The 144179-nt window shown below is 48.9% G+C and overlaps 2 protein-coding genes across 2 annotated transcripts in view; both read left to right on the forward strand.

Annotated features, from left to right (window-relative positions):
• The first annotated feature begins 775 nt into the window (after positions 1–775).
• Positions 776–60981, forward strand: smim7 (small integral membrane protein 7). The gene is made up of 5 exons (XM_038777224.1): positions 776–903; positions 21810–21851; positions 28275–28327; positions 47073–47163; positions 60456–60981. The coding sequence occupies exons 1-5, from the start codon at positions 878–880 to the stop codon at positions 60469–60471; spliced, it is 228 nt and encodes a 75-aa protein (XP_038633152.1). The 5' UTR covers positions 776–877; the 3' UTR covers positions 60472–60981.
• Positions 60982–143520: 82539 nt separating this feature from the next.
• Positions 143521–144179, forward strand: part of crsp7 (cofactor required for Sp1 transcriptional activation, subunit 7) — a 262873-nt gene continuing 262214 nt past the window's right edge. The window contains exon 1 of the mRNA XM_038776426.1: positions 143521–143931. Within this exon, the coding sequence (XP_038632354.1) occupies positions 143869–143931 (63 nt within the window). The 5' untranslated portion in view covers positions 143521–143868. The remainder of the gene's footprint in view (positions 143932–144179) is intronic.

The following is a 144179-nucleotide window of genomic DNA, read 5'->3' on the forward strand; positions in this document are numbered from 1 at the left end:
GTTATGGAGGTGAGGTGCTGGGGTTTTGGGGATGAGCTTTTGGGTTTAGGGAGGCTGGGGTTTGAGGGGTGAGGTGCTGGGTTTTGGGGGTGAGGTGCTGGGGTTTTTGGAGTGAGGTGCTGGGGTTTTTGGAGTGAGGTGCTGGGGTTATGGAGGTGAGGTGCTGGGGTTTTGGGGGTGAGATGCTGGGGTGTTGGGGGTGAGGTGCTGGAGTTTTTTGGGGGTGGGGTTTTGGGAGGCTGGGGTTCAGGGAGGCTGAGGTTTTGGGGGTGAGGTGCTTGGGGTGACTGGGGTTTTGGGGGTGAGGTGCTGGGGTTTGGGAGTGAGGTGCTGGGGTTTGGGGGTGAGGTGCTGGGGTTTTGGGGGTGAGGTGCTGGGGTTGGGGGGGTGGGGTTTTGGGGGTGAGGTGCTGGAGATTTGGGGGTGAGGTTTTTTGGTTTCGGGAGGCTGGGGTTTTGGGCGTGACGTGCTGGGCTTTTGTAGGTGATGTTTTGGGGTGAGGTGCTGGGGTTTTGGGGGTGAGGTGCTGGGGTTTTGGGAGGCTGGGGGTTTGGGGGGTAAGGTGCTGGGGTTTTGGGGGTGAGGTTTTAGGATTTCGGGAGGCTGGGGTTTTGGGGGTGAGGTGCTGGGGGTTTGGGGTGAGGTGCTGGGGTTTCGGGAGGCTGGGGGTGAGGGGCTGGGGGTTTGGGGTGAGGTTTGCGGTTTTTTTCGGGTTTTTGTTGCGATTTGGAAAACTGTGACGTCATTTAAGCCAGCGAGCATGCTGGGTACTATTGACATCCGGCGCTTCTATTGGAGGACAGGCCCGGACCGTGAACCCTGATTGGCTGTGCGACCCTTCCGGCTGCGGCTGCGCTGGGCAGTGAGCTGCGGGACGATGATCGGCGATTTCCTGCTGTTCGGGTAATGGGCGGGAGATAGGACCCGGGACAGGGGCGCCGGAAAGGGGAGGGGGAGAGGTTGAATAGAGGAGGGGGGGGGGGTTGACAATGGAGGGGGAGGGGGAGGGTTTGAGAATAGAGGGGGAGGGGGGGGGTTTGAGAATAGAGGGGGGGGGGGGGGTTGAGAATAGAGGGGGAGGGGGTGTTTGAGAATAGAGGGGGAGGGGGTGTTTGAGAATAGAGGGGGAGGGGGGGTTTGAGAATAGAGGGGGAGGGGGGGTTTGAGAATAGAGGGGGAGGGGGGGTTTGAGAATAGAGGGGGAGGGGGGGGTTGAGAATAGAGGGGGAGGGGGGGGTTTGAGAATAGAGGGGGAGGGGGGGTTTGAGAATAGAGGGGGAGGGGGGGTTTGAGAATAGAGGGGGAGGGGGGGTTTGAGAATAGAGGGGGAGGGGGGGGTTTGAGAATAGAGGGGGATGGGGGGGTTTGAGAATAGAGGGGGAGGTGGGGTTTGAGAATAGAGGGGGAGGGGGGGTTTGAGAATAGAGGGGGAGGGGGGGGTTTGAGAATAGAGGGGGAGGGGGAGGGGGGGTTTGAGAATAGAGGGGGAGGGGGGGGGGTTTGAGAATAGAGGGGGAGGGGGAGGGGGGGTTTGAGAATAGAGGGGGAGGGGGGGTTTGAGAATAGAGGGGGAGGGGGGGTTTGAGAATAGAGGGGGAGGGGGGGTTTGAGAATAGAGGGGGAGGGGGGGTTTGAGAATAGAGGGGGAGGGGGGGGTTTGAGAATAGAGGGGGAGGGGGGAGGGGGAGGGGGGGTTTGAGAATAGAGGGGGAGGGGGGGTTAGAGAATAGAGGGGGAGGGGGAGGGGGAGGGGGGGTTTGAGAATAGAGGGGGAGGGGGGGTTTGAGAATAGAGGGGGAGGGGGGGGTGAGAATAGAGGGGGAGGGGGGGGGTTTGAGAATAGAGGGGGAGGGGGGGGGTTTTGAGAATAGAGGGGGGGTTTGAGAATAGAGGGGGGGGTTGAGAATAGAGGGAGAGGGGGGGTTTGAGAATGGAGGGGGAGGGGGGTTTGAGAATAGAGGGGGAGGGGGGTTTGAGAATAGAGGGGGAGGGGGGGTTTGAGAATAGAGGGGGAGGGGGGGGTTTGAGAATAGAGGGGGAGGGGGGGTTTGAGAATAGAGGGGGGGGGGTTTGAGAATAGAGGGGGTGGGGGGGTTTGAGAATAGAGGGGGAGGGGGGGTTTGAGAATAGAGGGGGAGGGAGAGGGAGGGGGGTTTGAGAATAGAGGGGGAGGGGGGGTTTGAGAATAGAGGGGGAGGGGGTCGAGAATAGAGGGGGGGAGGGGGTCGAGAATAGAGGGGGGAGGGGGTCGAGAATAGAGGGGGGAGGGGGTCGAGAATAGAGGGGGGGAGGGGGTCGAGAATAGAGGGGGGGAGGGGTCGAGAATAGAGGGGGGAGGGGTCGAGAATAGAGGGGGGAGGGGGTCGAGAATAGAGGGGGGAGGGGGTCGAGAATAGAGGGGGGGAGGGGGTCGAGAATAGAGGGGGGGAGGGGGTCGAGAATAGAGGGGGGGAGGGGGTCGAGAATAGAGGGGGGAGGGGGTCGAGAATAGAGGGGGGGAGGGGGTCGAGAATAGAGGGGGGAGGGGGTCGAGAATAGAGGGGGGAGGGGGTCTAGAATAAAGGGGGGATGGGGTCGAGAATAGAGGGAGGGGTCTAGAATAGAGGGGGAGGGGTCGAGAATAGAGGGGGAGGGGTCGAGAATAGAGGGGGAGGGGGTCGAGAATAGAGGGGGAAGGGGTCGAGAATAGAGGGGTAGGGATCGAGAATAGAGGGGGAGGGGGTCGAGAATAGAGGGGGAGGGGGTCGAGAATAGGGGGGAAGGGGGTCGAGAATAGAGGGGGAGAGGGGTTTGAGAATAGAGGGGAAGGGGGGGTTGAGAATAGGGGGGATTGGGGGCCGAGAATAGAGGGGGAGGGGGGGAGAATATAGGGGGAGGGAGATGGGAATAGAGGGGGAGGGTGGTCGAGAACAGAGAGAGAGGGAGGGAGGGTGGGCGAGAACCGGGGGTGGAGGGGATGGGGGCTCTGTTTATCAATTAATAACCTTACAAGTAAGAGATAACTTTTTGAATTTCAAAATGTTCACTTCTTTAAAACTGCATCTGCAGAAAAGCTTCTCTTCATCAATCACCTTGAACAATACAATGTAACTTCAGTCATAAAAGTTGTTTCATTTTGGCTTAATGGTAGAAGCCAGTGAGTGATGATCAAATGTTGGTTGTGACTGGAAGCCAGTGATTGGTGGTGTTCTGCAGCGATTAATGCTGGATCCCTTGTTGTTTGTAGTGTACTTTAATGATCTGAATGTGAATGTAGGAGGTATCATCAGTAAATTTGCAGATTACACACATTAGTGGTGTAAATAGCGAGGAGGAAAGCCTTAGATTATAGGACAATATAGATGGGCTGGTTAGGTGGGCAGAACAGTGGCAAATGGAATATAACCCTGAAAAGTGGATAGTGAAGAAGGTTATATAAGATTGCAACAGGATTTTGACCAATTGGGCCAGTGGGCCGATGAATGGCAGATGAAGTTTAATTTGGATAAATGTGAAGTGATGCATTTTGGTAGATCAAATCAGGTCAGGTCCTATTCAGTTAATGGTAGGGATTGGGGAGAGTTACAGAACAAAGAGATCGAGGGATAAAGGTTCATAGCTCCTGGTGGAGTCACAAGTGAGCAGTGTGGCGAAGAAGGCATTTAGCATGGTAGGTTTTATTGGTCAGAATATTGAATACAGGAGTTGGGGCGTCTTGTTGAAGTTGTACAAGACATTGGTAAGACCACACATGGAATACTGTGTTCAGTTCTGTCACCATATTATAGGAAGGACGTTGTTAAACTAGAAAGAGTGCAGAGGAAATGTATGAGGATGCTACCAGGATTTGTTGGTCTGATTTATAAGGAGAGGCTGGATAGGTTGGGACTTTTTTCCCATTGAACGTAGGCGGTTCGGGGGGGGGGGGATTTTATAGAGGCCTATAAAATAATGAGGAGCATAGATAAGGTAGATAGTCGGCATCTTTTCCCAAAGGTAGAGGAGACTAGAACTAGAGGGAATAGGTTACAGTGAGAGAAGATACATACAAAAGAGATCAGAGGGGAAACTTCTTCACATACAGGGTGGTGAGCATCTGGAATGAGCTGCCAGAGGCAGTGGTAGAGGCAGGTACAATTTTGTCCTTTAAAAAGCAGTTAGACAGTTACATGGGCAGGGTGGGTATAGAGGGATATGGGCCAAATGCAGGCAAGTGGGACTAGCTTAGTGATAGAAACTGGGCAGCATGGACCAGCTGGGCCGATGGGCATGTTTCCATGCTGTAAACATCTAAGACTCTAAGTAATGCATTTTGTGAGGACTAACAAGGCAAGGGAATATACAGTGGATGGTAGAACCCTAGGAAGTACAGAGGATCAGAGGGACCTTGTGCTGCATGTCCATAGATCATTGAAGACAGTAGGACAGATAGATAAGGTGCTTAAAAGACATATGGAATACTTGCCTTTATTAACCAAGGCATAGAATATAAGAGCAGGGAGGTTATGATGGAGCTGTATAAAACAGTGGTTAGGCCGCAATTGGAGTACTGTGTACAGGTATGGTCATCACACTATAGGAAGGAAGTGATTGCACCAGAGAGGGTACATGCAACAGTAGTAGACTCGCCAAATTTAAGGGCATTTAAGTGGTCACTGGTAGACATGGATGAAAATAGAATAGTGTAGGTCAGATAGGCTTCAGATGGTTTCACGGGTCGGCGCAACATCGAGGGCTGAAGGGCCCGTACTGCGCTGTAATGTTCTATGTTCTAATGGTCTATGTTCTAGAGGAGATTCACCAGGATGTTGTCTGTTCTGGAGTGTTTCAGCTATCAAGATAGACATGATAGACGGGTTGTTTTCCTTGGAGCAGAGAAGGCTGAAGGAGAACCTGATTGAGGTGTATAAAATTATGAGGGGTATAGATAGGGAGGAACATTTCACTTCAGCAATAACCAGGGGGTATAGATTTACAGCAAGGGGCAGGAGGTTTAGAGAGGATGTGAAAACAAAGTAAAGTACAACACAGGAACAGGCCCTTCGGCCGTCCAAGCCTGCGCCGGCCATACTGCCCGTCTAACCTAAAAACATCTGTACTTCCGGGGTCCATACCCCTCTATTTCCATTGTATTTGTCAAGCCACCCCTTAAACGTCACTGCCATAAGGAAAAACCTTTTTCTCCGGAGGGTGGTGGGAATTTGGAATTCACTGCCTGGAAGGGTGGTGGAGAGAGAGAGACCTTCACAACATTCAAGAAGTATTTAGACGAGTACTTGAAATCCCATAGCATATAAGGTTAGGGACCAAGTGCTGGAAAATGGGATTAGAGTAGATAGGTGCTTGATGGCCATTGTTAGCTTGAGAGCCTCTTTACATTCAATTAAACTCTATTTTGCACTGTTTTTTTTTAAAAGTAGGTTCAGTTATGTCACTATTGTCCTCCTAAGTTCACAGGTCAAGGGCAGGAAATGTTCTGATCATTTTTTAATGTACTTCAATACAAAATAAATTGGCCACTTGCAGTGGTCTACCCTTGTGTGGCTGCCTTTTGTTCCCAGATCAGTCAGCCTTGTTTGAACTGTCCAACCTCTCAGCACTTGATATTATGAACACATCTTACCTTAATTACCTTTTCCACCTCCCCCAAAATGCCATCAAATGTGAAGCCCTCCAAGAAAGTATTCTTTTGGCTTTTGATGATATAAAACTCCCCAAAAAAACAATTTTGAAATAAGGCCGAATTAACAAACACACAATTGTTGGACATTTTGACATTGATCAAGTTGTCGGCTGAATGTATCTTTTGTTGTTTGTTCAATACATCATCGGTTTGCACTGAGTGCTGAATTTGGGTGCATTTGAGTGCAACAGTGAGAGTTTGGTGACTGAGGGATTTTAAGGGTTCATTTTTACCTAAAGTCTAGTCTTTCTTTTATTTAGTTAATTAACTTAAAAGTTGCTGTTTGGTTTAGAAGAAGGTGAATTTTCAATCCGCTTTAAACAAAGTATCTACTTGCAGCTGGAGCTTGTTAATTAGTTAATTGGATTAGGCCAGTTTTCAGAGGCTAGAGTCACAGTATAAAGATGAGCTAGTTACAGTGCAGACTTTGTTTGCACTGAGTGCTGAATTTGGGTGCATTTGAGTACAACAGTGAGAGTTTGGTGACTGAGGGGGTGCTGAATTTGGGTGCATTTGAGTGCTATAGTGAGAGTTTGGTGACTGAGGGGGTGCTGAATTTGGGTGCATTTGAGTGCTGTAGTGAGAGTTTGGTGACTGAGGGGGTGCTGAATTTGGGTGCATTTGAGTGCTATAGTGAGAGTTTGGTGACTGAGGGGGTGCTGAATTTGGGTGCATTTGAGTGCTATAGTGAGAGTTTGGTGACTGAGGTAGTGAGGCGAGGAGGGAGTAAGGTGCTCCTTTCATTTCATTTCCTACATTTCATCAAAGAGCGTGAAGGGAGTCAGGGGTTTACAAAGAGTACAGCTGACTGGGAGCAGAGTCGGAGGGCGAAGTTCCAGTTGGTCCACAGTGCAGCTGTATTCTGCAAGGTAAGAGGGGATAGAGTCTGGAGCAGTTGTATGCTCTACCTGTGGGATGTGGGTGGTGAGGGATACCACCAGTGTCCCCGCTGACTATACCTGCGGGAAGTGCACCCAACTCCAGCTCCTCAGACTTTGTTAGGGAACTGGAGCTGGATGAACTTCAGACCATCTGGGAGGCTGAGGGGGTAATAGAGAAGAGTTACAGGGAGGTAGCCACACCCAAGGTACAGGACAAGAATAGCTGGGAAAGAAAACGAACAGGCCGTTCCCTTTCAAAACAAGTATACCGTTTTGGATACTGTTGGTGGTGGTGTTGGTGGTGGGTGGGTGGGGGGTGAATGCTACTGGGGGAAGGCCCAAGCAGCCAGGTCTCTGGTACTGAGTCTGGCTCTGTGGCTCAGAAGGGAAGGGGGGAGAATAGAAAAGCAATAGTGATAGGAGACGTAATAGTTTGGGGAATAGATAGGAGACTCTGTGGTCGTGAGCGAGACTCCCGGAAGGTATGTTGCCTCCCGGATGCCAGGGCCAGGGATGTCTCGGATCGAGTCTACAGGATTCTTAAGGGGGAGGGGGAGCAACCAGAAGTCACGGTGCACATAGGCACCAACGACATAGCTAAGAAAAGGGATGATTTTAGGAAATTAGGTTGGAAGCTAAAGAGCAGGACAAGCAGAGTAGTGATCTCAGGATTGCTACCGGTGCCACGTGCAAGTGAGGCAAGGAACAGAGAGCGAGTGCAGCTGAACAGGCGGCGACAGGGCTGGTGCAGGAGGGAAGGCTTCAGATATGTGGATCATTGGGATACCTACTGGGGAAGGTGGGACCTGTACATGAGGGACGGATTGCACCTAAACTGGAGGGGCACCAATATCCTGGGTGGGAGGTTTGCCAGAGCTCTTCGGGAAGGTTCAAACTAGTTTGGCAGGGGGATGGGAACCAGAACTATGGATCAGAGGATAGGGTAGCTGTTGAACAGGCAGAAATAGTATGCAGCAAATCTGTGAGAAAGGATAGACAGTTGATAGGACAAAGTTGCACTCAGTGGAATGGGTTAAAGTGTGTCTGTTTCAATGCAAGGAATGTCAGGAATAAGGGAGATAAACTTAGAGTGTGGATCAGTACTTGGAACTACAACGTTGTGGCCATTATGGAGATATGGATTTCACAGCGGCAGGAATGGTTGTTAGATGTTCTGGGGCTTGGATGTTTTAAGAAGAATAGGGAGGGAGGTAAAAGAGGAGGGGGAGTGGCACTGTTCATTAGGTAGTGCACCACAGCTGCAGAAAAGGAGGTAGTTGAGGAGGGTTTGTCTACTGAGTCAGTATGGGTGGAAGTCAGAAACAAGAAAGGAGCAGTCACTTTATTGGGAGTTTTCTATAGACCCCCCATTAGCAGCAGAGAGATAGAGGAACAGATTGGGCGGCAGATCTTGGAAAAGTGCAGAAGTAACAGAGTTGTTGTCATGGGTGACTTCAACTTCCCTAATATTGACTGGAACCTCGTTAGTGCAGATGGTTTGGATGGAGCACATTTTGTCAGGTGTGTACAGGAAGGATTCCTGACTCAATATGTAGATAGGCCGACTAGGGGGGAGGCCATATTGGACTTGGTGCTTGGCAACGAACCAGGCCAGCTGTCAGATGTCTCGGTGGGAGAGCCTTTCGGTGACAGTGACCACAACTCTTTAACCTTTACCTTCGTCATGGAGAGGGATAGGGACATACAGTATGGGAAGATATTTAATTGGGGGAGGGGAAATTATACTGCTATTAGACAGGAGCTGAGGAGCATAAAGTGGGAACAATTGTTCTTTGGGAAATGCACAACAGTAATGTGGGGATTGTTTAAGGAGCACTTGCAGCGAGTGCTGAATTGTTTTGTCCCACTGAGACGAGGAAGGAATGGTAAGGTGAAGGAGCCTTGGATGACGAGAAGTGGAGCTTCTAGTCAAGAGGAAGAATGAAGCTTGCATAAGGTTGAGGAAGCAAGGATCTGCCATGGCTCTAATGGGTTACAAGGTAGCCATAAAGGAACTCAAAAATGGACGGAGGAGAGCTAGAAGGGGCATGAATAAGCTCAGCAGGAAGGATTAGGGAAAACCCCAAGGCGTTCTACACTTGCGTGAGAAATAAGAGGATGATCAGAGTGAGAGTAGGGCCGATCAGGGATAGTGGAGGGAACTTTGCCTCGAGTCTGAAGAGATGAGGGAGGCCCTGAATGAATACGTTGCTTCAGTATTCACGAGAAAGAGGGACCTTGTTACCCATGAGAACATTGTGAACCAGGTTAATGGACTCGAGCAGGTTGATATTAAGAAGGAGGATGTGCTGGAAATTTTGAAAAGCATCAGGATAGATAAGTCCCCTGGGCCTGACAGGATATACCCACGGTTACTATGGGAAGCGAGGGAGGATATTGCTGCGCCGTTGCCGATGATCTTTGCGTCCTCACTTTCCATTGGAGTAGTGCCGATGTTTGGAGGGAGGTGAATGTTGTTCCCCTGTTCAAGGAAGGGAATAGGGAAATATCTGGGAATTACAGACCCATCAGTCTTGCGTCTGTGGTGAGCAAAATACTGGAAAGGATTCTGAGAGATAAGATTTACGATTATTTAGAAAAACATAGTTTGATTAAAGATAGCTTTGTGAGGGGTAGGTCATGCCTCACAAGCCATAGAATTCTTTGAGGATGTGACGAGACACGTTGTTGAAGGTTGGGCAGTGGATGTGGTGTATATGGATTTCAGTAAGACATTTGATGAGGTTCCCCATGTTAGGCTCATTCAGAAAGTTAGGGGGCATGGGATACAGGGAAATTGGGCTGTCTGGATACAGAATTGGCTGGCGAAAAGAAGACAGTGAGTGGTAGTGGATGGAAAGTATTCCACCTGGAGGTCGGTGATCAGTGGTGTCCCAGCAAGGATCTGTTCTGGGACCTCTGCTCTTTGGGGGTTTTTATAAATGACTTGGATGAGGAAGTGAAGGGTGGGTTAGTAAGTTTGCCGATGACACGAAGGTTGGTGGAGTTGTAGATAGTGTTGAGGGTTGTTGCAGGTTACAACAGGACATTGACAGGATGCAGAGCTGGGCTGAGAAGTGGCAGGTGGAGTTCAACCTTGATAAATGTGATAAATGTGAAGTGATTCATTTTGGAAGGTCGAATTTGAATGCTGAATACAGGATTAAGGGCAGGATTCTTGGAAGTGTGGCGGAACAGAGGGATCTTGGGGTCCACGTACATAGATCCCTCAAAGTTGCCACCCAGGTTGATAGGGTTGTTAAGAAGGCGTATGGTGTGTTGGCTTTCATTAACAGGGGGATTGAATTTTAAGAATCGTGAGGTTTTGCTGCAGCTTTATAAAACTCTAGTTAGACCACACTTGGAATATTGTGTCCAGTTCTGGTAGCCTCATTATAGGAAGGATGTGGATGCTTTGGAGAGGGTACAGAGGAGATTTACCAGGATGCTGCCTGGACTGGAGGGCATGTCATATGAAGAAAGATTGAGGAAGCTAGGGCTTTTCTCACTGGAGCGAAGAAGGCAGAGAGGTGACTTATGATAGAGGTGTACAAGGTGATGAAAGGCATGGATAGAGTGGATAGCCAGAGACCTTTCCCCAGGGTGGAAATGGCTGTCACAGGGGGACATAATTTTAAGGTGATTGGAGGAAGGTATAGGGGAGATGTCAGAGGTAGGTTCTTTACACAGAGAGTGGTGGGTGTGTGGAATGCACTGCCAGCAGAGGTGGTGGAGTCAGAGTCATTAGGGACACTTAAGCGACTCTTAGACAGGCACATGGACAACAGTAAATTGAAGGGGTGTAAGTTAGGTTGATCTTAGATTAGGATAAATGGTCGGCACAACATTGTGGGCTGAAGGGCCTGTACTGTGCTGCACTGTTCTATGTTTTTTTTTAAATTTACAGTACCCAATTCATTTTTTTCCAATTAAGGGGCAATTTAGCGTGGCCAATCCACCTAGCTTGCACATCTTTGGGTTGTGGGGGTGAAACCCACGCAGCCACGGGGAGAATGTGCAAAGTCCACACGGACAGAGCTGGGATCGAACCTGGGACATCGGCTCCATGAGGCAGCAGTGCTAACGCACTGTGCCACCGTGCTGCCCTTTGTTCTTTGTCCTTACCACAGCCTGCAAAATGCATTGACCCATGTGTTGGTGGGTTTAAGCTCAGCTCCAGAGATTTGAGCATGTAACCTAAGCCCACACGGTAACGTCGCTCTCTCTCTCTCCCCTCCACTGCACACAGTTGGGTGTAAAGGATGTCATGACACAATTTCAAAGAACAGTAGAGAAATACTTTCCAGCTTCCCGACCCATATTTAACTCTCGGCCGTCATTAAAAACACGGATTATCTGGGGATGATACGCTGGGTAATTGGCTGCTGCTTTTCTTACTGATGGAACCATCAATTCACTAGACACGTGCTTTAAGATATGAACAGTGGTTACTTCGTGCCGCTGGGGAGTTGGAAGCTGGGGCCCTTTTTGCGAGGCACACTCTCGCGTAGTGGCCTTTCTGCCCGCAGCTGCTGCAGGTCGCGTTGCGGGCCGGGCAATGCTGCCGCGGGTGCTGATTCTGGCTGCAGAAATGGCAGGCTGGAGCAGCATAGTGGCTGGCTGGAGCAGCATAGTGGCTGGCTGGGGCAGCATGGGGGCCCATGATTGGGTCGCGGGGAACGAGGTGAGGCTGCGGAAGGAGACCTCCATCTTGGTAGCAATTTCCGCAGTTGTTTCTAAGTCTTGGGCCCCCTTTTCCAGCAGTCGTTGGCGCACATAATTAGACCTGAGGCCCGCTACAAAAACATCGCGTACAGCAAGTTCTCTATGTTCAGCCGCGGTAACCGCTTGATAGTTACAGTCATTTGATAGATTATTGAGCTCTCTTAAAAATTCGGCGAGTGATTCTGTAGGCCGCTGACGGCGAGTCGTGAACACATGGCGTGCGGAAACTTCGTTAATGGGCCTCACAAACATCTTATCGAGTATCACTAGCGCTGCAGTATATGAACCGGCCGAGTTTAGTTGCGTAGAGATTCTGTGGCTCACCCTCGCGTGCAGTAGACTTGACTTCTGTTCCTCTGTTGTTTCGGCTGTGCTCGCTTCTGCCAGGTAGGCCTTAAAGCACCGCAGCCAGTGGGAGAAGATTTCTTTTGCCTCTGCATCCTGTGGGTCGAGTTCCAGGCGTCCAGGCTTGAGGGCTGATTCCATGATTGATCGTGACTGTTCTTAAGTAGATTAAATTGATGGAACCATCAATTCACTAGACACGTGCTTTAAGATATGAACAGTGGTTTTAATCTACTTACTGCAGAGCCAGCCTGTTACCCGTTGAACTCTCGATGAACTGCAGGCTGGCTCTGGACAAAGGTATTTATACAGTAGTCCAGGGGGAGGAGTCGTGGACAGAGCCAAGGGTGGAGCCCTGTACAAACTTCTGAGCGTTCCCAGAGCTACTCCCCTAGTGGTCGGATAACGCTACTGCACTTACAATGGTATTGGTAAATACATGTGAATTACTAAGTTACATTCACCACATTCACCCCCTGCAAAAAAATCAACTCCAGCGGTGGTGGTGGTCGAACTGTCCGCTGTGATCTGCGGAGCACCGGGGTTGCAGCCTCTTGCGGTGGCTGGATGGGTGTTGTGTGCTGGGGTACAATGGCGGACTCCGGGAGGGTTGTGTCCGAGCTTCATACTCTTCTGGTTCAACTGGGGGCGCTGGGGGCTGGACGGCGCGGGTGCACGGAACTGGTGGAGCGAGCTCATGGGCTCGGGAGCGCGAGGGGGCGGCAGCATGGGGTGTAGGGTGAGGGGTCCTTCTGTGGGGGTAGAGGGGCCGGTGGATCCGGCAGGTGCCAGATCCCGGAGAGATACTGTGTCCTGACGGCCGTCAGGGAACTCGACGAAGGCGCACTGGGGGTTGGAGTGGCGCACCTTCTCAACAAGGGGGTCGGTTTTGTGAGCCCTGACGTGTTTCCTCAGAAGTACTGGGCCCGGTGTCCTCAGCCATGCCGGAAGTGAGACCCCCGTGGTAGTGCCCCTGGAAAATATGAAGAGCCTCTCGTGAGGGGTCTGACTGGTCGCTGTGCATAAGAGGGACCTAATAGCGTGGAGCGCGTCTGGGAGGACTTCCTGCCACTGGGAGGCTTGGAGCTTTCTAGACCGAAGGGTCAATAGGACCGTCGCGTTCTCCCTCTTCACCTGCCTGTTCCCCCTGGGGTTGTAGCTGGTAGTCCTGCTCGAGGCAATGCCCTTGTCGAGCAGGTACTGACGCAGCTCGTCGCTCATGAAGGACGAACCCCGGTCGCTGTGCACGTAGCTGGGGAAACCAAACAGGGTGAAGATGCTATGCAGGGCCCTAATGACCATGTGGGAGGTCATGTCGGGGCACGGGATAGCAAATGGAAAACGGGAGAACTCATCTACGACGTTTAGAAAGTAAACATTCTTGTTAGTTGAGGGGAGTGGCCCTTTGAAATCAATCGTGAGGCGTTCAAAGGGCCTAGAAGCCTTGACCAGGGGGGCCCTGTCTGGTCTATAGAAGCGCGGTTTGCACTCCGCACAGATCGGGCAGTCCCTGGTGACCGCTTTTACCTCCTCGTTGGAGAAAGGCAGGTTTCGGGCTCTGATGTAGTGGGCAGAGGTCATTGTGGATGACTTTCAGTCGGTCAATCTGCGCGCTGGCGCATGTCCCGCAGGATAGGGCATCCGGAGGCTCGTTGAGCTTCCCGGGTCGATACTTAATATCGTAGCTATAGGTGGAGAGTTCGATCCTCCACCGAAGAATTTTATCATTTTTTATTTTTCCCCTTTATGAGTTATCAAACATAAAGGCATGGTCGGTGATGAGGGTGAACCTCCTACATGTGAGGTAGTGCCTCCAGTAACGAATAGCCTCCACAATGGCTTGTGCTTCTTTCTCGACTGAGGAGTGTCGGAGTTCTGAAGCGGAGAGGGTATGGGAGAAAAATGCGACTGATCTCCTTGCCTGATTTAGTGTGGCTGCTAGAGCTACCTCTGAGGCGTCGCTCTCAACTTGGAATGGAGTGGATTCATCCACCGCCCGCATGGCTGCTTTGGCGATGTCCTCCTTGGTGCAGTTGAAGGCCTGGCGTGCCTCAGCTGAGAGGGGAAATCTTGTGGCCTTAAAGAGTGGGCGGGCTTTGTCCGCATATTGAGGGACCCACTGGGCGTAGTAGGAAAAGAAGCCCAAGTACTGTTTGAGGGCCTTGGGGCAATGGGGGCGGGGGAGTTCTAAGGGGGAGCATACGGTCCGGGTCTGGGCCCAGGACTCCATTTTCCACGACGTAGCTGAGGATGGCCAGTCTGTTTGTGCGGAAAACGTATTTCTCTTTGTTGTAGGTGATGTTTAATTTCTGTGCCATCTGGAGAAAACGGTGGAGGTTGGCGTCGTGGTCCTGCTGGTCGTAGCCGCAGATGGTGACATTGTCCAAGTACGGAAACGTGGCCCGCAGCCTGTACTGGTCCACCATTCGGTCCATTGCTCGTTGGAACACCGAGACCCCATTAGTGACGCCGAAGGGGACCCGGAGGAAATGGAAGAGGCGACCATCGGCCTCGAATGCCGTGTAGTGGCGGTCCTCCGGGCGGATTGGGAGCTGGTGGTATGCAGACTTCAGATCCACCGTGGAAAAGAGCCGATGCTGGGCGATCTGGTTTACCATGTCTGCAATCCTGGGGAGGGGACACGCGTCGAGGAACGTAAATCTATTTATGGTCTGACTATAGTCGACAACCATGCAGAATTTTTCCCCGGTCTTAACGACCACCACCTGAGCTCTCCAGGGGCTATTGCTGGCCTCTATAACCCCCTCACTGAGTAGCCTTCGGACCTCTGATCTGATAAATACCCTATCCTGCAGGCTGTATCGCCTGCTACGAGTGGCTATGGGTTTACAGTCCTTTGTGAGATTGGCGAAGAGAGGAGGGGGGGAGATTCGCAGCGTAGCGAGGCTGCAGATAGTGAGTGGGGACAGGGGCCGGCTGAGGGTGAGGCTCTTAAGGTTACACTGAAAATCTAGGCCTAATAAGAGTGGCGCGCAGAGGTCGGGCAAAACGTAGAGTTGAAATTTTGAGTAGCTAGCGCCTCGGATTGTGAGTGTCGCGGCGGTGCGCCCCTGGATCTGGACAGAATGGGAGCCTGAAGCGAGCGAGATAGTTTGCCGCACGGTGAGCGAAAAGCGTCTTAACAGGTCTGGGTGTATGAAGCTCTCAGTGCTCCCGGAGTCGAAAAGGCATGGCGTGTTGTACCCGTTGATTTGGACCTCTGCCATTGAATTTCGCAGATGCTTCGGGCGTGATTGATCCAGGGTGACTGCGCCGAGCCGCGGGCCGCGTGACGAGCGCACGGGGAGGTCGTACTCTTCCGATGAGTTGTCCGAGCATGGAGATGCAGGTCGGGCCCGTGGATCGCACGTGGCGGGCGGCGAGGAAGGTGGCGTCCAAGATGGCGGCCCCCCATGAGTCGCACGTGGCGGAAGGGGTCGGGGCATAGGCCGCAGCGTTTTGGGGCCTGCGGGTGTGGGGAGCGATTACTTCGTGCCACTGGGGAGTTGGAAGCTGGGGCCCTTTTTGCGAGGCACACTCTCGCGTAGTGGCCTTTCCGCCCGCAGCTGCTGCAGGTCGCGTTGCGGGCCGGGCAGTGCTGCCGCGGGTGCTGATTCTGGCCGCAGATATGGCAGGCTGGAGCAACATAGTGGCTGGCTGGAGCAGCATAGTGGCTGGCTGGAGCAGCATAGTGGCTGGCTGGGGCAGCATGGTGGCTGGCTGGAGCAGCATAGTGGCTGGCTGGGGCAGCATAGTGGCTGGCTGGGGCAGCATAGTGGCTGGCTGGAGCAGCATAGTGGCTGGCTGGGGCAGCATGGTGGCTGGGCGGCCGCGTGGCACAGGCCTGGGGGAGTAGCTGGTTGGGGGCCCATGATTGGGTCGCGGGGTCCGCGGGGAACGAGGTGAGGCTGTGGAAGGAGACCTCCATCGTGCTAACAATTTCCGCAGTTGTTTCTAAGTCTTGGGCCCCCTTTTCTAGCAGTCGTTGGCGCACATAATTAGACCTGAGGCCCGCTACAAAAACATCGCGTACAGCAAGTTCTCTATGTTCAGCCGCGGTAACCGCTTGATAGTTACAGTCATTTGATAGATTATTGAGCTCTCTTAAAAATTCGGCGAGTGATTCTGTAGGCCGCTGACGGCGAGTCGTGAACACATGGCGTGCGGAAACTTCGTTAATGGGCCTTACATATATCTTATCGAGTATCGCTAGCGCTGCAGTATATAAACCGGCCGAGTTTAGTTGCGTAGAGATTCTGTGGCTCACCCTCGCGTGCAGTGGACTTAACTTCTGTTCCTCTGTTGTTTCGGCGATGCTCGCTTCTGCCAGGTAGGCCTTAAAGCACCGCAGCCAGTGGGAGAAGATTTCTTTTGCCTCTGCATCCTGTGGGTCGAGTTCCAGGCTTGAGGGCTGATTCCATGATCGATCGTGACTGTTCTTCAGTAGATTAAATTGATGGAACCATCAATTCACTAGACAAGTGCTTTAAGATATGAACAGTGGTTTTAATCTACTTACTACAGAGCCAGCCTGTTACCCGTTGAACTCTCGATGAACTGCAGGCTGACTCTGGACAAGGGTATTTATACAGCAGTCCAGGGGGAGGAGTCATGGGCGGAGCCACAGTTGGAGCCCTGTACAAACTCCTGAGCATTCCCAGAGCTTCTCCCCCTAGTGGTCAGATAACGCTACTGCGCTTACAATGGTATTGGTAAATACAGTATGAATTACTAAGTTACATTCACCACACTTACATTATTGTAAGAAGTCTTACAACACCAGGTTAAAGTCCAACAGGTTTGTTTCAAACACGAGCTTTCGGAGCACTGCTCCTGAGGAAGGAGCAGTGCTCCGAAAGCTCGTGTTTGAAACAAACCTGTTGGACTATAACCTGGTGTTGTAAGACTGTGCTCGCCCCAGTCCAACGCCAGCATCTCCACATCATTCTTACATTATAACAGAGACTACACTACATCAGGATTTAATTGGATCTAAAACCCTGAACATTTTGGGATCATGAAAGGTGCTTTATCAATATAGTTCTTTTTTAAATTGCATCTGTGGTATTTACATTTTTGTTATATTTTTCACGAAGAATGTTATCCCATTGAAGTTTTGAAATTTTGAGTAATTGTTTTACCCTGAATGAATGCAGTCACTATCAACCCTTCAATTATGTGACTGGAAAAACTTCATCAATTAAAAATATGACACTAGATAGGATACCCTCAGTGCAGAAGGAGGCCCTTTGGACCATCGAGTCTGCACCAACCAGCCGAAAGAACACACTACCTAGGCCCACTTCCCCATCCTATCTCAGTAACCCCACCTCACGTTTTGGGACACTTAAGGGGCTATTTAGCACTGCACATCTTTGGATTGTGGGAGGAAACCGGAGCACCCGGAGAAAACCCATGCAGACACTGGGAGAAAGTGCACACTCCATGCAGGCAGTCACCCAAGGCCGGAGTTGATCCCGGGTCTCTGGCGCTGTGGGGCAACAGTGGTAACCACTGCCATTGTGCCGGCATTGGCAAACATTTAAGAAATTGATTCATCATTTGTGATGATTATACATTCCCTCATTAAATTAACAAAACTCAAGTAAAGTGGTCCACGACTTTACTTGAGTTTGTGGCTAATGAAAAGTACTAGATAGATGGAAGAGGCTTATCATGTTGCTAAAAAGAGTAGTGTGCTTGAGGATTGGGAGGATTTTAAAATTCAGTGAATGATGACCAGGAAATTGATGATGAAAGAGAAGATAGAATATGAGAGTAAACTAGTGAGGGACGTGAGAATAGATTGTAAAAGTGTACGTATTTAAGAAAGGAGATAAACTGGATTAAATGTGGGTCTCTTGGAGGCAGAGACAGGAGACGTTACAATGTGAAATCAGGAATTGGCAGAGACATTAAATGACTACTTTGTAAATGTCTTCACAATAGAAAACACAAAAATTCCAGAATTATTAGGGAATAAGGGTCTAGAGAAAATGAGATTAGGAACATTATTTTTTTTAAAAAATAAATTTAGTGTACCCAATCATTTTTCCAATTAAGGGGCAATTTAGAGCGGCCAATCCACCTAGCTTGCACGTTTTTGGGTTTGTGGGGGGCGAAACCCACGCAGACACGGGGAGAATGTGCAAACTCCACACGGACAGTGACCCAGAGCCGGGATCGAACCTGGGACCTCAGCGCCGTGAGGCGGTTGTGCTAACCACTAGGCCACCGTGCTGCCCCGATTAGGAACATTATTAGCATTAGTGAAGAAATAACATTGGAAGGAATTAATTGGACTAAAATGACATCCCCCGGAGCTGATGGCTGACATGCTAGAGTTTTAAGATCTGTATATGGAGACGATGGAGGCATTAGTGTTGGGACCTTTGTTTTTCCTGATATTTGTTAATGATCTAGAATTTGTGTACAGGGCACAATTTCAAATTTGTGGATGATACGAAACTCGGAGGCCCATTGTCAGCTGTGAGGTGAAGTGGCAGATGAAGTTCAATGTGAAGAGATGTGAAGTAACTAATTTTGGCAGGAAGAACATGGTGACAATATGAAATTAAGGGGGCCATTCCAAAGGGGGTGCTGAAACAGAAGACCCTGGGTTCATTTGGGCATAAGTCATCAAACTTGGCAGGACAGGTGGAGAGAGCAGCTGATAAAGCTCCTCATCCTCGCTCGGTTTTACTCATTGAGACACTAGTTTGGCCTCAACTGGAGTTGTGATCAGTTCCGGACACCGCACTTTAGAAAGCATGTGAAGGCAGTGTAGATAGCGCAGAGAAGATTCACAAGAACGATTCCAGGGATGAGGAGCTTCAGTTATAATAATCTTTTATTGTCACAAGTATGAAGTTACTGTGAAAAGCCTCTAGTCACCACATTCCGGCCCCTGTTTGAGTAAGCTGGTACGGGAATTGAACCCGCGCTGCTGGCCTTGTTCTGCATCACAAACCAGCTATTTAGCCCACTGAGCTAACCAGCCCTTTTGTTATGAAGATAGATTGGAGAAGTTGGGACTTTTTTTGGAGAACATAGGAATGGAGACCTTGAGCTATTGAGGATACATGGTGCTCGTTGTCCTTTGGAGCTGTTATCAGTGGCTGTTAAAATACTCCCTAGAAATACCCACGTCTGGGTCCCATTCAGTGAGGTAGTTTGTACTGTTTGTAACTTAACCCAGCACACTATCTATTCCTACAAATTGCCTCTTATACAGGCATCTAAGCCAATGAGTACAAAAACAAAATATTCCCACAAAATAAATTAGGAGCAGATGTAGGCAATTCAGCACTCTAGTCTGCTCCACCACGCAATCAGATCATGGCTGATCTCTTCCTGGTCTCAAAGCCACCTCCCTACCTGTTCCCCATATCCCTTTAACCTGTTTCTTATCAGAAATATATCTAATCTCTTTCTTGAAACCATTTAATGATTCCGACTCTGCCGCACGATAGGGCAGTGAGTTCCCCAAATTCACCACCCCGGCGAGAAGTAGTTCCTCCTCATCTCCGTTCTAAATCCACCGTCTCTCAACCTATATCTGTGGCATCTTGTTCTAGATTTCCCCACAAGGGGGATCGTTTGTCTACATTTACTTTTTCAATCCCTTTTAGTAATTTATACACCTCGGTCAGATCCTCTCTCAACTCCAATGAGTACAAACTCAAACTGTTTAATCTCTCCTCATGCCTCATCCCCGGAATACCTGAGAGGAGATTTGACTGAGGGATTGAAAATCATGAGGGGTCGAGACAGTATAAGAAAGAAACTGCTTTCACTTGTGAAAGGATTGAGAAGGAAAGTGAACAGATTTAAAGATATTTGCAAAGAAGCAAATGAGAATCTTTTTCACACAGTGAATGGTTTGGATCTGGAATGCGCTGCCTGAGAGTATGGTGGCGGCAGGTTCAATCAAGGCTTTCAAAAGGGAATTAAACTGTTACTTGAACTGGAATAATGTGCAGGGTTATGGGGAGAAGGCAGCAGAATGGCACAAAGTTAATTGCTCATTCGGTGAGCCAGTGCAAACACGATGGCCAAATGCCCTCCTGCACTGTAGAATTCTGTGATTCTATACTAGCACAGATGGGGACAGAAAACTATGAAGCATTTTATTTTCAGTTTGTCAAGCTAGAACTAGTGAAATACAGCAATCTGCAGTACCTGGGCGTCAGCTATTTACAATCTATATTAATGACCTGGATTAGGGGACCGAGTGTAATCTATCTTGGATTTGCTGGCGATACATAGTTAATGGAGAAGTAAACAGATGCATATAGGCTGCAAAAGGATTTAGAGATGTTAAATGAACGGAGAAGAATATGGCAGATGGAAGATAATGTGGAGAAATTTGCAATTAGCCACTTTGGAAAAATAGCAAAACAGAATTTTTTTTTAAATTGAGACTGAAAAATGCTGGTATTTGGAGGGACAATGGAGAAGCAAAACTCGCAGGATGTCAATGTGCAAGTGGTGCAACAATTAGGAAAGCAAATGGCATGTTAGCCTTTATTGCAAAGGGATCAGAGAGCAAGTTGCAACAGATTCTGAAGGTTTTGATGTTCAAATGCAGCAAGATCTGGACAACATTCAGGTTTGAGCTGATAAATGGCAAGAGACATTTGCACTAGACAAGTGCCAGACAATGACCTTCTGCAATGAGAGAATCTAACCAACTCCCCTTGACATTCAATGGCATTACCATTGCTGAATCCCCCACTCTCAACATCCTGGGGATTACAATTGACTAGAAACTGAACTGGACTAGCTCCATAAATACAGGAGCAGATTGGAGGTTGGGAATTCTGTGGAGAGTAACTCATCTGACTCCCCAAAGCCTGTCCACTGTCTACAAGTCAGGAGTCTGATGGAATACTTTCCACATGCTGGATGCGTGCAGCTCCAACAATACTCGGGAAGATTGACACCATCCAGGGCAAAGCAGCCTGCTTGATCGGCACACTATTCACCAACCTCAATATTCACATCCTCTACTACCAACGCCCAGCGGCAGTGTACACCATGTATAAGATGCACTGCAGCAGCTCCTTCGCTCCTTACTCCAAAGTTCCTACAACAGCAACTTCCAAACCCACAACCTCCATTACTAGAAGGGCGATTATATGAACACCACCACCTGCATGTTCCTCTCCCCAAGCCACAAGCCTTCCTCAGTTGGAACTATATCATCATTCCTCCACTGTCGCTGGGCCAAAACCCTGGAACTACCTAACTGCACTATGGATGCACTTACACCAGATGGACTGTCGTGGTTCTAGAAGGTGGCCTACCGCTACCTTCTCCAGGGTAATTAGGGATGGGCAACAAATGTTGGTCTTGCCAGTGATGAAAAAAACAAAATAAAGGGTAAAGTATTACTGCGATTGTATAGGGGGTAGGCACGACCACACCTGGAGTAAGGAAGACTATATTTACCAGGACTCGCTAAGGTTCATTCCCCTGATTTCTGGGATAAGGGTGTTATTACCTTATGAGGCTTACATTCTTCAGAGTTTAGAAGATTGAGAAGTGATCTCATTGCAGCATATTACATTTCTGAGAAGAGACTTCACAGGACATCTGCTGGGAGGATGCTTCCTCAGGTGGGAATCTGGGACTGGTGGGTAACACTCTCGGAATAAAGGGTGTTTTGGACTTTGATGGAAATGTCTTCACTGAGTGAGAGGGTTGTAAACGTTTGGGATTCTCTATCCCAGAGAGCTGAGGATGTTTGGTTGTTGAGTATATTGAAGCCAGAGGGATAATAAAGGAATGAAGGGATGTATGGATAGGGTGCGAAGGCATAGCCAAAGTAAAAGGTAGTGGGAAGGAAGGGGTCAAGCTACGTGCTCTCTTGTCTATTTCTTGCGTCCCCATTGTCATAGCCGGCTGCTCATTGCTGGCAACAGGAAACACCAAACCGAAAAAACCTGTTTCACACGATGGAATGTTTGGGACAAGGGAATTAAAAAAATTTAGCTGCAACATTGGAACTCCCTAAACTAGTCGCTTCCCTCTTCCAGAAATGTTGCTCAGTTTCTGTCAGAAGAAATTAACTAGAGGGATTGGAAGATATGTGTCCCAGCAAATACATGCAATGCAAAAGGCAACCTGCAAGGGTAGGAAATTACAAGATAAAATTATTCCTTCATGTGTTCACTTTGTTTAATCTCTTGCAGCACCTTGCTGATGAATGCAGGAGCAGTGCTGAACTTCAAACTGTGAGTATGCAGGTCTGAGTCAGGCTACAAAATGTGTATTTGTCCTGTTTAAAGGTGACTTTGTTTCTAAATTTGTAAGATTTGACAATTTCTAGAGAATTTCAACATTGCGTTAAAGCAGTGAGTACACTTTAAAAGTACTCCATTGACTGTAAAGCACTTTGAAGTGCATGAAAGGCACCATCTAAACTCAAATATTTCATTTTCATTTTACCACCTAAGTTTTGAGGAGTTGGGAGTGAAAAATGTTTTGGTGGGTGTAATGTAATGGGTGACACGGCGCAGTGGTTAGCACTGCTGCCTCAGCGCCAGGTGCCTGTGTCGATTTCGACTTCCGGTAACTGTGAGAAGTGTACACATTCTCCCTGTGTCTGAATGGGATTCCTCTGGTGTTCCGGTTTCCTCCCACAGTCCAAAGATGTGCCCATCCCAGTCCAACGCCCACACATCTCCACATCAGTCCAAAGATGTGCAGGTTCCTCTCTGTATTGGACATAACTAATGTAAGGGTTTCTCCAGCACCCAAATGTATATTATCCTCCGCAGTCCAGCCCCCCCCCCCCCCACACACACACACACACACCTACTTATGTGTCAAAAATAATATTGGCAACTGTACTGAGTTGCTGTTGTTGAGCCAATGCATAATATCCTACCAGTTTTTTTGTGTTTTCTCTTTTTTTTTATATATATATATATATTATTCTGTGTACGTAACTGTAAATATACTTTGTTCAAAAATCTAATAAAAAACATTTATTTAAAAAAAATGTGCAGGTTAGATGGATTGGACAAGCTAAATTTCTACCTTAGAGTGTGGTTGCAGGAATAGGGCGGGGGATTAGGTCTGGGTAGAGTGGTCTTTCGAAGGGTTGGTGCAGACTTGATGGGCTGAATGGCATCCTGCACTGTAGAGAGTCTATGAATGTCATTCTAATTAAAGGTTAGGTTCTTTTGATAACTATCCAGGTCTGAACTGTCACAGCATGTTATTTGCAGGGATTGGTTTGAGGCATTCATTCTCTTGGTTCCTGTACCTTAGCTTTTTAATGTTTAAAACAGCATGTATGGAGAGAAAGAGTTAATGGGCTGGATTCCTCTTCCCGCCTGCCGCAAGACAATGGGAAAAGTCCATTGACCTTGGGCAGGAAACTCCGGTTGCCGGGCGGGAGCGGCCAGAGAATCCTGCCCAATGTTTCAGGTCGATGACCTTTCATCAGAACTGAAGGTAAATGGAAATGTAATGTAAGAGTTTTTGAGGCAATAGAGAAGGGAGACGACGGAAAGAACAAAAGGGAAGCTCTGTGTTAGGGTGGAGAGCAGACAAAACTAAATAACAAAATATTTCATGATGCAGAAGCCAAAGAAAATGGGAATGGGTATAGTAAAGAAATAAAGGTTGTGTCCAGATGAGGCGTGGATATAGCAACCATCTGCAAAATGAAAGGAAAGAACTCAACAAAACAAACACAACATAATGGTGGCAGAGGTTTGATCTAAAGTGGTTGGACTCAGTATTGAGTCCAGATGTTTGTAGACTTGAGACATTGGGCTTCATTGCAACACACTAGCAGGCCGTTGGCAAGTTAGATTGGGAACAAGACAGAGAATTGAAATGGCAAGCGACAGGAAACTCGGGGTCATGCTCGTGGATTGAACAGAGGTGTTCCACAAAGAGGCCATCCAGCTTGGTGTAGAGGAGAGGGTGAATACAGTATACTAAATTGATAGAAGTGCAAGTAAATGTTTCACGTGAAAGGAATGTTTGGGGTGTTGGCTTGTAAGAAGGGAGGAGGTGTAAGGACAGGCGTTGTGGAGGATTGCTCCCTTGGGAATAATGAAAAGGGAGGGTAGGGGAGGATGGGCTTTGTAGTGGCATCTCACAGGAGCTGGCGAAAATGACAGAGGATGATTTGTTGATTACTGAGGCTATTGGGCTGGAAGGTTCCTATTGTGGCTCTGGGAAAGAAGGGGAGAGGTGAGAGTAGAATTGTAAGAAGTGTTTTTGATCTGGTGGAGAACCCTGTCAACTACAGCGAGAGGAATGAAACCAGAGAGAAAATGATGGAAAATCTCAGCAGGTCTGGTAGCATCTGTAGGGAGAGAAAAGAGCTAATGTTTCAAGTCCAGATGACCCTTTGTCAAAGCAGAAAGATGAAATATAGTGGGAGGATTACTCAGTTGAGGAGAAAGGAAAACATTTTGGAAGTGTTAATGGGGAAGGTCATATATGGAGATGAAGAAACAGAGTTTCCTGGCCCCTAACTGTTTCTTCTTCACTATGGATGACTCCCATCACCAAATTTCACCTTTCTGCTTGTGCCACTGCTGAAACTCATCCATGCTTTTGTTTCCCCTGGACTCAGCTATTCCAGTGCTATTCTAGCTGACCATCTATGTCCAATCTCCTTAAGCTTGACTGTATTTTAGTTCATCCCACTTCCCCTTCACCGATCATACCTGTGCTTGCTGAATGGCTCCCGTTTTGGCAACCTAGCTGTCGCTTTACCTCTCTTCTGCTTTGAGATGCTTCTTAAAGCATATCTTTCCCAAACTTTGAGTGACCTGCTCATTCACGAGGCACGTTGTCACACTTTGTTTAACTTTCCATTTTACTTTATTAAAGACACTACACCAATCCAAGTTGTTTAAATCTCTCCATTGCCTTGCTCCTCCAATCTCTAGTCCTCTGAGATCTGAGTGCTCGTTTAATTCTGCCTTCCTGTGCATCTAATGTCATTGCTCCAGTATTAATGCCGGTGTCTTCAGTTGCCTATTTCCTAAACTCTGGAATTAGCTCCCTGAATGTCATCTCCTCTTTCTTTACCTCATTCCTTCTTTAAGGAGGCGGTGGTAGCCGGGGGAGGGGGGTGTGCAAGCAGGAAAGTGGAGTTACAGTCTCAGATCGTCCTTGATCTTATAGAATGACAGAACAGGCGGAATGGCCTACTCCTCCTGTTATGATTGTAAGATGCTCCTCAAAAAACAACTTTAACCAAGCATTTGGATCATTTTATGTGCTTCAGAGTCACCTTGATTGGTGATGTTCTTTGGATCATATTATAGGTTAAAGATGCTATACAAGCTATTAACAAAAGAGCCAATTTATTTCCTACTGCATACCTGTGAGCTGAAACCTGAGGATTACAAACAGCTGCAAATGTAATCTGAGATTTACAAGCAGTATGTTTGACATGCATTGTCCATTCAGACTACTACCCCAAGGGAGTGTTTGAGCAAAGGTTTCAGGGCAGGTTTAGCTCTGTTCCACCTCAGCAGCTAAACATCAGGTGGACTCAGACCATTAGTGAGCAATGCCGCAGGAGATCCATGAGTATTGCACGTTTACATTAAGTTGTTAAATAAGTGTCTATTTGAGTGCTGTGCTTGGATCGTGGGAGTTATGTGACTGGATCCTGATGAGAACCTGACAAAGGGCGGCATGGTGACAGTGGTTAGCACTGTTGCCTCACAACGGCGGGGACCCAGGTTCAATTCTGGCCGTGGATGACTGTGGAGTTTGAACATTTTCCACGTGTCTGCGTGGGTTTCCTCCAAAAGATGTGCAGGTTAGGTGGATTGGCCATGCTAAAATTGCTCCTTTGTGTCCAAAAACTTACGTCGGTTACAGGAATGGGGCAGGGCAGTGGGCTTAGGGTTAGGGTGCTCTTTTGGAGGGCTGGTGCTGAATGGCCTCTTTCTGTCCTGTTGGTATTCTATGATTCGAAGTTTAAGGTAGAAACTACTGGTGGACTTCTGGTGATGGCGGGTGGGAGGCAGCTGCACATTGGAGGGCTCCCGTTCGGGAACGGCATTGTCGGGGTTTAACGCCTGGTCCTAAGGGCAGTGAAGGCAGTAAACGTCGGACAAAAGCACAGTAAAGGGAAATGTCGAGGATCAGGAACAGCTGAAAGTCCATCGGGGAATGGAAGGGTCACTGCGGGGTCGGCAAGGAAAATGGAGGCTGGAGCACCAGGGGAGGCCACGTTGCTTACGGCTGAAGAAATAACTAAGGTTATGGCCGTGGAATTCGAAAGGCATTTCACAAAACACTTGGGAGTCAATGAGGAAGGAGATGGGGCGATTTTGAAAGTGCTAGTAGAGGAGGCGATTACCCCGGTGAGGACGGCGGTGGCGAGCGCAGTGGTGGAGGTGCAGGAGCAGGGCGAGGCGCTGAAGGAAGTGGAAGAGACATTATTGAAGCACGGTGATCAACTTACCTTGATGGGGAAGGAGATGCGGAAGGTGATAGTGATCAACAAGGATCTGCGAGGCAAAATGGAAGACCTGGAAAACAGATCCAGGTGACAGAATTTGAGGATTGTGGGGCTGCCCGAAGGAGTGGAAGGCCCAAGGCCGACTGAGTATTTTGCCACGATGTTGGCGATATAAACTGGATCGGGCTCATTGGTTGTGGAGGCCTGTACCAAAGGCGAGTGAGCCACCAAGAGTAGTGACTCTGTGCTTCCGTAGGTACAGTGTGAAGGAGAAGGTCCTGTGCTGGGCTAAGCAGAAGCGGGTGGTGCAGTGGGCTGGAGCTGGTATACGTGTATACCAGGACTATACGGTAGAGCTGGCGAGGAGGCGGGCTGCCTTCAACCGGGTGAAGAGGGTACTGTACATTAGCAAGATGCAGTGTGGCATGGTATATCCAGCGAAGCTGAGGATGACTGACAAGTTTAAGGACTTTTATTTTGGGACGGCGGAAGCAGCGGAGGAGTTTGCGAAGGCAGAAGGACTGTGGCAGAATTTAGAAATGGCCATGTACCGATGTGGCCTCATGACTATTTTTTCTATTTTGTTTCACTGCGTGCTGGTGTAAAGGAGCCAATGTTGTATATATTTGGACAAGGGAAGTGATGGGACTTTCACTCTCAATGAGGGTTCTTTGGGGTGTGGGTGTGTATGCGGGGTTGGTGTGCTAAAAGGGATTTCTGGGTTTTCCTGGGGCCGGGCAAGGGGGAAAGAGACCCGAGCGGGGGCCTCCACGCTGGCCGGTTTAAGCTGGCCAGTGAACGGGAGTGAGGTGGGGGGAGGGGCTGCGGCCATCGGAGCCTGGCAGAACAGGGACCGATGGGTCTTGCCGGGGTGGAAAGTTAGGGGAAGGAACCGAGGTTGGGGGGAGGAGTTTTCCAAGAGGAAGTGGAGGGGAGGAGTTGGGGAGGGGGTGTTTACAACTCTTGGGTGTCATTTGCGGTATTCTTTCGGAGGTTGGATGGCATTGAGTGTCAGGGGTCGGGGGGGGGGGGGTGGACTCTGTAGATTAATGGTGACTCGTTTTTCTTTTTCTCCTTTGTTTCTTTTTCCCACCGTGGGAGGGTTTGTCTTATTTAATGCATATATTGACAGGTGGGCCTTTGTTTGGGGTGGTGGGAGGATGGGATCATTGTTGTTGTTAAGGGGATTGACTTTGTATTTGTTATCGTTTACTGTCTGTGGGTGGGGTGTAAAATTTGAAGGAAAATGTGAAAATGGAGAATAAAAACATTCTTTTTAAAAACTACTGGTGACAAATGGCTCATCCAGTCATTGGAAGTGTAGGTTTTCTCCAGGAGAAGTCTTCTATTTGCTGCCATTCCTTTTAGCACAGTTGATTATCTTTATAAGTTGGTCCTGGAGGGTGGAGAAGGGTTTTTCAGTCTAACTGGACAGAGTTTGAGAAGAAGGTACATTGACTAAAAGTAGAGTTAGCTTTTTTTTCTGGAATGATTCTGAAGCACTTCAGGTGTTCTCTACACTATTGCATCTTTATATAGATGGAAGAGAACTGGTGGATGTGAGTGGTTGGAACCGATAGGGAGAAATAGGGAGAGGTGGCGGAACAAAAGGAGTAGAGAGGGATAGAAAGAAGGGGGAGGAGAGAAGATGAGGAAAGGGAGATATGAAAGTTGGGGGGACTGAAGCGAGAGGTTTTCTCACTAACTTGTACATAACCTTTAATATGTTTATATATTTCTATGATTATCAAAAAAAATCTCCCAGTATAATTACAAAATTAATTTTGTTCTTGCCACACTTTCTTAAAAAAATAATGTAGTTGCCTGTCTAATACGCTGCTGCTCCCTGCGTATTGCACAGTTCCAGATAGAAGCCACAAAACTCTCCCACAAGTTACGGCATTAAGTAGATTGGTATTGCTGGAGGCAAATAATGATTCCATTGAGCTATTCTGCATGCATTGGGCTTGTGACCAGCCACCAGCTCCCTCCCTTGTACCACCCTTGAACTAGCTGCTCAATCAAGTTTTCTTTATGATGGCCTGATTTCAATCTGGGGTAATCCAGAACACAGCATCTTGCGTCACATCTCTGGTGCCGCTGCCTATTTCACCCATATACCTTCTTTGATGATACATTCTTTTAGACTTCCTTATTTATACTAATCTCCTTTGTTTGTACTGTGAGTGCTTTGTTTGTATTCCAGAAAGAGAAGAGAACTGCAGGGTTTTGGAGAAGATGGCCATGAACTGACGACAGGTAAAAAATGTTTTCAACCCTGTCAAACCTCTTGGTTTAGAGTTTCTTTATGCAATCTGGTTCTCCCAGTGTGTTTCACGGTTTAATACCTCATTATCGTAACTTTGTCATTCATGGGGGAATGGTTGTCACTCTTTTTTTCCGCAGTGCCCCATTCCATCACCTGTTACATGTTCTCTCCCTGCACTTACTCGTGCTGTTTGTGTTGATGTTGCACAACAGTTAATGCACAGGTTTGCAAAATTATCATCATTCTGGTTTGACTTGTCGTGAAGCAGTTCTGACTCACTGGCATTGTTTAGTTCTGGATGACTGGGTGTTCACTTAGCTTTGAGCAGTATCACAGCTGAATTTTGTACACTTTTGGAGGAAAATTATTTTCAATGGTGAATCACAAATTCACAACACCGGATAATTTATCTGACAGTAAAAAATAAGGCGATCGTTTTTTTAAAAAGAGACATTCCGAGGTTGGAGATTCACAATTATGTATTATGGGAACTATATCAACATGAATAATAAATAGTTTGAGTGCAGAATGATTTGATGAGAATAAAGAGTAAGTAATCAGTAAGGATCAACAACTCCTCCTCCACGATGGGGCCTCACAAAGCTGCTTACTTAGCCCCCTACTATCCCCTAAACACACACAACTCTGTCAAAATTTGGCTCCAACTCCTACTACAAGTTTGCTGATGACACAAATGTAGTTGGTCAAATCTTGAAAGTGATGAATCAGAGCACAGGAGAGAGATAGGGAACCTAGTGGCACGGTGTAACAACAACAATCTCTCCCTCAACACAGCAAAACTAAAGAGCTGGTTATTAACTTCAGGAAGCAAAGTATCGTACACACCCCTGTCCGCGTCAATGGTGCCGAGGTGGAGATGGTTAGCAGTTTCAAATTCCTGGATGTACACATCACCAACAATCTGATCTGGTCTGCCCACTTTGACGCTATGACCAAGACAGCACAATAGCTGCTAAACTTCCTCAGGGAACCAAGGAAATTTGGCATGTCCACATTGACTCTTACTAATTTTTACAGATGCACCATAGAAAGCATCCTATCTAATAAAATTGTTTATTAAAAAAAAAGAAAGCATCCTATCTGGTTGCATCACAGCCTGGTATGGCAACTGTTTGGCCCAAGACCGTAAGAAACTAAAGAGAATCATGAACACAGCCCAGTCAATCACGCAAACCGCCTCCCATGCATTGACTCTCTGTACATCCTGCTGCCTTGGGAAAGTGGGCAGCATAATCAAAGACCCCTCATACCCGGGTTATTCACTCTTCCAATTTTTTCCATCGGGCAGGAGATACATGCACTAGCAAGTTCAAAAAATGCTTCTTCCCCGCTCTTACCAGACTCCTGAATGACTCTCTTATGGACTGATCTGATTTCTTCACACATCTTCTCTACTGAGTAGTACTGCACTCTGTATGCTTCCCTGTTGCCTGTGCCTGTGTATTTACTTTGTGTATTTATGTATGTCCTATATTATTTTTCACGTATGGAATGATCTGTCTGGACTGTACACAGAACAATACCTTTCACTGTACCTCAGTACACGATACAATCCAAATTCGAAGAGAGATGTAAATTGTTTCTGCAACCTTCAATGATGGAAACATGTGAGTGATATGAAGTACAAAATGGTGCACTTTTCTCCACCTAGCCACCAGGTGGCATGCCTGGCCATGTTTCGGAAGCTCTTGCGCCACCATATTTTGTGTTTGGCTTTGCCACAGCCAAGCTTCTCATCAGGTTGGAAAAAGTAAACCTTGGGGTGCACCGGAAAGATTGCATTTTCTGATTAAAGACCGGATAACAGGAGAAAGGATAAATTGAAGGGGTGAGGGGGTCTAGGCGAGTACGTTTCTTTCCGTGCACTCTTTTTGAATGTGTTTTTTTTTTCAAGAACATCCACTTGTTCCCAATGTGAAGATCCCTCCAGGAGGTCCCAGTTTGCAGGATTCCTAGTTTGATTGGTATGGGTTTAGTTTTTGTGAAGCGTAATGAGGCAGATTTAAAGTCACATTTCTGAATTTTGCAGTGACTCCATGGTAGATTGTACATAGTAGATGACAGGGTAGGTGGAGGCTAGTGTGGAGCGTAAACATTGGCATGGACCGGTTGGACTGAATGACGTGTTTCCATCCCGTAAACACTATGAAATGTTGTGGTACCCACATGGACAGAGTATGGCATACACCCAACTGTCGTCTTAGTTTGTAACTATTAACAGGCATGTTGTGTTCTGGCTGCCTCCATAACGACATTAATCTGCCTTTGACTCCAACTCTCGCTTCCTGCTTCACACGTCCAAGATTTAATGGCTATGGCAATGGTTAGGAACTGCACTTTACTCAGTGCAGTTTGTCTATTTTGGAGTTTATAGTTTTGTCTTGTGCTCCATAGAGTGTTTCTGTCCTCCATGAGCGCTCTCATTTTTGATTTGACCGCCGAAAGGGCATCCCTGTGGAATCCAGGGGAAAGTAGGAATTGCTCAGTGAAGAACGTGCTCCCATCTGGTTCGTCTTGTGCCATTCTGGTAGTGGTAGAATACAGTAACAATGGAGTTGTTAACTAATCATAACAATTAATCTTTATATTAATTAGTCTGCACCAAAGGTAGACATGAGTTGAGAGAAACCCCCAGTGGTAGAGAACCTTGGGACTGACGGGGGCCAAAGTCACTTGTTCCTCACAAACATGCTACCCTTACCACACGTCATCTCTCAAATTGTTCACTTGAGAGCAAATGTGCTGCCTAGCCCAAGATGGAGCAGGGGCCCAGGGGATCAGATTTGTCATGGCTGGTGTGCTTCATTGAAGTAAATGTTCCAATCTCACTTTTTGAGTTGCATTTTAAAATCTGGCACCTTTATTGCACCTTTCTGAATCTGTGTATTTATCTGAATGTTATATTCCAGTTTCGTTTCCCCCCCCCCCCCCCCCCCCACTTTTTTCATTGTGTATAAAACTTACTCTCAAGTAGCCATCCTCATTTCCTTCTTCCCAATTTTGTTTCTGTAAATCTCTATGACTTGTTCTTTCTCTCGGCTTCTTTCCTTCTCCCGCCCCTCCTGAGACTTGCCGGAGAGTCTGTACTCCAGCTGCTGCTATATTGGCTGCTCATTGAACAGTATGGGAATAGGGAGGGAGGTGAATAATTTACCTGACAACTGTTGGTTCCCTGGTGGCCTCTGATAAAAAGAGGAGCATTCGCAGACTGTTTAATGTCTTCACTTTGGATTTATTGTTGTGTTTTTAGCTAAGTGATCAATTACTTAAGCTTCCTTAACATGTGTTAGTGGTGTTCAGTACAACCCTTATGTTTCTGTTAATTTATTGAGACAGCACCTTGCAGAGACCATCAACTATCTGTGTTGGGTGCTTCTCGTCTAAATCTATCTTGAATCTGTTCCTCTCAGAAACCCGCCAATCGCCTACCTGTACTTTCATGCCCCGCCCCTGTCCTTTGCTTTGCTCTGTATTAGAAATATTTCATTTTGCATTGTTGGATTCTTCCTCTTCCTAAATGTTTTCTGTTAATACACACATTTCAGTTTAATTTCCCTATATGTTGCCAGAATAGGAAGCTTTACTTCCTTGTTCTAGTCCCAGTTTTCTGTGTGTGCTTCCAACATTTCTCTTTGAATGCTGGATAGGAGGGACAGCGCTGACTTGACGAATGTTGAGTTTTGATGCCGGGTTATCTCCAAATTGGCATCCAGCAAGAGTCCAGGCTCCCATCCCAGCTGCTTGCTGGCAGGCAATCCTCATCACTGAGGAGATATGGGACATCTGAAATGACCTGAAAAATATGTTTCATGCCCCTGACTGACCTGTGATTTTTCAGGCAACCCTGTTCAACATTCTATACATTTCACAAGTAAGAAGAAAGACTTGTGTTATAAAGTGCCTTTCGTGACCTTGGGATATCCTATAGTGCTTTATATCCAATTAAGCAGTTTTTGACATGATTTATTGAGCCGTTGCTGTAATGGGAGCAACAACTGATTTGGATATTCATCGAATCATAGAATTTACCATGCAGGAGGCCATTCGGCCCATTGAGTCTGTACTGGCCCTTACAAAGAGCACCCTACTGAAGCTCACATATCTACCCTAACCCAGTAACCCCCACTTAACATGTTTTGGACCCTCAGGGCAATTTAGCATGGCCAATCCACCTAACTTGTACATCTTTGGACTGTGGGAGGAAACCCACGCAGGCACTAGGAGAACGTGCAGACTCCACGCAGACAGTGACCCAGCCAGGAATCGAGCCTGGGACCCTGGAGCTGTGAAGCAACTGTGCTAACCACTATGCTACCGTACTGAGAGAGCCCACCAAGAAGCAATATTATGATGATATTGGGGGTTGGTTGACTTCCAACTGAGACAACAGATGGGACTTAATTTAATGTCAAATCTGAAGGACGGTACCTCTAATAGTGCAGCACCCCCTAAGTACTGCACTGGAGATTAAATTAGATTATATGCTCAAGTCTTCAGACAGGGACTTCTGACTCCAATGAGGCCACTACAACTGAGCTACAGGCTGCACATTGATTCTTAAAAACAACTTAATTTGGTATCCCCCCCAGGCTCCCAGATCTTCTGACACTCCAAATATTGCCACCTCTGATCTCGGAGTCACCCTCCTTTCCAGGACCTCTGACATGACATCTGAAAATCCCTGCCAGAATCCCCTCAGACTCGGACACGCCCAAAACATACGTACATGGTTCGCAGGACTTCCCCCGCACCGACCACACCTGTCCTCCACCTCCTCAGAAAAACTGCTCATCCGGGCAACAGTCATATGAGCCCTGTGGACCTCTTAAACTAAACCTGGCACGACGAGGATTCATTAACTCTCCTCAGGGCCTTCTCCCTTAACCTGGCTTCAGCTCCCCTCCCAACTCTTCCTCCCACTTCCTTTCACCTCCCCGATTGGGACCCCTTCCCACTCCATCAGTCCTTTGTCTATTTCCGAGACCTTCCCCTTCCCAACCCCTGTTTTAGACGTCACCTTATCTTGTAGTCCCCTTAGAGGGAAATTCCGCTAATGTTTAATGGTACGTCAATCAAATGTAAGCTCGACACAGAAGCAAGGGCCAACGACTAAAAATCAAGCCAAATATGGTTCCAAGTGCAGTGTTCCTAAAGGACTATAACGGTCATCAGATCACGGCCTAAGGAGCATGTGAGCTCGAAGTCACTGTCAAAGACAGGACGTGCAGGATAATATTCTCCGTAGTGGAGCCAGAGCATGAGTCGCCAATTGGAGTGGAGGCTTGTGAAGAGCTTGGGCAGGTGTACACTGCAGAAAGCATGGCACCCGGTCAATATATATTAATTGAATCAATCATGAAGGACTATCCAGAGGTATTTCAAGGATTTGGCACTCTGCCTTTTACATATTGCATCTAATTGAAGGAGAATCCAAAGCCAGTCATGCACGTGCCCATATGTGTGCCTGCTCCACTGAAGGACAAACTGAAAGCTGAATTACACAGAACAACGGCTCTAGGAGCCATCAGGTGCAGAGAGGAACCTATCGACTGGGTTAATTCCGTATTAAAAAGAAGAATGGTGAGCTGAGGATATGTATGGACCCCAAGGATCTCAACTTGAACATCAAAAGGGAACACTACGCTATCCTGAAGAGGAAGGAAAGAAAGCTTGCTCAATGGCTGGAGCAAAGTGTTTCAGCAAGTTGGAAGCATTGCATGGCTTCTGGCAGCTCAAGCTGGAGAAAGCAAGCACAAGGCTTGTATACGTTTAACACACCATTCGGGCGAAACTGCTTCCTGAGAATGCTGTTCAGCATAATTTGGCGTCTGAGATTTTGCATCGTGCCATGGAGCACGTAGTGGAAGACTTGCCAGGCGTCTGCATCTATGTCGATGATATCATAATCTGGCGATCCACGAGTGAAGAGCATGATGAAAGGATTCTTCGAGTTCTACAGCGGGTAAAAGAAAAATGGCCTCAAGCTCAATCAAACAAAATGCCAAATCGGGGTTGATACTTTCACCTTTGTAGGGGACAGGCTCTCAGCCAAAGGTGTGACAAAACGATTAAGGCCATTCTAACGATGCCACAACTCACAGACAAAAAAGGCATCTTACATATACTTAACATAGATCATAGAATTTACAGTGCAGGAGGAGGCCATTTGGCCAATTAAGTTTGCACCCGCCGTTGGAATGAGCACCCCACACCTCCACCAACTGTAACCCAGTAACCCCACCTAACCTTTTTGGACACTTAAGAGACAATTTAGCATGGCAAACCCATCTAACCTACACATCTTTGGAGGAAACCAGAGCACCGGAGGAAACCCACGCAGACATGGGGAGAATGTGCAGACTCCGCGCAGACAGTGACCCAAGCCGGGAATCGAACCTGGGACCCTGGAGCTGTGAAGCAACCATGCTAACCACTGTGCTACCGTGCTGCCCATACTTGGGATGATCAACTTTGTGGTCTAGTTAAGTCCCAATGTAGGCTCCCAAAAGATCCCAGCTCCGAGACTTAATAAGTAAGGACGTAGTGTTTCAATGGTCTCCCAAACACAAGCAGGAGTGGCAAGCATTGTGTGTCTTGCTGATGACTGCGCCCTTACTCTCCTTTGACCCGGCAAAAAAGACACGGATTTTGACTGATACATCCCAGGATGGCCTCAGAGCGGTTTTACTTCAGCAGGGTGCAGACGGCAGCGGGCTGCCGGTGGTATACACGTCTAGAGTGATGACTGAAACAGAACTCAAGTATGTGCAGATAGAAAAGGGATGCCTTGGGTTAGTCACGGGTCTAGAAAAAGTCAATGATTATGTGTACCAGCTGCCAGCGTTTCTGCTGGAGACAGACCCATGGGCCACTTGTTTCCATTGTGTCAAACATCCCCGAGAATACAACGCCTAATGACTTTGACCTCATCTATACGCCAGGCAAGTACCTTGCAGTCGCCGACACGCTTTCTCGAACCACGGGCATCAAAGTGGTACACCTAGTTGAGGAGGATGTCCAACTACATGTTGATCTCGTCGCTGCATCGCTTCCAGTCTCCGATGAGAAGTCACGCCTAATAAAGGCAGAAACAGCCAAGGACATAGCCCTCCAAAAGGTAATCAAATGTCTCCCAGAGGGATGGACTATGGGTTCCTGCTCTGGGTACTACAATGTGCGGTCAGAATTGAGTGAGGCAGATGGCCTTCTCCTACGGCAGCACTGAATTGTGATTCCGCATTCCTTGAGATCGCTCATGTTCAAGAAGCTCCATGAAGGGCACCTGGGCATTGAGAAGTGTAAGCGCAGGGCCAGGGATACAATCTATTGGCCAGGCATCATCCAAGACATTGCAGGCATGGTCGACCACTGTGACACCTGTCAAAAATTTTGCTGCAAGCAAAACAAAGAGCCGGTGTATTTCGGTGGCAGAAAGTGGGTATGGATCTGTTCTACTTCAATGGGAGAGACTACCTTGTAGTTATTGACTACTTCTCGAACTATCCGGGGGTTGCACAGCTGACGAACCCAACTGCTCGGTGTGTCATACAACATGCCAAAGCGATTTGTGCCTGGCAATGTATACCAACCATTGTCATGTCAGACTATGACTTTATTTCATGAGTGGACTGAATTTGCCCACCACTATGTATTTTAGGCACATCGTAAAGCAGCTATGAAAGAAAGCCTTTGATAGCCAGAAAGACATCTATTTGGTGCTTCTAAGCTGTCGTTCAGTGCCCCGTATCAATGGACTGTCGCCAGCACAGCTACTCATGAACAGACCGCTATGGACGACCCTGCCTTACATGACGGCTCCCCCTGTAGATCGACGGATGGAGTTGAAATTGCTTTTTCAAAAGAGGAAGCAGAAAGAGGTCTATGATAGATCCACAAGGAAGCTCCAGCCACTGCATCCAGGGGATACCATCAGACTCGGATGCCAACTGCAGTGGTTGGTTAAAACTGGCAAAGGTCTTGCAACAGGCAGGTCCGCAGACGTATCTGGTGCTTACTTAGGATGGTTCAGTTCTGTGAAGGAACTGAAGAGCCCTCCTGAAAGTGCAACGGCCTTTCGTGCTGAGTCCAGCAGAAGAACTGGCATGCAATCCCAAACTTAAGAACACAGACCACAGACCCAATGGAGCCAGTGATCAAAGACGCATCCGCAACAGTAAATGAGGAAAGAGCAGGAATACCAGCAACCAATGTAGATGGTACACGATCGCCAATTCACTCAGGAGGTCAACCAGATTATGGCGCAAGCCTGACAGACCGAACTTGTAATAAAATGTGTACAGCCTACGTTTAAAGCCTTCATGCATATCAAGTTGTTTAAAGAGCAGTCATGTTGTAAATATGAATGCCTCCAAAGGATGGAGGAATGTGGTGATATGCATACACAAACAAATATATATAGTTGCATATCGGTGCATAGAACTATCGGTATGACCTCCGGCCAGCAGATGGTGTCAGACATCCATCATGTGATTGGAGGGACCCACCAGTTGGTCGTAGGACGTACATTAGGATAGTTGCACTTAGAGTAACTCCTGGAGTATTCAAGTAACTTTGTATAGTAATCTGTTAGTTATCTTTCCACATGTTTGTCAATAAATCATCATTCCAGTTACACAACCAGATGTTCTGTGTATGTCATTACAACGGTGGGATCACACAACACAGAGGACATTGATTTAAAGTAAATGGCAAAAGAACCAATGGCGACGGAAGGAAAATCTTTTTTTATGTAGTGTATGAGTCAGTCCTAATGTGGTACAGGAAGCCATTCAAACGGGCAGTTAATAGGAATGTAGTGGTAAAAGGGGACAGTTTCGTCTGGTGGATAGACCCAGTTCTGTGCAATTGAGACTGATAATAACGAGATCATTATTTTTTCCATTTAAGGGACAATTTAGCATAGCCAATATACCTAGCCTGCACAGCTTTGGGTTGTGGGGGTGAGACTGGATTGTTATCTGTGCTCTCCCCACTGATGTTGAGATTGTCCAGCATTTTCTGTTTTTTTTCAGATTCCAGCATCTGCAGTAATTTGCTTTAATCTTTTAAATAAATATTTATGCTTGATTGGATGCAGAGGGGGTGTATGGCTCTCACAATGTTGTGAGCAATCAGCACACACCTCAGTGCATTTGCCCTTGCTTTACATGAAAATGAAAATCGCTTATTGTCACGAGTAGGCTTCAATGAAGTTACTGTGAAAAGCCCCTAGTCGCCACATTCCGGCGTCTGTTCGGGGAGGCTGTTACGGGAATCGAACCGTGCTGCTGGCCTGCCTTCAAAGCCAGCGATTTAGCCCAGTGTGCTAAATAGCCCCTATGCAAATCACTTCAGTCATACCAGATGAAAAAAAGCTACACAGATGGAAACCAGTGGAATGTGGCAACTCTTGTGTGGGCAGCAGTCAACAAAATGTCTCATGGGCCACATTCAGCATCCTGATGGATCGCATGCGGCCCCGGGCGGCAAGTTGTCCACCACTACTTTAATGGCCAGTAGATAATACATATTAATACATATGTATTTCCATTTGAGCTGACAATTTATCCATTTAGTTACAAGTGCTTGGCACATGCAGATGCAGAGCCTTTAGTTCTGTCTTTTTACTATTTTTGCAAACTCTGGCTGGCACACTTGTTCTCTTTAGCCCTTGCTGTCACACTGATTTTATTCTCCTTATTGCTACCCTGCACTTTTGCCTCTCCATCGCTCTTTAACACCTTTCCTCATTTGGTCCCTCACCCCAACTACTGTTTAGTTTAAAACCCTCTCTGCAGCCCAAGTTATACAGCTCGCATGGCTCAGGTGAAGATTACCCAATGGTACAGTTTCCACCTTCCCAATACTGGTGCCAATGCTTCATAAATAAAAACCTGTCTCTCCTACATCAATCTTTGAGGCATTCATTGAATTCTCCAATCTTGTTTACCCTATATCGATTCAGCATCCAATCAAGCATAAATATTTATTTAAAAGATAAATATTTATAGATAGATAGAACAGTACAGCACAGAACAGGCCCTTCGGCCCTCGATGTTGTGCCGAGCAATGATCACCCTACTTAAACCCACGTAACCCGTATACCCGTAACCCAACAATTTCCCCCCCCCCATTAACCTTACACTACGGGCAATTTTAGCATGGCCAATCCACCTAACCCGCACATCTTTGGACTGTGGGAGGAAACCGGAGCACCCGGAGGAAACCCACGCACACACGGGGAGGACGTGCAGACTCCACACAGACAGTGACCCAGCCGGGAATCGAACCTGGGACCCTGGAGCTGTGAAGCATTGATGCTAACCACCATGCTACCGTGAGGCCCCCATAAGGGCAGCAGGGTAGCATGGTGGTTAGCATAAATGCTTCACAGCTCCAGGGTCCCAGGTTCGATTCCCGGCTGGGTCACTGTCTGTGTGGAGTCTGCACGTCCTCCCCCTGTGTGCGTGGGTTTCCTCCGGGTGCTCCGGTTTCCTCCCACAGTCCAAAGATGTGCGGATTAGGTGGATTGGCCATGCTAAATTGCCCGTAGTGTCCTAATAAAAGTAAGGTTAAGGGGGGGGGGGGTTGTTGGATTACGGGTATAGGGTGGATACGTGTGTTTGAGTAGGGTGATCATGGCTCGGCACAACATTGAGGGCCGAAGGGCCTGTTCTGTGCTGTACTGTTCTATGTTCTAAAAGCAAATTACTGCAGATGCTGGAATCTGAAACAAAACAGAAAATGCTGGACAATTTCAACATCAGTGGGGAGAGCACAGAAAAACGTTTTGAGTCTGGATGACTTTTTTTCAAAGCTAGGAGATCCGGAAATAAAATTAGATTTCTACTGTGTAGGGGGTGGGGTGAGTGGAGCAGTGGGGCTCGATATGGGGCCAGTGATAGATGGAGATTGACAAAGATGTCGTGGACAAAAAAGACAAAGGGAATGTAAATGGTGGTGATCATGGCTAAGAAGGGTGCTGATAGTGGCACATTAAGAGATTAAAATGTGTTAATGCCAGAACAAAGGTAAGAAGTGTGTCAAAGGACTACCTGGATCAGGGAACCCATAGTGAGGTGGGATAGGGGGAGGGGCGACTGGTGACTGTAAACGGATCGATGGAAGAAATTAAAATAAATTGATAGAAATAAAAATGGGGTGAAGGTGGCGGAGACCGTTCACAGTCTGACTCAAGGTTGCATCCAGAGGGCTATAACATGTCTAATATGCTGTTCCTCCAGCTTGCATTGGGCTTCTCTGGAACATTGCAGCAGGCCAAAGACGCATATGAGGGCAGGACTGTGAGCTGAAATGGCAAGCGACAGGAACATCTGGGTCCTGCTTGTGGACAGACCAAAGGTGTTCTGACAAACGGTGACCCAGTCTGTGTTTAGTCTCTCCAATGTAGAATAGACCGAATTGGGAGTAGCGAATGCAATACACCAGATTGAAGGATGTGCATGTGAAGTGCTGCATCACCTGAAGCAAGTGTTTAGTTCCTTCGATGGTGAACAGGAAGGAGCTAAAGGGGAAAGTGTTGCACCTCCTTGGATTTGTTTATTTGTTTTTACCACTAGAAGTTGATAATTCTATTAATATATGAATGGTTAAGTGTTGTCTATAACTTGTTCTGAAATATTTGGCATTTGTTGAATGTATTTAATCTTATTCAAGTGCCATAGTTAATGACCACGCCCGATTTCCATCCTGCAGCCCACTGAGATGAAAAGGGAAGCCACTGGTGCAGCCTACTCACTAGCCTAGGTTGCCCATCACTGCATTACAGAAACATGGCTGAAGGACGCCAAAGGCTGGGACCTGAATATGCAAGGGTGTATGACATCTCAGAAGGACAGGAAGCTCTAAACAGAGAAGGAGTAGCTCTCTTAATTAAGGTTGACAGTACAATCGAGTGAGATGACAGTTCTAAAGATCAAAACGTAGAATGAGTTTGGGTAGAGACAAGGTGTAGCCAATAATAGAAGTTACTATTATTGGTAGAAATAATGGTGGATTAGGAAAAAGGTATGGCGATAATCATGGGTGATCTTAATTTACATTAAGATTGGGCAAATCAGATTGAGAAATGTCGCCTGGACGTTGCGTGTTTTCAGGACAGTTTCTTAGAGCAGCAAGTTCTAGAGCCAATCGGGGAGGAAACTACAACAGATCAGTCATGTTTGATTCATGAAACTATATTAATTAATTAATGACCTCATAGTAAATGGGCTGTTAGGTAGCAGTGATCTAAAATGATTGAATTCTGTTTGAGAGTGACACGAGTGGGTCTGAAACTAGTGTTTTAAACTTAAGGGCAATTATGTGGGTATGAAGATAGAGCTGCCCAAAGTGAAGTAAGAAGTAAGGTTGAAGAATAGGTCTGTAGAGATGCAGAGGCAGACATTTAAGGAGATATTTCATAACACTCAGCAAAGATGCATTCCAGTGAGAATAACTAATTGTGGCTAACTAAGGAAGTTAAAGATAGTATCAAATTGAAAGGAAAAGCATACAATTCCATGAAGATTCGTGGTAGATCAGAAGATTGGACAAAATAAAAAAAAAGGCAAAGAATGACGAAAAGGAAATTAGAGTATGAGAGGAAGCTAACTAGAAATATTAAAACATTGTCTCTCCATGTGTTTATAAAGGAAAAGTGTAACTAAAGTGAGCGCTGGTCCTACAGAAAGTAAATCTGGGGAATTCATAATGGGAAGTAAGGAAATGGTAGATTAATTGAACATACATTTAGTATCTTCACTGTCACAGATGCAAATAACGTGCCAGAAATACTAGTGAATCAGGAGATGAAAGAGAAAGAGGAACTTTAAATAATAATCAGGGAAAGGGTACTGAGAAAATAATTAGAACGAATAGCTGACAGACCCCAGGTCCTGATGGACTTCATCCTCGATTCTTAAAAAGAAAAGTGGCTGCTGAGATAGTAGACACATTGGTTTTAATTTTTCAAAAGTCTTTAGATTCTGAAGGTCCCGTCAGATTGGAAAATGGTGAATCTAAAGTCTTTATTCAAGGAGGGAGGCTAAAAACAGGAAACTATAGGCCAGTTAGTTTAATATCTGACATGGGGAGAATGCTAGAATCTATTCAGGAGGTTATAGCAGGGCAGTCAGAAACTCTTGATGTAATCCAATAGAGTCAACGTGGTTTTGTGCATATTAGTTAGCTAACTTGAAACAGAGTAGGCATAAATGGGTCATTTTTGGATTGGCAAGATACATCAAGTGGAGAGACAAAGGAATCAGTGCTAGGGCCTGAGCTGTATAAAGTCTACATCAGTGTTTTTCGAACCTTTTTGCCTGGGACCCATTCTTACCAACTGGCCATCCTTCCTGACCCACCCTGGCCGGTCTTTCAATGTGACAGGTGAGCCTGCTTGGTCCTCACAATCTCACTTGCTTTGTAGTTCAATGTTACATATCTGCTACAGACTTCACTGATGATTTAAGTTCTCGCTACATCCTTTGAAAAATCATCAAGAGGCTGTCCTCGAACTCGCCCTGCTTTGTCTTCAAATGGTTTTTTAAAAATATTTTTATTCATGACATTTTACATACTTTCTTAAAGACCAAACATCCTGTGGAGCGAAGATCTTCAGATGGGGGGGAGGTTAATTGCAGTCCTGGAGATAATGGCGGCTTGATGTTTGGGGTGGGGAACATCCAGAGGGAGAAGTGTCTGAGAGTTGGCGCTCAAACTCTGCAAGTTAGAGGTCCATACATCAGACAACAACAGCACCACTGTTGTCAGCAAGTTTAATAAAAATGATGGGGTTTGACCTGACAGAAGGGAGTGCAGCAAATTCAGAGGGAGATGGTTAGAGTGAATGCATGAGGGGGAACAGAGAAATTGAGATGGCCGATGCCATGCTGTCAATTTTCAGCGAGAAGATCAAGAGAAGGATAGTGGCCAGAAGCAGAGGTCCAAGTGGAGGGAGAATACTGAAGGCGGGCGAAATGGTCAGGGGGAGGACTCCTGCTCAATGGGGACAAAGGTGATGGAAGACCACAATGTCATTCCCAGCCTGAAATCTATTGAGGTGAGGACGTAAGGCAATAAAACTGAGTCCTATGCTAAGCACAGATCATTCAGCATCAGAGAGTGGAAGGTCAGAAGATATAGTGAATACATGGCAATAGGGAAGGTTAGAAGGGATGGGGACAGAACAAAGGGAGGGGAATGGGAGGAAGGATCTGTAAGGGCACCAGAACACAAGGAATGCAAGCTCCAACAACTTGTTGGAGTGGGTCTGGAATTGTGCTAGAGGCAGTTTAAATCAAGGCATTCAAGAGGGCATTAGATGATTACTTGAATAGAAGCAATATTCAGGGGTATGGGGAAAAGGCAAAGGAGTGGCACTGAGTTATGATGCAAGTTTGGAAAGCCGGTACAGACACGATGGGCCAAAGTGCCGCCTCCTGCGCATAGCAATTGTGATTGAACTTAACATCTGAAAGGAAGAATAAAGGACTGTTGAAGCATTGGATGATATTAAATTAAACTGTGGCAGGACAGCTTTGAGTTATTAGATAGATAGAACAGTACAGCACAGAACAGGCCCTTCGGCCCTCAATGTTGTGCCGAGCCATGATCACCCTACTCAACCCACATATCCACCCTATACCCGTAACCCAACAACCCCCCCCCCTTAACCTTACTTTTTTTATTAGGACACTACGGGCAATTTAGCATGGCCAATCCACCTAACCCGCACATCTTTGGACTGTGGGAGGAAACCGGAGCACCCGGAGAAAACCCACGCACACAGGGGGAGGACGTGCAGACTCCACACAGACAGTGACCCAGCCGGGAATCGAACCTGGGACCCTGGAGCTGTGAAGCATTTATGCTAACCACCATGCTACCCTGCTGCCCCTTGAAGTTGGGGGCTTCTCTGGCTCAATTTCTGGGAAAAGACTGTCTATTAATATTCACTGCCAATTTCCAGATGCCTTGACGACACTTCCTCACACCCTTCCTGCAAAGACTCCACTCCATTCTCCCAGTTGCATCTCTTCTAATGATGCCACCTTCTACAACACTGCTTCTGACTTGTTTTCCTTCTCTCCCCCCCCCCCGGCCGCCCCTCCCCTCCCCTGCAAGTGTGGTTGACAGGGTCGCTCAACCATGTCTGTCCCATTTCTCCCATTTCTGCTCTGGCCTTCGCCTCTCCCTCCAGAACTCCAATAAAGTTCCCCAGCCTCCACATTTAAAGCATCACCCTGTGCCATTTTCACCACCTCCCTTCTCCTCTGTATTCTGTAAGGATATTTATCTCTCTATGCTACCCTGGTCTATTCCTCCATCACCTCCAACAGCACGGCACCTTCCCATGCAATTGCAGGAGCTGTAACACTTGCCCTTTTAGCACCTCTCTCTTCACCACCCAAGACCCGGGCATCCTTTCCGGGTGAACCAGTGATTGACTTGTACTTCCTTCATGTTAGTATACTCTATTCACTGCTCACAATGTGCTCTCCTCTACATTGTGGGGACTGCATGGAGACTGGTTGACATCTCTACGCTGTCTGCAAGCTTGATCCTGACCTTCGGTTGCTTGTTATTTTAATTTGCCACCTTGCTCTCATTTCTGCTGTGATGTTCCATTGAAAGTCTATGCAAGCCAGCACCTCTGCATCTTATTATGGTCTCTGGACTCAACGTTGAGGTCAACAATTTCAGGCCATGAACTCTGTCCCCCATTTTGATTCTTTTGTTTGCGAGGTGTCAGCCGCCTGTCTGTGTCTTGTTCTCATGTTTTTGCTTTCAGTCAGAGATAATCTTTATTCTGCCATTCACACCTATTTTGGGCCAATGCTTTGTTTGTGCTACAACCGTTACCAGTCCCTTTGTCTTTTGTTCTATGACATCTTTGTTATTTAATCTAACCCTAACCCTCTAACCTACCCCAGATAATCTCTAACCTTCCCTTTTGTTCTATTTGCTCTGTATCCTTTTGAAACATCCGAGCGAATACTCTGATATATAACCTCAACTCTCAGGAGTCCAGGTGCAGTGTTCAAGTGGTTTTATTCCGCATGTGGGGACTCGACGCTGAGCAATGCAGGTGCTTCTCACCTCAGTTCAAAATGAGCACAGTTTATATCTGTTTTATTACCAGTTACAATTAACAGCATTAGGTAGACAAAGATCACAGCACAATGGCCTCCGGTGGGCTGATTATTGTGTTACTGTATTGCATTACCGAGACTTGGTATTGTTTTTCCAGAGACAGCAAAGAATGTGTTTATTTTGTGTGAAAGATTTATAGAGGTAAATGGATGTCGTTTGAAAATGAAATGAAATGAAAATGGCTTATTGTCACAAGTAGGCTTCAAATGAAGTTACTGTGAAAAGCCCCTAGTCGCCACATTCCGGCGCCTGTTCGGGGAGGCTGGTACGGGAATTGAACCGTGCTGCTGGCCTGCCTTGGCCTGCTTTAAAAGCCAGTGATTTAGCCCTGTGCTAATCAGGCTGTGTGATGGTGGCCTCCATTTCTTAATGAGGTTATCCAGTGTCATTATTTGTGCTGTTGGAATGCATGAGATTAACCCCCGCCACATCCTCTCTGTCCATTTGTTTTGAATATGGGATATAGTAGGTTACTTTGAACGAGCGTCAATTTGTTATTTGCAGTTTTTTTAGCTGACTTCTTTGCACAATTCGACCTCTCCAGTAAGGTTGTGGTTGTCCACGAATGTTTTGCCACCCTAGCTGCTGGTCCTAACTGGCACTCTAAAGCTAATCTGCACCTTCACTTTCAACAGCATAAAACACATCACATTTCTATTTCCCATCAGTTCTGAAGTAGAGTCAATTAACTTGAAATGTTAACTCTGTTCCTTTCTCCATAGATGGTGGCAGAGTTTTTCCAGAACTTTTTGTTATTATCACACTGATTTTGGTTGTTTGATAGTTTAGAACTAGTTTAGCTGAAAAAAAGATACATTGAATATTTTCACCTTGCATTCATCAGGGCATTCGCAAGAATACCAAATGTAAAGGGAACAACAATTTACACTACATGAGAAGAGTGTGCTGATTGATTGGCTGACAAGTAGACTCTATTAGAGGCATTGCCATAGAGAAACCACCAGAAACTGATGACTGACAGTTAACTGTGAAGCTTTGACCAGTACAGGCTTGAACGGCCGAAGGGTCTGTTCCTCTGCTGTATTCTTTGTTGTTGTTTGTTTAAATTGAAAACCAGGCAGACTAATTCTGATTGGTTAAAGCATTGCCCTGAGGAATGAACCAGAGAATGGCGGTTTCCTATTTTCTTTAGTTGAACTAGGCGTAATAGAACATAGAACAGTACAGCACAGAACAGGCCCTTCGGCCCTCAATGTTGTGCCGAGCCATGATCACCCTATGTGTGTACACATTTTTTCTGTTTGCAAAGAACAGGGCCCTGTGTATTCATATATGTAGCTTCTGGCACATGTAAGTGTGCCACACTATGAACTGGACAGCTTAATTCTGAGCACACCCAGGATTGTTCAATGATTGTTGTCCAGTTGTGGAATCACATCTAATGTTGGACTTTGTGTTTTGAGGTTTACAAGAGTGGGCTACTTCGGTATGGTGGGTGAGTACCTTGCCTGCTGCGAACAGCTGAAGGGACATGATGTGATGTTTGATATGATCTTCCAATCTTTGGGGAAAAGGAGCAGCATGGTAGCACAGTGTTTAGCACTGCTGCCTTACCGTGCCAGGGCCTCGGGTTCAATTCGGCCTTGGGTGACTGTCTGTGTGGAGATTGCGATTTCTCCCTGTGTCTGCATGGGTTTCCTCCGGGTGCTCTGGTTTCCTCCCACAGTCCAAAGATGTACAGGTTAGATGGATTGGCCATGATAAATTGCCCCTTAGTGTCCAAAACGTTAGGTGGGGTTACGGGGATAGGTTTGGGGCGTGGACTTAGGCACTGTATGCTTTCCAAGGGTCGGTGCAAATAGCTTCCTTCTGCACTGTAGAGATTCTATGATTCTATCTGGCCTACATATCGAGCATTACACCAGCACTGAAATTCATATATCCATTACCCATTTGTGTGATAGGCAGAAGGTCGTTTTGGCTTCATGGCAGCATCCAGTTCGTGGTGAACTCCATTTTTGTTGCTGCTGCATAGTCGCAGCGTAAAACGGTTCAATTGATCAATTGGAGTCAACGTACTTGGTTTGAATTTAAACAAAGCTTGGCAGTAGTTGTCGGTCATTAGTCAACTAGTGCATTCTCCAATGCACTGCCTCTACCAATCAGAGTCCACTTTTCAACCAATTAGCACTCTCTTCTCATGCAGTATAAATTGTTCCTTTTACATTTGGCATTCTTGATGAGTACAAAATGAACAGCTTTAACATGTGTCTTTTTCAGTGCTTAATTATTGATTTATTTTAAATTTATCTTTCAGATGAGACGCTGCCTCATCTTTCTACGGTGGATGTAAAAGACATAGCAGTAATTTGAAGATGAGCAGGGTAGTTATCCCCAGTGTACAGGCCAATATTTATCCCTCAAAAACAAAATTTCAAGAAATTTTATTTGGTCATTGTTCGTGGGATCTTGCTGTGCACATTTTCCATATTCCAACAGTTATTATAATTCAGAACTATTTCATTGGATGTGAAGCGCTTTGGGATATTCTGAGGTCATTAAAGGCATTATATAAATGCAAATTTTTTTTCCCCTCAGGTGATAACATCAAAGAGTTTCTACTGAGTCTACGCTACTTCCGGGTCTTCATTGCCCTGTGGAATATCTTCATGATGTTCTGTATGATTGTGTAAGTTGAGAAACTACAATAAACTAATTAATATAGCAACCGATACCATATTATCAGTTGCCCTTGAATATCTTGTTTGGATTTCACATTTCTGGGTTAAAATATGTTCAAATTTTTTTTTGTCTTTTAAAAATATTTTGAATTCAATTCTTACTTTTTTCCAATTAAGGGGCAATTTATCATGGCCAGTCTACTTACCCTGCACATCTTTGGGTTTGTGGGGGTGAGACCCACACAGACATGGGGCGAATGTACAAGCTCCACACGGACAGTGACCTGGGGCTGGGATTGAATCCAGGTCCTCAATGCCGTGATGCAGCAGTGCTAACCACCGTGCCACATGCTGCCCCTTAAAATATGTTCAAATCTAACAGCGCTAGACTGCTAATGAGGTTCTGTTGTGTTGTTATTAATCTTGGTCCTCCTGTATTTCATTAGAGGGAGTATTTAGGAGGATGGCGGTGGAATACTACTTGTGTCACAGAGGCCCAGCCCCCCACCCGGTGAAATTTAAACTCAATTGTACAAAAGCTAGTCTCAGTAATGGTATTTACTCCCTCCGCCACTAGCCCACAATGGCAGCAGTCTGTACCATTTACAAAAGGCCTTGCAGCAACTTAAACTCCTTTGGCAGCACCATCCCAACATATAACCTCGATCCGGGCATCTGCTGCAAGACCAGGAAACACCACGACTGGTTCAACGAGTACTACTACACCATCCAGCACTTCGCTGACCAGCGCCACACCTTCTTCAGTGCCACCAAGGCAATATATGGATCCAGTACCGTAGGCCTCAAGCCAATGCAAAATAAGGATGGAACCCTCTTGAGAAACAGAGAAAACGTCTGGCTTCGATGGAGAGAACACTTCAAAGAACTCCTAAACCAGGTATACAACCATAGATCAGGACGTGTTTGAGAAAATACCCCAACTCCCCATCAAAGATGAACTTGGACTCCCAGCAAGCATGGATGAAGTCGAAGCCACCATTAAACAGTAAAATTGGAAAAGGTGCAGGAGTGGCCGGATGGGAGAAGAGATCACCCGTCATCCCCAGCAGTTGTTGCTGAAAATCTGGGATGAGAAGAAATTCCTGCCAGCCTCGGGGATGCTGCCATCACCACCACCTTCAAGAAAGGAAACAAAGCAGATTGTGGGAACTACAGGGGATCTCCCTACTCTGCATCGTCGGGAAGATCATCACCCAAATCCTCTTTAGCTGCCTTCTCCCAGTCTCTGAAGGAATCCTTCAGCAAAGCCAATGTGGCTTCCGACCAAACCGTGGAACAGTGGAAATAATTTTCACAGCTCAGCAACTTCAAGATAAATGCTAGGAACAAAATCAACCATTCTATATGGCCTTCATCGATTTGACCAAGGCTTTTGACTCAGTTACTTGGGAAGTGCTATGTCAAAGGCCTGCTTTCCAGAGAAATTCATCAACATCCTCCAACTCCTCCACAACAAGATGGCAGCAAAAGTCAACGCCAATGGAAGTAAGACAAATGTATGAAGTGAAGACTGGAGTCAAACAAGGATGTGCCATTGCCCCCGCCCTTTTCTCCATCTTCAATGCCACCAACCTTCACCTTATCAAGAGCAAGATTCCCAGTGGAGCTGACGTCGTCTACAGGATAGGCAGAACTTTTAAACCTCCAGGTTGAAATCCATGAAGAAAACGGCACTGACATCGCTCGTTGAACCAATATGCGAATTACATCACCATCTCCATCATAAGAGAATCTCGAAGCCGTGCTTGACATCTTCGTGGAAGCATACCGAAGAATCAATCTCAGCCTCAAAAAGACTTCAGTCCTTTTCCAAACCGTCCCAGGGCAAGATCCTGGTTTCTTCCACCATCAAGATCAATGGAAAAACCCTATCAAACATGGAACATTTCCCATACCTGGGGAGCCACCTCTCCTCTAAAGCTGACATCGAGGTGGAGACCCAACATGGTATTCAATCCGCAAGTGCCTCCTTCGATGCCTAAGAGTCTTTGACCGCAACATCTGTGCTGATACCAAGATCCTCATGGAAAAGGCTGATCTCTTCCCAATTCTTCTATACGACTCAGAAATTTAGTCTAGTACAGTTGCCACCTCAGGGCCCTGGAGAGGTACCATCAACTCTTGAGATACATTCTCTGCATCAGTTGGGAGGACAGGTGTACAAACATCAGTGGTCCTTGATGGACCAAGGGCACCAGCATCAAGGACATGATCACCCAAAACCAAATCCACTGGACTGGACACATATTTAGGATGTCAGAATCCCAACTGCCAAAACAAATCTCTTTGCCCAGCTGAAGGATGGCTTCAGAACAAGAAGAGGACAAAGGAAATGCTTCAAAGACACCCTGAAGGCTTACCTCAAGAAATGCAACATAGACATCAATGCCTGGGAGACATTTGCTCAGAAGAGACCTACTTGGAGCAACCTTCTGATTGAAGGGACACAATTCTTCGAGGACACCCGACGGCAAGACAAAGTCCCAAGTATCCTGAGAAAGGAATACCAGTGATCTCGCATCCAAGGATCGATCCCATCTCCCGGAAACAACTGCCATATTTGCGGTTGAAGATGCAGCTCTAGGATTGGGCTCATCAGCCTTGCAAGGACTCACAGAACCAATGACCAGTAATACAGAATTACTTAGGTGGACAGTCATACTCATTGGCAGGTGATTGCTGACGAAGAAGAGAAGAATACATGACCTCTAACAGCTAGAAAGATAAAGGCAGCAGATGCATGGGAACACCACCAGCTGCAAGTTCCCGTCCAAACCACTCTCTATTGGCACTACGTCACCGTTCGTTCACATTCATTGGGTCAAAATCCCTTTCCTAACAGCATTGTGGGGGTACCTACACCCATGGCTGCAACAGTTCAAGAAGGCGGCTCACCACCACCTTCACGAGGGCAGTTAGGGATAGACAATAGATGCTGGCCATGTCTGTGATGTGTACATCCCAGGTCACAAATTAATAATTTTTGAAAATTGAAAAGCTGAGATCCACTTTGCTGCAGCTGGCGAGGAGCCTTTAACAGTTTCCTCCTCTGACGGCTGTGACTTCAGCCTTCAAGGCCTCAACTTCTGGAATTCCCTCCTTGAAGCTCCCTATCTCTCACTGCCATTCTCCTCTTATAAGCTCTTCAAAACCTAGTTCTTTGACCAAGCTTTCGGTTACCTGTCCAAATATTCCCTTGTGTGGCCTGGTGTCAACTCTTGTTTGATAAGATACCTGTGAAGTGCTTCAGTTTTATTACCTTGGCCTTCAGTGCTTCCACAAAATGGCCGCCGACACCTCCCATTCTGATTCAACTGCATATACTCCTGAAACTCCGCCCGCATCTTTATCACAAAAACCTCCATCCGCCATCAACCCCGAGCCAAACCTCCACCCCGGCCTCTGCTCTCTTCCGATCTAAACTGAATCTCCAGCCAGTTGGGCGCATGGTCCGTGATGACTATCCTCGCATACTCTACCCCATCCACCCCAACCAAAATCCCCAACTCACTACAAAGTAATCATTCCTCGAATACACCTTATAGACGTGTGAAAAGAAGGAATACTCCCTTCCCCTGGGTTCTGAAAGTGCCGTGGATTCACCATACCCATCCTCTCCATAAACCCCTCCAGCTCCCTTGCCATTCATACCCTACCCATCGACCTGAGGCTCAATCTGTCCACCCTCGGCTCCAGGACACAGTTACAACCTCGCCCCATGATCAACTGGTACGTGGTCAAATCTGGGATCGCTACCAGCAACCCCCTCCTCAAACCCACACCATCCCAATTTGGGGCATACACATTTACCAACACCACCGATGTTCCTCCCAATACCCCCACTCACAATCACATATCTCCCACCCGGATCCCTCACCTCCTTCGCACTCGCAAATCCCATTTTCTTGCTCATCAAAAATGTCATTACCCTCTATTTTGATGTGGAGATGCCGGCGTTGGACTGGGGTGAGCACAGTAAGAAGTCTTACAACACCAGGTTAAAGTCCAACAGGTTTGTTTCAAACACGAGCTTTCGGAGCACGGCTCCTTCTTCAGGTGAATGGAAAGGCTTGTTCCAGAAATGTTTATATAGACACAGTCAGAGATGCCCCGGAATGCGAGCACCTGCAGGCAATCAAATCATCAAAGATGCAGAGAGAGAGGTAACTCCAGGTTAAAGAGGTGTGAATTGTCCCAAGCCAGTTCAGTCGGTAGGCCTCTGCAAGTCCAGGCTTGTTGGTGGGGGCCGAATGTAATGCGACATGAATCCCAGATCCCGGTTGAGTCCGCATTCATGCGTGCGGAACTTAGCTATAAGTTTTTGCTCAGCAACGCAAAATTGCTGAGCAAAAACTTATAGCTAAGTTCCGCACGCATGAATGCGGACTCAACCGGGATCTGGGATTCATGTCGCATTACATTCGGCCCCCACCAACAAGCCTGGACTTGCAGAGGCCTACCGACTGAACTGGCTTGGGACAATTCACACCTCTTTAACCTGGAGTTACCTCTCTCTCTGCATCTTTGATGATTTGATTGCCTGCAGGTGCTCGCATTCCGGGGCATCTCTGACTGTGTCTATATAAACATTTCTGGAACAAGCCTTTCCATTCACCTGAAGAAGGAGCCGTGCTCCGAAAGCTCGTGTTTGAAACAAACCTGTTGGACTTTAACCTGGTGTTGTAAGACTTCTTACTGTCCTCTATTTTGAATCAAACCCTGGGTGAAAAACCTGCCCGACCCACCTCTTCCTTAACGCAACCTGGTCCTTCACACGGAGGTGCATCTCCTGCAGAAAGACCACCCCCACTTTCAAGCTCCTGAGGTGCACCATAGAAAGCATCATATCTGGCTGCATCACAGCCTGGCATGGCAACCGCTTGGCCCAAGACCATAAACTACAGAGAGTTGTGAACACAGTCTAGTCCATCACGCGAACCCGCCTCCCATTCATTGACTCTGTCTAAACCTCCTGCTGCCTTGGCAAAATGGGCAGTATAATAAAAGACCCCTCCCACCCGGGCTCATTCAGTCTCCGGGCGGGTTACACGTTACCAGCCTTACCAATCCCCACCACCTTCCCTGACTGCATCCTCCCAATTGCCTCTTTTACCTCCTGCTCCCCCTCCAGCCCTGCCCTATCTTCTTCCCCAACCTCGATTTTCCTGTGGACAAAGAGTCAAACTTTGCCTGAAGCTCCTTCCTCCTGGGCAAAAGGGCAGACACGGGTCCTATCCACCTCCGGCATTTCCTCTTTATCAATTTTTGCCGTTCCTCCCTCTCTCTCTTCCTTGTCCACTTAGCCTTAAATGAGATCACCTCTCCCCTTACTATTGCCGTCAGAGCCTCCCACACCACCAACTGCAAAACGTCTCCTGTGCAATTAAATCCCACATATTCCTCGATCACCTTCCCAAGCCCAGTCCCCTAACAACCCCACATCCATTCTCCACCCCGGCCTCTGAGCCACCCCCTTCTCTGGAACCACATCTACCCAATGCTGCGCATGGTCCGAAATCAATGTCGCTGAATACTGCGACCCTTTGACCTTGGCCAATAACGCCTTCCCCAAATCTTAAGTACACTTTATGTACCAGGGTGCAAAACAAATACTCCCTATCCCTCGGGTGCAGGAACCTCCACGGGTCCACTCCTCCCATCTCCCTCATGAGCCCAGCGTGTGGCTTCGCCCCACATGACTGGGCCAGGGAGCGTGGCTGAGACCTGTCCACTTTCGGCTCCTGCACCATATTCACGCCCCCCCTCCCCCCATTAACTTGTGGATGCCCAAATCCGGGTTGGCACCCAGCACTCTCTTCACAAACCCTACATCATCTCAGTTGGGGCCATATACAGTCACCAGCTTCCCCTCTTACACCCCTGTCACAATCACATACCTACACCCCCTGGTCTGCCACCACCTTCTCCATCTGAAACTGCAACCTCTTGCCCACCAATACAGATACCCCCCAAGCCCTGCTATCGGATTAGATTGGATTTGTTTATTGTCACTTGTACCGAGGTACAGTGAAAATGATGTTTCTGCGAGCAGCTCAAACAGATTATTAAGTACATGAAAAAAAATTAAATGAAAGAAAATACATAATAGTGCAAGACAAGGTACACAATGTAAATACATAAACACCGGCATCGGGTGAAGCAAACAGGGGTGTAGTATTTTTTTATTTTTTTTTATAAATTTAGATTACCCAATTATTTTTTCCAATTAAGGGGCAATTTAGCGTGGCCAATCCACCTACTCTGCACATTTTTGGGTTGTGGGGGCGAAACTCACGCAGACACGGGGAGAATGTGCAAACTCCACACGGACAGTGACCCAGAGCCGGGATCGAACCTGGGACCTCAGCGCCGTGAGGCGGTTATGCTAACCACTAGGCCACCGTGCTGCCCAGGGGTGTAGTATTAATCAGGTCAGTCCATAAGAGGGTCGTTTACGAGTCTGGTAGCTGCAGGAAAGAAGCTGTTTTTTGAATCTGTTTGTACGTCTTCTCAGACTTTTGTATCTCCTGCCTGATGGAAGAAGTTGGAAGAGTGAGTAATCCGGGTGGGAGGGGTCTTTGATTATGCTGCTCACTTTCCCCAGGCAGCGGGAAGTGTAGATGGAGTCTATGGATGGGAGGCAGGTTTGTGTGATGGACTGAGCTGTGTTCACGACTCTCTGAAGTTTTTTGCGGTTTTGGGCCGAGCAGTTGCCATACCAGGTTGTGATGCATCCAGACAGGATGCTTTCTATGGTGCATCTATAAAAGTTGGTAAGAGTTAATGTGGGCATGTCGAATTTCCTTAGTATGCTGAGGAAGTATAGACGCTGTTGTGCTTTCTTAGTGGTAGCATCGACGTGGGTGGACCAGGACAGGTTGTTGGTGATGTGCACACCTAGGAATTTGAAGCTGTCAACCATCTCCACCTCGGCCCCGTTGATGCTGAAAGGGGTGTGTACAGTACTTTGCTTCCTGAAGTCAGTGAGCAGCTCTTTAGTTTTCCTAGCATTGAGGGATTGCTATCGAACCCTGAATGAAAAGCTGACTAACCCAACCTTTCCTGAGCCTCACCTGATCTTTCACCTGCAGATAGATCTTCCTTCAGCATCACCACATTGGCCTTTAGACTCTTTGTGCAAACATCCTCGACCTCTTCACTGGTCCCCCAACCCCCTCAGGTTCCACCTCACTATTCTGACCAAGGGTCTCTCACCATCCCCTCCCCCCAATCTGCCATCATCATAACCCTGAGTCCTGCCCACCAGGCCTGACCTGCCCCATCCCTTTGTTGCCATCAAATCCCTTCCCCTCCATCCCAGAATCCACCATTCACTTCCTCTTGAAAACACCTCCTCCCAATATTGATCCCATCCCCCCACTTTTCAGACCTCCCAGGCCCATCAAAACCTGTTCAACCAGGTTCCAACGAATGCAGCCCCTCCCTCCACCACACTCCTGTTCACTAGCCCTCCTTTGCTTCCTAGTGTGGAGGCTCCTGCGCAGCCCCTGAAAACGAGGACAATCAAGCAAAATCAGTGCAAAAATCCGAGCCCCAGAAAACTGCCATAACCCCAAAGTTCAATATTCCCATACCCACTGTAACCCATAGCAGAGGGTACACTCCCCTTCCCCATCAACCAACCCAAAACCAAATCCCCAACTGTTCCCCCCACGCATAGAGAACTAGATAAACATCCTGAAACAACAAATAAGGCCGTATACAGCTGTATATTTCACCCCCTTCCCTCAGTCCAGAACCAAACCCCAGTCCCGTCTCTCATTGTAACCCCAGTCTTTATAGCCTTCACAAACACCTCCACTGTCTCAAAGTAGAAGCCCGTCGAATTGTAGATCACCCTCAGCTCTGCCGGGTAGACCATGCCAAATCTCACACCATTACTGTAGAATGTCACCTTCACCCGACCAAAGGCCACCCGCCTTCTCACCAGCTCCACAGTTAAGCCCTGGTATATACCAGCTCTTTCCCACTGCACCTCACGTCTTTGTTTTGCCCAACTCAGAACCTTTTCTTTGACGTGGAATTTGTGTAAACAAATTATGACCATCCTTGGCGACTCGTTTGTCTTCGGCTTGGGCCTGAGCGACCGATGAGCCCTGTCCAGTTCATATCTGGAGGGTCCCCCCCCCCCGATCAACCTTTGCGAGTCCAGGTCCGGAATCTTCCCCAACACCCGCCTCATAAACTCCACGTCATCCCACTAACAACATAACAATCCCAACCCCCCCATAACAAATTGATCACCTGGTAAACTGGTGGGGGTGTCTTCTCCTCTACCTCACCAGTCTCCTATTTTTTTAAAATAAATTTAGATTACCCAATTATTTTTTCCAATTAAGGGGCAATTAAATAAGCGACCACTCACTCCACGCCCTCCACCGGAAGTCCTTGCCATCAAATATTGGCATATTATTTGTGTCTTCCACTGTGAAGACCGACACAAAATACCAGATCAATGTCTCAGCCATTTCTTTTCCCATTATTAAATCCTCCTTCTCATCCTCTAAAGCAGGGGTGGGCAAACTTTTCCGTGCAAGGGCCGCATTCAGAAATTCACAATTCACAAAGGGCCGCATAGTATATTAAGTAAAATAATTACGTCACCCGGTTATGATTCTGGGCGCCTCATATAGAACATAGAACAGTACAGCACAGAACAGGCGCTTCGGCCCTCGACGTTGTGCCAAGCAATGATCACCCTACTCAAGTCAACGTATCCACCCTATACCAGTAAGTAACCCAACAGCCCCCCCACCCATTAACCTTTAAAAAAAAAAAAAAAATTTTTTTTTTTTTTTTTTTTTTTTTTAATGACTTGGTGGGCCGCAGAAATACCTTTGGCGGGCCGCATGCGGCCCGCGGGCCGTAGTTTGCCCACCCCTGCTCTAAAGGATCAATGTTTACCTTAACCACTCCTTTTCGTTTTAGATATTTGTAGAAACTTTTGCTATATAGGGCAGCATGACGGAGCAGTGGTTAGCACTGCTGCCTCACGATGCCAAAGACCCGGGATCCATCCTGGCCCCGGGTCACTGTCTGTGTGGAGTTTGCACATTCTTTCCATCCCTCATCGGTCTCACCCCCACAGCCCAAAAAGATGTGCAGGGTGGGTGAATTGGCCACGCTAAATTGCCCCTTAATTAGCCAGACAGAATTGGGTACTCTAAATTTATATTTAAATAAGAAACATTCCGAGCTAGTTTACTCTCAATCTATCTTTTCTTTATAGCTTTATTCGTGGCCTTCTGTTGACCTTTAAAGATTTCTCAATCCTCTTATTTCTCACTAATCTTTGCCACTTTGAATGCATTCTCTTTCAATTTGATACCCTCCTTTATCTCCTTAGATATTCATAGCTGATTATTCCTTTTCCTACAGTCCTTCCTTTTCACCAGCAGATTCTTTTGCTGAGCACATGAGAAATTGCTTTGAAAGTCCTCCACTGTTCACCATAAAGTCTTTGCTCTCAGTCTAACTTAGCTAATTCCTCCCTCATCCCATTGTAGTCTCTTTTGGTATTGAATTTTACCTTCTCACCCTCCATCTGTATTTTAAATTCAACCATACCGTGATCGCTCCTTCCGAGACGATCCCTAATTTATGAGATCATTAATTATTCCTGTCTCATTACACAGGACCAGATTTAGGATAGCTTACTCCCTTGTAGGTTCCATTATATACTGTTTGAGGAAACTGTCGTGGATACGTTCAATGAACTCCACCTCAAGGCTACCTTGACCGACCTGGTTTGAACAATGGACATGTAGATTAAAATCCCATGACAAATCCCCATGACCATTTTTACATGCATCAGTTATTTCTTTGTTTATTGCCCGCCCCAAGTGATGTTATTATTTGGTGGCTTATAGACTCCGCCTATCAGCGACCTTTTCTCCTTACTGTTTCTAATTTGCACCCAAATGGATTCAACCTTTTTTCCATAGAACCCATATCATCTCTCACTAACCCCAATGTCATCCTTAAATGTCAGATCTACACCACCTCCCTTACCTTCCTGTCTGTCCTCCTGAATAGTCTGATAACCCTGGATATTTAACTCCCAGTCGTGACCACCGTGCAACCATGTCTTTGTAATGATCACTAAATCATACTCATTCGCGATGATTCGTGCTGTCAACTCATTTACCTTGTTTCGAATGCTACGAGCATTCAGGTTCCTCCTCATCTCGGTCTTAAATGACCTGCCTCTTATTCTGGGTTTGTCTCCTGGTTCTGGACTCATCAGTCAGGGAAAACATTCCATCTACATAGAAAATAGAACATAGAAAATACAGTACAGAACAGGCACTTCGGCCCACGATGTTGTGCCGAACTTTTGTCCTAGATTAAGAACAAATTAATCTACACCCCATCATTCTACCGTAATCCATGTACCTACCCAATAGCCACTTGAAGGTCCCTAATGTTTCCGACTCAACTACTTCCATAGGCGCGCATTCCATGCCCCCACTACTCTCTGGGTAAAAAACCTACCTCTGACATCCCCCCTATATCTTCCACCATTCACCTTGAATTTATGTCCTCTTGTAATGGTTTGTTCCACCCGGGGAAAGAGTCTCTGACTGTCTACTCTATCTATTCCCTGATCATCTTATAAACCTCTATCACGTCTCCCCTCATCCTTCTCCGTTCTAATGAGAAAAGGCCTAGCACCCTCAACCTTTCCCCGTAAGACCTACTCTCCATTCCAGGCAACATCCTGGTAAATCTCCTTTGCACCTTTTCCAAAGATTCCACATCCTTCCTAAAATGAGGCGACCAGAACTGCACACAGTACTCCAAATGTGGCCTTACCAAGGTTTTGTACAGCTGCATCATCACCTCATGGCTCTTAAATTCAATCCCTCTGCTAATGAACGCTAGCAGACCATAGACCCTCTTCACAGCTCTGTCCACTTGAGTAGCAACTTTCAAAGATCTATGAACATAGACCCCAAGATCTCTCTGCTCCTCTACATTGCCAAGAACCCTACCGTTAACCCTGTATTCCGCATTCATATTTGTCCTTCCAAAATTGTCAACCTCACACTTTTCAGGGTTAAACTCCATCTGCCACTTCTCAGCCCAGCTCTGCATCCAATCTATGTCTCTTTGTAGCCGACAACAGCCCTCCTCACTATCCACAACTCCACAAATCTTCGTATCGTCTGCAAATTTACTGACCCACCCTTCAACTCCCTCATCCAAGTCATTATGAAAATCACAAACAGCAGAGGACCCAGAACTGATCCCTGCGGTATGCCATTGGTAACTGGGCTCCAGGCTGAATATTTGCCACCCACCACCACTCTCTGACTGCTATTGGTTAGCCAGTTCGTTATCCAACTGGCCAGATTTTCCACTATCCCATGCCTCCTTACTTTCTGCATAAGCCTACCGTGGGGAACCTTATCAAATGCCTTACTAAAATCCATGTACACTACACCCACTGCTTTACCTTCATCCACGTGCTTGGTCACATCCTCAAAGAATTCAGTAAGACTTGTGAGGCAAGACCTACCCCTCACAAATCTGTGCTGACTATCCCTAATCAAGCAGTCTACCCCATCACACCCGTAACAACTTCCAAGTTTCAATGAGATCGCCTCATTCTTTGAAATGGTACATAACTACAAATTGTTGTTGATGGGGTCCAGGTGACCTCACAGTCCAAGTCGATATCCACTATTAAGTTGGCTCCCTAGATCAAGTTGCACTCTGAGGTGCTTCCATACGATTGTGATAGATGTAATATTCACTGTATACATTCAATGTGAGCCATACAGGCTGAGGAGTTCTACACTCTGTTACCAACAATGATGAAGTGTAGAGCAAAGGCCAGCTTCCACATCACAGGAAACAAGAGAGACCCCCAAGTGCCAAAGCTTAGCTAGGGGTCGAGTGCACTGTGCAGAGAGTCAATGGACAATGGTCTCTTTCCCACCACAGGTGGTAGGGAATACCCCAGGTCCAGATCTCCTCCACGACCTGCTAAGCTAAACATCTTGGCTTTGGCTGTTGAGTTTCTTTTTGAAATAATATTTTATTCGTAAAATATCTGAAAGAACATTATAAACATTTCAAAACGGCATCCCACAAAGTGCCATAGTATTCAGCTTTTCTACATGGGTCCTGTTACACTCTGAGATGCTTCAATACAGTCAAAGAATCATAACAGACATTTCAAAATGGTCATTGCAAATGGTGCAATTGTATTTAAGTTGTCTCCCTAGATAAAGTTGCACTCTGAGGTGCTTCCATACAATTGTGATACATGTAATATTCGCTCTATATTTTCAATGTGAGCCATACAGTCCGAGGGGATTCTATACAATTCCCACCCTTCAGTTCACTATGGCTGAAATGTCTTAGACAGCGACCTTTCCCCACTGAACCTCTGAGGCGGTTGCTCCAGCTTTGGTGTGTTCCTCATCATGTAGTCCTGGGCTTTGGAATGTGCCAGTCTGCAACACTTGGTGAGGGACAATTCCTTGTATTGGAAGAGCAATAAGTTTCGGGTGGAACAAAGAGCATCTTTCACAGAGTTCATGATCCTCCAGCAACATCTGATGTTTGTTGCAGTGTGCGTCCTTGGGAACAGCCCATAGAGCACAGAGTCCTGTGTCACAGAGCTGCTCAGGATGACCCTCAACAAAAAACACCTCCTCTCTCTCCAGACCTTCTTTGCACAGACACATCCCACAAGGAGGTGGACAATGGTCTCTTCCCCACCACAGCCTCCTTGAGGGCAATGTGCAGACAGGGTGAGACTCCAGATGTGTAGGAAGGAACTAACGGGGATGATATTCTCGCCACCAGCCAAGCCACATCTTGCTGCTTGATTGAAAGTTCTGGCGATGAGGCATTCAGCGAAATGCCTTTCACTGGATGCACGGTGATCCACCCGACAGGAGCCATCATCTCCTTTTCCCACAGGGCCTCAGGAACTTGTGTGCAGACCACTGCCTGGTGAACTTGTCAAAGGTGTTTCTCTGCATAAACGTCTCCACAAGGGACAGATGGTACGGCATGGTCCAACCACTTGGCCAGCATCTCAGCTGTGAAGCAGTGAGACCGGAGGTCGTGAAATGTCACTGTACAAAACTCAAGTTCATATTTCATTGCATTTGAGAGGAAGGTGCATGGGCTTGTGAGAATGGGGCACCTTGAGTTGTATGAGTTATCAAGCCATAGTGTTTTAAAGCGGTCAATTTTGTGAAAAAATATAGCTGATCTTTTTTTGTTTGTTTATTTCCAGGCTGTTTGGATCTTGAAACCTATCGATGCTGTGAAAATAATGAAATTCCGGACAGCCCACGCGACTGGATTTTTAGCTTTATCCCTTCTCCATTATCATTACTACATTTGTTCATTCTTCAGGGTCAGACATGTGTTTTCTCAACCGACAGCAATTGTACATAGTCTAAAGTCCGGTTCTGCAACAGCAGCTGCAGAGGTGGTAGCAGCTGTAACTATCTCAAAATTTCCCCCTCATTCTCTGGATAAATTGTGCGTATAGAAAGTTTCCCACACGCTTTCACACTGCACAGTTGGAAGAGCTGGTAGTTATTGCGTAGACCTATTTTAGTTTATTCCAGGTAAAAACTGATCCAGATCTAGAAAGTCAGCCTGTGACAAGTTGTAGAATTTTGCCATAAGTAACATACTTAGTGAATATTAAAATTATGTTGAATATTTAAAAGGTTGTAGCTATCTTAGCAAATTTATTCTGCATTTTACAAAAATTAAACAGGACAATTGTGTTGATTTAAAATTTTAAAAAACCTCCTTGTTTTTCATGCCAGTTTGAACTGTCAGTAGCTGTATCTTAAGTCTCCCCTTTGTGACCACACATGAACAATGCAAAATACAATCTGCAAGTTTGGAAAGCACTATGCCCACCATTATCACACTGTTCCTGACTGGCACAGAAATAACAGCTAATTAACCCATGTTTTTTGTAGACTCCAGAGACGGTGGAGGTTCTTTGTACTGAAATCTCTGCTGATCTGTAACTTGCAAGTAATGCACCTTCTTCCAGTGATATTGTGTGCAGTGAGAGAGTGGGAGAGAAGTGAAACTGCATCACAAAAATTGATCCTTTTAAATTCTTGCAGTAGAAATGTATTCAAATTTAACCTAATGGACTGTCTCTAACCATTTATCTGCTGCCACATACACAGGGTAATCACGGTTGACTTCCCTTTGCAGTATTGAGTTATACAGCTGCAGGGGAATAGTAGCCCAAGGAGCAATTCTCATTACAGCCTGAAACTGATGGTCATACTTGTCCCCTTCGCCTGCAGATTTAGAACCAGCAGTTAGCCAGCATGAGTCTGTGAAATAAACACTTCAGTGGGCTATTGTTTCAGTGCCACCAAAAGTGCTCACTCCATACTGTTCCGCTCAATAAGTCAGCAAGGGTATTGAAAAGGTTCATGTCCTGTACCTAAATATTTTAATATACCCACTCCTAACCCACGTGTTCAGCCACCACATTCGGGATCAGTGTTAATGATTGCCTGCCTTGGATTCTCACCTGCGAAGCAAGTTTTCCATTTTAAATACTTCAAAATATAATTATGCCCTTTGGTTGACCAGTGGTTTATGCAGCATTGGTGCCAACAGGTCTTTGCTAGAATTACTGCCCATAACTTGGGCACCTGTAATTCGTAAGGTAATTGTTCACATCCACCGACCATTTGAAGTGTCACAGTTGAAGGACAATGGTTAAACCCAATGCACTGTGATTGTGTCTGAAGGTGTGTTTGATACACCATGCCCTGCTTCGGGGTGTGGCAAAATAAAGTCACAGAAGCAGCCCCTCAACTGTGCGGAGTTTGCACGTTCTCCCCGTGTGTGCGTGGGTTTCCTCCGGGTGCTCCGGTTTCCTCCCACAGTCCAAAGATGTGCAGGTTAGGTGGATTAGTCATGTTAAATTGCCCTTAGTATCCAAAATTGCCCTTAGTGTTGGATGGGGTTACTGGGTTATGGGGATAGGGTGAAGGTGTGTGCTTGGGTAGGTTCTTTCAAAGAGCTGGTGCAGACTCGATGGGCCGAATGGCCTCCTACTGCACTGTAAATTCTATGATCTCACAGGTGCACTGAGGATGGAGTCCATTTCATAGGACAGGAATTGCTGATTTGCTTAATTGCCCTCTTATCTGGGGACATGATGTGATTGTGGGCAGCATGGTGGCACAGTGGTTAGCACTGCTGTCTCACAGCACTAGAGTACCGGGTTCGATTCCGATCTTGTCTGTGTGGAGTTTGTACTTTCTTCCCGTGTCTGCACGGGTTTCCTCCCATAGTCCAAAGATGTGAGGCTAGGTGGATTGGCCACACTAAATTGCCCTTCATGTCCAGGATGTGCAGGTTAGGTACGGGGATAGGGCTGGGAGTAGAGGGTCGGTGCAGACTCAATAGGCTGAATGTCCTCTTTCTGCACTGTTGGGATTCTATGGAAATGTTCCAAATTGGGGTGGGTGTAGTACGCAGCCTGCTTTTAATTATTTTTTTCCCCAATTAAGGGGCAATTTAGCGTGGCCAATCCACCTACCCTGCACGTCTTTGGGTTGTGGGAGTGAGACCCATGCAGACATGGGGAAATATGCAAACTCCACATGCACAGTGGCCCGGGGCTGGGATCGGACAGGGTCCTCAGTGCTGTGATGCAGCAGTGCTAACCACTGTGCCACCTGCTTTTAATTCTGGCCTTTCACAGTGACATTTGCATGAATCTCCATAAATGTGAACCATTTACACCACTGAAATGAAACTCCACTTGAAATTAAATTTCTACAGTGAGCACAAATTTTAAACAAAATCCTGTCAACGATTTAAAATCCCTTTAATTCTCAGAAAGCTATTAAAATGAGTTCTCACTGGGCATATCTCTGCTATCCATTTGTGAGCAGGCTGGTTATTTATTTGTAATTCTGCTAATAATGAGATGGGGAAGTTGGGCATGTAGCTCATGGAGCATGACAGACCTAATACCACTCACACTATTGCAGTGTCCGAAAGTCATTGCATCTGGTACCTGATCACAGACACGAAACATGAAGCAAAAGCAGTTTCTGAGTGAATTTGTTCTTAACCACACTTGTTCTTAACCAATCTCTGATTGGGTGCAGTGAAATTATTTAAAGTACTTGTGATCTATCCCCAATTTTGAGTTCTTGTCCAAGCTCAATTGTTCTATTTCCCATTTCACTTTTAGAAATAGCAGTTTCGTGAAATTGGAAGAGGAGTAAAATGGGATAATTGAAATACATTTGTTTGTTCATTGAACCTAGCTTAAATATGCAGACCACATTTAGTTCTAAAAGCTACTGGCCAACACTCTTGGCCAACCACAGTTATGGAAACTTTCCAAAAATTTGGCTGGCAGGATGCTTACATTTGTTAGTTTGACTAATTCCCTGGATAACTGGGATGCAATTCAATTCGATGTGGGAAATGGCAGTTACAATTTCTTTTGAAGTAGACATACTCACACACCACAATACTTCCAATATGTTGCAAGTGGAATATGTCAAGTTCAAATGTTAGAATTTGAAGAGTATCACATAAGAATATGGAGGAGCAACTGACTGTACAAACATGTTGTTTAGGGAAAATTTCACAGTGCGTGCTATCTGCGTAGGCCCAGCAGGATTTGTTAAAAGTAAATTTTGGGAGATAGTCCATAGCTAGACTACCGGGTATATGCTATTTCTACAGCTGCAAGGATCCAACGTCTTGGCTGTTTCCAAACCCACAATATACGAGACCTTGGCGTACTTAATGCTAACACTGTGTCCAAGGCAGAAATATATTTCATTCATTCATGAAACACATGATTTTAATATGGCAATTAATAGTGAGAATCCTTTTGGAATTTAAATTCAGTGCTGATTAATGTCTGTCTAGTACTCCGTTTACGATTACTCAGTGTAAACACCAAAGATTAAACTGTGTTTCACTTACCTGTTTCTGAGCGTCTAATGGATAATACTGAGTTCCATCTTCATAAATCATTCACAAGTATCCAATTTCTAACAAACTTCACACAACATATTCACGTTTTAAGGTTTTTATTCAGCATTGTCTGTCGTTAGTTGACAGTTTTGCTGTGCTACCTCTAGTCTACACTATTGAACTATTGCTTGCATGACTGCACCATGCCTCCCCCACCCCTCATGATAAGTATAGTGTGCTGAGGCTGGCCAGAGCAGGTGGCCTGTTTTTAAGCATGCTGCCTGGTAAATGTGGCCCTCATTTGCCTATGTAAATGGTAAATCTCTGGAAATTAATATGGGTTACCATAGGCAAAGTTCTGCCTAAAACAGCTGCTGCATAAATTATGTCCTCTTTGAAAATCTACATTGCCAAATTTAATACAGTGACATTTTAAGATTATTTAAGATTCTAAAAGTCAGCTACCCAAACTCGGGACATGCTGTTCTTGAGTAATTGTGCAACCAGATCATTCATTCGAAATTACCTTTTTTGTGAGGCTGGTGCATAAAGCAAAATTAAGAACTGAAATTTTTGCGTGAGAAAAGACCTGAGGGACCAGACATCATAAGATTAAACTAGCTGCGCCTCTTGGTTACGGGTTTATGCTCTAAAATGTAATGTGCTGTAATTTATCTGTACTTTTCACAATTGCATTGTTAATTTGACTCCAACAGATGTGATGTCTGGAACAGCCAACAGTAAAACTGGAAGTATTCAATTTTAAAATTAAATCACTGTGCATTGGAAAATTAACATGGTCTTTTCTGGGGTGTTAAGAATGTAGGTTTATGTCTGTGATTTGGTTCAGTGGATTTCTGATCATTGCCATGCAACGCTTGTGGAGTGAAAAACAAGCATTGTACAGGAACCTCTGTGGATTCCTCCTGGCTTATGCTGCTTTTAACTGGGCTTAAGAAAATAGGTGTAGTAAGCCACTATTTATGCACAGAGGTTTGATTTTGTAAATGGTTCTTTTTCCTCTTCTTTGCATTTTTATTGCTTGATCCAAGTTAATCATTCCTCAGCCAAGAGGCCAGGTTAGCTTCTTTGAAGACTTTGCTGACACTATCCTCAAATGAACTGCTAGAAGGCATGCAAGTTGTTGGGAAACTATCGAGCTGAAGATGCACTTGGCTTCTCAATACCTCCTTCCCTGGACCAGCGTTTAGGAAATCATGATGTCACATTTGGAAAATCAAACTTGATAGTAATTTTATTGATTATAGATTATCATTCCACTGGGTATGTATATGAAACAGTTCAATTAGTCTACCTGAGGAACAGGAGTGGAATTCTTCAAATGGTGAGGTTACTATGCTAACTAATAAAAATGCTCTTTTATCCTGTTTCTTTTGTTGTATTGCCAGACTATGTTGACCAATTGAAAATATTGTTACATCAGTATTTTTCAGTTGCGCTCTGAATAATGATGTAATATGTTCCTTTAATCTCTTGAGATTGCATGCTAATAGCACTATCAGTGTTTAAATTTAAATACGGAATGATTTGGTCCTGCCACGCAATGTTTATATCTTGTGACCATCACTAACTTTTCAATTTGTGACCTGATAATTTCACAAATTGTTCAAAATGTACAAGGAAATATGCATTTTTTTAAAAACTAGCAATCCAAGGGCAGCACGGTGGCACAGTGGTTAGCATTGCTGCCTACGGTGCTGAGGACCTGGGTTCGAATCCCGGCCCTGGGTCACTGTCCGTGTGGCGTTTGCACATTCTCCCTGTGCCTGCGTGGGTTTCACCCCCACAACCCAAAGATGTGCAGGGTAGGCGGATTGGCCACGCTAAATTGCCCCTTAATTGGAAAAAATAATTGGGTACTCTAAATTTAAAAGAAAAAAAAAACTAGCAATCCAGGGGGGTCATTCTATCAACAAATTACCTTGATATGCCATGTTGGTATATCAATTAATTGTGTCATAGAATGGTAGATCTGAGTTTTTTTTTCATGCTGTTCCATCTCAGCAAGGTAATTGAGTCAATTGATCAATCCAAGGGGGAAGACAGTCATTGAGTGAGTTAATTCAGCTTGCTTTCAAATTCCCAATGGATAATTATCACAGAGGTAAGGGAATAAACCATTGCTCATTATTAAGTAACAGAAAAATATGAACACTTGGTTCTTGTAAGCCAAACTTAAGAGTTTGACTTATTTTGTAAGTTCAGTCACTGTTAAGAAAGTCATAAAAGAAAGTCAATCTGCATGGAAGTTTGAGAGATATGATAAGATGCTAGGTTTTGTTTTAAGCCCCTCAAATAAATGGGGATGGAAGTAATTTACAACAGTAAAGATGGAATCAGTGATTATTTAAACACTTTTAGGGATCAATTTAGCATGGCTAATCCACCTAACCTGCTCATCTATGCGTTGTGGGGGTGAAGCCCACGCAGATAGGGGGAGAATGTGCAAACTCCACACGGACAGTGAGCTGGGGCCGGCATTGTTTTGTAAGCAATGCAAAACAGGTACAGAACCGAATAAGAATTATTGCAAATACAGAGAAAAGCAAATATACTCTATACTCAGAATCCTTTGCAGATGATGGTGTTGAGATCTTTGAAAAAGGAGAGAAACGGTTGCCATCTCAGGTAGAATCTTGACAGAACTCCTGTTGGTAAATTTAATTTTCTCAAAATGCAATAAGGACATTAAGTTCTCTAACCAGCCAGAAGCACAAGGCAGAGCGCGAGACCTCCAACAGAGCAGTATCCACCCAGGGCTATCAATGAAGCAAAGCCAGGGACAGCATGGTGGCGCAGTGGGTAGCACTGCAGCTTCACTGCACCGAGGTCCCAGGTTTGATCCCGGCTCTGGGTCACTGTGTGGAGTTTGCACATTCTCCCTGTGTTTGCGTGGGTTTCGCCCCCACACCCAAAGATGTGCAGGGTAGGTAGGTTGGCCACACTAAATTGCCCCTTAATTGGAAAATGAATTGGGTGCTCTAATTTTTTTTTAATGAAGCAAAGGCCTCCGCCTCTACTCCAGAGTGAACTGATGGAGAGTCTGAAACCCAAACATGGCCATCAGCGGGCATGGCTGTAATTCTGTTCTGAAAATATTAGACAGACAGCCCAGAAGTTGGTGAGTCTGGGACAAGACCAAAACATATGCGTGTGATCTGTGGGGCAAGTGAACAGTGGTCACATTTGTTCTCAACATTTGAGAGAAAACCTGCTCATCCTTACCTTGGATGAGTGTGCCCTTTGCTGCACTTGGAACTGAATTAGGCTCAAGCGGGCCCATGAGGATGTGGAAATAACGCTGTGTAGGGCCTCTCTCCAAAACCTGTTTGAGAGTGTTGGGCCTAGTTCATTCTCCCATTTAGCCCTCACCTCATTCAGTCGGGAGGGATTGGATAAGAGAATGTGGTTATTCATATAGGACTGAGGTGGTCCCCTGCCCTGCTGAGTCAGGGATAGAATCCTCTCCTGGAAGGTGGAACCAGAGGAATGGAAGGGAAATATGGGTGAAATCGTGAACTTGAAAGTAATGAAAGAGATTTGGGTTGGGTAGCTGAAATTTATCCACCACTTTTCTAAAGCTAGCGAATCTCCCCACCAAGAACAGGTTACTAAAGTGCTCAAGTTTAGCTCACTGAGCTAAATCGCTGGCTTTTAAAGCAGGCCAGCAGCACGGTTTGATTCCCGTACCAGCCTCCCCGGACAGGTGCCGGAATGTGGCGACTAGGGGCTTTTCACAGTAACTTCATTGAAGCCTACTCGTGACAATAAGCGATTTTCATTTTCAATTTCCACAAGTTAAAGGTTGAGTCCAGCCCTGAAGGTAAGAAAAGATGGTTGTTACAGATAGGGGCCAATGAAGACAAGGACAGGAGTTTAAAATGTTGTTGAAACTGCTTCCAAATTCTAAGAGAAGAGATCACCACCAAGTTTGAGGAAAATCTACTGGGAGAAAAGGGCAATGGTGCAGCAACAATGGCTAAGAGAATGGATGAGTCGATGTAGTGCAAGAGCAAGACTCCATTTGGACCCATTTTAAATTGAGATCGCTGATCCACAGTAAGATTTTTGGATGTTGGCAGCTCAGCATTAATACCTTTCCCTCTGGAATAGAACACTGTGAATTCTGGGAATCTTGCCCACCCCGATAAAAGTGGATATCAATTTATTAACCTTGATGAAAAGGAGTTGGGCAGGAAAATGGGGAGGCATTGAAATTAAAATCTAGGGAGTAGGTTAATTTTTATTGTTTGAATCCTGCCAGCCAAAGATAGCAGAAGGTTGTTCCATATCTGTAGGACGTTCTAACATTGTTGATCAGGCTGGAATAATTCAATTTATGAAGTTCAATTGTGGGCTACACTGACCCTCAAGTCACAGAAACCTGTACTAGAGCGGTAAAAGGGTAACATGCCTAAATGGGCCTGTCTCTCAGGGGGGTTGACTAGAAAACATTTGTTCTCACCTCGATGTAATTTATAGCCAGAGAAGGAGACATTGGTGGTGGGAATTGGGCCTGTAATGTATAAAAGTAGGTCATCTGCATAAAGAGATACCCAATATTCCACCCCATCCCAATTAATACCCCTTCATTGATTGGAAGCTCTCAAGGCTATAGAGAGAGGCTCTATTGCCCAGGGAGAGTGGCGGCCATGCCTAGTGCCCCTATTCAAGGGGAAGTAGTCTGATTAAAATATTTGCGTGAACGGTCGCAGTTGCCACATTGTATAGCACACCGATCCATGAGATAAATTTTTATCCAAATTCAAATCATCCCAAGAATCTCAAACAAATAGTCCTCATTCTACTGTCAATGCTTTCTGTGTGTCTAGCAATACTATCACTTCTGGCTCGGATACAGGAGAGGGAGCAAGTATCATACTCAAATGGTGACATATATTAGCTGATAACTGACAACTTAAAGCCTGCTTGGTTATTTGAAATTATGCTTTGTTCCAAAGGGAGCACAGACCTTAGTGAGCAGCTTAACATCTGCATGGGTTGAGTAGGGGAACTCCTAGGAGGCTGATTGATGTTGATGTTGGTGTGCTAAAATGTACGCACAGACAGTGACCCAAGCCTGGAGTCGAACCAGGCGCTGTGAAGAGACGACTGGTCTCCCCATATTTGTAGAATGTACCCCTGGAGCGCTGTAATAGACATACGGCTTTATTTGTGATCAGCAACATTTGCCTGCTTGCATATAGAGGAGTGGTACGGTAGCACAGTGGTTAGCACTGGTGCTTCACAGCACCAGGGTCCCAGGTTCAATTCCCGCTTGGGTCACTGTCTGTGCAGAGTCTGCACATTCTCCCCATGTCTGCATAGGTTTCCTCCAGGTGCTCCGGTTTCCTCTCACAAGTCCTGAAAAACATGCTTGTTAGCTGATTTGGACATTCTGAATTATCACTCTGTGTACCCGAACAGGCGGCAGAATGTGGCAACTAGGGGATTTTCACAGTAACTTCATTGCAGTGTGAGTGTAAGCCTACTTGTGACACTAGTAAAAATTAGATTAGATTATAATCTCAGAGTATCGGTGATCTACTTCTAGAATGGAGTCCATCAGCTTTTGCTTCTAATGTCTTCATCTTTAGGCCGTGTGCTGTAAGAAATAATTTCCCTGAGGACGGCCTTCAGAACCTCCCACAGTGTGGAAGGGGAGATGGAGATGAAGTCGGACCTATTTAATTGAATGTAGTCGTCAAAGAGGTGGACAGGCGCTCTGAAAAAAAATTTTTGGCCAACGAAATAGTCCCAACCTCCAGGGTGGACGTTGGGTGAAGCCCGATTTCAGCAACAGATCAACGAAGTGTGGAGTGTGGTTGGAGATTACAATTACTGAGTACTCAGCCGCCACTGCCGATGGGAGGAGAGCCCTATACCCAGAATGAAAAAAATCAATGTGAGAGTTTCCATGGTGAACATGAGAGAAAAAGGAGAAATCCCTGTCATTCGGATGTACAAAATGCCAAAAATAAATATCAGAATTTAGGCTTTTAAGATGAGCAAATGTTCCCAATCATTTTTTACAGGGCCATTCCAACCCCTAATGTTCAAGGTAATCAATTGGATTGGAGATCTCCCACCACCCCAGAAATTGGAGTCAGCCATTGCCAAGGAGGGATGTTAAAGGGCACTTAGGAGACAAAGCAAGAACACCAACCCAAGATGGCCACCGAGTCAAGTCAGGTGACATGACAAAGTAAGACCAGCAGACGCTATCAGCAAACAAAAACTAACCCACCCCACCTTACCCAACCCTGTGTAGGCAGCACAGTGGTTAGCACCTTTGCTTCACAGTTCCAGGGTCCCAGGTTCGATTCCTGGCTTGGATCACTGTCTGTGTGGAGTCTGCACATTCAGTGTCTGCGTGGGTTTCCTCCGGGTGCTCCGGTTTCCTCCCACACGTCCCGAAAGACATGCTGTTAGGTTCTGAATTCTCCCTCTGTGTACCCGAACAGGCGCCAGAGTGTGGCGACTGGGGCTTTTCACAGTAACTTCATTGCAGTGTTAATGATGCCTATTTGTGACACTAATAAAGATTATTTTTAACAAAAAATACCACCATCGCAGTCAAGCATAATCACACCCAAAAGCAAATGGAACGGTGGCAAACAATAACTTAACCTAAAACCTGCAACTAACAGAACACAACTCGACACTAATTCTGGGCTCATTTAAAAAAGTATTACGAGCTGTAGAAGACTCTTTAATATCTCTCCCGTTAACTAACACACCTTGTTAGCACGTAAACTCCCAACTGGGGAGTAAAATCTTATTAACTTACACAAGGGCAACTGAAAGTCGTGCCAAATGGTAAAAACCTAGGCTATGGTAACGAGAGAACAGTAGAAATCCCTTCTGTATAGCTACGGTCATCAAGAATACACCCAACAGACATGAAAAGTGTCCACAAAATGAACCACAGATCAAATTAAACCGAGCCCAAATTGTGGTTCTGAACTCGCACAAAGACATTGGTCTGGCCAAGCATTGGGCAAAATTCAATAGTACCAAATCTGCCCTGTACAAAAGTGGGGTGCGATTTAGCATACTCTACTCTGCCAAGCTATGGGTTACATACCAGCTGATGTCCTGGTGGAAGCCAACAAGTTTGTTCAGAAGAAAGGACTGAGCAAACAGGGATACAGCGCAATGGCCAGAATGCGGCGGGCTGCAAAAAGACAAGGGGAGCAGAGACGAACACAGGCAAAGCGCAAAGAAAGTGGGAGTGAGGGGGGAATCAGCAGATGGTGGGGGGGGGGGGGGGGGTTAAATAGGGGAACCCAGCTAGTAAGAGAGATACTACAATAGCGAGCAGACTTTGTATGGGAGTGCAGTGAAGGAGGAGGCCGTGTGCACCTCCAAGTAGGGAGATGGAAGGAAAAGACAGGAATTCAGGGGAAACAAAGGGCAAAAATAATTAACACTACAATGAAGTTACTGTGAAAATCCCCAAGTTGCCACACTCCTGCACCTGTTCGGGTACAGAGGGAGAATTTAGAATGTCCAATTCACCTAACAAGCACGGGACCTCCTCTTGTGCAAGGATGAGCCTGATACAGTTTAAGGTGGTGCACAGGGTGCATATTACACAGGCGAGAATGAGTGGGTTCTTTCAGGGGGTAGCAGATGAGTGTGAGAGATGTGGGCAGGGTCTCAGGTTCAATTCCGGCTTGGGTCACTATCTGTGTGGAGTCTGCACGCTCTCCCCGTGTCTGTGTGGGTTTCTTCCGGGTGCTCTGGTTTCCTCCCACAAGTCCCGAAATACATGCTTGTTGGGTGAATCGGACATTCTGAATTCTCCCTCAGTATACCTGAACAGGCACCGGAGTGTGGCGACTAGGGGATTTTCACAGTAACTTCATTGTCCCCACCCACCACCGGTATATACTGTCTGTTGAGGGACTGTTCCATCCCAGAGCCTGATCCAGGGGCTCGGAGGTGTACAGCTCTTAGTAAATGTCCATAAAGGCCTCAGTAACAAGTAAGCCTACTTGTGACAATAATAAATATTATTATTGTGTAATAATGACCCCATCAGGGGAGAGGACACCAGAGGTGATCGTCTCCCTAGATGCTGAGAATACCTTTGATCAAGTAGAATGGAGGTACCTCATGGAGGTCCTTGAACGGTTTGAGTTCGGAGCAGTGTTCACCATGTGGGTGAAGTTCCTGTACAGAGCTCCTAAGGTGAGCATACGGATGAATTTCACCAGCTTTGAATACTTCAAAATGGACAGGGGAACAAGGCCGGAGTGCCCGTTATCCCCACTCCTGTTTGCACTGCCAATCAAACCACTCGCTATCGTCCTTAGATCAGCGGATGGGTGGACGGGCATTCAGAGAGGGGCAGAGAGGATAGAATCTTGCTCTATGTGGATCGACATGTCAAACCCCTTAGCCAGCATGGGAAAGATAACTGGACTCCTTTGTGGGTTTGGCGCCAACTCAGGTTATAAACTCAACCTGAACAGCGCTGAGTACCCAGATTCGATTCCGGCCCCAGATCACTGTCCGTGTGGAGTTTGCACATTCTCCCCATGTCTGCATGAGCCTCGCCCCCACAATCCAAAAACATGAGCAGAGTAGACAAATTTGGCACACTAAATTGTCCCTTAATTGGAAAAAAAAAGAATTGGGTACTCTAAATATTTTTAAAAACAAACTCAACCTGCGAAAGAGTGAAAGGAACTGCTGTTTAAAGTGACCCAAACCAAGTTCAGGTACTTGGAGATCCAGGTGGCCTACACCTGGAAGAGGCTCTACAAATGCAGGTTCCTTCCAAGTCACTCACCACCCTGACTTGGAAATATATCGCCGCCGTTCCTTCACTGTCACCGGGGCAACATCGTGGAACTCCCTCCCTAACAGCACAGTGGGTATACCCACACCTTAAGGACTGCAGTGGTTCAAGAAGGCAACTCACCACCACCTTCTGAAGGGCAACTAGGGATGGGGAATAAATACTGGCCTAACAAGCAGCACCCACATCCCGTTAGTGAATTTTAAAAAGCCTCTTCAGCCTTAGTCTGGGTGGGAAGAGTTTCTAAGATACGTAAGACAATTTTACAGCGGAGACAGCACGTGGGGGGGCTTGACCCTACCGAGCCTCCTATTCTACCACTGGGCAGCAAATATGGGGAGGGTGAGGGGATGGCTAAGGAAACCGGAGCTGGACTGAATCCGAATGGAGGAGGCTTCCTGCACAGGGATGTCTCTCCGAGCACTGGCCACCACATCACTCCCGGCAACCCACATACACATAGTCCAGGAGCCCAGTGGTAGTAGCTACCCCAAGGACATGGAACCAGTTTAGGTACCACTTCAAACTTGGATAGATGTCCATAGAGGCCCCCATCTGCGACAACAACAGGTTCACACCAGTGAAGATAGATGCCACATTTGGGACGTGGTGGGAGGACAGAGGGACACTGACAGTAGAGAACATGTACACGGACAATAGACTGGTGACCCTGGGGGACGACACAGAGAGGCTCCAACTCCCAAAAGGGAATGAGCTCCGGATCTGCACCTGCATGTCTTTCTCTGTAAGTAGATGAAAACATTCCCCCGGAGACTCGGACACACATTTCTGGACACAATGGTAAGGATGGACTGGTTAGGAGACGACAAGTATGGTGATATCTGCAAATGTCTCAAAGAAAAGATCAGATTCTCCTGGACAAGACCAGATGAAAATTGAGGGAGGAGCTGGGCATGGAGGTAGGAGGAAGACTCTGGATCGAGGCGCTGCACAGGATCAATTTCACCTCCTCCTGCTCTGAGCTAAACCTGATGTAGCTCAAGGTGGTGCACAGAGCGCAGCTCACCAAGACACGCCTGAGCGGGTTCTTCCCAGAGGTGGAGGATAAGTGTGAGCGATGTCAGGGGGGCCCGGTCAAGCACACCCACATGTTCTGGTCCTGCCCCAGACTCAGGGAGTTCTGGATGGCTTTTTACAAGGTTATGCCTAGGGTTGTCGGGATCGAGCTAGAACCGTGCCCATCTGTGGCGGTCTTCGGGGTGTCGGAGGACCCAGAGCTCTGAACAGGGAAGGGGCGGATCACCCTGGTCTTCATCTCACTAATTGCCAGGTGGCAATCTAATTGCTAGATTGGAAGTCGGCAGCGCCACCAAGAGCCTTGGAGTGGATCTCTGATCTGGCCGAGTACCTGAGGCTAGAAAAAATAAAATTTGCAATAAGAGGGTTCGAGGAGAGATTCCACGGCGCATGGAAAAAGTTCACAATCCTCTTCACAGATCTACTGCAACCAGCAGCTAACTGGGAGGGTACAGTTAGAGAAGTGGGGTGGGAAGGAGGGTAGGAAGAGAAGGGGAGTAGGATGGGGAGTAGAAAGAGGAGAGCTTGGGGAGGGGGGTGCATGGATGGAAATGAGCTCTCAAATAGTGGAGAAGGAACGGGCAGGGGGACACGCACAGGAAGGAACACAAACTCCTCCCACATGGGCTAAACTGGGAAAATGGACCAACCCACCCTCCCTCGAAAACTCTCGGGGGCAACAGGACCTCTCCCCCACCAACGAAATGAAGACAGTTGGCAAGCAAGGGGAAGGATCCCAGCAAACTATGTAAATATATGGGCAAAACTGGGTGCAACTTGTACCACTAAGCGGTAGGAGCCCCAAGGAGAACCCTTCAAAATACTGTATGAACACTTGCAAATAATGTAAACCAGTACTAGGACCTCGGTCATGGACGTGGTGACAGCGTGGGGCTCATGTTTTGTTGTTTTTATTGTGTTCACTTCTATTACCATTGTTCATGTATTGTGCTTTGTCTGCAAAGCTCTTTTTAAATACAAATGCCCCAAATTGTTTTTTAAAGATCTGAAGTCAAGCACTGTCGATATTTCGCAAGCTCAACCTCAAAAATTCTGCTGAGTGTTTCAGCCATTTGTGGAATGGCTGGAAAAGAATCTGCTGTTGACATTCTAGTTGATCTGTGGGCATGCCGCCCACATTCAGGCCGATTCCTTTCCAGCTTTACCTCCCTTGGGCTTCGCAGAGATGAGGGAACTCTATATAGTTAATTTACAGCAAGCTGAAGACCCAAGGCACCAGGATAAAAGGTAGAAAGGTCAGGTTTCCAGCAGGAGCCATCTCGTGCGCCCCTTTCCCTCCCAGCGCAGCACCCGAACACCCGCATTCCATGTCTAACATCTAAACTCAAATATTATTTCCCTCCAATAAAAAATATAGACTTTCTGAGTTGGAGTAATTCTAAAATCAATTAGACAAGAAGGGCTCACCGTTTTTCAACTCGTGGTGTTGCGCAGGGATCAGTGATGGGACCTCTGCTGTTTGCAATATATAAAAATGACATAGAAGAAAACGTAGCGGATTTGATTAGCAAGTTTGCGGATGATACTAAGATTGCAGGAGTTGCAGATAATGATGAAGATTGTCAGAGAATACAACAGGATATAGATAGGCTGCAAAATTGGGCATAAAATTAGAGATCTCTTTACTGATGAGAGTTTCCCGAGTCTGGAGGAGTTGGAGGAGGGGTTTGAGTTGCCAGAGGGGAATGTGTTCTGGTATCTGCAGGACGGGATATTGTGCGGAGGCAGGTTTCGACCTTCCAGCACCTGCTGCCCCAGGGGCTACAGGATAAGGTGGTGTCGTGAACAGGAGTAGGAGAGGGGAAGGTCTCAGAGATCTATAAGGAGCTGATGGAGTGTGAGGGAGCCCCAATAGGAGAGGTGAAGAGAAAGTGGGAAGAAGAGCTGGGTGGGGAGTTGGAGGCTGGGTTATGGGAGGAGGCCCTGAGGAGAGTTAATGCATCCTCGTTGTGCGCCAGGCTCAGCCTAATACAGTTTAAGGTGGCCCACAGGGCAGACATGACTGTGGCCTGGATGAGTAGGTTCTTTGAAGAGGTGGAGGATAGATGTGGGCGCTGTGCGGGGGGGGGGGGGGGGGGGGGGGGGGGGGTCCTGCAAACCATGTCCATATGTTTTGGGCGTGTCCGAGGCTGAGGGGTTTCTGGCAGGGGTTTGCTGATGTCATGTCAGAGGTATTATAAATGAGGGTGGTGCTGAGTCCAGAGGTGGTGATCTTTGGTGTGCGGGAAGACCCGGGAGCCCAGGGGGGTGAGAGAGTCCGATCTCCTGGACTTTCCCAGGAGACGGATCTTATAAGGATGGTTGGACTTGGAACCCCCGAGGGGGGTATGGGTTAGCGACATGGCGGGGTTTCTCAGCCTTGAGAAGATTAAATTCGCCTTGAGGGGATCGTTGCAGGGGTTTGCTCAGAGGTGGCAGCTGTTCATCAACTTCTTTGAGAAAAAGTAAGCTGTCAGCGGGTGGGGGGTGTGCGGTGAAGTGGAGGCATGGGAGAGATGAGTAAGGACAGGAGAACCAACGGATGGTTGGCTGGGGAAGGTGGCACTGCTTGTGTAAGCCATGATAGCTGGGGTTTGTGCTGGGGGGGGGGGGGGGGGGGGAAGAGTTGTTGGTTATTTTGTTGCGTTTTTGTTTTTGTTGACATTTGATGTTGAAAATTGTTAAAATTATAAATGCCTCAATAAAATATTTTCTAATTCTGATGCATTTTGGTAGATCCAATTAAGGTGGGAGCTATAAAATAAATGGTGGAACCATCAGGAGCATAGAGACACAAAGTGATCTGGGTGCGCAGGTCCACAGATCCTTAAAAGTGGCAGCACAGGTGGAAATGGTGGTAAAGAAAGCATATGGCATGCTTGCCTTCATTGGACGGGGCATCGAGTATAAAAGTTTGCAAATTATATAGAACGTTGGTTAGGTCACATTTGGAATACTGTGTCTAATTCTGGTCACCACACTACCTGAAGGACGTGGAGGCTTTGGAGAGAGTAAAGAAAAGGATTACCAGGATGTTGCCTGGTATGGAGGGTATTAGGTATGAGGAGAGATTGAATAAACTGGGATTGTTCTCCCTGGAAAGACGGAGGCTGAGGGGCGACCTGATAGAAGTTTATAAAATTATGAGGGGTACAGATAGCGTGAACAGTTGGAGGCTTTTTCCCAAGGCAGAATTTAAAATTACAAGGGGGCACAAGTTCAAGGTGATGGGGGGGGATAGGTTCAGTGGAGATGTGCGTAGGAAGTTTTTTTACACAGAGGGTGTGGTGGCCTGGAATGCACAGCCAAGTGAGGTGGTTGAGGCAGATACATTAGCCACTTTTAAGACTTATCCTGATAGATACATGAACAGAAGGGGTATAGAGGGATACAGGCAGTTGTCTAGATAGGACACGTGATCAGCACAGGCTTGGAGGGCCGAGGGGTCTGTTCTTGTGCTGTATTGTTCCTTGTTATTTTTTAAAAACAAATTTAGAGTACCCAATTCTTTTTTCTTTCAATTAAGGGGCAATTTAGCATGGCCAATCCACCTAACCTGCACATCTTTGGGTTGTGGGGGGTGAAACCCACGCAGACACATGGAGAATGTGCAAACTCCACACGGACAGTGACCCAGGGCTGGGATTTGAACACAGGTCCTCAGCGCCACAGTCCCAGTGCTATCCACTGTGTCACATGCCACCCCTTTGTTCTTGTTCAGCAGTTAGGAGACTATTGTTTGTGATCCTGCTGATGCAAGTTGGTTAAACAGCATGGGTCCCTGCTTCAAATTGTTCTCTGCCAAGGAAAAGAGAGATGAGTTGAGAACAGCATCAAGATCATGGCTAAAAAGCTATGAGAACTGACCGCCTGCATATGTAATTTTTTTTCTCTATAAATTTAGAGTACCCAATTCATTTTTTTCCAATTAAGGGGCAATTTACTGTGTTCAATCCACCCACCCTGCACATCTTTTGGGTTGTGGGGGCAAAACCCACGCAAACACGGGGAGAATGTGCAAACTCCACACAGACAGTGACCCAGAGCCGGGATCGAACCTGGGAACCTGGAGGCAGCAGGGCTAACCCACTGCGCCACCGTGCTGCCCGGCTTTTACAAAAATTGACAATGGTTTCATGGTCATCATTAGGCTTTTAATTCCAGCTTTTTTACTGAATTCAGATCTCCCCTTGACATGGCTACAATGTATATCACCTACATAATGCACAAGTCAACTTGTCAAGTCTCCTTCTGCAGCACCTTCCAAACTTGTGATCTCTAACACCAAGAAGAACAAGGGTTGGTGTCATAGTACAAAGGAATATGGTTGTGGTTGTAAGTTACCAAACATCTCAGCCCCAGGACATGGCTCATCTATCTTCAGCTGCTTCAATCAATGGCCTTCTTTGATCATAAAGTTAGAAATGGAAATGTTTGCTGATGATCACAAATTGTTTACTTCCATTTGCAATTCTTCAGACAATGAAGTCTTGCCAATCCACCTAACCCGCGCATCTTTGAACTGTGGGAGGAAACCAGAGCACCCAGACGAAACGCTCGCAGACACGGGGAGAACGTGCAGACTCCGCACAGTCAACCAAGGCTGGAATCAAACCTGGGTCCCTGACACTGTGAGGATGAAGTGCTAGCCACCGTGCCACTGTGCTGCCCCAGAAATATTTCCTGAAACTTTTCATAAATTGTCATTTGAGTCAGAAAATGAATTAGAAGCGCAGAATCAGCTGTAATGACATTGTGCATTCTTTAAGTGTATGAAACCTCCAACCACCTCGAAGGATGATAATAAAACAATGCTTGTTAACAGCAGGGCCAAGAATATTCATATTTACTCACCCATGTTGAGAATTTAACCAATTTAAACTCCATCAGTGTTTAGAATACCGTAACACAATGTGCCGCTGAACGAGATATTACTGCAGTGATTTTCTTGAATTATAAAATCTTGTTTTTTCCCCTTTCATGGAAGAGGAGTAGAGAACTAAAATGAGAAGTAGACCCATATGGTATACCATCAAAGCGTGCAATAGAAGGAGATTTACGTCATACCTGACTTGGGTTGATGTTGACACTTGATATCTGAACGACACTGGTATTCATTAATTGCATAAGCATAAAAATTCACAACAAAAAAAGAATTCTTAAATATGGTAAAGAACGAACTGGCAGTAAAGGTGGGCAGGTTAGATTATGGGGTTACCGGGATAGGGGGAATGGGCATGGGTAGAGTGCTAATTTGAACGGTCGATGTCAATTCGAAGGGCCGAATGGGCTCATTCTCCATTGTCGGGATTCTATAATTCTGCGAAAGAATATTACATCTGTGGTTTTACTCGAATACTGGTCATTTTGGCATGAAGTGCAAGTGCGCTGAGAGTCATTCTGTACAGTCACAATTAGCATTACAAAGTCCAATCAATGAAAATGTTAAAAATAATACTTGGAGACCTGTTGCAAGTGACGCTCTCAATTGTGGCTCAAAGGTTAGCCGTCCAGCACTACTGTACTGCCATTGAAGAACTGATTATAAATCCTTGTGGAGCATTTTGTGTTCTAAACACAATGGGAGGTGTCAGAACACGAGTAAATGAACCTTTTAATACAAGGGTTTGTGTTTATATTGAGATACTTTATTTTCTTTAAGAGAATAATTTACTTGACAGCAATATTTAACATGAGATTTTATTGACTTTTCAGCAGCTTTCCATTTAATCCATTTATGCTGCAGAATGCTTTCTTTTTTTTCATAAATTTAGAGTATCCAATTATTTTTTCCAATTAAGGGGCAATTTAGCGTGGCCAATCCACCTACCCTGCACAGTTTTGGGTTGTATGGGTGAAACCCACGCAGACATGGGGAGAATGTGCAGAATGCTTTCTGCAGATTCTGCAATATTAGTCTGGGCGTGACATCTTGAGTGTTGTAAAGTTTACCCAATTACCCTTCAGGATAGTTTTATTTTTAAAAATAAATTTAGAGTACCCAATATTTTTGTTTCCAATTTAGCGTGGCTAATCCACCTACCCTGCACATCTTTGGATTGTGGGGGTGAATGTGAAAACGCAGACATGGGGAGAATGCGAAACTCCACACGGACAGTGACCCAGGGCTGGGATTCAAACCAGGATAGTTTTTCTAGGTGGATTTATATCTTAGGTTCCAGGAGCCTGTTCTGGCCACTACTACTGCATCACTCGATAGCCATCGGGCCTGGAAATCACAATGATATTTTCTCCTTAGTAGCCTGTGGACGTGGAGGTCAACTGTAGCAATCGCTCCATGAGAGATTGCTTCTGGGTATGGACAAGGTGACCTTTAATGGGTCTAGGCAGCAAGCATTAGAGGGGGAGGGGGAGTGGGGGTGGTCGCTCAACCCTATTGCCTGCCTCTCTTCTACGGCCATGTTCGTACCAGCGGGTTAATGGAGAGGAAGCATGCAGTGGCTGCAGGTATGTTTGGTATGTTTCAGATCTTCCCTGACTCATGTGCACAGAGGATATGAGAGTACACCATCACACCTGGTAATGTCACTTAAATCTGATGAGATAAGTTTCCTTGAAAGTATTTGTCCTTTTTTTGTTACTGTGCATTATTTAGTAGGCGGCACGGTAGCACAGTGGTTAGCATTGTTGCTTCACAGCTCCAGTTCGATTCCTGGCTTGGGTCACTGTCTGTGCAGAGTCTGCACGTTCTCCTCGTGTCTGCGTTGGTTTCCTCCGGGTGTACCAGTTTCCTCCCACAAGTCCCGAAAGACGTGCTGTTAGGTGAATTGGACATTCTGAATTCTCCCTCAGTGTACCCGAACAAGCGCTGGAATGTGGAGTCTAGGGGATTTTCACAATAACTTCATTGCAGCGTTAATGTAAGCCTATTTGTCACACTAATAAATATTACTATTACTTAGTTCCTCTTCATTGGCATCTACTGGCTGGGTCAAAAGAAACATAAATAGACACAGACCACAACTATGGCTGTGTTAAGAGTTGTATGCTTGTAATGTGTAATTCTGTAAATAAATAAGCGTATAAAGATTGGCTCCAGTTCTATCCTTCACCAACTTGCTTTCTGGAATACAGTAGAGTAGAAATTTCTCTCTGGAATCCTGGTCAATATATATCCGTTAACCAACATCACTAAAACAAAGCTGATCATCAATCAGTGTGACATTATTGTTTTGCGGGGATCACTTTGCACGGATTTGCTGCTGGTTACAACAATGGCTACCCTTCAAAAGTGCACCATTGGCTGTAAAGCATCTAGGGATGTTCTGAGGTTGTAAAAGGTGTTATATAATTGCAAGTTCTTTTGGCATAAATGATACTGTGAAAATAAAAGTAACATTTAAATAGAGGAAAACTGAACTATTGCAGAGATTAAACAAAAGCTCGCAGTGAGACATTAATTTCTCTCCACATAAATATGACTTTAGTTGGAAAAGCAGAGTCATCAAGGATATTGAATATGCCACCACTCTCTTCACACTGTTGTGTTTGGCCCTTTGTATTTCACGAAGGAATCCACCAAACACTGCGACTTGTCCAAACCAGAATCTTTTATTGAGCCTCATGTGGTAAGATAGCAATCTGATACAGAGCACATTATCATGGAGTCTGCTAACTACCCCTCTGGAACTTGCACCTAGCACTGACCATTCACATGTGTGTCTTATTACCCGCTCAATCTTCTGAAGATGGCCGGATGTGTCTCCCCTTTTATCGAAGTCACAGGTCACATGACTTTCATCTAGAGACCGCATGGTGTGCCTGCACCGCCATCTGATGGTTGGAGGTTGCACACCATCCAACAATGATATAGCCCATAGGCATATCACCACAACATCCTCTAATAGAGAAAAAAAACATTCATTTATATATATTGCATCCTTAGCATCCTCAGGATGCTCAAATCCTTCACAGCCAATTAATTACTTTTGACAGATAATCCCTGTTATTTTGTAGGCAAACACAGCAGCTGATTTGCACAGAGCAAGTTCCCAAACAAAAGCAATGAGATGAATGATATGTCTAGCGTGTTAATTTCATGGGTTATAAAATGTATTTAATTACATTATATACTCTGCGTCACTTGTAGACACTGAGTTCTATTTCATAGAATCCCTGCAGTGCCAGAAGGAGACCATTCGGCCTATTGACTCTGCACCGACCCTTCGAATGAGCACTCTACTCTTGTTCACTCGCCCTTGTCCCATAATCCATAACCTAACCTGCACATCCCTAGACACTAAGGGGTAATTTATCATGGCCAATCCACCTAACACGCACATCTTTGGAGCTTTCCATAGAATCCCAACAATGCAGAAGGAGGCAATTCATCCCACCGAGTCTACACCGACCCTCTGAAAAAGCAATTTTACCACCTAGACCCACTCCTCTGCCCTATCCCAGTAACATTGCACATTGATCATCGCCAATCCACCTAACCTGCACATCTTTGGCCTATGGTAGGAAACCAGAACACCCGGAGCACATAGACACAGGGAGAAAGTGCAAACTCCACACAGACAGTCACCCAAGGTCAGAATTGAACCCCGGGCCCTGATGCTGTGAGGCAGCAGTGCTAATCACTGTGTCACCGTGCTGCCTAGGTGATCTACCTCACAAATAGGGTTTGTATCCAATCGTGCATTTTAGAAAATAAATCAATATTTGCAGGGTCTGGATCTCTTAATTATAAAATCATTAAAGAAACACTATAAGTGACAGGTTAAGAGTTCAAACCACACATACTATCATCTATAACCACTAGTGTTCCAGTTTATTCATTGAGAATTGATTTTCCATTTTGTGGTTTACCAGAAGAACTGACTTTGGATAATTTACATTCCAATAACTGCCAGAATTTGTAAACTGCAATGCAATAGGTCACATTTTAGGACCCCTTTATGAGCAGTGTTCTAATGACGAGACAAAATATTTTATTAGCGTTTTCAAACAACCAATTAACAAAGTCAGATATCCTGACTCACAAGCTGCACTCCTTTCTATAATTGCATTGAACTAGACCACTAGCTGAATTATTGATGTGAAGATGACAAATATAATAAATCTAACATTAGTACTAATATTCAAAGTGTAATCCTGAGGCCTACAACCACTAAACTTTGCAACTTTGTATTTTTGCTCTTTATTTCTGCTTTGCTGTTGAGTTTAAAATCTATAGTGAATATTTAAAAGTCATTTTGTATTAATTCTCACTTGGTAAACATTGATCTTAACCCAGCTATGGTTGTGCTTTTGATTATTTTTTAAAAAATATTTTATGGAGGTATTTGAAAATTTGTATAGCAGTAACTTAAACAATGACATCAACATGGTAAAATAAACATCCCCCCCCCCCCCCCCCACCCCAGCCCAATCTTCACGCACCTCAACCACACAACAACAATACCCCCCCGGGGTTACTGCATCTGCTGACATTTTACTTTATTGGCATTACTTCCCCCATCCCCTCCAGCGGGTCCAAACTGTACAAAAGCAGGTCATCTAGATAGAGCAAGACCCGATGCTCCACCCCCCCGAATCAGCCCTTTCCAGTTTCTAGAGGCTCTTAACGCCATGGCCAATGGCTCTATGGCCAGAGCAAACAGTAATGGGGAGAGGGGGCACTCTTCCCTCGGTGTAGTTTAAAATACCCCAACCTCAGCCAGTTTGTACTCACACTCGCTTCTGGTGCCTGATAGAGCAACTGCACCCAGTCAATGAAGCCCTCACCAAACCCAAACCTTCCCAGCACCTCCCACAGGTAATTCCACTCCACTCGAACAAAAGCCTTCTCCGCATCATCGCTACCACCACCTCCACCTCCTCTCCTTCTGAGAGCATCATAATAACATTGAGCAGCCTTCGAACCTTGAGTTGCCTGCCCATAACAAATCCCGTTTGGTCTTCCCCTATCACCCCCGGGACACAGTCCTCTATCCTTGTGGCCAATATCTTAGCCAGCAATTTGGCATCCACATTCAGGAGAGAAATCGGCCTGTATGACCCACATTGCTCCTTCTCCCGTTTCAGGATCAATGAAATCGAGGCCTGTGACATTGTTGGAGGGAGGACTCCCTTCTCTCTTGCTTCGTTAAATGTCCTCACCAGCAGTGGGCTCAATATCTCTGAAAACCTCTTGTAGAATTCCACCGGGTAACCCGGGGCCTTGCCCGACTGCATGCCCTCCAGCCCCTTGATTATTCCCTCAATCTCAATTGGGGTTTCCAGCCCCTCCACCAGGTCCTCCTCCACCCTCGGGAACCTCAACTGATCCAGAAACTGCCTCATCCCCTCCACTCCAGCCGGGGGTTCCGACTCATATAATTTACTATAAAAGTCCTTAAACACCTTGATCACCCTCGCTGGGTCCAGGACAGTATTACTGTCTCTACTCTTTACTTTATCTATCTCTCTCACCGCCTCTCTTTTCCTGAGCTGGTGCAAGAAGCATTCTGCTTGCCTTTTTCCCATACTCATTGATCGCCCCCCCCCCCCCCTCCCCCCCTTGCCTTCCTCAACTGTAAGAAGTCTTGCATGTCTTGCAGATCATCGACATGGATACCACCATCACATGTGGAAACACCACCCACCAGGTACGCGGCACACACTCGTGCGACTTGACCAATGTAGTCTACCTCATAAGCTGCAGGAAAGGATGTCCCGAAGCGTGGTACATTGGCGAGACCATGCAGACACTGCGACAATGAATGAACGGGCATCGTGCGACAATCACCAGGCAGGAATGTTCCCTTCCAGTCGGGGAACACTTCAGCAGTCAAGGGCATTCAGCCTCTGATCTCCGGGTAAGCGTTCTCCAAGGCGGCCTTCAGGACGCGCGACAACGCAGAATTGCCGAGCAAAAACTTATAGCTAAGTTCCGCACGCATGAGTGCGGCCTCAACAGGGATCTTGGATTCATGTCGCATTACATTCATCCCCCACCATCTGGCCCGACTTGCAAAATCCTACCAACTGTCCTGGCTTGAGACAATTCACACCTCTTTAACCTGGGGTTACCCCTCTCTCTGGATCTGTAAAGATTTGATTACCCGCAAATGCTCGCATTCCAAGCATTGTCCAGCATCTCTGACTTTGTCTATATAAATGTTTCTGGAACATACCTCTCCATTCACCTGAGGAAGGAGCTGCGCTCCGAAAGCTCGTGTTTGAAACAAACCTGTTGGACTTTAACCTGGTGTTGTAAGACTTCTTACTGTGCTTACCCCAGTCCAACGCCGGCATCTCCACATCATTCCTCAACTGTTCCACCGCTTTCCCTGTGGTCAACAGCCCAAACTCCACCTGTAACCTCCGCCGCTCCCTCAGTAGCCCCACATCCGGGGCCTCCGAGTATCTCCTGTCCTCCTGGAGTATCTCCTCAACTAACCTATCATTCTCGGCCCATTCCGCCTTTTCTCTGTGGGCCCGTATCAAGATTAACTCCCCTCTGACCACTGCCTTCAAAGCTTCCCAGACCGTCACTGCAGTGACCTCCCCCATATCGTTTGTTTCCAGGTAGTTCAGGATAGACTTGTTAACCCGCCCACAGATTGCTTCGTCCACTCACAACCCCACATCCAGTCTCCGCAGCGGGCGTTGCCCTCTCTCCACACTAACCCGTACATCCACCCAGTACGGGACTTGATCCAACACTGCGATTGCTGGGTACTCAATGTCCACCACCTCCAGTATTAATGCCCTGCTCAGAACAAAAAAGTCAATGCGAGAGTATACCTTGTGGACATGTGAAAAAAAGGAAAACTCCTTCGTCCTCGGCCGTGCAAACCTCCATGGGTCCTCCCCCCCCATCTGTTCCATAAAACCCTTCAATTCCTTTGCCACAGCCGGCCACCTCCCTGTCCTGGATATTGACCGGTTCAATTCCGGATCAATGACTGTGTTGAAGTCCCCTCCCATGATCAGGTTATGTGACTCTAAGTCTGGGATATTACTTGACACCTGCCCCATAAATTCCACGTCCCCCCCCCCCCTCCCGGCCGACTTGCCATCACCCTTTTTCGGCCAGCCTCGAGCTCGTGCCCTCCACTTCCTTGAGTCCCCACTCGGGCAGTCGTCGTTCCCGACATCCCATTTGTCTCCTCGTGCTCCATCGTGATGATGCCTGATGATGCCTATCTGGAGGCCACAGACTGACGCGGAGACCTGCTACAACAACGCCCATGCAGCGACCAGGCGCACAATCGAGTGGTGCTTCGGCATCCTGAAGATGCCTGGACTGCTCTGGAGCGGCACTCCAGTATGACGCTGGGAAGGTCACCTGCATTGTGCGGCCTGCTGCGTCCTCCACAACATCGCACAGCAGAGGGGTGATGTGCTGGAGGAGGAGGATGAATCCTAGTCCTCGTCCAACGAGGAAGATGGGGAAGTACGAGGATGGACAGTGCATGGGGCCCAGACAGGCACAGGACACTCTGATGGCCTCCAGGTTCACCGACTGGGGAGGGAGGACTGGCCAAGGGCACAGACACCGCATCCCACGCTCACCCTTAGTGGCCCAAACATTACATCCAGAGGGATCCCCAGAAAGTACATCAGGAGTGAAAGTGACCTGCTGTGACCTACGTCCAATTTGGCGGGCATCTTCTGGGGTGATTGGGCCTGGATGGGCCTGATTGCTGCTCTGGTGTCCCAAGTGGCATGGTGCCACCCTGTTCTGCTTGCTGCCCAGCAGATTCACCAGGGACAGGAGTGGGGGGGGGGGGGGGGGGGGGGGGGGAGTCCGAGGTGCTGCTGTGTTCCGCCACCTTCTCTGTGTGATCCAACGGCATGGGCCCTATCTCCTACATCCTCTCCTGGGGTACCCAATGCCCCCCCCTCCAGGCTACTCCATGAGACAGGGGTGCGAGCAGAGCTATCTCCTGAGGCTCCCCTGCCACCTGGCGCTGCCTGTTCTGGAAGCCCGCTGACATCTTGACCAGGGTCTGCAGGGCTCAAGGCCATGGACCACAGGGAGTAGATCATCTCCTTCTGGGACTGCGCCACATCACACTGCGACTGTGCCACCACCTTCTGGGTCTGTGCCACATTAGCCAATGGCTGCACCATCTCTCTCTGGGTCTGCGTCATGTTGGCCAGCACCTGGGCTCTCAGCCATGGCCCGCTGTGACTGGGCCACACTCAGGAGCGCCACTGCAAAGTCCACGTGACTCAGGCACATGGCTGCCTGTGATAGGGCAGGCCTGGATTGGGCCTCAGCCAGTACTTGCACAGAGTGCCCAGGTCTTGGACATGCTGATCTATAGCCAAAAACCTCGTAACAACGGCCTCCACTGTGGACGCCACCCGTGCGATGTTGGCCTAGGTGGCATGCATGGCCAGCACCAGCTCCTCCAGGTGGTTGGATTCCTCCTCCTGAACCTGCAGGTGCCGGATGCTCACTGACAACCCCTCATATAGTCCCTGTCTCTGCGACTGCATCTCCACAATTGATGGGACTGTCCATTCCAGAAGCCCAAAGCCCATCTGGACAGCAACCAGGCCCTGGGGCCGGCCAGTCCTCTGACAATCCGGTCCCTCCAGAGTTCTAGTGGAGTCCTACCTCCACTTGTTGTACCGATGTACAGTGCACATCAGACAGTGTCCCAGGAGCCTCTTAATTATTGTCCAGCCGAGTTGCGTGTCTCTGTGATGGTGGAGAGTGTGGGAGACAACTGTGGCGGGAAGTCAGTTTCATCCTCAGACTCAAGGTCCGGGATGTCCTGGATCTCAGGCCTAGGCCCGTGTCCACGTCGGTGGCCCGTCGTGGCTCGGCACCTGGGGCTGTGGCTTTGGCTGTGGGCAGGGGTCACCAGAAGGGCCTGCTCCATCATCAGCAACTCCTGCAAAATACAAGACAAGACGTATGATTAGATAGCTGGCCAGGGTGGAGTGGGGGTGGTGGTGAGGTGGTGTGGGGGTGAGGGTGGGTGTGGAGGTGGTATGGGGGTGAGGGTGGGTGTGGAGGTGGTGTCGAGGTGAGGGTGGGTGTGCAGGGGGTGTGGGGGTGAGGGTGGGTGTGGAGGTGGTGTGGGGGGTGAGGGTGGGTGTGGAGGGAGTGTGGGGGGGGTGAGGGTGGGTGTGGAGGTGGTGTAGGGGGGTGAGGGGGTGTGGAGGTGGTGTGGGGGGGTGAGGGTGGGTGTGGAGGGGGTGTGGGGGGGTGAGGGTGGGTGTGGAGGTGGTGTAGGGGGGTGAGGGGGTGTGGAGGTGGTGTGGGGGCTGAGGGTGGGTGTGGGGGGTCAGGGGGTTGTGGAGGTGGTGTGGGAGGTGAGGGTGGGTGTGGAGGGTGAGGGTGGGAGGTGTGGGTGGGGGGTGAGGGTGGGTGTGGAGGTGGTGTGGGGGGTGAGGGTGGAGGTGGTGTGGAGGTGAGTGTGGGTGTGGAGGTGGTGTGGGGGGTGAGGGTGGGTGTGGAGGTGGTGTCGAGGTGCGTGTGGAGGTGGTGTGGGGGGTGAGGGTGGGTGTGGGAGGTGAGGGTGGGTTTGGAGGTGGTGTGGGAGGTGAGGGTGGGTGTGGAGGTGGTGTGGGAGGTGAGGGTGGGTGTGGTGGTGGTGTGGGAGGTGAGGGTGGGTGTGGAGGGTGAGGGTGGGAGGTGTGGGTGGGGGGTGAGGGTGGGTGTGGAGGTGGTGTGGGGGGTGAGGGTGGGTGTGGAGGTGGTGTGGGGGTGAGGGTGGGTGTGGAGGTGGTGTGGGGGGTGAGGGTGGGTGTGGAGGGGGTGTGGGGGTGAGGGTGGGTGTGGAGGGGGTCTGGGGGGTGTGGGTGGGTGTGGAGGTGGTGTCGAGGTGAGGGTGGGTGTGGAGGGGGTGTGGGGGTGAGGGTGGGTGTGGAGGGGGTGTGGGTGCGTGTGGAGGTGGTGTGGGGGGTGAGGGTGGGTGTGGGGGGTGAGGGTGGGTGTGGAGGTGGTGTGGGGGGTGAGGGTGGGTGTGGAGGTGGTGTGGGGGTGAGGGTGGGTGTGGAGGTGGTGTCGAGGTGAGGGTGTGTGTGGAGGTAGTGTGGGGGGTGAGGGTGGGTGTGGAGGAGGTGTGGGGGTGAGGGTGGGTGTGGGGGTGAGGGTGGGTTTGGGGGGTGAGGGTGGGTGTGGGGGGTGAGGCTGGGTGTGGAGGTGGTGTGGGGGCTGAGGGTGGGTGTGGGGGGTGAGGCTGGGTGTGGAGGTGGTGTGGGGGGTGAGGGTGGGTGTGGAGGGGGTGTGGGGGCTGAGGGTGGGTGTGGGGGGTGAGGGGGGGTGTGGAGGTGGTGTGGGGGGTGAGGGTGGGTGTGGAGGTGGCGTCGAGGTGAGTGTGGGTGTGGGGGGTGAGGGTGGGTGTGGAGGGGGTGTGGGGGGTGAGGGTGGGTGTGAGGGTTGAGGGTGGGTGTGGAGGTGGTGTGGGGGGAGAGGGTGGGTGTGGAGGTGGTGTGGGGGGTGAGGGTGGGTATGGAGGTGGTGTCGAGGTGAGGGTGGGTGTGGAGGTGGTGTGGGGGGTGAGGCTGGGTGTGGAGGTGGTGTGGGGGCTGAGAGTGGGTGTGGAGGTGGTGTCGAGGTGAGGGTGGGTGTGGAGGTGGTGTGGGGGGTGAGGGTGGGTGTGGAGGTGGTGTTGAGGTGAGGGTGGGTGTGGAGGTGTTGTGGCGGGTGAGGGTGGGTGTGGAGGTGGTGTGGGGGGTGAGTGTGGGTGTGGAGGGGGTGTGGGGGCTGAGGGTGGGTGTGGGGGTGAGGGTGGGTGTGGAGGTGGTGTGGGGGCTGAGGGTGGGTGTGGGGGGTGAGGGTGGGTGTGGAGGTGGTGTGGGGGGTGAGGGTGGGTGTGGAGGTGGTGTCGAGGTGAGGGTGGGTGTGGAGGTGGTGTGGAGGTGAGGGTGGGTGTGGAGGTGGTGTGGGGGGTGAGGGTGGGTGTGGAGGTGGTGTGGGAGGTGAGGGTGGGTGTGGAGGTGATGTGGGAGGTGAGGGTGGGTGTGGAGGTGGTGTGGGGGGTGAGGGTGGGTGTGTAGGTGGTGTGGGAGGTGAGGGTGGGTGTGGGGGGTGAGCGCGTGTGTGGAGGTGGTGTGGAGGTGAGGGTGGGTGTGGAGGTGGTGTGGGGGTTGAGGGTGGGTGTGGAGGTGGTGTCGAGGTGAGGGTGGGTGTGGAGGTCGTGTGGAGGTGAGGGTGGGTGTGGAGGTGGTGTGGGGGGAGAGGGTGGGTGTGGAGGTGGTGTGGAGGTGAGGGTGGGTGTGGAGGTGGTGTCGAGGTGAGGGTGGGTGTGGAGGTCGTGTGGATGTGAGTTTTGGTGTGGGGTGGTATGGATGCGGGTGTAGTGTGAGGGTGGTGTGCGGGTAGTGTGGGTATGAGGTAGTGTGGGGCAGCATGGACGAGGATGGAGATGGCGTCCTGTGTGAATACGAGCCTGGAGGCGCTGGTAACGGGGCCGTTGCCACTCCCTCCAACGAGGTATACTATAAGCCCTGTGGTGGCGGCTACTCTGAAAATTTGGGGGCAATGGAGACGACATAGGGGGGAGGTGGGGGGCTCGATGGAGTCCCCGACATGGGGGAACCACCGGTTTGTCCCGGGGAGCGTCAATGGGGGGGGTGTCTTAGCTGGCACAGTGTAGGTATTAGGAGGTTGAGGGACCTGTTTGTGGATGGGAGGTTTGTGAGCCTGGGTGAGTTAGAGGGGAAGTTTGGGCTCCCCCCGGGGAACATGTTTAGGTACATGCAGGTTAGGGCGTTTGCCAAGCGGCAAGTAGCGGGGTTCCCTATGTTGCCCCCGCGGGGGGTTCGGGACAGGGTGCTCTCGGGGGTGTGGGTTGGAGGAGGGAGGATTTTGGACGTGTACCATGTTATGCAGGAGGTGGATGAAGCCTCGGTGGAGGAGCTGAAGGGTAAATGGGAAGAGGAGCTGGGTGAGGAGATTGAGGAGGGGACGTGGGCGGATGCCCTGGATAGGGTGAATTCCTGCTCTTCTTGTGAGTTAGTGTGGGGTGAGGGTGGTGTTGGGGGGGTGACACACGTGTCACGGGGAGCTGCAAGTCAGCGGGATCTCACTCCCTTGCCTGACACCGATCTTAACCCAGGCAACTGCCCTTTCCTCAGATCCGCCGACCACGTCCAGGGACTGTGCTCTGCTGGATGAGGGGCTGCAGGTCCGTCGGTCCCACACCAGTCTTCTCCCTCTTCTGGCAGCCCAGGGGTTGAGTAGCTGGTGGCTTCAGTGGCCAGGGCATGGCGGCCAGTATGGGTTCCGGCACGTAGTGAAGGGTGGGGTGGGGTGGTAAGATCATGGGTGTGTGGAACGAAGCTTAGAGCCGAGGCAGAATGCTGTCTACTCACTCTGGCTGCCCTGATGAGGTTGTCCAGCTTTTTATGGCACTGCTGGCCAGTCCAGACAGTATTTATCACGGCGCTTACTGCCTCTGCCACATGCGCCCAGACACGGCAAACGGCGGCAGCTGGCAGCCTCCTTCCCGGGCCAGGGTTCAGGGTTGCTCACCTCTCCTCCATGACATCTAGCAGGGTCTCGAGCTCGGCTTCCATAAAAGGGCGTGCCACTCTCCTCGCTGCAATCTTGTTGGTTGGTGTGTGTGGGAAGCCCGGTCCTTTCCTGCACTGGCGAGCTGAGCTTGTTAGTGCAGGAAATGAATCTAAGTGTGCCATCGGCGAGGCATTCCTCACCGAGTTCTGAAAGAGAAGCTGAAAGCACCAGGAAACACCCTGCTAAAAGCGCCCAATATGGGATTCTGTGTTTTTTTTCCATTAAATCGCATCCAGAATTTGTGAAATTCCGAAGTTTGTGTCGCTGCAGCTGCGTCTACGACGTTAGAGCTTTTTAAAAACTCTGACACAATGTTAACAACATTGTTGTCTTTTCCTTGCAGCTCTCAATTTATTTAATTTAACATTGCTGAGATGTATAGAACATAGAACATAGAACAGTACAGCACAGAACAGGCCCTTCGGCCCTCAATGTTGTGCCGAGCCATGATCACCCTACTCAAACCCACGTATCCACACTATACCCGTAACCCAACACCCCCCCCCCCCCAACCTTACTTTTATTAGGACACTACGGGCAATTTAGCATGGCCAATCCACCTAACCCGCACATCTTTGGACTGTGGGAGGAAACCGGAGCACCCGGAGGAAACCCACGCACACAGGGGGAGGACGTGCAGACTCCACACAGACAGTGACCCAGCCGGGAATCGAACCTGGGACCCTGGAGCTGTGAAGCATTTATGCTAACCACCATGCTACCCTGCTGCCCATGTGAGTTAAAAAAAGTTAAATTTAACAGCCAGACATAAATACAGCAAGAATCAGGAATTGCATTTGTCGATTTTCCAAAGCCCTCGCCAGTGGTGTAACAAGAATCCTGCCACAGAAGAGCAGGAACCACATTTATATACATTATAATATCATTAGTCAGTCTTCGCATCCGGCTTCCCCCGTCACTGATTATTCATCGGTTGCAGGCGTGACGTCACCTTGGCCCGGTTTACAATCGCTGTCTCATGACGAAAACCTGCTGACCTCCAGAGCGGAATTCGTGGTGGGAGTTGCTCGCGGGCCTAAGCAGCCCTTCATGGCTATGAGCCTGTAGGTTTAAAGGGGCCTGGCGGCTGGTATGAGGCAGCATTCCCAATGTCCTCTTGCTGGCTTGTGGTGATATCATGGCTGAGAGATTGCCCTTCCAGAGTGGCGGCTGGGAAGTGGGTGGGATCAGGTGAATCTATAAACAATTCACACCTCTTCAACCTGGGATCGCCCCCTATCTCTGGATCTGTAATGATTTGATTACCCGCAAATGCTCGCATTCCAAGCATTGTCTGGCATCTCTGACATTGTCGATATAAATGTTTCTGGAACATACCTCTCCATCCACCTGAGGAAGGAGCAGTGCTCCGAAAGCTCGTGTTTGAAACAAACCTGTTGGACTTTAACCTGGTGTTGTAAGACTTACATAGACATAGAACAGTACAGCACAGAACAGGCCCTTTGGCCCTTGATGTTGTGCCGAGCAATGATCACCCTACTCAAACCCACGTAGCCACCCTATACCCGTAACCCAACAACCCCCCCCCCCCCTTAACCTTACTTCCTAGGACACTACGGGCAATTTAGCATGGCCAATCCACCTAACCCGCACATCTTTGGACTGTGGGAGGAAACCGGAGCACCCGGAGGAAACCCACGCACACACGGGGAGGACGTGCAGACTCCGCACAGACAGTGACCCAGCCGGGAACCGAACCTGGGAACCGAATGCTGTGAAGCATTTATGCTAACCACCATGCTACCGTGCTGCCCTAATTACTATAAACATCAGCACAGGGGGAGACTTTGAGGTTCATAGGTGGGGTCCCATGAGATGTTGGGCTGAATGGGCCAAGGGGTGTCTCCCAGCCTCATGAGTCCTGAAGACACCAAGGCCATGAGTTTTGCTTGCATGTGCAGGGCAGACGGCGACTTATGTTCTTATGTTCTTATGTTCTTATGTTCCTTCGCGAGTCACTTGTGCCAATTTAGTCAACATTACGATGCTTGAGGGCAGCATGGTGGCACAGTGGTTAGCAATGCTACCTCGCGGCGCCGTGGTCCCAGGTTCGATCCCGACCCTGGGTCACTGTCCATGTGGAGTTTGCACATTCTCCCCGTGTCTGCGTGGGTTTCACCTCCACAACCCAAAGATGTACAGGGTAGGTGGATTGGCCGCACCAAATTGCTCCTTAATTGGAAAAAATTAATTGGGTACTCTAAATTTAAAAAAAAATTACAATGCTTGATAGGTGGCACAGTGGTTAGCACTGCTGCCTCACGGCACCAAGGACCTGGGTTCAATCCCGTCCCCAGGTCACTGTCTGTGTGGAGTTTGCACATTCTCCTCTGGTCTGTGTGGGTCTCACCCCTACAACCCAAAGATATGCAGGCTCGGTGCATTCGCCATGATAAATTGGCCCTGAATTAGAATTTAAAAATAAATAATTTAAAAAAAGCAATGCAATGCTTCAATGTGCCACTGATTGGTGCCCAATTTCTAACCCTTTAGTAGCCTAGTCCAAGCATTGATCTCCATGGTTCATAGTCCCATTTACATAACAGAGAAGTGACACAAATGTAGCCCCCAAATCAAGGTGAATTCGCTCATCAATAACCCTGTTCAAGGGATGAGGACGGTGGAGAGGGGGTGGGTGCTGGCAGTGTCTTGTTTCCTTGTGAAGTTAGAACGCAGGTCCATTGAATGCATTCAACTTCCCTCACTCCTCACCCATGGAGAGAGGGCGGGTACAAGACTGGTGAGGCTCTCAAGGGTCGAAGTGCTTTATTTATTCAATTGGAGTTGAGAGGGGTAACTGTGAGGAAGTGGCTTTGTGTGACTGGGTGGGGAGTGAGGCTCAGTGGAAAGGAGGTCAGATAGGGGGACGGAGATGGGTGGATGACCCAGATCCTGAGAGGGCTGAGGGTCAAGGCATTGTCAGAACTCCTCATCGCTCATTTTATGTTCTTTTCTTTCAGTTTTTGATTCTGGAGCATCATGGAGCCAGTCGAGCTAGCAATCCTTTTTATTGCAATCGACCTGCAGCAGTGACATCAATATGCCACTGGACACGGCCAGGAACAGCACTTTACAGAAGAGGGGGAGACAGGGACCATTGATCTTCCGGGAGCACTGCGCCAGATGGTGAAGCCTCAGAGGAGACACTTCCGGCAATGGGTCTTCCAATGTCTAACTTCTACCTCCAGATGTCAGGGGTCCGGTGCCAGAGGAAACTGCATCTGTTCTAGGGAAACAGTTGACCACCTGCACCAGGTGATGCAAGAGATGGCACCATAGACTTCCAGTGTGGACCATGGAGTAAGTGGTCACACACAAGGCAGCTCTGCCCAAGGTTACAGAAAATAGCTCTTTTTAATCAATACTGGGTGGAATTTTGATGAAAAGATGTAGGTGAATGTTGGAGGAGTACTTTCCCCCAGGAATGTATGTCTCTTGGTTACCAGACCCGGCAGAAACAGTGAGGGATTTGGCTGGAGCAAAGATATACCTACTGGGGCTGGAGAGGTAGTTTAATTAGTTTATTCATGTGGGGAGAGGGGTCCGGACAATGAGGCGTTAGTCTGATCGGCACCAGGGCCGGGAGCTGCCGGGGTCAGCTGAATCTCGGGAGCGTAGTGGGGGGTGAGCAAGTGCTCAGCTGGTGCTTGGCGGGGGGTTTTGGGTCGTGGGGCTGTTGGGGGGAGGGGGTGCGGCTTTTCTGACAGAGGAGGTATCAATTTCGGGGTACCAATTGAGGGTCGGGGGCGGTGTCTCCCTGTGGGGGCGCTCGAGGAAGCGAAGGGCACGGGCTCAAGGTTGGCCAAAAAACGGCGATGGTTAGTCAGCCCTTTTTAGCCCCCCCCGTCCAGGCTGATCATGGGAAATGTGAGGGGTTTGAATGGGCCGGTCAAAAGAGCGCGCGTGTTTGCGCATCCAGAGGGGAAGCAACCGGCAGTGGCTCAGGAACTGAAGGGTTTTATGGAGCAGATAGGGGTGGGGGTGGGTGGGGGTTGGGGGGGGGGGGGGGGGGTTGAGGTGGCAGTGGGGGGATCCCTGGAGGTTCACGCGGCCAAGAGCAAAGGAGGTCTCTTTTTTCTCCCACGTTCATACGGTTTATTCCCGCATAGACTTCTTTGTCTTGTTAATCCAAAAGGTGATGGGGACAGAATATTCAGCAATCACAGTCTCGGACCAGGCTCCGCACTGGGTAGACCTGCGGTTTAGTGAGGAGAGAGGGCAGCGCCCACTCTAGAGACTGGATGTGGGGCTGCTGGCGGTGGAAGAGGTTTGCGGGCGGATTAGCAAGAACATCCAGGATTACCTGGAAACAAACGATACGGGTGAGGTAGCAGCGGCAACGGTCTGGGAGGCTCTGAAGGCTGTTGTCAGAGGGGAACTCATCTCAATTCGATCCCTTAGGGAAAAGAGAGAAAGAGCGGAGAGGGAGAGACTGGTGGAGGAGATACTCCGAGTGGACAGGAGGTACGCGGAGGCCCCCGAGGCGGGGCTACTGAGGGAGCAGTGGAGTCTGCAGGCAGAGTTTGAACTGCTGACCACAGGGAAAGTGGTAGAACAGCTGAGGAAGGCAAGGGGAGCAGTCTATGAGTATGGAGAGAAAGCGAGTAGAATGCTGGCACACCAACTGCGAAAGAGGGAGGTGGCCAGGGAAATCGGGGGAGTAAAGAATAAGGAGGGTAACACAGTCTTGGATCCGGGGGGAGTGGGGGGGGGGGTGAACGGAGTCTTTAAGGAGTTCTATAGTAAACTAAACGAGTCGGAGCCCCCGACGGGAGCAGAAGGGATGAGGCAACTTTTGGACCAGTTGAGGTTTCCAAAGGTGGAAGAGGACCTGGTGGAGGGGCTGAGGGCCCCGATTGAATTGGAGGAGATTGACAAGGGTATAGAGGGCATGGTATCGGGTAAAGCCCCGGGGCTGGACGGTTACCAGGTAGAATTCTTTCAGAATTTTTCGGAAATATTGAGCCCACTCCTGATGAGGACCTTCAATGAGGCTAGAGAGAAAGGAACCTTCCCCCCAACAATGTCACAGGCCTTGATCTCACTCATTCTTAAACGAGGGAAGGACCCGGAACATTGTGGGTCATATAGGCCGATTTCGCTTTTAAACGTGGATGCCAAATTGCTAGCTAAGATTCTGGCCACAAGAATTGAGGATTGCGTCCCAGGGTGATAGAGGAAGACCAGACCGGGTTTGTTAAAGGCAGACAACTCAATATCAATGTCCGGAGACTTTTGAATATTATTATAATGCCCTCAGAGGGAGGGGAGGCGGAGGTGGTAACAGTGATGGACGCAGAAAAAGCCTTTGACCGGGTGGAGTGGGAGTACCTGTGGGAAACGCTGGGGAGGTTCGGGTTTGGTGAGGGCTTTATTGGCTGGGTGAAATTGCTGTACCAGGCGCCTGTAGCAAGTGTATGTACAAACCGGCTGAGGTTGGGGTACTTCGAGCTTCACTGGGGAACAAGGCAGGTGTGTCCCCTCTCCCCGTTACTATTTGCCCTAGCTATAGAACCACTAGCGGGGGAGGGGGGGGGGGGGGGGGGGGTTCTGCGGATCCTGAGGGATTTTGGTAGTTTTTCAGGGTACTAACGGAACATGGGAAAGAACGAGTTCTTTGTGATCTAGGCCAAGGGGCAGGAGGAGAGACTGAAAGAGCTGCCGCTCAGGATGGTAAGATGTTACCTGGGTATACAGGTGGCCAGGAAATGGGATGCCCTGCACAGGCTCAACCTGACCCGGTGACCCGGTTGGTGGAACAAATGGAAGGGGACTTTAAAAGGTGGGACATGCTCCCGCAGGGAGGGTGCAGACCGTGAAAATGACTGTGCTCCCCAGATTTCTGTTTGTCTTTCAGTGCCTCCCCATTTTCATCCCTAAGGCCTATTTTAAGCGGGTAAGTAGGATCATTACGGGCTTTGTGTGGGCGAATAAGACCCCGCGAGTAAGGCGATCGCTGTTGGAGCGCAGTCCGGGGCGGGGGTTTGGCACTGCCAAACTTTCGCAACTACCACTGGGCGGCCAATATAGCTATGATTAGGAAGTGGGCGATGGGGGAGAGGGTGGCGTGGGAGCAGCTGGAGGCAGCGTCATGTAAAGATACTAGTCTGGGAGCTTTGATAACGGCTCCTTTGCCGTTCTCGCCGACCCGTTACTCCACAAGTCCGGTGGTCAGGGCCGGCTCAAGGCACCGGCAACTCGGGCTGTCGCCCGGGGCGCCATGTGCTCGGGGTCGCCAGAGACTCGGGTCCCCGCGCATGCGCAGTTGGGCCGGTGCCAACCAGCGCATGCGCGGTGGCCGCCCGCCCCCAGGGCGGCCCCCCGGCTCGGTCCGCCCCCCCCGCCCCCCTCGGGTCCGCCCCCCCGCCCCGCCCTCGGGTCCGCCCCCCGCCCCGCCCTCGGGTCCGCGCCCCGCCCCGCCCTCGGGTCCGTCCGCCCCCCGCGTCCGCCCCGCCCCCCGCGTCCGCCCGCCCCCCGGCGTGTCCGCCCCCCCCCGACCCCCCTCGGGTCCGCCCCTCCTCGGCCCCGCCTCCCCCTCGGGTCCGCCCCTCCTCGGCCCCCCCCGCCCCGCCCCCCCGCCCCTCGCCCCCCCCAGCCCCGCCCCCCCCCCTCGGCCTCGGCCCCCCCCCCTCGGCCTCGGCCCCCCCCCCCGGCCCCGCCCCCCCCACCCCGGCCCCGCCCACCCCCCCCCCCGGCCCCCCCCCCCCCCCCGTCCCGCCCCCCCCCCCCCCAGGGCGCCGAAGTTCAGCTTGCCCGGGGCGCCAGCAACCCTAGAGCCGGCGCTGCCGGTGGTGGTGGCGACAGTGCGGATCTGGGGACAGTAGAGGAGGTACAAGAAGGTGGAAGGAGCATCGGTCTGGACCCTAATATGCAACAATCACAGGTTTGTCCTGGGTAGGATGGATGGTGGCTTCCAGAGCTGGCAGAGGGCATCAGAAGGATGCCTTCCCAGTTTGAAGGCGCTAGAGGACAAATTTAATCTGCCGCCAGGAACCGCCTTTAAATATCTGCAAGTACGAGCCTTCCTGAAAAAACAGGTAGTGGCCTTTCCGACGCTGCCGCCACTGAGGATACAGGACAGGGTGGTCTCCGGTACCTGGGTGGGGGAGGGAAAGGTGTCGGATATCTACCAGGAACTACAGGAGGTGGAGGAAACCCAGGTGGAGGAGCTCAAGGGCAAGTGGGAGGAGGAGCTAGGTGAGGAGTTGGAAGCGGGTCTGTGAGCAGAGGTCCTGGTTAATTCCTCCTCATCATGTGCCAGGCTCAGTCTAATTCAATTTAAGGTGGTCCACCGGGCACACATGACGGCAGCGAGAATGAGCAAGTTTTTTGGGGAAGAAGACAGTTGTATGAGGTGCAAGGGCAGCCCTGCAAACCATGTCCACATGTTTTGGGCATGCCCAGAGTTTAGAGAGTTCTGGCAAGGGTTCGCGAGGGCAATGTCCAAGGTGCTTAACACACGGGTGGTGCCGAGTCCAGAGATAGTGATCTTTGGAGTGTCAGAAGACCCGGGAGTTCAGGGGGCGAAAGAGGCCGGGGCAGCATGGTAGCATGGTGGTTAGCATAAATGCTTCACAGCTCCAGGGTCCCAGGTTCGATTCCCGGCTGGGTCACTGTCTGCGCGGAGTCTGCACGTCCTCCCCGTGTGTGCGTGGGTTTCCTCCGGGTGCTCCGGTTTCCTCCCACAGTCCAAAGATGTGCGGGTTAGGTGGATTGGCCATGCTAAATTGCTCGTAGTGTCCTAAAAAGTAAGGGGTGGGGGGGGGTTACGGGTCTAGGGTGGATACGTGGGGTTGAGTAGGGTGATCATTGCTCGGCACAACATTGAGGGCCGAAGGGCCTGTTCTGTGCTGTACTGTTCTATGTTCTATGTAGTAGCCCGGAGACAGATTTTATTAATGTGGAGGGACTTGAAGCCCCCGAGTACAGAGACTTGGGTTAATGACATGGCTGGGTTTCTCAGCCCCGAGAAAATAAAGTTTGCCTTAAAACCTCTGTCTACGCTAGGGTTCTCTCGGAGGTGGCAGCCGTTCGTCGACTTTCTCGGGGAAAATTAAAATGTCAGCAGCAGCAGTAGCGGTGTGGGGGGGTGAGTGCTTCATTGGAATGGTGTGGGAAGACTGGGTCGTGTGGGGTAATGTCTATTTAATTGTTATTTTATATTCTCTTTTTACACTATGTTAATGTTCACTCTAGTTTGTTTTGTTATTATTGTTACTACTGTTTTATTATGAAAAATTCTGCAAAACCTTAATGAAAATACTTTAAAAAAAAGAGATGGCACCACATGAACTTGGAGATCACCCACTGCCTGTGGCCTTGAAAGGTACTGATGTACTGAACGTTTACGCCTGTAGTTCATTTCAGGGCTGCACAAGCGATCTGTGTGGCATATCCAAGTCAGTAGTCAGCATAAGGGAGGTCACCGATGCGTTATTTGCAAGGGCCCAATGTACATCAGCTTGTACTGCGACAACAGGGCGGCACGGTGGTGCAGTGGTTAGCACTGCTGCCTCATGGCGCCGAGGACCCGGGTTCGACCTGGCCACGGATCACTGTCCGTGTGGAGATTGCACATTCTCCCCATGTCTGCGTGGGTCTCAACCCCACAACCAAAAACGGTGTGCCGGGTAGGTGGATTGGCCACGCTAAATTGCCCCTTAATTGGAAATAAATTAATTGGGTACTCTAAAAAAATGTTTTAAATAAAGACTTTTTAAAAAAACTTTGACTAGGACCAGATGAACCAGGTCACCAGGGCCTTGGGTTTTTCTTGTATACCAGGCATGCCACAGGTTGGCATCGGCTGAACCCATGTGGCTCTTCATTCCTCATGACAGCATGGGACGCTATTTTTGAACTCCCTCAATGTCCAGCTCGTCTGTGACCACACAATGCGAATCATACAGGTGTGTGATCATTTCCCAGGGTGAATCCATGGCTTTCTTAGATCTTAGGGCTTTCGCAGATCCACGTGTTTTTTTAGGGAGAGCAGTGGATGGAGGATGGCTCCTTGGGGACATAGGGTAACCACTTAGGAGGTGGCTGATGACAAAAGTGTGGAGGCCACAAACATCCACTGAGGCGCATGCACCAATGCACCAACCTGTGGGCTGGCTGAACTGGTGATTGGATTGCTCAAGATGCAGTTTGGTGATTGGACAGGTTGGGGGAAGCCCTCCTATAATGCCCCAGAGGATGTCCTGCATCATAGTGGTCTGTTGCGCTCTGCACAAACTGGCACTGCAACGGGGAGAGCAACTGGACAAGGAGGAGTGTCACATCTCCTCAGATGAGGATGTCGAGGATGGCATCGGGCAACCCACAGAGGAGAAGGAAGAACCTTGGGCAATGGCTAGGGTGTGCATGTGGTGCAGGACTGGGGACGTCCTCGTTGACTCTCAGTTTGGTGACGATCAGGATGAGGGTGTGAAGACCTATCCCAGTATTGAGTCTCACATATTCTCACCACTGGGCCTACTGGAGGGCATCATCATGGTCTCTCCATTCACGGGCAGGGTACTAAAATGGCTGACTGGACGCTGAAGGAGAATGATGACTTGCGGTGAGGCCAGAGCAATGCTCATCAGTGTGCAACACGAGCCTCCGTTCTCTGCTTCATTGACTTCCAGTTGAGACTGAAAGAGGCATCTCTGCTGGCCTGAATAGAACACAAAATCTTGAATGCAATACCCTTGACATCTTCCATAGTCAATATTTTACCACACAAAGCCTGCTGATCAAATATGCAGTAATAATGAAGAAAGTTGCTAGCTTTTACATGGAGCAATGAAACCATTGGTGAGGCCAGTCATAGCAGGTACTCTGTCAGTGGTCATGGACACAACTTTGTGAATCAGCGACTGTGTCAATAAAGCCCTTGAATGCCTGGGTTCCCTTGGGTTTTACTTTTTAAAAATATGATTTTGAGCAGTTCCTCTTTTCCAGTCATGCCACACCATTCTAACAAAAATACATAATTGTGACGTATCGATCACATCTGTGGACCTGTCAAATTGAAGTGAAAAGAACACATACTTATTTATGCCTCAATAATAATAATCTTTATTATTGTCACAAGTAGGCTTACATTAACACTGCAATGAAGTTACTGTGAAAATCCCCTAGTCGCCACATTCCGGCACCTGTTTGGGTACACTGAGGGAGAATTCAGAATATCCAGGGCACGATTCTCCGCTCCCCACGACTGTGCTCGGGAGGGGACAGGCCCGCGATTGGTGCCCACCGATCGTCGGGCCGGCATCTCAATCGGACGCACTATTTCCCCTCCGCTGCCCCGCAAGATCAAGCCGCCACGTCTTGCGGGGCGGTTGAGAGGAAAGACGGCCACCGCGCATGCGCAGGTTTGAGCTATCAGCCGTCATGACGTCAGCCGCGCATGCGTCGGTTAGAGCCGGCCAACTTGCGCATGTGCAGCTGACGTCACATAGGCGTCGCCGTCGCGTCACTCTCAGCGCGCCACCCGGTCCGAGGGTTACGGAGCGCCGCTCCTAGCCCCGCCAGGAGGGGAGAATAGGGGGCGAGGAGCGGCCTCCGAGGCCGTCGTGAAGCTCGGCTGAGTTCACGATGGCCCTCCCGATTTTTCCCGGGAGCGGAGAATTCCGCTCCCAATGTCCAATTCACCTAATAAGCCCGTCTTTTGGGACTTGTGGGAGGAAACCAGAGCACCCAGAGGAAACCCACGCAGGGGAGAATGTACAGACTCTGCTCAGACAATGACCCAAGCCGTGAATCAAATCTGGGACCCTAGCACTGTGAAGCAACAGTGCTAACCAATGTGTGACTGTGCTGCCCACGGTAGATTGGTTGGCCGGTGGCCAATTAGTTGGCCGACAGGCCGTATTTTGCCCAGTAACAGGTGGTGATTGGGTCCTGCCTGAGTGGGATGATTTCCAGAGACCCAAGGAAAGCAAAGTTGAGACCTGGACAAGGATCTGCTCCCTCTTAGCTCTTTCTCTCTATCTCTCTCTCTATCCAGAAAGGCTGGAGTTGATGTATTTTTGAATCCAGCGTGAAACCTATACAGGCTGTGAACAGAGACCTGGATCTGAAATTTCACTTTGAAGGAAGGTCTGCTTTAAGACAACCATCTGAAATAAAGACTCTCTTTCCTTTTATTTTCATCCCTCACTTCCTCTCTGTGTTTGTCTGTCTTGTGTGTGTGTGTGTGTGTGTGTAGAGGGTGGGGGGGGGGCAAGTTAAAGTGGGGGATTAGGAATTAGATGGGCAGCACGGAGGCGCAGTGGTTAGCACTGCTGCCTCACGGCGCCAAGGACCCAGGTTCAATCCCGACTCTGGGTCACTGTCCATGTAGAGTTTGTACATTCTCCCCATGATTGCGTGGGTTTCACCCCCATAACCCAAAGATGTGCAGGGTAGGTGGATTGATCACACTAAACTGCCCCTTAATTGGAAAAAATATCAATTAGTTACTCTAAATTTAATAAAAAAGGAATTAGATAACAGTTATCCAGTTATATTTGCTGCATATTTCATTATGGTTCTTGTTATAAATAAAAAAGTTATTGTGTTTAAATTTGCAAACCCCTGGTGACTGTATTTATTGGGTAGCCACGGGCCAAAAATCTCCTGCATGGGCAGCAGGGTAGCATGGTGGTTAGCATAAATGCTTCACAGCTCCAGGGTCCCAGGTTCAATTCCTGGCTGGGTCACTGTCTGTGCGGAGTCTGCACGTCCTCCCCGTGTGTGCGTGCGTTTCCTCCGGGTGCTCCGGTTTCCTCCCACAGTCCAAAGATGTGCGGGTTAGGTGGATTGGCCATGCTAAATTGCCCGTAGTGTCCTAAAAAGTAAGGTTAAGGGGGGTGGGGTTGTTGGGTTACGGGTATAGGGTGGATACGTGGGGTTGAGTAGGGTGATCATGGCTCGGCACAACATCGAGGGCCGAAGGGCCTGTACTGTTCTATGTTCTATGTTCTATTTTTCTAAGAATTCTTGGTTAATTCAATTGTGTTGCGACTCTGGGTCAAGGGGGTGCTATCATTGACCGTGTCCTCGCCCAGTGAGCTGTAACATAATTTGGGAGCTCGGGTCCGGGATCTTTGGAACGGTAGAAGGCGAAGTTTGGGTTACAGTATAGGCAGGTAGCCTCTGGCCCCAGCTGACCCATCAGCTGCATGGGCGTGCTCCAGCATAACGAGCGTCATCTTGTTGGCTGGGATGAGTGTGTGTGTGGGGATTGTAATGTGTATATGCTGCTGCAGCTTGTCAGCCTCCCAAGTGTCAAGCACAGACAAGGTGAATCCCGCTTTCTATTGAAATTATCTCTATGAGAATGATTCCTCACAGAAGTTTGTCAAAGATAAAATCTTGTAGGAACCCAGATTCTGGCAACTTCCCGCACCCGTCTGTAGCTCCAGCAAGTCGCACATCCCAAATATCACCCTTAGGGATTGGGTTCCAAACCCATTTGCAAGATTGCCGAAATGGTGCTGAAGGAAGAGCCCCAAAACCCTCCCAACTCAGTACACGACCAAACCATGTGAACATGATTGGCCGGGCCCCTTCCCCACTGTTCACACTCATCCTCCACTCCCGCAAACAACCGGCTCATCCTCGACCTGGTCAGATGTGCCCTATGCAATACCTTTAATTTTATTAACTTTAATCTTGCACAAGAGTTTGTGGTATTCACCCTTCACAACACTTCACACTACACTGTCAGGGCCATTCCCAACTCCTCCTCCCACTTGCCCTTCATCCCCTCCAGCGTTACCATATCCTCCTCCAGAATCCCCCATAGATCCCTGGGGTACCCCTATCCTCCATTCCAGCCACCGACAACACTCTCTCTAACAGCAAGGAGGGCGACGCCACTGGAAACATCGGAAGGACCTTCCTTGCAAAATCCCGCACCTGCATGTACCAGAAGGTTTCTGACTGTGGGATCCCAAACTTCTCTGTCAACTCCACCAAACTTGCGAACCGCCCCTCCAGAAACAAATCTCTCATTCCTACCACCCCCTTATTCTCCCAACACTGGAACCTAGAATCTTATCTAGCTGGTTCAAACAAGTGATTTGCGCAGATTGGCGTCAGCTTCAACTCCGCCCCTAGTTTGAAATGCTGCCGAAAGTGTCTCCATATTTTCAGTGTAGCTACCACCACCGCATTACCCAAATATTTCCCTGGGGAGGATGGAAGTGGGGTAGTTACCAGTGCCTGCAACCCCAATCGCCTCCATGAGCCTGACTCCATCTTTACCTAAATTTCCTCCTGATCCCTGTACCAGCCCAATACCTTCTTAGCATTTGCTGCCTAATAGTAAATAATCAAATTCAGCAGAGCCAAACTCCCTGACTGCCGCCCTCTCTGAAGCATTGTTTTCCCAATCCGGGTTACCTCGCCCGCCCATATCAATGACAATATCAAGTGCTCCACTCCCAGAAAGAATGCCTTTTGCAGAAAACCCTGCAGGCATTGGAATAAAAATAGAAACAGTGGTAAATCTTTACCAATTGAACCCTACCTGCCAATGTTAGACGGGGGCTGTTCTACTTCTGTAGATCCGCCTTGACCCTACCCAACAGGCTCATGAAGTTCAATTTACAGAAATCTCAAACTACCTGAATCCCCGAATACCTAAAGTGGGTAGTAGCCAAACGAAACGGCAACGCCCCCGGCAAGTTCGCCCCCTTCCCCGATGGGGAGATCAAGAGACACTCGCTCTTCTCCAAATTCAATTTGTATCCCAAGAAAGCCCCAAATAGTTTCAGCAGCCGCATAAACCACTGTGGGGACCAGGTCCGAGATGTACAAAGAAAGTACATCAGTTTACAGGGAAACCCTGTGCTCCACCCCACCCTCACTATCCCCCTCCACTTATCCAACTGTCTCAAAATGCGATGGCCAAAGGCCCTATAGCCAGCACAAACAGAAGGGGGGACACAGGACAAACCTGCCTTGGTCCCCTGCATACCTGAAAGTATCCCAAATTCAAGTCATTTGTATGGACACTAGCCTTGGGCTCTAATATAGCAACTTGACCCACAGCACAAACTTGCCCTATCCAAACTGTTCCAATACCGCAAACAAGTAACTCCACTCCACCCTATCGAAAGCCTTCTCTGCATCCAGTGCCACAATAATCTCCTGCTCCCCCCCTTCCGATGGGGACAGCACCACATTTGAGGACAGCCGCCTACACTTTATAAACCCTGTCTGGTCCTCACCAGAACGGTAGCATTGTGGATAGCATAATTGCTTCACAGCTCCATGGTCCCAGGTTCGATTCCGCCTTGGGTCACTGTCTGTGCGGAGTCTGCACATCCTCCCCGTGTGTGCGTGGGTTTCCTCCGGGTGCTCCGGTTTCCTCCCACAGTCCAAAGATGTGCAGGTTAGGTGGATTGGCCATGATAAATTGCCCTTAGTGTCCAAAATTGCTGTCAGTGTTGGGTGGGGTTACTGGGTTATGAGAATAGGGTGGAGGTGTTGACCTCGGGTAGGGTGCTCTTTCCAAGAGCTGGTGCAGACTCAATGGGCCGAGTGGCCTCCTTCTGCACTGTAAATTCTATGATTCTATCTATGAACCTGCAGAAGACACAGGTCCAACCGGAGTCCTAGCACCTTAGCAAGAATCTTGGTAACCACATTCAGTAGGGATATTGGCCATATGACACCACTCTACTGAGTCTTATCTTTCTTTAATGGAAGTGAAATGGATGCTCACCTTATTGTCTCCGGGTGTGCCCCCCTTGCTACCGCACCCCCAAACATTTCTGTCAACAGCGATACCAACCAGTCCGTAAACTTCTTGTAAACTTCTACTGGGAACCCATCTGGCCCCGGTACCTTGCCTTTCTGCATTCTCGTCCAAACCTCCTCAATCCCCAATGGCTCCTCCAATCTCGCCCTATCCTTCTCCTCCACTGTGGGGCACTCCAATTCCTGCAAAAGCTCCACCATGTCCGACTCATCTCTTGGCATTTCCGACCTGTACAGCTTTGAAAAAACTTCTCAAATGCCCAATTCACCTGTGGTGCGGTCACCAGCCCCCCTTTCTAATCCCGCACTTGAATAATCTCCTGAGAGGCCGCCTGCCACATAAAATGGCCAGCCAATAAGTGACTGGACTTCTCCCCATGCTCATACAATGCTTCTTTGGCCCGCCTCAACTAACGCACCACTTTATCTATGGACAAAGATCAAACTGTGTATGCAGTTTCTTCCTCCTGGCCAAAAGCTCTGGAGTGGGATCTTCTAAGTACTTGACATTAACCTTCAAAATTTACCATCTCACCTCTCACCACAACTTTCAAAGCCTCCCAGAACACTGACGGCAAAACCTCCCCATTTTATTAAACCCCACATACTTTTCAATCATCCTTGCCATCACAGAATCCCTACAGTGCAGAAGGAGGCCTTTTGGCCCATTGAGTCTGCACTGACCTTTCGAATGAGCACTCTGCCCATTTACACTCCCCATTTCCCAATCCCATCCCAGTAACCCCATAACCTAACCTGCATACTAAGGGACCTAACCTTAGTTCCAACACCGCAAACAAGTAACTCCACTCCACACTATCGAAAACCTTCTCTGCATCCAGTGCCACAATAACCTCTTGCTCCCCCCCTTCCGATGGGGACAGCACCACATTTGAGGACAGCCGCCTACACTTTATAAACCCTGTCTGGTCCTCACCAACAACCTGCAGAAGACACAGGTCCAACCGGAGTCCTAGCACCTTAGCAAGAATCTTGGTACCCACATCCGCGACCATTGGGAATTGAGGACACAAAGGGACAATTTAGCATGATCAATCCACCTAACCCGCACATCTTTGGGTTGCAGGAGGAAACAGGAGCACTCGGAGGAAACCCACGCAAACACGAAGAGAGTGTCCAGACTCCGCACAGGCAGTGACCCAAGCTGGGAATCAAACCTGGGACCCTGGAGCTGTGAGGCAAGTGTGCTAACCACCATGCTACTGTGCTGCCCTTACGTCTCTGTTGTGGAGACCAGGAGCTGGATTCACTTTGAATTGGGTACGTACAAACTCTACAGAGACAGTGACCGAAGGCTGGAATTGAACCTTGGTCCTTTACGTTATGAGACAGCAATGCTAACCACTGTGCCACCATGCTGCCCTTTTTATTGACCTTTAATACCTTCGTAATCTCTTAGAATCACGGAATCCCGACAGTGCAGAAGGAGGCCATCCTCACTCAGAACCCCAAATCCGCTAGCGACCCAACACCCAAACTCCACGCCAACCGTCATGTCAGCCAACTCTCCTAGACCACACCCACCAAGTGCTGGGCATGGTCAGAAATGACGATCGCCAAATACTCCTCCTTCCTCACCCCCGCCAACAAGGATCTCCCCATAATAAAGAAATTGATCAATGAGTATAGGTTATGTGCCATGGAAAACAAAGAATATTCTCTGCCCCTTGGATGCAAAAACTTCCACAGGTCCGCTCCCTCCATCTCCTCCATGAACGCTGCCAACAGGGCAGTGGATAGCAGTGCTGCCTCATGGCATTGAGGTCCCAGGTTCGATTCTGGCTCTGGGTCATTGTCCGTGTGAAGTTTGCGCATTCTCCCCGTCTTTGTGTGGGTTTCGCCCTCACAACCCAAAGATGTGCAGGGGAGGTGGATTGACCACACTAAATTGCCCCTCAATTGGAAAAAATGAATTGGGTGCTCTAAAAAAAAAAATGAATGCCGCCAACACGTTTGCTCCCCCGAAGAGGTCAAAGACTTGGCATTGAGCGATCCACTTTCGGACTCCCAACACCTCGGCATCGAGCGATCCACTTTCGGACTCCCAACACCTCGGCATCGAGCGATCCACTTTCGGACCCCAACACCTCGGCATCGAGCGATCCACTTTCGGACCCCAACACCTCGGCATCGAGCGATCCACTTTCGGACCCCAACACCTCGGCATCGAGCGATCCACTTTCGGACCCCAACACCTCGGCATCGAGCGATCCACTTTCGGACCCCAACACCTCAGCATCAAGCGATCCACTTTCAGATGAAGGCAGTATTCAAGACCCCACCCAAAATCAACTGATCTGTATCTATATCAGGAATGGCCACTAACATCTTCTTCATGAACCCTAAATCATCCCAATTAGGGGCATAAATGGTAACCAGCACCACTGACCTTCCCTCCAAAGCATCCGCAACTATCACATGTCCTGATCCGCCACTACTGTCTCCATCTGAAACCGAACTCTCTTGTCAATCAGTATCGCTATCCCTTGGGCCCTACTATCAAAGCTCGATGAAACATCTGGCTTACCCAGCCTTACATTCCACTTGCAAATGGGTCTCCTGCAGCAGCACCATATTGACCTCAAGCTCTTCAAGTGAGCGAAATCTCTCGCCCGTTTTATCGGCCCTCCCAGTCCACGCACATTCCATGTTATTGTCCACACTGGGGATCTCTCCCCCCCCCCCCCCCCCCGTCTTCATATCAGCCATGTCAACTGCGAGGGATAGTCCTATCGCTCCAACCAATTCCTAGAAACAGAGCCCACTCTAGATGGTTCCTGACCCCACCCCACGAATGGGACCAAGAACTACTCCAGTCACCGTTAGCCAACCACACCCCCATCTCAGAAACCACCCACCACTTCCTCTCTAAATAACTCCTCTCTCCAATCTCCCCTTCCCCCCACCATTTCTAGGCAAGCTGAAAGCTGACTACCCAGGACACTAAGGGACAATTTAGCATGATCAATCCTCCTAACCTGCACATCTTTGGACTGTGGGAGGAAACCGGAGCACCCGGAGGAAACCCATACAGACACGGGGAGAACGTGCAAACTCCACACGGACAGTGCCCCGAGGCCAATTTGTACCCAATTTGTTTTTACAATTAAGGGGCAATTTAGTGTGGCCAATCCGCCTAGCCTGAACATCTTTGGGTTGTTAGAGTGAGACCCATGCAAACACGGGGAGAATATGCAAACTCCACACGGACAGTGACCTGGGGCTGGGATCGAACCCGGGTTCTCAGTGCTATGAGGCAGCAGCGCTAACCACTGCGCCGGCCAATGCATGGGCCCTATTCTCTTTACCTGCCTGATGAAGGATCTTGACTGCTGCTTGCGGATTACTGTATTTTTCCACAAGCTCGGCCAGAGTTTCCCGAGCTGTGTCATGATCCCGGAGAACACGCTCTTTCTGCTGGTATGCCTTCTCGCACTGGACTTGGAACTGCCCCATGTGCAGCAAGTTCGCTTGGCTCCTTTGTTCCTATTCTTGCATGTTTCTCTTTGTTTTCTACATCTCCACTCTTATGCTATCTAAATCCGCCTTGAAGTTTAAATTGTCCGCTTTTTATCTCTGAATTGTTCCATACAACTGGCCATCGTCATAACCTTACTTAATTTGGAGATGCGCTAGGGCAGCACGGTGGTGCAATGGTTAGCAATGCCTCAGGTTCAATCCCGGCCCTGGGTCACTGTCCGCGTGGAGTTTGCACATTTTCCCCGTGTTTGCGGGGTTTCACCCCCACAGCCCAAAGATGTGCAGGGTAGGTGGACTGGCCACGCCAAATTGCCCCTTAATTGGAAAAAATGAATTGGGTGCTCTAAATTTATATTAAAAACAATTTGGAGATGCGCTTACCCCATTGTTTACACACCTCTTCCCAACACTGGGTGGTTTAGCTCACAAGGCTAAATCGCTGGCTTTTAAAGCAGACCAAGCAGGCCAGCAGCACGGTTCGATTCCCGTACCAGCCTCCCCGGACAGGCGCCGGAATGTGGCGACTAGGGGCTTTTCACAGTAACTTCATTGAAGCCTACTCGTGACAATAAGCGATTTTCATTTCATTTCATTTTCATTTCATTTCAACACTTCTGTTCTCCAGATCCCAGACCCGATACTGGCATAGCACAGTACTTAACCAACTTAGGCCACTTCTTATTTAATATTTCCTTAAGGTTTCCTTCCATTTTGGGCGACTTGCCATTTTTCTCTTTCTCGGGTTCGTCTCAGGAGTACGTGAAGTAACTGGGGTAAGGGTCTGGCTTGCACTAAATTCCTGCCCAGTTTCTCCAAGCCACTACACAAGAGGTATGCTGAGCAGCCCTCAGGGCTGACTTGCAGAGTATACCCTTAGTTCTTGACTAACCTAGTTTAAAATCCTGGTGTTTGTTTGACCCACTTTACAGACACCTGGTTTATGGCCCAATTACTGGTCGGTGGCCTCTATCGTCATTCACCCACTTGAATCCTGACCATCCCATGGGGTGACTGCCCTCTCAATTCAGGCTCAGGGTGGATCTCGTGGAATACAAGGCTGGTGGACTTTGGAGCAACCTTTAGTCAACTAAACCCAAGCAGGGGGCAGCATGGTGGCGCAGTGGATAGCATTGCTGCCTCACAGCGCCGAGGCCCCAGGTTCGATCCCGGCTCTGGGTCACTGTCCGTGTGGAGTTTGCACATTCTCCCCGTGTTTATGTGGGTCTCCGCCAGAACACAAAAAGATGTGCAGGGTAGGTGGATTGGCCATGCTAAATTGCCCCTTAATTGGAAACAAAATGAAATGGAAACTCTAAATTTATTCAAAAAAAACTAAACCCACGCAGATACAGGGGCAGCACGGTAGCACAGTGGTTACCATAGTTGCTTCACAGCTCCAGGGTCCCACGTTCGCCCCGTGTCTGCGTGGGTTTCCTCCGGGTGCTCTGGTTTCCTCTTGCAGGCCAAAGATGTGCAGGTTAGATGGATTATCATAGAATTATCATAGAATTTACAGTGCAGAAGGAGGCCATACGGCCCATCGAGTCTGCATTGGCTCTTGGAAAGAGCACCCTACCCAAGGTCAACACCTCCACCCTATCTCCATAACCCAATAACCCCACCCAACACTAAGGGCAATTTTGGCCAATCTACCTAACCTGCACATGTTTGGACTGTGGGAGGAAATTGGAGCACCCGGAGAAAACCCACGCACACACGGGGAGGATGTGCAGACTCCGCACAGACAGTGACCCAAGCCGGAATCGAACCTGGGACCCTGGAGCTGTGAAGCAATTATGCTATCCACAATGCTACCGTGCTGCCCGCAAATTGGCCACGCTAAATTGACCTTAGTGTTCAAAAAGGTTAGGTGAGGTTACGGTGACAGGGTGGAGGTGTGGGGTGTTCTTTCCAAGGGTCAATGGACCAAATGGCCTCCTTCTGCACTGTAAATTCTATGTCTATGTCTAACTCTTATCAAAGGTCCACCCTGGGACACCAATATTGTGTGTACCTGTCAGACACTTTGACCAATTATCTTAAATCTAATTTCCCTCGTTGCCCTTATTCGTGAGACAAACAAAGGACAAGAGTGGATTTGTGGGATACTCTCCGGTCCTCGCCGTATCTGCTCTTCACTGGTGTGGTGTCTTCACTTGGGGTGGAGTCATCGCTGGGTGTGGCACCAATGTATCTCTTATTAGACCTCCTCCCTCTCTCTTTCACGCCCTTATGGAAATTTCTCTGGCTTCCAGCCAATGATGTTACTGATAGGGGGCCGCGAAACCCAATAGGATTACCAATTCCATATATGGAAGACGCCAGGAGCCCCTGTGGGGTCCATTCTCAGGTGTCTTCGTGTATTTGCTTTATTTGCTCATGTATTTGCTTGGTGAGGACTTCCGGTGGCGGCTATGAAGGAGTAAGTCACACATTTGGTGGCTTTCACTCTGGTCAGACTTTTGGACCTTTCCCCCGGACTTTTTTCTGGTTTTAAACGGTGAATTCGGAGGCTGAGGCAATTGGGCACCGTTTCCACGTATTAGTGTATGGAGCAAAGAACAAGAAGTGTACGAAAAGGCAGAATTAAAATGTTAGCCAAGAGCTGTGTTGAAGCTGCAGCAGGAGACAACATGGCCGAGGACCGGACCCCTGGGGTGGCGGCGCAGCGACCAACGGAGCAGTTAATGCAGGTCATTCAGGATGGTTTTGCCAAGCAGAAGCGGGAATGTTGTACCCGATTAAAGAATCGATCGATCGGCTAGAGCACAGATTGGACGCCAGGATCGGGCGATTCAGAAGGTTGAGAAGGCGCTGGCTGAGCAGGAGGAGCATCAAACAGCGGTGGAGTAGGAGGTGGGAATGCTTCGGGACCAGCAGAAAAGGCTTCTGGAGAAGGTGGAGGACCTTGAGAATCGGTCCCGCCGGCAGAACTTAAGAATTGTCGGGCTCCCGGAGGGGGCTGAGGGAGCAGGTGTTGGGGCATACGTAGCGGGTATGTTTGAAAAACTGCTGCGGGAGGGGGCATTCCCTCGACCGTTGGAGGTGGACAGGGGGTACAGAGCGCTTGCTAGGAAGCCGCGAGCGGGGGACCCTCCGAGGGCAATGGTGATGAAATTTCATAGGTTCCTGGACAAGGAAGGACAAGGCAGGTTAGGTGGTTTGGACATGCTCAATTGCCCCTTAGGGTGAGGTTACGGGGAGGGGGATTGGGTCTAGGTAGGTTGGTCTTTCAAAGGATTGGTGCAGACTCGATGGGCCGAATGACCTCTTTCTGACTTGTAGGGATTCTATTGAGGGCGATTAGTACTAGGCAGCCATAAAAATAATGACAGCCTAGAGAGCAGTTTTACTATAATGAAAAGTTTCAAGTTGCTTCACAGGAACATCATAAAACAAAGTGTGACACCAATCCACAGAAGGATTATTAGTATAAGGAGATATTAGGAGATATTACTAAAAGCTTAGTCAAAGAGATAGGTTTTAAGAAGTGTTAGAGGAGGAGAGCGAGATGTAGCGAGGGAGAGGTGGAGAGGTATAGAGGGCAAATTACAGAGTCTTTGGAGAGAGTACAGAAAATTACCAGGATGTTGCCTGGTATGGAGGGTATTAGCTATGACAGATTGAATAAACTGGGATTGTTCACCCTAGCGAGACGGAGGTTGAGGGGCGACCTGATAGAAGTTTATAAAATTATTTGGGGTAAATAGGGTGAACTGCATGAACACGTGTCTGCGTGGGTTTCCTCCAGGTGCTCCGGTTTCCTCCCACAGTCCAAAGATGTGCAGGTTAGGTGGATTGTCCATGCTAAATTGCCCTTAGTGGCCAAAAAGGTTGGGAGGTGTTACTTTGTTACGAGGATGAGGTGTGTTTTGTTATGCTCTTGATGTAGCATAAGCTGCTTCCTTGATGAGCACTCTGACAAAGGAAGGTTCAGACTTGGAGATAGCTTTAACACATTTATTAAACTGTTAACAATTCTCCTACTTGAATTCGACTCTCCTGTTAATCCTGCTATTGCTACTCAGACTGACGAACTGGTCTGCTACAATCCACGTGGTGGGTGTGATGTGTTTCAAATCAACCATGTGTACTCACTAAGAGTCTCCACTGGAAAGAGGAAGATCATGTGTGCTGTGTCCTTTTATATGGGTTAGTGTAATGCTCTCCTGTGGTAGTGTCACCTCTGTGTGTGCCATGAATGCCCATTGGTTGGTTTCTGACTATTGATTGAATGTCTGTGTGTCATGTCTCTCGTGCTCCCTCTAGTGTCTATCTAGTCTACCTGTATTTACATGAACCCCTTGTGTATTTACAGTGATGCATATCACTACATCCCTCCTTTTTTCATGTTACATATTTTCTGTACAGTGTTAAAGAACATTGAACTAACTAGGTAGATAAGTGATGCTATGTACAAGTTATGATAACAGTGATCATTAAACAATAAGTCCAAATCATATGCATGAGTCCAAAATTCATTATTATGGTCGAGTGTCTTTCTTGTTTGGTTGGTGAGGTGGTGATGTTGATGGTGGCATTGCTTTGTAAACGCCGTCAGTGTCCCTGTGCGTAAGGAACCAAGAAGTGGTCAAATCACTTTGTTGTCTGATGTGGACTCTTTCTTTTTTTCGATGCTTGTGGTAGCGATGTATGCAATCTGTCCTGAAAGCTATGTTGCATGTTGGTAGTGCAGCAAACGTGAATTGGTAAGATGCATCGTCCTGCCATGATATGTCATTGTACTGAGCTGAGCAGTAACAGTGTCCCTCATTTGCAGAGTTGTACCATGTCGTACCAGTCGTTGTTGCATTGGTGTTGTTTTTGTCGTGCTTGTTGTCGACGTTGTTGCCTCTGATATGCTTTGTGTCATTGTCTTTGACATGGTTTTCATAGGTTGTGTTGTTGTGTTGGTTGGTTTTGTTGCCATGTTTGCTGCGCTCAAGGACCACACTGTGGATAATACGAGTCTTTCACACAGTTACTCGTGTCAGCGTGCTTTGTGGCATCTTCTGTTTCCTTGAGCGTGCCGTCACTGAGTCTGCGGCGCTCCCCATCTCGAGTCATGTCCGGCTTACTTGAATCAGCTTTGGCTTGTCGATTCTCCCTGTCTGGTGTCTGGTCTGTTTCACCTGAGTCAGTTTTGGCTTGTCAATGCTCCCTGTCTGGAGTCTGGTCTGTTTCACCTGAATCAGGTTTGGTTTCTTGCCGCTCCCCATCCGGAGTCATTGCACGTTCACTTGAGTCAGCTGACGTTTCTTGATGCTCCACATCCAAAGTCATTTCAGGTTCACTTGCATCTTCTGAGGTTTCTTGATGCTCCACGTCCGGAGTCAAAACATTCAGGAATGCATTTGCTTGTGGCGAGGCTCGAGCGAATGAGGTTTGAAGTAATGTGGTGTCACCGGAGTCACCAGCAGTCTCACTGTGATTGTCGAGTGCCTCTGTACACACTAGCTGAGGTCTGTCAAGTTGCACATCTGGTATGGGAAGTGCGATGCCGTCGTCACTTGTCGCACATACAGTGCGTAGAGCCTCAGTGTCTTCTTGTCGTTCACTTGTGCTGGGTAGATTGTCAGAGTCTTCTTCTTATTCACTGGAGCATGGTAGACTGTCATAGTCTTCTTGCTGTGCACTTGAGCATGGCAGACTTGCATCATCTGCTGATGGTTGCTCAGAGGAGATTGCTAGACTCTCATGGTCTTGTTCATGCAAGCACTGCACTCTGGAGTCTTGGGTTACTTCCATCGTGGAATCTGTCCACAAGCTCGCTGTGGAGGCTTGGGTCACTCCCTCTGTGGAGTCTTGCAGCGTTCCCGGTGTGGAATCATGCATTAGTCTCGCTGTGGAGTCTTTCATCGCTTTCTGTGTGGAAAGGGTCCCTTCGTGGTGCGTAGACCACTCTCTGTGTGGCAGCAGGCTGCTCTCTGTGGGCTTGTACCACTCTCTGTCTCTTGGTGTCAGGCCGCAGAATAATCCTGCACTCACGAGTCGGGTTGTCATATATGCTTGGCTGAAGATTCCCCAATCCGAAGAACTCCTCGTCGGGGTCTTCAATGTACAACACGTCTAGTTGCGGTTCGGATTTGGTACTGGGGTAGCCACCTCCCAAGGTGAAATCTTCGTCTGAGTCATTGTCTTCCAAGACCATATCATCACGTTTTGTGTCGGAGCTAGCATTGGGCTCGCGCTGTCCAAAGAAGAATTCAAGGTCTGAGTCATAGTCTTCAAGGACTGTATCAAGTCTATGGGTGGTGCTAACTGCTTGTTGCAGGATTCTGTAGAGGTTACTTTCAGCTACTGGTCGAATTTCAGGCATTGTGCTGTCGTTCCAGGTGAAAGAATCGGGTTTTGGGACATTTCCCCTTTAAGTGGGTGTGGTCCAGGGCCTCTGACGTCACGAAGCGTGTGACGTAGAGCTCAGGAAGCGATTGCCCATGCGCATATCGCTGTTCCTTTACTTGGGACCTTTTTAACAATTGCGCATGCGGGCCTCCCGCGCATGTGTAAACGAACCTTCCTCTTCTGTGCGCTCTTTGTGCAACTGTGCATGTGCGGCACCTTTTCCAAGATGGCCGCCAATCAAAACTGCAGATCTCTTCAATGGAAAGCCTACCTTTGCCTTGTGGTGAGTTTTGGTGCCTCTTTTACTGTTTTTCCTTGTATGTTCCTCACAGAATTCTTGGAATTTGTCCAGGACTGCCTGGAAGTCGCTCTTGTTTTGCCCCTTTGAGTATTTGAAGGTCTGGAAGATTTCAGCTGCTTCTGGACCCACGATGGTAAGTAGAAGCTTTATTTTCTCTGCATCCGCCACGCCATCCAGGTCGGACGCTACCAGGTAGAACTCGAATCTCTGCCTGAACCAACGGCAGTTTTCACTGAGATTGCCTTGGTACCTGAGCTGCTGTGGAACCAGAATCTTGAACATCATCTTGCCTGGCTGCTGTTGCTGGTTGTCAGTGTTTGCTGAGTTGTAACTATATGAATTTAAACAGGTCACTCCTGGGTACCATGTTTTGTTATGCTCTTGACGTAGCATAAGCTGCTTCCTTGATGTGCACTCTGACAAAGGAAGGTTCAGACTTGGAGATAGCTTTAACACATTTATTAAACTGTTAACAATTCTCCTACTTGGATTCGACTCTCCTGTTAATCCTGCTATAGCTACTCAGACTGACGAACCAGTCTGCTACAATCCATGTGGTGGGTGTGATGTGTTTCAAATCAACCCTGTACTCACTAAGAATCTCCACTGGAAAGAGGAAGATCATGTGTGCTGTGTCCTTTTATATGGGTCGGTGAAATGCCCTCCAGTGGTAGTGTTACCTCAGTGTGTGTCATGAATGCCCATTGGTCGTGTCCTATCTTACTGACCTATTGGTTGAATGTCTGTGTGTCACGTCGCTGGTGCTCCCTCTAGTGTCTATCTAGTCTACCTGTATTTACATTAACCCCTTGTGTATTTACAGTGATGCATATCACCACAGGGTGGAGGTGTGAGCTTAGGTGGGGTGCTCTTTCAAAGGGCCAGTGCAGACACGATGGGTTGAATGGCCTCCTTCTGCACTGTAAATTCTATGATTCTATGAACAGTTGGAGGCTTTTTCCCAGGGCGGAAATTACAATTACAAGGGGGCACAGGTTCAAAGTGAGGGGGATAGGTTCAGTGGAGATGTGCGGGGGAAGTTTTTTTACACAGAGGGTGGTGGTGGCCTGGAATGCACTGCTAAGTGAGGTGGTTGAGGCAGTTACATTTGTGACCTTTGAGACTTATCTGGAAAGGCACACGAACAGATGGGGTATAGAAGGATACAGGTGGTTGGTCTAGATAGGACACGTGATCGACGCAGGCTTGGAGGGCCGAAAGGCCTGTTCCTGTGCTGTATTGTTCTTTGTTCTTTGTATTCTTCGGTGGGCCAAACGAACGCGGAGTTGTCAGTGGGACAACAGTATCCTGTGGGTGTACCAGGACCTGAGCGTGGAGGTGGTGAGGAAGACAGCAGGCTTTAACCAAGTCAAGTCTATGTTCTTCAAGAAGCAGGGGAAGTTCGGACTGCTGTATCCGACTCGCATTATTATTTTGAGTCGCCCGAAGATGCGCTGGGCTCTGCTAAAAGAAATTGACTGGTGGGGGGCTGAGAACTTTCGAACTTTGAGGCAACCTATATTGGGACTTTAATTTAATTTAAATTGGTTTTACCTCCTCTTACCGTTTTGTTTCTGTTTTTGGAGTTCTGTTTAAGGGGGGGGAGGAAAAGTTTATTTTCCGTTTTTGGGTTCTTTTTTCGGTGGATGTTGGCATTGTCCCTTTTATTTTTATTGATATGCACTTTTGTGGGATGGAGACGGGCCTGTTTGAGTTTCGGTGGGTGGTGCTTTAGTTTTTTGTGTTTTCTTGCTATTGGGTGTTTGTCTGGGGATTGTTAGATGAGGGAATTTGTTTGTATGAACAATGGGAGGGGAGCGAGGGAACAATAGGTGGGAGACTTCTTGGCACTGGGGGCAGGGGCCATCAAGCTAGGTGGGAGAGCTAGCCCATGGAAGCACAGTGGGAGGTGTGCATATGTTCAGTTTACTAGATGGGTTAGGTCTTAGAGTAGTGTTGCTAGGCGGGGGAGGGGGAGATCAGCTCTGCTGACAAGGGAGGGACTTCGGTGGAGGGACAGTGAGGAGGTTGAGAGTGGGAGCCGCCGTGGGGTGGGCCAGAGGAGGTGCGGCGTAGGGGCTGGAGGCGGGTCCAAGATAGGGGATGGTTGATCGGCGGGGGGGCGGGGGGGGGGGGGGGGGGGGGGGGGGGGGGGGGGGGGGGCTTTGCCACCCAACTAGGCTGATCACCTGGAATGTTTGTGGGCTAAATGGGCCGGTAAAGAGAGAACGTGTGTTTGCGCACCTGAGGGGACTGAATGCGGACGTGGTAATGCTGCAGGAGATGCACCTTAAAGAAGTGGACAGGTCAGGTTGAGGAAAGGCTGGATTCATCAGGTTTTCCACCCGGGGCTGGATACAAAGACTAGAGGCGTTGCGATCCTGATTGATAAGCGGGTGACATTTGAGGTGGGTACAATAGTCGCGGATGTGGGAGGTCGATATATCATGGTCAGTGGTAAGCTGCAGGGGATGAAGGTAGTGCTGATTAATGTATATGCGCCAAATTGGGATGACGGGGAATTTATAAAGATGGTGCTAGGAAAGATTCCGGACCTGGACTCGCACAAGCTGATCATGGGGTGACTTTAATACAGTTATCGATCCCAGCCTGGATCGGTCATGCTCGAGATCGGGAAAGGTGCCAGCAATGGCAAAGGAACTGAAAGGGTTCATGGAGCAGATGGGGGAGTGGATCCATGGAGATTAATGCAGCCAAGGGCGAAGGAGTTTTCTTTTTACTCCCATGTACATAAGGTGTATTCCCGGATCGTTTTCTTTGTCTTGGGTAGGGCCCTACTGGCAGGGGTGGTGGGCATGGGGTACTCGGCGATTATGATCTCGGACCATGCTCCGCACTGGGTTGACCTGCAGGTTAGTATGGGTAGCAAGCAGCGCCCGCAATGGAGGTTGGATGTAGGGCTATTGGCGGACGAAGCGGTGTGCGGGAGGCTGAGGAATTGTATGTTGAACTACCTGCAGGTGAACGATATGGGGGAGGTCTCAGCAGCGGTGGTCTGGGAAGCGCTGAAGGCAGTGGTGAGAGGAGAGCTGATTTTGATCCGGGCCCATAGGGAGAAGGTGGACAGGGCAGAGACGGACCAACTGGTAAAAGAGATTCTACAAGTCGACAGGAGGTGCGCGGAGACTCCAGAGGCAGGGCTTTTAAGGGAACGCCGGAGGCTACAGGCGGAATTTGGCTTGTTAACCACAGGGAGGGAAGTGGAACAGCTCAGAAAGGCAAGGGGAGTGATATGCGAGCATGGTGAGAAGGCCAGCAGGATGCTTGCACAGCAGCTCAGAAAGAGGGAGGCAGATAGAGAAATAGGGAAAGTTATTGACGGGGATGGGAATTTAGTTGGGGACTCGGCGGGGGTGAGCAAGGCCTTCCAGAACTTTTACAGCAGGTTGTACAGGTCGGAACCCCCTGTGGGGCCGGAGGAGATGAGGCACTTCCTGGAGGGCTGACGTTCCCGAAGGAGGACGGGGAGCTGGTAGAAGGGCTGAGGGGGACTTCTGGTGGCGACTATGAGGGAGTGAGTCGCACATTTGGTGGCTCTCACTCCGGCTGGCTTTTTTGACCTGGTTTCCCGACTTTTCGGAACTTTTGAGCGCTAGAAAAGACGGCCACAAAGTTGCTGATTGAAGTGTGTGGAGCTGTATGGAAACAGAAGAGCAGAAAGCAGCGAAAGCAGGAAAAGAAGGGGCAGAGACAAAGTGGTGTGGAAGCTGACCCGGGACCAAAGATGGCTGACCGGACCACAGACAAGACGATCCAAGCAGCGCTGGACAATATGCTGCAGGTCATAAAAGGAAGTTTTGAAGACATGAAGCAGGATAACTTAGAACCGCTGCAGAAAGCGGTGGAGCAAGTGAACCAAAGGCTAGAGGCCCAGGACAAAAAGGTCAAGGCGCTGGAGCAAGCAGTGGAGGAACAGGCGGACACACAAACGATCGCTGCAATAGTGGTAGATGGGTCCCCGGGGGAGGTTTTACTCAGGGAGAGGCAGAGACTACAGGCGGAACTGGGGGCACTATCCACGAGCAGGGCTGTGGAACAGCTTAGGAAGGTGAGGGGAGTGGTGTACGAGTATGGGGAAAAGGCTAGCAGACTGTTAGCGCAGCAACTCAGGAGGAGGGAGGCGGCCAGGGAAATAGGTAGAGTGAGGGACGAGGGGGGGCGCAAAGTGGAGGATCCGGCAGAATTGAATAGGGTATTCCGGGACTTCTATCGTAAGCTGTATACTTCGGAGCCGCCGGAAGAACTGGAGGGGATGAAAAGGTTTCTGGACGGGTTAACATTCCCAACAGTTGGGGGGGGGGGGGGGGGGGGGGGGGGGGGGGGGAGGGGGGGGGCGAGTGGAAGAGCTGGGGGCCCCGATTAGAGTAGAGGAGGTATTGGGGGGCCTAAAGGCCATGCAGTCGGGGAAGTCCCCGGGGCCGGATGGATACCCAGTAGAGTTTTATAGAAAGTTCTCTGAGCTGGTGGGCCCGGTCTTGGCGAGGGTTTTCAATGAGGCAAGGGACAGAGGGACCCTGCCGCCGACAATGTCACAAGCCACCATATCTCTGATATTGAAGCGGGGTAAAGACCCGGAGGTGTGCGGGTCCTACAGGCCAATCTCCCTGATTAATGTAGACGCCAAGCTCCTGGCAAAGGTACTGGCGGGTAGAATGGAGGACTGTGTACCGGAGGTGATTGGGGAGGATCAAACGGGGTTCGTGAAAGGTAGGCAGCTGGCGGCCAATCTGAGGAGATTGCTCAATGTGATAATGATGCCCCCGGCGGGTAGAGAGGTGGAGGTAGTGGTGGCAATGGATGCCGAGAAGGCCTTTGACCGGGTGGAGTGGGACTATCTATGGGAGGTGCTCGGACGGTTTGGGTTCGGGGAGGGATTGGTGGATTGGATCAAATTATTATATCAGGCCCCGAGGGCCAGCGTCAGGACCAACAGAGAAGTGTCGGAGTACTTTAGGTTGTACCGAGGGACCAGGCAGGGCTGTCCGCTCTCCCCGCTGCTGTTTGCGCTGGCCATAGAGCCGCTGGCGATTGCGCTGAGAGCCGCAGAGGGTTGGAAGGGGATGGTGAGGGGCGGGGTTGAACACAGGGTTTCTCTTTATGCAGACGACCTGCTCCTGTACGTGTCGGACCCAGTGGCCGGGATGGGAACTATACTGGGAATTCTGAGGGAGTTCGGCCAGTTCTCAGGATACAAATTAAATACGGTCAAGAGTGAAATGTTTGTGGTCCAGGCAAGGGGCCAGGAGAACAGATTGAGAGGGCTACCGTTTAGGCTAGTTGAGGAAAATTTCCGGTATTTGGGAATCCAGGTGGCACGAGACTGGGGCAGGCTGCATAAGTTAAATTTGGCCAGGGTGGTGGAGAAAATGAAGGGAGAGTTTCGGAGATGGGATGCACTCCCGCTGTCGCTGGCAGGGAGGGTGCAGACTGTAAAGATAACAATCCTCCCTCGATTTTTGTTTATTTTTCAGTGCCTCCCGATCTTTATCCCACAGTCCTTCTTCAAAAGAGTTAACGGGCTGATCATGAGCTTTGTCTGGGCGGGAAAGTCTCCGCGGGTGAAGAAGGCGATGTTGGAGAGGAACCGCAGCGAGGGAGGGCTGGCTTTGCCGAGTCTGGTCAATTATTACTGGGCGGCCAACATCGCTATGATAAGGAAGTGGATGGTGGGTACGGGGTCTATTTGGGAGCGGGTGGAGGCGGCTTCGTGCAGGGGCTCCAGTTTGGAAGCCCTGGTCACGGCTCCTCTACCGCTGCCGCCGGCCAAGTACACCACCAGCCCGGTAGTGGTGGCGACCCTGCGGATATGGGGCCAGTGGAGGAGGCATGTGGGGGAGATGGGGGCGTCTGTCTGGGCGCCAATCTGCGACAACCATCGGTTTGCCCCCGGCAGTATGGATGGGGGGTTCTGAGTATGGCGGCGAGCAGGGGCGGGAATGGTGGGTGATATGTTCCTGGAAGGGAGCTTCGCGAGTTTGAGGAGCTTGGAGGAGAAATTTGGGTTGGTAAGGGGAAATGATTTTAGATACCTACAGTTGCGGGACTTTGTTCATAGACAGGTACCATCTTTCCCACGCCTCCCGCCAATGGGGATCCTCGACAGAATAGTCTCTAGGAGAGAAGAAGGGGAGGGCAGAGTCTCGGGTATATATAAGGTGCTCATGAGGGAGGAAGGGTCCCAGACAGAGGAACTGAAACTTAAATGGGAGGAGGAGATAGGCGGGGAAATGGAGGATGGGCTGTGGGCAGAGGCCCTGAGTAGGGTAAACTCGACCGCGACATGTGCTAGGCTCGGGCTGATCCAATTTAAGGTCATTCACCGGGCCCATATGACGGTGGCTCGGATGAGCAAATTTTTCGGGATAGAGGACAAATGCGCTAGGTGCGCGGGAGGACCAGCGAACCATGTTCACATGTTTTGGGCATGCCCTGAGCTGAGGGGGTACTGGGAGGGATTTGCGGGGGTCATGTCCCAGGTGCTAAAAACAAGGGTGGTGATGAGTCCAGGGGTGGCAATTTTTGGGGTTTCGGAAGACCCGGGCGTCCAGGGGGAGAAAGCGGCCAATGTGCTGGCCTTTGCTTCCCTGATAGCCCGGCGACGAATATTATTGGCGTGGAGGGACTCAAAGCCCCCGAAGACTGAGTGGTGGCTTGCGGACATGTCGAGTTTCCTGGGGATGGAAAAAATTAAGTTCGCCTTGAGGGGATCTGTGCAGGGGTTCACCCGGAGGTGGCAACCATTTATTGACTTCTTTGCGGGAGAGTGAGCGTCAGCAGGGGGGTGGGGGGAGGGGGGGGGGGGGGGGGTAGAGTAGAGTAGGAGGGAAAATATGGAGGGTAGTACCGGTGGGAGGGGAGCGGGCTTGTGCAATATGTTACGATGGAAGTATTGAAAGTACGTGGATGTTTGCACATTTTTGCCTTTTTTGCTTCCTTTCTGATGACGTCTGTAACTGTTTATAAAGCCAAAAACTACCTCAATAAAATCGTTTATTAAAAAAAAAATAGAGGTAGATGGGTTGAAGGAGCGACAGAGAAGGCTGCTTGACAGAATTGAAGACCTGGAAAACAGAGCCCGCAGACAAAATTTGAGAGTTATTGGCCTTTCAGAGGGGGCCGAAGGAGCGGACGCCACGACGATTGTGGCAGACCTGTTGCAGCAGCTGATGGGGGCTAATTTATTTCCGCGTCCGCTGGAGCTGGACTGGGCACACAGAGTGCAGGTGAAGCAGCCGCAATTTCCCCCCCTCCCCCCGACCAGTGGTGGTCAGGTTCCACAGGTTCACAGACAAGGAGTGGGTGCTTCAGTGGGCAAAGAGTACGAAGAGCTGTACATGGAACAACAATGCCCTGTGCATTTACCAAGACCTGTCAGGAGGTGGCCAGGCGGCGAGCAGCCTTTAAAAGAATTAAAGAGATTTTGTTCAAAAAGCACGTGAAGTTCAGTCTCCTTTTCCCGGTGCGGCTTTGGGTCACACACCAGAGCCAACATTACTACTTTGTGGACCCCGATGAGGCGCTGGAGTTCGCAAAGGATCAGGGACTGGTGCCGAACTGAGGGCTCACGGGACCAAAATCAGAGTCTGAGTATTATTGTTTGTGGGACTTCTAGTTTTCTTGGACAGACTTTATATTTTTTGTTGCTTCATGGGTACTTTTTAGGTGCTTTTTTCTGTTTTTGCTGCCGAGGGGTACAATGGGTGAGGGGTGGGGGACGGGGGGAACGGGACGGGGACGGGGGGGGGGGGGGGGGGGGGGGGGATGCCCCTCTCTCTTTTGGGTTGTATTTTTGCTTTTTCTTTGTGTTTTTTCTCATTTGGAGCTTCCAACGTAATGGAAATTTGGCCGGGAAGCAATGGGTGTTAAAGGTATTGGATGTAGGGGGTGACGCGGGTACTGTGTTGCTGTGGGTTTTTATTATTAATGCGCAGAAAGGGGTGATTGGTATCACTCATCTCTTTGCACAACTGGAACAGCATTACAGCTGGAGCGGTCTCGGGTCTTTGTCTGATTGCCTTGTTTTTTGTTTGAACTCCCTTACTGCGGGAGACTGCTCGAGCAGGACACATCAGGGGGATAAGTTTGGGGGAACAATGGGAGCGAGACAAGTGGGCGCCGGAGGGATGAGTCACTGGGTTAGCGGGAAGCTAGTCAAGGGAGTCAGGTGGGGGGGATTCATACAGCCAGTATATGGCAGGGGTCGGGTTACAGAGGGGTGTTGTTGCTAGGTGGGGGAGGGGGAGGAAGTTATTTTGCTGACATGGGAGGGATCTAAAGTAGGTAACAGAGTGGAGGTCGGGGGTGGGAACTGCCAGGAGGTGAACTGGGAGGGGCGTGGCACATGGGCTGGGGGCGGGCACAAGAAAGGGGATGGCTGATCGGCAAGGGGGGGCAGGTGCCCTCCTACCAGGCTGATCACTTGGAATGTCAGAGGACTAAACGGGCCAGTCAAGAGGGCGCGTGTGTTCGCGCATTTGTGGGCTCTAAAGGCGGGCGTAATCATGCTGCAGGAGACAGATCTGAAAGTGACTGACCAGACCAGACTAAGGAAGGGCCAGGTCTTCCACTCGGGGTTGGACTCCATGTCCGGAGGGTGGCAATCATGATCAATAAATGGGTTCAATTTGAGGCAGTGGGCACAATTGCAGACGGAGGTGGTAGATTTTTTATGGTCTGAGGTACGCTTGAGGAGGTGAGGGTAGTCCTGGTGAATGTATATGCTCCAAATTGGGACAACGCTGACTTCATTAAAAGGCTGCTGGGGAAAGTCCCAGACTTAGATTCACGCAAGTTGATCATGGGTGGGGACTTCAACATGGTCCTCGACCCCGGACTAGTCAGGTCATGCTCCAGAACGGGTAGGCTCCCAGCGATGGCAAGGGAACTGAAGGGGTTCATGGAGCAGATGGGGGGGTAGACCCAGGGAGAGCTAGACGGCCGACAGGAAGGGAATATTCGTTCTACTCGCATGTTCATAAAGTATACTCTAGAATTGATTTTTTCTTCATGAGTAGGGACTGTGTAGGCGGGGTAAAAAATACAGAGTACTCGGTGATCACCATCTCGGATCATGCCCCATGCTGGGTTGATCTGCAGGTTTGCAAAGGGAGCTACCAGCACCTAAAATGGAGGTTGGACGTAGGATTGCTAGCGGAGGAGGGGGTGTGCGAGAGACTGCGGAAGTGCATGCAGGACTACCTGCAGGTTAATGACACAGAGGAAGTCTCAGCAGCGACCTTGTGGGAGGCGCTGAAGGCAGTGGTAAGGGGGCAGCTGATTTCAATTCGGGCCCACAGAGATAGAACGGACAGAGCAGAGATGGACAGACTGGTCAAGGAGATCCACCGGACAGATAGGGAATACGCAGAGGCCCCGAAGGAGGACCTACTTAGAGATAGACGGAGACTGCAGGCCGAGCTGGGAGTGTTGTCCACGAGCAAAGCAGTGGAACAACTCAGGAAGGCAAAGGGGGTGGTCTATGAGCATGGGGAGAAAGCTAGTAGAATGCTTGCGCCGCAACTCAGGAGGAAGGAGGCGGCCAGAGAAATAGGCAGGGTAGTGGACGGTATGGGGAACAGAGTGGATGACCCGTCAGGACTGAACAAGGTGTTTCGGGAGTTTTACAGTAAGCTCTATACCTCGGAACCCCCTGGGGAGCCGGAGGAGATGAAGCGTTTCGTAGATGAACTGACCTTCCCAAAAGTGGGTAGAGGGCAGGTAGATGGACTGGGGGCTCCGATAAGAGCTGAAGAAGTACTGGGGAGCTTGAAGGCCATGCAGTTGGATAAATCCCCGAGGCCGGATGGATACCCCAGTGGAGTTCTACAAAAAGTTCTCGGAGATAGTGGGGCCGGTGCTGACTAGGGTATTTAACGAGGCGAGGGACAGAGGGACTCAACCCCCAACGATGTCACACACTACCATTTTGCTGATATTAAAACGGGATAAAGACCCAGAAGCGTGTGGGTCATACAGACCAATCTCCCTGATCAACGCCGACGCCAAGCTCCTGGCTAAGGTCTTGGCGTCAGAATTGAGGACTGTGTCCCAGAGGTGACAGGGTTTGTGAAAGGCAGGCAGCTGGTGGCCAACTTGAGAAGACTACTCAATGTGATCATGATGCCCCCGGAGGGCAGAGAGCTAGGGGCAGTGGTGGCAATGGATGCCGAGAAGGCCTTTGACCGGGTGGAGTGGGACTATTTGTGGGAGGTACTCGGACGGTTTGGGTTCGGGGAGGGCTTTGTTGACTGGGTTACCCTATTGTACCAGGCCCCATTACCTACCGTGAGGACGAATAAGACAACATCAGAGTACTTTAGACTACACCGGGAGACCAGACAGGGATGCCCACTCTCCCCGTTGCTGTTTGCACTCGCCATAGAGCCGCTGGCGATTGCTCTGAGAGCTGCAAGGGGGTGGAAGGGAATGATATGGGGAGGGGTGGAGCACAGGGTATCGCTGTACACGGACGACCTGCTCCTGTACGTATCGGACCCACTGGCTGGGATGGACAGTATACTAGGAATATTGAGAGAATTCGGCAGGTTTTCAGGGTACAAACTGAACATGGCTAAGAGTGAGATGTTTGTAGTGCAGGCGAGGGGCCAGGAGAACAGGTTGAATGGGCTGCCATTTAGGATGGTCGGAGAAAGTTTCCGATACTTAGGGATACAGGTGGCACGAAACTGAAATGAAATGAAATGAAAATCGCTTATTGTCACGAGTAGGCTTCAATGAAGTTACTGTGAAAAGCCCCTAGTCGCCACATTCCGGCGCTGCATAAGCTAAATTTGACTAGAGTGGTGGAACAAATGAAGAGCGAGTTCAGGAGATGGGATGCACTCCCGCTATCACTTGCGGGGACAGTGCAGATGGTAACGATGACAATCCTCCCAAGATTCCTGTTTATTTTACAGTGCCTCCTGATTTTCATCCTGCGGTCCTTCTTCAAAAGGGTTAACAAGATTATTATGGGCTTTGTCTGGGCGGGGAGACCCCGCGGGTGAAGAAAGCGATGCTTGAGAGGAACCATAGCGAGGGGGGGCGCTGGCGCTGCCGAACCTCAGCAACTACTGCTGGGTGGCCAACACAGCCATGGTAAGGAGTTGGATGGTGGGTACGGGGTCTATTTGGGGCCGAGTGGAGGCGGCTTCATGCAGGGGCACCGTTTGGCAGCCCTGGTCACGGCCCCCCTACTGCTCCCGCCGGCCAGGTACTCCACCAGCTCGGTAGTGGTGGCAGCTCTGCGGATCTGGTGCCAGTGGAGGAAGCATGTAGGGGAGGTGGGAACATCGGTCTGGTCTCCATTATGCGACAACCACCGATTCGCCCCTGGGAGTATGGATGGTGGATTCCCAGCGTGGCGGCGGGCGGGTATGGGAAGGATGGGCGATATGTTCTTGGGGGGGAGCTTCCCGAGCATGAGGGCCTTGGAGGAGAAATTCGGACTAGTAAGAGGGAATGACTTTCGCTACTTGCAAGTGCATGACTTCATACGTAGACAGGTCCCATCCTTCCCACGCCTCTGTTCTGTGCTGTACTGTTCTATGTTCTATGTTCTCCCACCAAATGGGATCCAGGGCAGAGTAGTGTCTAGGGGAGAGGTAGGAGAGGGGAAAGTCTTGGATATTTACTGTGAACTTATGATGGGGGAGGAGTCCCAGACAGAGGAACTGAAGCTCAAGTTGGAGGAGGAACTCGACGAGGAGATGGAGGAGGGGGTTTGGGCGGAAGCCCTGAGTAGGGTAAATTCAACTGCAACATGTGCTAGGCTGAGCCTGATTCAGTTCAAGGTCGTCCACCGGGCCCACATGACGGTGGCCCGGATGTGTAAATTTTTTGGGGTGGAGGGCAAATGCGCTAGGTGTGCGGGAGGGCCAGCGAATCACGTCCACATGTTCTGGGCATGCCCAAAACTTAGGAGATACTGGGAGGGATTTCATGTCCCAAGTACTGAAAACTAGGGTGGTGATGAGTCCAGTGGTGGCAATTTGTGGGGTCTCAGAAGACCCAGGTGTCCAAGAGGAGAGGGAGGCCGACGTCTTGGCCTGGTCGCCTAACTGGTCGTATACTGCTGGCATCAAAGCCCCCAAAGACCGAAGCATGGCTCTCAGACATGGACATGTCGAGCTTTTTAGAGCTGGAAAAAATGAAGTTCGCCTTGAGAGGATCCGTATTCGGGTTCGCCCGAAGGTGGCAACCATTCATCGACTTCTTTGCGGGGAATTAAACGTCAGCAGAGGTGGGGGGAGGGTGGGGTGGGGGGAGGGGGGGGGGGTAGATTAGAGTAGAATAGGAGGGATAAATAGGCGGGTACTGTTTATGAGAGAGGAGTGATCTTTTGCACTAGGTTTCTGCTCTGTGTTAATATTTGCACATCACTGTGCACTGTAGCTGTTTACAATGCCAAAAATACCGCAATAAAATTGTTTATTAAGAAGGGCCCTGACTGGGTTGGAAGAGATAGTGGAAGGTTTGAAGGCCATGCAGTCAGGTAAGGCCTCGGGACCGGATGGGTACCCAGTTGAGTTCTTTAAAAAGTTCTCCGGAATATTGGGACCGGTGCTGTTGAAGGTGTTTAACGAGGCTAGGGTAAGAGGGGTTCTGCTCCAGACGATGTCACAGGCCACGATTTCGCTTATCCTGAAACGGGACAAGAACTCGGAGCTATGTGGGTCTTACAGGCCGATTTCCCTGTTGAACGTAGACGCCAAACTGCTGGCCAAAATTTTGTCCTCCAGGATTGAGGACTGTGTACCGGACGTCATTGTGGAGGATCAGACGGGGTTCGTTAAGGGCAGGCAGCTGGTGACCAATGTAAGAAGGCTGTTAAACGTGATCATGATGCCCCCGGAGAGCAGGGAGATGGAGGTAGTGGTCGCGATGGATGCGGAGAAAGCTTTTGACTGGGTTGAGTGGGATTATTTATGGGAGGTGCTGGAACGGTTCGGATTTGGGAGGGGCTTTATTGACTGGGTTAGGTTGCTGTACCAGGCTTCTGTGGCAAGTGTACGGACGAATAGGAAGACTTTGGACTATTTTAGACTGCACTGGGGGATGAGACAGGGATGCCCCCTCTTCCCACTGCTGTTTGCGCTGGCAATTGAGCCGCTGGCAATTGCTCTGAGGGCCTCAAAGGGCTGGAGGGGGCTGGTCTGGGGGGGTGGGGTGGACCACAGAGTCTCGCTGTATGCGGATGACCTGCTTTTGTACATTTCGGATCCAATGGAGGGGATAGAAGTAACTATGGGAATTTTAGGGGAATTCGGACAGTTTTTGGGGTATAAGCTCAATATGGGGAAGAGCGAGATGTTTGTGATCCAGGCTAGGGGTCAGGAGAGGCGACTGCGGGAACTGCCATTCAGGTATCTAGGTATCCAAGTGGCGAGGGACTGGGACAGGCTGCATAAATTGAACTTGGCCCGGTTGGTGGATCAGATGAAGGAGGATTTCCGGAGATGGGATGCACTCCTATTGTCTCTGGCGGGCAGACTTCAAACGGTAAAAATGACGGTCCTCCCGAGATTCCTATTCGTTTTCCAATGTCTCTTCATCTTCATCCTGCAGTCCTTTTTTAAGTGGGTCAATAAAGTTATTGTGGGCTTTGTGTGTGTGTGTGTGTGGGGGGGGGGGGGGGGAGTCCCCGCGAGTGAAGAGGGCAATACTCGAGCCAAGTCAGGGGGATGGTGGGCTGGCGCTGCCGAATTTCAACAACTATTACTGGGTGGCTAATATAGCCATGGTGAGGAGGTGGCTTGGTGGGGGGAGTCGGCATTGGTGCGTATGGAGGCAGCTTCTTGTAAGGGCACAAGTCTGGCGGCGTTGGTAACTGCGCCTCTGCCGTACCTGCTGCGGCGGTACTCCACCAGTCCAGTGGTGTTGGCGGCTCTGAGAGTCTGGGGGCAGTGGAGGAGACATGTGGGAGCAGAGGGGGCATCGGTCTGATCCCCAATCTGCGATAATCACCGGTTTGCCCCGGGGAGGATGGATGGGGGGTTCCGAATTTGGCGGAGAGCGGGGATTGAGAGGATGGGGGGACTTGTTTATAGAAGGGAGCTTCCCGAGGATGAGGGCGCTGGAGCGGAAGTTTACACTGGTGGGAGAAAATGAATTTCAATATCTGCTGGTACGGGACTTTCTGCAGAGGCAGGTGCCAATCTTCCCACTCCTGCCGTTAAGGGGGATTCAGGATAGGGTGGTTTCTAGAGGATGGATAGGAGAGGGGAGCGTTTTGGACATATATAAAGAGCTTATGGGATCGTAGGAAACGCAGACCGAGGAGTTGAAGCAAAAGTGGGAGGAGGAGCTGGGGGAGAGATAGAGGAGGGCCTTTGGGCAGATGCGTTGAGTCGGGTCAACGCGACCGCAACATGTGCCAGGCTCAGTCTGATCCAATTTAAGGTCGTTCACCGGGCCCACATGACAGTGGCCAGGATGAGCAAATTCGTTGGGGTGGAGGACAGGTGTGCAAAGTGTGCGAGGGGCAGCGAACCATGAATGTCCAAAGCTGAGGGGATTTTGGGAGAGGTTTGCCGACGTCATGTCCAAGGTATTAAATACAAGGGTGGCATTGAGTCCAGAGGTGGCGATTTTCGGGGTATCGCAGGATCCGGGAATCCAGGAGGGGAAAGAGGCAGATGTTCTGGCCTTTGCTTCCCTGGTAGCCCGGAGACAGATATTACTAGCATGGAGGGACTCGAAGCCCCCAAAATCGGAGACCTGGCTATCGAACATGGCTGGCTTCCTCTGCCTGGATAAAATTATGTTCGCCATGAGAGGGTCACTGTTAGGGTTTGCCCGGAGGTGGCAACCATTCGTTGACTTCTTCGCAGAGAATGAATCGTCAGCAGAAGGTGGGGAGGGGGAGGGAGGTTAGGCTAGCATAGATTAGGGGGTAAAGTAATGGTGGGACCTGTGGGAGAGAGAAGTGGTATTTGCACTATGTTAATATTTTCCTTTTTATGTACATTGTTTATCTTGTTGCTGTTACAATGCCAAAGAAATACCTTAATAAAATGTTTATTAAAAAAAAATGTATTTGCTTGGTTTGCTTTGTTTGGCCCCTTGTAACCAATCACTGTTTTGTCGATGTACCATTTGTCAATGTTCCCTGATGATTATTCTGGTGTCTACTATGTACATACTGGGTACATTCCTCGGCTGGAGAAAAATACTTTTCACTGTACTTTGGTACATGTGACAATAAATCAAATCAAATCAAATCAGGTGTATGGAGCACATATAGCCTTTTCCATATCTGGTGATGAGGTGCCTTTGAGTCTGATCGATACATGAACTGAGGTGTCCGTGAACCTGGCCGGTACTTGCCAATACACAAAACACTCCTTATTTGGCCAAGGTCAAGCACCTCCAGTTCCAACTTCCAGGACAAGTTCACACTTGTCCTTGTTCGCCTCTGATCAGTATCTGTATTTATTAGGCCTGTCCAAATTCCCATCAGGCCTGGTGGCTCAAGCTGTTGGCTGTGGTTTAATTTAGATTGTCCATCTCTGTATCTGACCTAGCTATTCAGGCTGCTGGCTGTTTTGTCACAGCAGTTGTGTCTCTGAGTAATAGGGTTTTTACAACAATGTGGTATTTTTGTGGACATCGGTGTCATGATATACAGACACACACATAATACAGATAAGCAGCTAATGGACACAGAGAACAAGACATGACCAATAAGCAGACAGGACACTCAGGGGTGGGATCTGACTATAAAAGACACGAGGCACTCACACTCAGCCTCTTTCAACTGATGAACATCTAGAGAGTCAGTGAAGGGTGTTGTTACAATCTCACACATCCACCATGTGGCTAAGAGCTAGTCTGGTTCAGTCAGACAGAGTAACCACACTTAAGTTAGCAGAGAGTCGAACTCACAGAGAACTGTGCTAACAGTGCCATTAGTTCAATAAACCTGATTGAACTAACTTCAAGGTCTGGAGTATCTTTCTGATCTAAGCTGCATCCAGTTGCAACCAGTGTTGGACCAGTGTACCTAACACGACATGATACCAGGAGACTACTAATTTAAGGTGGCTTACCTCAGTCCGTTCCGTGACAATCAGCAAATGTATCCCAGCACCATGGAGAAGATTCAGGCTCCTCACTAGCTCAGGACCTCCGGCAATCTCAGTGCCAACTGGCGGATATTCAAGCAAAAGTTTCTGCTGTACATCGAAGCCTCAGACCTTAGGGGTGCATCTGATGCAAGAAAGATCACACTTCTCCTCTCAACAGTGGGTGATCAAGCCAGCAAACTCTTCAACTCATTTAACTTCACCGAAGGCCAGGACAAGACAAAGTTTCAGACCATCCTGGACAAGTTCGATAGTCACTGTGAAGTGGACACAAATAAAATCTTTGAGCGCTACATATTCAAACAACGTCTTCAAGGTAAAGATGAATCTTTCAATGCCTTCTTAACTAGCCTCCACCTGCTAGCGCTGTCCTGCAACTTTGGTGATATTGCTGAATCCATGATCAGAGACCAAATCGTGCTTGGAGTTCACTCTGATCCTCTGAGAGAGCAGCTCTTAAAAATAAAGCATATGACCCTGCCAGCCGCGACTGAAACATGCACAGTGCCTGAGCACGCAAAAAATCGGTATTCCTAATACAAATCGGCTGAAAATGAGAAACTTGTCTCCCACGAGGCAGTGAGTGGGCAGGCCATCTCCCGGATGCAGCACCTCAGCATTGAAAACAGCGGCCATCTCATGCGCTTTTCGCCCCACGCATGCGCGATGCGAACGGGATAACGAAGCAGCCGACACCCACACTGCGCAGGTGCAGACGTCTGCCGACCACACTGCGCATGTGCGACGACGTACACCGCGTCACGATTCCGACGTCGTGACGTGCCTGAACTGTGGCAACGCCCACTTAAAGAGACACTGCCCTGCAAGAGGCAGGCGATGTTTAAACTGCGGGAAACCTGGACACTATGCAGCCGGCAGAGGCCGGTTGACGATTACAGGATTCTGATCCTGGCAGTACAACGGATCCAGAGGACGAATGCCTGGAGTCCACCTCCCGAGTGGGAATCATTACCGCATGTGAACATGCTACACCGAACTCATCTCGCATTCAGTCCATCCTCACATTGGATTCAGAGGACGAATGGTGTGCAGTGATGCAGGTCAACTGCTGCTCCATCCAGTTCAAGCTGGAGAAAGGTGCTTCTGCCAACCTCCTCTCACAGGCAGACTTCAAACGCATCAAGAAGCCCCCCAAGGTCCTTTCAGCAGCCTGCCAGCTCCTGGACTATGGTAATGCCATCACGGCACTGGGATCCTGCCATCTACTCGTCTCCAACCGGAGTACCCATGCACAGCTAAGGTTCGAAATTGTCAAGCCGGACAGGGCATCCCTACTGGGCACGCATGCCTGCAAAAAGCTAAACCTGGTGCAGCGGGTTTATTCAACGACATCCTCCAACGTGGATCTTTGAGCTGGCATTGACGACATCCTCACTCAGTATCCAGATGTGTTTGACGGGATGGGCACTTTGCCATATCGGTACAAGATCCTACTGCGACCTGATGCCAAGCCAGTGGTCCATGCACCACGCCAGGTCCCGGCTCCGCTGAAGGAGCGCCTGAAAGAACAGCTCAAGGAGCTGCAGCAGCAGGGGATCATTTCCAGGGTAACCGAACCGACTGACTGGGTCAGCTCGATGGTGGTGGTTAATCCCGTGCATGCGACAACTCGCGCTGGCCGGCGGAGGCCCTTCGGCGCCGGTTGGTGTGGCGCCAAGCCCCTTGCCCACCGGCCAGCAGGGCGCAAACCACTCTGGGGCAGGCCTAGCCCCTGAAGGTGCAGAGAGGTGCGGCCTGATGCCGGAGTGGTTCATGCCACTCTGTCCCGCCGGAGTTGCCCGCCCCGGCGATTACAGCAGAATCCCACCCCAGATCTCTCAGCACGGCGTCTGCCCTGACACAGACAAGGCCATCACAGCCATGAAGGTCCCGGAAGACAAGAAGGTGGTATTGCGCTTGCTGAGCATGGTCAATTTTCTGGGCAAATTCATCCCAAACATGGCCTCACACACCACGGCCCTATGAAACCCAGTGGAGAAGTACATTGTCTTCGAGTGGAAGGTAGCCCATCAGGCAGAGTGGTTGGAGCTGAAAGCCAAGCTCACCACTGCACCCGTATTGCCATTTTTCGACCCAGACAGGGAAACAGAAATCTCGACACATGCGAGCCAGGACGGCATCGGTGCGGAACTGCTGCAACGAGATGACACTTCATCCAGGGCACCGGTAGCCTACGCATCAAGGGCAATGATGCCCATCGAACAAAGGTATGCACAAATTGAGAAGGAATGCCTGGGCCTTCTCACTGGCGTTCTCAAGTTTCACAACTCTGTCTATGGCCTGCCAACGTTCACAGTTGAGACGGATCACAGACCCCTGGTCCACATTATCCACAAGGACCTTAATGACATGATGCCTCGATTGCAGCGCATCATCCTCAAACTCAAGGTACGACTTTGACCTGGTCTACATGCCTGGCAAGGAGCTCATCATTGCCGATACACTGTCCCACTCCATCACCATGCCTAGTGAACCGCTGAACATCATCCAGCAAATTGAGTCGCAGGTTGAGTCACAGGTGGAGCTGTGTGCTAGCACCCTCCCGGCATCTGATGAAAAGGTGATTCGTATCAGTGAGGAGGCAGCCAAAGACCCCCTCTTGCAGTGTGTTGTGGCCCCAAAATGTCCGAAATATATAATTAAAAAAAACATTTATTTTCCTTTTTTGTAGCACAGTGGTTAGCACTGTTGCTTCACAGCGCCAGGGATCCGTGTTCGAGTCCCAGCTTGGGCCACTGTCTGAGCGGAGTCTGCATGTTCTCCCCGTGTTTGCGTGGGTTTCCTCTGGGTGCTCCAGTTTCCTCCTACGTCCTGAAAGACGTGCTGTTGGGTGAATTGGGTATTCTGAATTCTCCTTCTATGTACACGAACAGGTGCCGGAGTGTGGCGACTGGGGGATTTTCACAGTAACTTCATTGTAGTGTTAATGCGAGCCTACTCGTGACACTAATAAAGATTATATAAGATTATTATAAATTTAGAGTATCCAATTATTTTTTTTCCCCCAATTAAGGGACAATTGATCGTGCCCTGGGTTGGTTGTTGGGCCTGTGTCACCCGCTGCACTCAGTATGGTGGAGGATTCGGGCCCGGATGGCGACTGTCCGAAGGCTGTCTGCTGCCCAGTGTCCGGAGCAGAGGGTGCACATGAGGCTCTCTGCAGTGTGGTGCAGGGCTCACTCGTACCTGACACTGTGTCGCCCCTCACCCCCTCTGGGCGACTCCCGAAATCTGGCACATCATAATTGAACGTTCTTTTGTTTTTCTGCTGCTGTAGATAGTTCAGGCAGTGTCCTATTGGGCCCCCCTCCACCAACACCCCGACTCCCTCCCTCCCCCCCACCCACCTTCCTTTCCCTTCTGTTGGTACAGAGGCGAGGGTATCTGGCCTCTCCAGCGCAAAGTTTAGTGCTTGTACCATTTGTTTTTTGTAGAAATGTGTTGTGAACTGTTTTAATAATCAGAGTATCCACCCCCTCCCCATACATTGCTACTGAGGGGAAGGTACCCTGTTTCTCCAACACAAAATTAGTGTTTATACATTTTGGCCTTGTATGTTGTTTTACTGTTTTCATAAAAAGATATGGCCAATCCACCTTGAGTGGCTGCTGCTGCTCTCTCTGTCTCTGCTGCTGTTACTCAGTTTGCTGCTGTTTCCAGTGCTGATTGCTGCTGAGCTGCCTGGAGGAAGGAGAGAGGAGGGAAGGAAGAAGGACAACAACAGAAAGGTGCCTGCAACAACAAGGTGGGAGTACAACCCTTTGGATTGCTTGTTTGCTGTGCCCCTCCCTGAGGGCCCGCCTGCCCAGGTCTCCCAACTGGCAAGCCTATTCTATTGTTCTATCTGGTGTGCTTGCTCCAGGACGGGGAGATCGAATGTTTGCTGAGCCCCTCCAGGGCTGAAGCACCCATACATCAGCAGGGAGGAGGTCGGTCTCATTGGGTGGTCGTTCCAGGGTGGGAGCACGGACTGTATGTTGCTGAGCCTTACTTGGGCTGAAGGCCTCGCAGACCAACATCACTTACCTCAGTGTGGCGACCTAGGGTGGAGCATGGACTGTGGTTTTTGTTGGGCCACCTCCTGGGCTGAAGATGTGGCCCTGCTCCCCAATCCTCCCACCCTCCAGCTTCACTGGAGTCTCCCATCTCGGGCACCATTCCATCCACGGTGCTCCACCCTCCTGTGTGCTGACCTCCTTCCACTCATCCCTTGCTCTCTCTTCCCTTCCTTGCCTTGCTCCCCCGTATACCTTCCTAGGGGGAGAGTATGTCATTCCACCTCTCTCTTCCCTGAACACCCTCTTCCCACTGTCTATTTCTCCAATCAAATCCAACGTGACAAAGCCCATATTGGGGTGGGCGTCGCACTTGCCTTGATGACCATTCCACCTATGCCGACCAGAGCCACCTATGAAGGGGGTGGTAGCCTTTTCAGCCTCCACAGCTCCCGCAGCCCCGCTAACCTTTACGGTTGCTGACCCGAAAGCTGAGCGTAAAGTACCCCACCGTCACCATAGAGACATGCGTTCGTGCAATGGCCAAGGTCGTCGGGCCCTCGGCTATTGTGGTTGCCTCTCATCTGACGGGAAAGTTGACTTCTTTCTGAAGGCTGAGAGGGCGATCCATCTCGCCCTTGAAAAGGGACTCGTGGTGGGCGGGACCTACATGGCGGTGGACCCTCTCGAGGTCTCCGCCGAGAGGGTTATACTCTCCAATGTCCCACGCGACCTCCTTACGGAACTCCTCCTCCCCCACCTCCAACTACTGGGGGAGATTTGTTCCTCTCGGCCTGAAGGATGCCCCCCTCAGGCTTTCATCCGCCATGTTCCTGAGGATGTATTAGAGGGGGAATTCGAAATCTCCCATCTGGGACCGTGTTTCCTGGTCTGCGAATGGCGTGCAGTGCCACGACTGCATGTGAGGAAGAAATGCCCCGCCTCCAAAGCCACCAAGACGGCTGCGGTTGGCGCCACCACCCCCTTGCCCTCCATTGACGTTGCCACCCCGGCCCTGCAGGGGGGCACCGTGCCGGCACCTACTGGCCAATTGGCTGCCAGCGTGGAGGAGGGAGGACATTCACCGGGCAGCAAAGCCCGAAAGAAGGCAAGGCGGGGATCGGCTCCAGATACTCCCGACCCCGTCAGCCTAGAGACCCCTGCGCCCCGGAACTTCAGACTGGGGGCCGCTAATACACCTGGCACCGCGGACACTCCAGCTCATCCCGGGCCCATTGATGCCTCAGCGTCGAGTGCTGGGCCTGGCATCATTTTGGCACGGGTCAGCAGGGGGCAGTGGTGATGCGCATGATCACAGGCCGGCGCAGAAGACAACAAAATCTTGAACCCAGGGTCAGAGTGTCGAGGGAAGAGGGGTGAGGCAAAGGTGGACGTTTCCTTGCCGCAGGCCACCCCCGCAAGTGGCTCCACTCCTTGGAGCGGGGGGGGGGGGGGGGGGGGGGGGGGGGGGGGACCATGACCCTCCTCCCCCCCCCCGGTGTGGAGCCCCAATTCCTGCCACCCCCGAGCAGTTCGCCTCGGGGCCGGTTGCGAGCAAGGAATTGAGGGCTCGTTCCGCCCGGTGCAATTTTGCATCCCAGAGGCGTTCCTTTTCACAACACCGGGGGGCTATGGAGGTTCCTTGACCTCAGGATCATTGGGCAATGGTGGCGAGGAGGCCTCCGCCTCTCCGCCATGGCCTCAGCCAGGCATCCCCATCTCTATCCTGGAGCTTTTTCTGCAACTATTCCCAGATCTATCTGGTGGCCTGGCGTCGCAAGAGGAGGGGGGGTCTGAGCTGCCACCTCACTCTGATCTGATACAAGTAGAGGAGCCTGAGAGGAACCCGTCTGTCGCGATCCGGGGAGTGGGATCAAGGCAGACCCAGGGCTAGTTGGTGGGACCGTGCCATCCGCCACACTCAATGTGGCAGAGGACTCGGTCCTAGATGGCGACTGCCTAGTGGAGGACGGCTGCTCAGTGGGAGGCATGGGGGATGATTCAGTCCACTCATCTGCAGCGAGACGGTGGACTCCCTGAGTTGCCCCTCATTCCCCGAGGGGATCTCTGGGACTTGCTTTGTGTAAACCATGGCCCGCGCTTCTCTGCTACTTCTGAGCACTGAAAAGGTGAAGGTAGCAAATTTAGAACATAGAACATAGAACAGTACAGCACAGAACAGGCCCTTCGGCCCTCGATGTTGGGCCGAGCCATGATCACCCTACTCAAACCCACGAATCGACCCTATACCCGTAACCCAACAACCCCCCCCTTAACCTTACTTTTATTAGGACACTACGGGCAATTTAGCATGGCCAATCCACCAAACCCGCACATCTTTGGACTGTGGGAGGAAACCGGAGCACCCGGAGGAAACCCACGCACACACGGGGAGGACGTGCAGACTCCGCACAGACAGTGACCCAGCCGGGAATCGAACCTGGGACCCTGGAGCTGTGAAGCATTTATGCTAACCACCATGCTACCGTGCTGCCCATGTACCTTTACTACTGACATGGAGGTGACCATAGCCAGCTTCACCACAGATCTATATTACAACAGTGACTACGCTTCAAAAGTACTTAATTTAACAGATAAAGCGCTTTGAGATGTCCAGTGGTCATGAAAAGCACGATATAAATGCAAGTCTTTCTTTTTGCAATCAGTAAAATCGACACATTACGTAAAACAAGAACAGAATACACAGTGGCGTGCAGAGGTCTGGTGATGCCCGGGGCAAATCTTGATTGTATGCCCCAAAGACTCAAGTATAAGGCCTAATATACTGAGAAATATTATGAGAAAGGAAAACATTTTGAATATATAAACACAGATGAAACATGAAATAAACGCTTTATTCGATTTTAATATAAATCAATCAAATTTATTAAGTTCTTTTCCCCAAATGATACCTCCTGTCACAAACACCTGAACTACTTCACTTTTTACATCAGCTGTGAGAAATTCTTTTTCAATGCTTATTAAAGCCAGGTTGGTCAGTCGCTCCTGTGACATAGAAGACCTCAGATATGTTTTGATTAATTTCAGTTTTGAAAATGACCTTTCACAGCTTGCGACTGAAAATGCGATTGTAAGCAGTAATCTGTACGAAACACACAGCGTCGGAAAGACATCCCTCCCATACTGCAGTAAAGACTCCAGAGCATCTTTAGGATCAGGGGGAACTCTATTCCCTCCAGCTCGAAGGAGCATCACAAAATCAATAATTTTGTCATATAACTGAATTGCAACCACATCATTGTCATAATAATTTGCAAAGTCTGAACATTCCTTTTTTAATTTCTCTCTTTCTTGTTCATCTTCAATCACTCCTGAATTCAAGTTCAGAAGAAAAGAAAATCGGTCACTGAGTCTTTGAAGACGGACACTGCGGTCTTCAATTTCAGTTTTTAATCTGTTCACAATCTCTACCATTACTCTATTCATTTCTTCTTGTGCCGTCAGTCCACTATCTCTTGCTGACTCTCCAGGCATTATTCTTCTTCTCCTTGTTCGTGCAATTGGTATTCCCCAATTTTGACAATATTCATTGGCTAAATCTATTGCATTGTGGATAATTTTGTCATTCTTCAAATTCAAGATATGAATAAGTCCTCTCAGATCACAAGAAGCTTCATGGAACCCCATTTTCGGATCCTGTAAACGTTTTGAGACTTTATCCACTGATGATAAAACTGAGGACCAAAAATTTAATAAAGCTATAAACGGGAACTGTTGAATAGAGTTCAGTAGCGATCCTGCATCAGATTTAGTTTCCCTTGAAAATTCTCCTTCCAGCAGGTGTTGAAGGCTTGCAATAACGTTGTCACACTCTTCGTGGATTACTTGCACAGCATCATGGCTGGAACTCCATCTTGTGTCACACTGTCTTTTCACAGTCCGAGTGACAAATGATTTTAACACTTCCCACGAGAAGTAGATGAAGAAAAAAAAGTAAAGAGTTTTCTAGAATGCCAAAAAATGTAACAACAACAGGTTGCACCTCACTTGCATGGACACAGGACAAATTGAGGCTGTGGTTCTCGCAGTTCACAAACACAGCTTTTGGGTTAACTTCAAGAATTTTTTGTTGAACACCTCCTCTCACTCCAGCCATAACTGCTGCATTATCATATGCTTGACCACGACAAGTCATTCATGGAAATTTTGTCTTCTTCCAATTTTTCCTGAATTTTATTTACCAGGCTGACTGCATCTTTCTTGTTGACTTGAAAAAATCCCAGAAATGTCGCCTTTATTTCTACTTTTCTGTTTTCATCAATATGAACGTAACGCAGAATTTCAGAAACCTGATCTTCATGGGCAATATCTGGAGTTGATTCCAGCATTATGCTAAAATATTTTGCGTCCTTAATTTCAGAAATTATATTTTTCTTGACAGTTTCACCAAGAAGATTGATTATTTCGTTTTGAATTCTGTTGGACAAGTAGGTGACACTTTTGGTTTCTCTTTCCCTCTCTGCAAGTGTTTTGCTAAGATGTCATCATATTTGGCCAAAAGTCTGATTGTTGCTAGAAAGTTTCCTGTATTTTCACTGACTGTCTCCCCTGGCTCTGATAACCCAGATATTCCTTCTCCTCGATGTCCACGATAGGCCAGATTCTGTTTTGCCAGAAAGGATATAACCTCGACAATCCGTTCAGTTATAGCTTTCCATCTTTTCTTTTCAGCAGACATTTGCTGTTGAAGTTCAGCATCTATCGTAGTTGAATGATGGAGTCGAACTACAAGGTTCAGGTATTCCCTCATGTGAGCTCTATGAGAAGGGCTTTTCTCACGGTCAGGTATTGTTGGATTTAATTTTCTCCAAGTGGAGAAACCGTCTTCCTTTCCAAAGTTTGACACAGACGACAAATGCTCCTTTGAAAACAAAAAGCAAACAAAACAGTAGCATGCTTTCCGATATGGAGAGTATAACAACCATTTTCTCTCCACAATTTCTCCGTTTGTGGAAACTTTATCAAACCACTGTTTGGAAAATGATCTCCCATCCTTCTCAGCAAATGGACCACTTTTATTCTGATATCTTTCAGGGCCATGTTGTAATATGGTCATCTTCAAATGACCTGGAATCGGTTTCTCCAAACAGCCAAAATCGCTTCTTTGCAAAAATATGCAAATATCTTCTTTATTTTCTTCACATGGATCATCATCCTGACAACGAGACTGAGGAGAGAGAGTATTATGTTCTGACCGAGCTGAATCCGTATCAGAAAAATCCTTCTCTGCACCCACATCATCTTTTACTTCTCCAGGTTCTCCTACTTCTTCTTTACTTCTTTTTATCCATGCATCTAATGCCCCTCTTTGATGGGACTCTTCTTCGACTCTGGCCCTCTTTTTTTTCCTGTTCTGTGCTCCACTCGGTTGTACACGAAATACTCGTAACATTTCATTTTCTATCTCAAAAACCGTAAGACGCATGAGAAAATGGGAAGAAAATGGTAAACAATCGGTCAGTTGCAGACGGATAAACCATATTTCATTTCTTTGTTCCTTCGTATCAAATTATTTCACACTGATTCTCCACTGATAATTTTGTGCAATTTATATCATAGACTTGCAAATTAGTGGTATCTGTATTCGAATATTAGCATGTTAAGGAATAAATGTCTCCTATTCCGAGATTAAATGCCATAGCAGTCCTCTGATCATCCAGGCTTCACTCTTACTACATCCCACGTAAATATTTCATTAAATATCGCCATAAAACCTATAAAAACCGTAGTTGCACCTGTTCTAGAGCTATTCACTGACCTGAGTAGGTAAAAGAACTAATCTAGATGCACAAAAAGCTGAAGAAAAGACGAGTTATGACTCGAGGAAACGCAGGAACGAACAGCCACGTCTGCTTGTTGCTTTTGATGGTTGCACCACGTACATCATCCGCATGCGTGTGGGGGGATGGGGAGAAGGACCATTTTCTCTAGACAGAAAGGGTACACCATGTTAAAGGAATAAGGGCTAACAACTGCCTCTGCAGTGTGGTGAGCCTCCAAAAATTGATTTATCACCGCTGAAATTTTAAAATTACTATCTTATTTCCTTCTCTGGGGCAGCACGGTGGCCTAGTGGTTAGCACAACCACCTCACGGAACTGAGGTCCCAGGTTCGATCCCAGCTCTGGGTCAATGTCCGTGTGGAGTTTGCACATTCTCCCCGTGTCTGCGTTGGTTTCGTCCCCACAACCCAAAAAATGTGCAGAGTAGGTGGATTGGCCACGCTAAATTGCCCTTAATTGAAAAAAATAATTGGGTAATCTAACTTTTTTTTTAAAAATGTAAAAAAAAAATTTTCTTTAAAAAAAAATTTTTTTTTTTTTTCCTTCTCTGATTGGATGCCCCCATCCAATGGATGCCCGGGGCCAAGGCACCGTCGCCCCCCCCCCCCCCCCCCCCCCCCCTCTGCACGCCACTGAGAATACATGAGTTTACAGTGAGGACTGAGTTATGATTGAGTTTATTCTGGAACCTTACACTCGGTTCTGGAGCCCAAGCGCATTCGACAAGCTTTGTGTAGAACTACATGTAGACTGAGAAGTTGCTGTTGTCAAAATAGTATCACCTCATAAACCTTTGACGGCTCTCCTCGTTCCCCAGCTCAGACTCAGGGCAGAAATGAGCCTGGGAAGACTCGTGAACAGGCTCCAGCGGTTCGTTACCATAGAAACCGCCCGCCTCCCCACCGCGTGCCCCTCGGGGGCAGGAAAACGCACGCACACCCACTGCGCCTGCGCGTTCAGCCTGCAGTGACGCGGTGACGTCAGGGCGCTCGAGCGGGCGGCGTGATTGTTGCGACGGACGGCGCGCGCGCGCGCGCCGGCCTGAATATTTTTCGGAAGGGGCGCGCGTAGAAGAGCGCCGTTATTTTGTTTTCCGCGCACGCGCGAGATGGATGACACGCTCGCGCGTAGATTGTGACGCGGTCGCGCGCCGCCGGGGTGCTGGGTTTCCCGTGGTGCAGCGCGCGGCTCCTCAGTTACACTCGGTGGAGTGAGTGAGTGTTCGCTCTGGGCTGATTCGGCTCCGCGCTCTTGGCTGCCGCTTCCCTTCAGGCAGTGACAGACAGCCCGAGAAAGCGAGGCGCACACTGGACACACGGAGCCACCCGAGAGCGCCGCAGCGGAATATGACGGTTCCGAGCGGCCCTGCTGCAGCCGCCGCTCTTCGCAGCCACTTCCTCAGACTCTGCGCTTCTTGTTAGCGGGCCTCTCTCCCCGTCCTCTCCCTCTTCCCTCCCCACCTCCTCCTACTCCCCCCGTCCACCGTCGCGCAGCCGCCGTCACACTGCCGCCAAATGACACCCACCCCGCTGCAGATCAAGGACCAGCTGCTCCAGGCCATAGACAAGGATGCCAATGTAAGAACCAGGCCGTGTGCCTGCACGCAAGCCCCTGGCTCGGGCCTGTGGCGGTCCGGGGTTCTGCCTGTTTGAGACCGTGTGTATGCATGTTGAAGAGAGCGGCCTAGCGGGGCAGGCTTTGACCCCAGGCCCATGATGAGTGAGTGTGGAGTGGACTGGAGTGAGGCGAACTGGGAATAGCCTAGGATCTATTGCGCCTTGTTCAAGGCTCGGGGATTAACCTCCCAGCATGGAGTAGCAGCAGC

This window comes from Scyliorhinus canicula, chromosome 18 (genome assembly GCF_902713615.1).
Source record: "Scyliorhinus canicula chromosome 18, sScyCan1.1, whole genome shotgun sequence".
Classification (NCBI taxonomy): Eukaryota; Metazoa; Chordata; class Chondrichthyes; order Carcharhiniformes; family Scyliorhinidae; genus Scyliorhinus; species Scyliorhinus canicula.

Coding starts and splice junctions, on each gene's coding strand:
- smim7 (XM_038777224.1), top strand. CDS start 878: ATGATCGGCGATTTCCTGCTGTTCGG. Junction 21,852..28,274: donor GCAGTGCTGAACTTCAAACT/GTGAGTATGCAG, acceptor TTTGTATTCCAG/AAAGAGAAGAGAACTGCAGG. Junction 28,328..47,072: donor TGGCCATGAACTGACGACAG/GTAAAAAATGTT, acceptor TTTTCCCCTCAG/GTGATAACATCAAAGAGTTT.